At 45.6% G+C, this 144179-nt stretch overlaps 1 protein-coding gene across 2 annotated transcripts; it reads right to left on the reverse strand.

The window, feature by feature from the left end:
* Positions 1–49901: 49901 nt before the first annotated feature.
* On the reverse strand, positions 49902–110992 carry LOC137326489 (prostaglandin D2 receptor-like). Of its 2 annotated transcripts, none has more exons than XM_067991628.1 (2): positions 109903–110992; positions 49902–50416 (listed from the first exon to the last, which is right to left on the reverse strand). In XM_067991628.1, the coding sequence occupies exons 1-2, from the start codon at positions 110686–110688 to the stop codon at positions 50393–50395; spliced, it is 810 nt and encodes a 269-aa protein (XP_067847729.1). In that variant the 5' UTR covers positions 110689–110992; the 3' UTR covers positions 49902–50392. The 2 variants fall into 2 exon arrangements, with proteins under 2 accessions (XP_067847729.1, XP_067847728.1); XM_067991627.1 differs by lacking the exon at positions 49902–50416 and adding an exon at positions 67796–70519.
* Between the last annotated feature and the right edge of the window lie 33187 nt (positions 110993–144179).

The following is a 144179-nucleotide window of genomic DNA, read 5'->3' on the forward strand; positions in this document are numbered from 1 at the left end:
TGGTCTCTTGTTTTTTGCTCTAGTTTTCCGCCTCTGGTTCTTGCTCTCTTGCTTCTTAGCTCTTATCTCTTTTCCAGCTCTCTCTCTCTCTCTCTTCCTCTTAGTTCCTGCTCATTTTTTTTCCACCCGAGCTCTCCAGGGAGGAGAGCAGCTTCCAGTGAAACCAACGAACCCAATGTCAGAGAACCGGTCAGCCAGATCTGCAAGTGCAAAGGATTGGTGAGCCTCGACCATACATGTGTGTGTGATAGGTGTCTCCAGGGTCCCCACCAACCTCTTAGTTCAGCAGGATAAAGTACTGTAGTGGGTGTGTGTAACTCAATGTACTGCTTAGGACCATTTTTATCGTTATTTTCTTCATGTTGACAGTATAATAAAACCAACATTCCAATTCAATTCAAACACCGAGTTCATGTGTTCTCTGTGCTATTCGGCTACGTGATCTATCACTGGGTGCGTTAGCATAAGTCCCGTTTTCCTGAACCCCCGATCCGTGAGGTATAAGTGTTCCTTGGCTAGACCGGGGACCAGATATCTGCACCGATCAATAGGGTGAGAACAACCCCAAAACACCCTACAGATGGGAGTGGAAAACTGTAAGTAGGTGAAATTTAAAGGGATGCAAACAATTAATATAAATGAAGAGAAGTGGCAAAATTGGGGAACAAATATTCTTACAAACTTTTAAAAGGCATGTCAAACCATTTTCTGCCTGTGCCAAGGCTCAATGAGACAAAATTGAAGACAAACAAAACCAAATACGCAGGCATGAGTCAGCAGGCAAGTGATGGAACAACCCAGTTTCTGACTCCATTTGATGGCTGCTGAAATGGAGCTGGTACTGCATACGGGGTTGTGAGGAAGGTTGCCCACTGTGCCACTTCATGGCACCATCCCCATGTACACATTGTAGGATGCCTGCAGGTATGTGGAAGCATGCTTGTGACGGCAGCTATTACTATCATTATCTGTGCCATCTTTATACTGCACGGTAACTGCAGGTGTCCTAACAACAGATGGCACAGCTCTGCATCTGGGTATTACCTATGAAGGTAATTCCCCACAGTCGTTGTCAGGTAGGTGCAACAATGCCAACAAATATGATTGGTGACATCTTGCCAGGTGCAACTTTCAGGCTTTTCTGGCTGATGATCATGTCGTGGCTTCTTTCATGAAGTACCATGGAAAATATGACTGTGATTGAGGTGCTCCTGAAGAATCATCCAACATTACGATTAGTCAAGCATTCACATATCTTAATGGCACCATAGGGTCTGCTAACCCAGATTCCTTTGGAGATAGGAACCTCTGCATGCAATTATAATCTACCAAAGCAAAGTCTGGTCACCTCTGTTGGTCAATGTGTAGTGAGGGTAATGTTGAGTGGGCACAGAGCATTTATGATGTAGCCTGATCTGCCTAGCACCTGTCTGTTAGTCTTCCTCTTTTTCTAAGTATTTCAGATAGGAAGATTTCCATTGAGAAACCCATTGGTGCCAGTAATGGGGCTGGGGGCAAAAAAAAACTACACCAATTGGCACAACGACTCACGAGAAACCCATGTTCCAACAAAAAGAAACACAAAAAAACATGACAAATGGTGCAAAAAAAATAAAATTGTTGAATGAATCTTCTTACCAGGCCCAATAAACTTACTGCCTTATACAGCTCAGCACCTGGCAAACCTGGACATCCTTTAGGTATGGGCAGGATTTGGACCTTGTACTGACCCAGCATGATGGCCATAAAATGACATTGAAGGTGTAATTATGTCACTTTCCCATCGCTATATTATTATGAAACCCTCTCTGTTTCTCATGAGCTTCCTAAAATGTGTGTCATGCACAAATGGGGCAGAATTAATGGGTCTCAGCTGCCTTTTCTATGCTATTGAACCCTGCAAGCTGATGCACACAGGGCTTTACCGACACAAATATTTGAACTTTCTTGGAGCTGCTCCCACTCCGCCGCCATAACTTCGCCGGAAGTCCGAAGGAAACCCCATTTTAAATGTGGTTTCCGCCGCAGTTCGGCAAAGTTATGGCAAAGGAGCAGGAGTAGCTGAGCCAATTCCTGAACATTGTGTCTGAACACTAGCTTCAGTACTACTATCTCTGCTGCACCAGTATGGTACTTCCATTTCACATAGCAGTCATCCTGTGGTATCTGTGAGTGCAAGTTAATGTCAAAAATTGCGCAGCTCGGCAACTGAGTTGAGGATTCTTAAACTCATTTTGTATGGGATTCTTACAAATGGCTAAAAGAAAGCTTTCATTCCATCTGGGTTGAATTTAGTCCATGTTCCGGAGCTGAAAGGACAATGTGAACTAACCTGCTGCCCCACCCAGCCCAGTTATTTTTATACATTCAGTGTGGGTTTCATTGTATTCCAATCATGTTGGAACAGGAATAAGTGGGTTGAGACACACAATAATGAAATACATTTGGTAAAAATTAACAGCAGTGGGTAAATGCACCGTATCTGTGGTTTTATACTGACTCATGCAAAAGAGAGGGCCCAGGTTTTATCCCTGGTCTGTATTGGGTTAGCTGATCTCACTGTTACAATTGACTACAATATTACTGGTTTAAGGAGAGGGAAACCTGATAAGGTTCCAGTCCTGGCTGTATTCCAAAATGTGTACGTGCAAGGATGATGAGTGAGGACAGAAATTTGGCTCAGTTATGAATTATCCAGGCTCACGCGTGAAGAGTGATCAGTTGGGTGACATACTGGAAGACTGAGCTACCATCTTTAGGAGACAGATGAAGAAAATGGATTAAAAAATAATAATAGTAAGAGCCTTGAGAGTTTAATTTTTCATGAACCAGTTATAATGCTATGACATTGATCTCCAGCAGTACGAGGTATTGTGTGCCACTATCGGGAATATTTAAAAGGTATCCTCTATTTAAATTTGATTGTTTGATCTGAATGAAACTGACTTATAGGGAAAATCCCACCATTTAGGTACTCTCAAATCATCCATCATTCTCCAGTCAAGAGGACTGGAGAATTGCAAATTTTACACCCTTGTTCAAAAAAGAGTTTAAGGATAACCCCGGGAACTAGAGGCCAGTCAGTTTAACCTTGGTGGTGGGGAAGCTTTTAGAAATGATAATCCTGGAAAAAATTAATAGTCACTTGGACAAGTGTGGATTAATAAAGGGAAGCAACACAGATTTGTTAAAGGAAAATCGTGTTTAACTAACTTGATAGAGTTTTTTGATGAGGTAACAGAGAGGGATGATGAGGGCAATAGGAACATAGGAACAGGAGTAGGCTATTCAGCCCCTCGTGCCCATTTGATAAGATCATGGCTGATGCGGTTGATGTTGTGTTTATGGACGTTCAAAGGTCACTTGATAAGATGCCACATAATAGGCTCGTCAGCAAAACTGAAGTCCATAGAATAAAAGGGTCAGTGGCATCATGGATACCAAACTGGCTAAGTGACAGGAAACAGAGAGTGGGGTGAACAATTGTTTACCGGACTGGAGGAAGACATACAGTGGTGTTCTCCAGGGGTCTGTACTAGGACCACTGCTTTTCTTGATATATATTAATGACTTGGACTTGGGTGTCCAGGGCACAATTTCCAAATTTGCAGATGACACAAAACTTGGAAGTGTAGTAAACAGTGAGGAGGATAGTGGTAGACTTCAAGAGGACGTAGACAGGCTGGTGGAATGTGCAGACACATGGCAGATGAAATTTAACGCAGAGAAGTGAGAAGTGATACATTTTGGCAAGAAGAATGAGGAGAGGCAATATAAACTAAATGGTACAATTCTGAAGGGGGTGCAGGAACAGAGAGACCTCGGGGTATATGTGCACAAATCGTTGAAGGTGGCAAGACAGGTTGAGAAAGTGGTTAAAAAAGCATACGGGATCCTGGGCTTTATAAATAGAGGCATAGAGTACAAAAGCAAGGAAGTTATGTTGTACCTTTATAAAACACTGGTTTGGCCACAACTGAAGTATTATGTCCAGTTCTGCACTTTAGGAAAGATGTGAAAGCCTTAGAGAGTGTGCAGAAAAGATTTACTAGAATAGTTCCAGGGATGAGGGATTTCAGTTACGTGGATAGACTGCAGAAGCTGGGGTTATTCTCCTTAGAGCAGAGAAGATTAAGAGGAGATTTGATAGACGTGTTCAAAATCATGAAGGGTTTAGATAAAGTAAATAAAAAGAAACTGTTACCATTGGTGGAAGGGCCAAGAACCAGAAGACACAAATTTAAGGTGATTGGCAAAAGAACCAAAGGCGACGTGAGGAAAATCTTTTTTACACAGTGAGTAGTTATGATCTGGAATACGCTGCCTGAAAGGGTGATGGAAGCAGATTCAACCGTGGCCTTCAAAAAGGAATTGGATAAATAATTGATGGGAAAAAATTTGCAGGGCTACAGGGAAAGAGTGGTGGAATGGGACTAACTGGATTGTTCTTACAAAGAGCTGGCATGGGCTCGATGGGCTGAATGGCCCCCTTCTGTGCTGAAACCATGCTATGATTCTATGATTCTAACAGTGTAGACAATCAATCTGCTCCCTGATCTCAGTCAATCCAGTAAGATGAGGCTGAGAGTAGCACAGGTTGACACACTATCCTATTTTCCCTTTCTCCTCTGTGGGCCTTCTCAAACAAGTCACCTAGGATTTTAATCTCAGTTTGTGTATGTGTGTGCATGTGGAATGTGTGTGTGCAGGGGGTGGGGCATGTAGAGGAAGGGGGTCATGGGAAACCGCAATTCTACTGCTCCATGGTGCATTGATGTCAGTGAAGTAACATTGTGCTTTCTTAAGGGTTCTGCTTTTTTTAAGAGGATACTATGCACATGCATTGATTAATAGATTAATTCCCCAGCAGTTAAAAGAACTCTGTAAAATCCAGCAAAGCAAAACAAAAAGGAAGCTTTAGTTGTTTCGTGTTTAACTAACTTGATAGAGTTTTTGATGAGGTAACAGAGACGGTAGATGAGGGCAATGCAGTTAATATGGTGTAAATGGATAAGGTCGATAGTCAAAATCTTTTCCCAAAGGTAGGGGAGTCTATAACGAGGGGGCATAGATTTAAGGTGAGAGGGGAGAGATACAAAAGGGTCCAGAGGGGCAATTTTTTCACTCAAAGGGTGGTGAGTGTCTGGAATGAGCTGCCAGAGGCAGTAGTAGAGGCGGGTACAATTTTGTCTTTTAAAAAGCATTTGGACAGTTACATGGGTAAGATGGGTATAGAGGGATATGGGCCAAGTGCAGGCAATTGGGACTAGCTTAGTGGTATAAACTGGGCGACATGGACATGTTGGGCTGAAGGGCCTGTTTCCATGTTGTAACTTCTATCTATGGACTTTCAAAAGGCGTTTGATAAAGTGCTGCATGGTAGGCTTATCATCAAGATTGTGGCCCATGGAATAAAGGGGGCAGTGGCAACATGGATACAGAATTGGCTAAGTGACAGGAAACAGAGTGTAGTGGTGAATGGTTGTTTTTCGGACTGGAGGGAGATATACAGTGGTGTTCCCCAGGAGTCGGTGCTGGGACCACTGCTTTTCTTGATATATATTAATGACTTGGACTTGGGTGTACAGGGCACAATTTCCAAATTTGCAGATGACACAAAACTTGGAAGGGTAATAAACAGTGAGGAAGATAGTGATAGACTTCAAGAGTATATAGACAGGCTGGTGGCATGGGCGGACACTTGGCAGATGAAATTTAACGCAGGAAAATGCGAAGTGATACATTTCAGTAGGAGGAATGAGGCGAGGCAATATAAACCAGAGGGCACAACTCTAAAAGGGGTACAGGAACAGAGAGATTTGGGGGTATATGTGCCCAAATCGTTGAATGTGGCAGGGCAGGTTGAGCAAGTGGTTAAAAAAGCATACAGGGTCCTGGCCTTTATAAATAGAGCCATAGAGTACAAAGTATGGAAGTCATGATGAACCCTGGTTCGGCTACAACTGCAGTATTGTGTCCAGTTCTGGGCATCGCACTTTAGGAAAGATGTGAAGGCCTTAGAGAGGGTGCAGAGGAGATTTACTAGAATGATTCCAGGGATGAGGAGCTTTAGTTACATGAATAGACTGGAGAAGCTGGGGTTGTTCTTGGAACAGAGATGGTTGTGAGGAGATTTGACAGAGGTATTCAAAATCATGAAGTGTCTAGACAGAGTAGATAGAGAGAAACTGTTCCCATTGGCAGAAGGGTCAAGAACCAGAGGACATAGATTTAAGATGATTGGCAAAAGAACCAAAGGGGACATGAGGAAAAACATTTTTACACAGCGAGTGGTTAGGATCTGGAATGCACTGCCTGAGTGGGTGGTGGAGGCAGATTCAATCATGGCCTTCAAAAGGGAACTGGATAAGTACTTGAAAGGAAAAAATTTGCAGGGCTACAGAGATAGCGGGGGGGGGGGGGGGTGAGTGGGACTAGCTGGATTGCTCTTGCATAGAGCCGGCACGGACTCGATGGGCTGAAAGGTTACCTATTTTGGTAAAAAGAAATGAGCTATAAATTTTTAAGTAATCTTAACTGATTTGGTTGTGATGAGATCCCATTTAGATTGAACTTGTCAAGTATTATAAACTTTAAAAAAACTAATTCTAGTGATAACTTTTCAAAACTTCTTGGAATTTACAACTCTAGGATGTCTGTAAATGCAACTAACAAGTAAAGGGATAAAGCTGAGGACAGTAAACAGTTCTAAACAATGTAAATTTCTTTGTAAACCACAGTTCCGTTTATTAGCAGCTGACAACCTTTACTTCAATGGAAACTTTATCACACGTAAGTTTAATCAAATTACTTCAATGGTATGGCGAACACTTGCTAACCTGTGTATTTTGTTTCTGGAGATAAGCTTTTGAAATGAGGTGATAAACATTTGTTAAGTTTTATCTCTTAAGGAAATCCGTACAGTGAACACTGTGATCACAAAAGTGAAGGGAGAAACTTGATACATACAAAAGAATTTTTTTTTAAATGACCTATAAAGTGATTATATAGAATTACATTAATTAGGCGTAATTGCTCTGGAGAGAGTGCAGAGAAGATTTACAAGAATGTTGCCAGGGCTTGAAAATTGCAGCTACAAGGAAAGATTGGATAGGCTGGGGTTGTTTTTCTTGGAGCAGAGGAGGCTGAGGGGAGACTTTATTGAGGTGTACAAAATTATGAGGGGCCCGGATAGAGTAGACGGGAAGTTCCTGTTTCCCCTTGCGGAGAGTTCAAGAACGATAGGACATAGATTTAAGCTGATTGGCGGAAGGATTAGAGGGGACATGAGGAAAAACCTTTTTCCCCAGAGGGTGGTGGGTGTATGGAATTCACTGCTCGAATTGGTGGTAGAGGCAAGGACCATCAACTCTTTTAAAAAGTACCTGGACCTGAAACAGAAACAAGCCATTCGGCCCAACTGGTCCATGCCAGTGTTTATGCTCCACATGAGCATTAGGTAGAGAGCATGAGATGGTTAAATGACAGAAGTGTTAATAGCGTAAGACAAAAGGAGGCACGATGAGGGAAATAAAAGACATATTCGAGACTCAGAGAATGTATGAATAGTTTTACATATGACACAGTGAAATGAGATATGAGTGAATGGATGTTCAGAACAGTCTCAGGCAAACAACATTTTGATGTCAGCAGGTTGCAGCACATTGCACAGTCTTAATCTGACTGTCTTTCAGTATGCGGTTGTGGAATCGTTCCCATGATATAAACAACACAGTGTCTTAACACTAGGATCCTCAGGCAATATTGCAGCACTGCTTCATGAAGAGACCATGGGGGTGAATTTTCATGGGGGTTCTCTGGGGTTCAAAACCCCTTCAACAAAAGACATTTGAAGGAAAGGGTTAACTGCACCCCTTTTAAGCAAAGACATTTGAAAACCTGCAAACATAATAATGTGGTAAACTGTTCTCTCAAATCCTGTTTATCCCTCACTGACGCTGATGGCATTGGAGAAGTATGAGTTTCAGGATCGAAGACATTGTACTGTGAATAGATATCTAGATTATTAAATAAATAAGCTAGATGGATGATATTGAGCTTAAAGCATTGAAGTGTTGTCAGGCTTTCAAAACACATGGGCTTTTGGAAGCACAAGCTTTTCAACACAGCAGGGGGTAATGTAAGAGAAGGCGTCAAGGACATACATCAAAGGCTTCGGATCAGGAAAGCAATGATAGGTGTGAAAAAAGCATGGGCCTCTCATTGCTATCTGGTAATCTGTTCAAAGAACTGAGATTTGTAAAACATCAAATAGTTTTGCATCCAGCATATGGTCAAATGGTATAAGGAATGGATTTGAAGCCAATGAAGCAATCAAAATTGGAGACGTAAAGACCATTAAGAATGTCTAGGCGTAGAAATGTAAGGCCGCTATCTCTACATGAAAGGCCATAAACAGAGACAGTAAAAGGGGCCTTTTACAACCCATCGTTCGAGCACATGGGGGTCAATTTTCAAAGGGTGGTGGAATGGCAGGGGGGTGGGGGGTGATTTGCGGGTTCCAAACCCGGAAGGCAGGTAGACGGGTTGCGATGTCCACTCGCAACCCTAATGAGGCCAATTGAAGCCCCTTTCAGGTTTGGCGCCCAGCAGCCAGCCTGATTGACAGGCTGGCTGCCGACAGGAGCTGCAACTCCAAGTGGGGGTGGGGGGGGGTGGAGAAAGAGAGAAAGAGCAAGAGGGAGAGAGACCTCATCAGCCGTTGCAAGAGAGTGTGTGGGGGGGGGGAGACAAAGATCGGGGGGAGACAAAGATCGGGGGGAGACAATGATCGGGGGGGACATCGGACATCGTTGGAGGGGGTGGGAAGACATCAGAGAGACATCGGGGGTGGAGACATTGGAGAGACATCGAACATCGGAGCAGGGGTTGCAGGTGACATCGTTTGAAAGGTAAGTCTATTTTTTTTACATTGTGAAATGTTATTTTATTTCATTTATTTTACTTTATTTTTGCCTGATCCGGCCCTTCACCAGGCGTGAATTGGAAGCCATGAGAAAGCCGCCCAGGTAAGTTGAAAATTGTTTTAAGTGGACAATATGTAAGAAATAAAGTACCTTAAGTAGCTCAATGAGGTACATTTGCTTCTTTAAATATCGTCCCACCGGCTTTAATTGCCAGGGGGAACTTCCGGGTTCAGGAACAGCACGCGCACCCAAATGCGTCTATGTGAAACTTGGAAGTCAGCGGGTTGGAGCCGGGATTCATCCCCGCTCCGGATTTTTGCGATTTTCTTCGCCCCCCCGCCCCAACGCACCCAGATTTGCATTTGAAAATTGAGCCCATGGTCTTTTCTTCATCAAAGGGTCTCCAGTCACATGATCAAAGCCTAAATCTGTCAATCATTGAAATATGTTAATGATTGAGGCACAGCAACAAGGAGTGATTGGACATAAAGAATGACCCTCCCCAATTCTACATCTTATTGGTGAAAAACAAATAAAAAGACGACTTTGAGAGAACAACAGTCTCTTCTCTTCTTCACCACCCGGCAGTCACAAGGAACACAGTTGAACATCACGCAAGAAGAAGACGAGGACCTCGAGCTCTTAAGAGCTGATTAACCTTCAGGCTCGATGAGCAAAAGCCTTGGTTTAAAGGTTGTATATGTATTAATGATTTGCCTGATGTGTGTATGAATTGTTAAGTCATTACATAATAACATTGTGAATTATGAAGTGTATAGTGGGATTTTATAAAGCAAAGTCATTTGCATGGTTGATTTTGTTTCATGAATGCTCGTATGAATGGTAACATCGTTAAATAATTACTTTTGATTAACGAAACTACCGTGAATGAGGGTGACTTTCTTTGTTTGACTATCCATCCATTGTCCAAGAAACACACAAAATAAGGAATTCCCTACATTAATGGCACCCCAGATGGGACACTGACATAATCAAAGAATGTGAAAATATTGTGTCCTTGCAGAAAGGGTCATACTGGAGCTAATGTACAGGTGGAAGGTGTACATTAAAACAATACTGGAGCTAATGTTTAGACAGAAACATAGTTTTCTGGGCAAGGACAGGTAGAAGGTATTTCAGAACGATACTTGAACTAACGTTTAGACAGAAACATAGTTTTCTGGGCAAAGACGGGTGGAAGGTATAATAGGACAGTTAAAGGACAACGTTTGAGAATCAGAAACAGGTAGAGACGGGTGAAATATAACAATGGAAGTGGCAATTCATAAATACATAGCAAATGAGTTACCAAGGAAACTAACAAAACAGACCGAAATATGGCTACATACCATCTTAAAACAAAACAAAGGTGATGAGAAGGAAAAGCAAGAGTTAGAAACAGAAGTAGCTAATCGAAAGAAAGATTGTAAGAGGTTAAAAGATATTTCCAAGAAGGAACAAGAGGAGAAGGGGCAATTGTTGGAGCATCTTACATTGACGAGGGCAAATAATGTTTTCTGTGGGAAGGCTTTGAAAGAAAGAAGTCAAAGCTGTGAGGTGTTGGAACAAAGTGTACTGGAAGTGTTAGAGAGGGACGACCTAAAGGCAGCCATGCGAGTACAGATGAGCGCGAACAAAGAAAGCTGTAGAGGGCCGTAAATATCTCATTCCCATTGTAAACATAGGATAGCTGAATTAGGAAAAACCCTGCAAGTATGCATCATGCAAGTTCCAGCATGGGAAAATGAAGGTCCAAAAGTAGAGGGGCCCAAAATAAACATCTATGCTGATAAGAAATATTACAACCATGGTAAAAAGGGACATTTTGCCAGAGACTGTGGAGCACCCCTGCAAGGAGGCAGGACCTAGGGGAGGGGAAGAACCAGCCAAGCTGTATCCCAGTTTGGCAGGCATGAAAAACTGTATCAAGGATAAATGAGCCTGATGCAATAGAGAAGAAGAAAGGGGAAGATCCTGTCCCTTTTCTACTGTTTACAAGCTACAGAATGTGTTCTTTTGTTTTCAGTGTACTGTCTACTGTTTCTCTTTAAAAAGCATGCGTGGCTGTACTGTTTCTCTTTAAAAAGTGCTATATTTTTGCTGTTGTGGGCTACAGCCCCTTTTTAATGCTTGTTATGTATTTTCCTCTTTTGTGTAATGTAACAAAGATTTTGTTTAGCTGTGAAAGCAGTTATTTCCAAAGCCTTTACAGTTTTTGGAAAGGCGCGCCTAAAGAAAGAACAAAACGAAAGACAAAGTAATGTATGGGGTTTTAGTAAGCATGTGCTATATTGATAATTTTATCTGTTTGTCTTGTATTTAATATAATTTGTTTTGTGCTTACAATCTGTTTTGTCTTTCGTTTATTTCTGATATTGCTGAATTAAAATTGGAGCTATCGAGGTTAACTAACCTATTAAATTGTGAAAACCAAACTTTTATTGTGGCCACATAAAATTCTGGTTCTTCTAAAACAATGTGAGTATCTCAAATTCCGGACATGAGATTATCACATGAAAATTGACATTTTGAATTTCTTAAATGCGTTAATGATTTGAATTTTATGTTGTATTGAGTATAGGTGAATGTAAATTGATGTGTTAAAATATTGAGACATTTAAAGTGACTCTATGGCCCCGATATTAGCAGGGAGGCGGGATGACAGTGAGGGGGGTAATCGGGCACGTGGGTAACCCGTCCAATAAAATCTGTCCATTCCCCACGCGATCGCGGGTAAATTGAAACCACGTAACGTGGCTTCCGGGATTGCCTTCCGAAAGCTGCGCAGTGGGCAGACTGCGCACCCACATCACAGGCTGTCAGCTGGAGGAGCTCTACTTAAAGGGGCAGTCCTCCAATGGCTGCTCCTGCAGCAAAAACCCAAACAGCACAATGGAGCAGCACAGAAGAAAGGCTGATTCTAGATTTAGTGATGCCTCACTCCAGGTGCTACTGGATGGGGTGAGGAGGAGGAGGGATGTGTTCTACCTGGCGGACGGGAGGAAGTGGACTGCCTCTGCCACCAAGAAGGTCTGCCTCGAGGCGGCAGGAGGTCACCAGCAGCAGCAACATCTCCCCCACCTGGATCCAGTGCAGGAAGCGCTCCAATGACCTAACTAGATCAGCCAAAGTGAGTACACTTACTCATTCTCCTACATTCAGTCTTCCGTCACCGCCCCCAACCTGCAACTCATACTGCACTGCCAACATTACTCTATTACATCACTCCTCACACCCACTCAAAGCTCATCCTCGACTTACCTGCACTTCCTCAGCACTTCCTCACCTCCCCATTACTCACCCTTCCACTACCACTCAACCCAATTCTTATACAATGTTATGGCTCTGTCTCATTGTTGCATCTCTTTCACGGGCAGCCGCACCCAAACTCATGTGTCCGTACCTTCTCCCTTTATAGGAGAAGAGAGCCCAGAATGGACGGGAGAGGGCGAGGACCAGAGGGGGACTGCAACAGATAGTCGTCCTCACAGACACGGAGCAGAAGGCGCTGGAGCTGTGCCGCACCCTCGAGTGCCTGTCCGTCGGGAACACCGAGACTGGCACCCAACCAACGTCTGGTGACAGAACTTTAACATTCAGCACACACAGTATGAATTGATGTTAAGATGCCTTGTCATCTTCAGCACCTCAACATCTGCTTGATATTGCCTTCTGTTCTCTTACAGGGCCTTCAGCGACCGCTGTGACGGTGGAGGGCGATTCCTCAGAGGACCTGCCGGCCTCTGAGGGTGCACCGTCACATCTGAGCAAGCCATCCACCAGCGCAAATACATACACCTCGGTGGGTCCTAGTCCACAGTTAGTTGGGGTCGCACATGGTGAGTTACCACACACGTGAGCACAAGCAGACACTGGTGGCATGGGGCAGCTGTGGAAAGTCCGCGTCAGTGGGAGCACACCTCTCCAGGCTCTGCTCAGCTGGACACAGATGTTGAACCCTGGGGGCCATCCTTTAAAAGGAGAATGATCGAGGGGCAGCAACACATTTGTGAGGTGCTGGAACAAGTGCCACGCGCACTCTCCACAATCGCGCAGAGGATGGAGGAGTCCAACTCTTGCATGAGTGGAATGGTGGCACAGGTACGGGAGGGAATCTCTGAGATACTGTCACAGGGACATGAGGGCATCTCTGAGATAGTATCGCGGGTAAGTGTGGGAATGACTGCATTGGAGGGAAGGCTAGCCTCCATGGAGCTTCAAGCACGGCTCACAAATGAGTCCATTCAGGCCCTGACAACAGCTGTTCGGACTCAGGGTAAACAACAATCTGCCACCTTAAACAGGCAGGTAGATACTCCAGCACTGGCCTTATAAGGCTTCACACGTGTCCTCCAAACTGTCGTCCAGCAGATTGGTAGGAGTGGTGTGGGCCTAGCCCAGGGGAGGGATGATGGCGAAAGAGGACATGGAAGTGGGGACGCCACTCAAAGCGCTCCCACGTCTCACCCGTTGCCCCCCTCTCAACCTGTACCTGCAATGCTGCCTCCTCTCCAGGTGGCTGCGACTGCCCCTGCACAGGTGCAGATGGAGCAGTCTTTGGAGGGGCCCTCACGGGCACCAAAACCCAGAGGGCGTCGCCCAATGCATCTCATCTGTCAGAGCATGAACAAGAGCAACCTGCCACTACCTCTGCTGCAGCCACAGGGGATGCATCACGTAGAAGCAGTCGGAAGCGAAAGGCGAAGGTTTTGTAAGAACAAAGGGGATGCACAAGGGTGTTTGACGGTTGGTCATGTTTTTTATTTATATTTGCTTTTTGTTAAACACACATTAAATATTATTATTGTCACCACTACTGCCACGTCTTGGTCATGCTTGACTGGCTTCTGTAATAAGGCCCTTTCATGAGGTTCACCATGAACGCCCACACTTGATGCCACCCAATGGGTCACTCTACAGGGGGCCTATGTGTAGTTGTTGGACTGTTTAGTGCGGGGAGGGGTGGGGGGGGGGGTTGGTGTGGGTGCTGCTCTTTCCAGGTGGTGAGAACTGGACTGTTCACACTGTCTGATGTTAGGAGAACTGTTCACATATCAGTGACTCCCTGGCCTCACGAGCAGCCAGGTGAATCGTTGTTCTGCCCATGGGTTGCTCCTGCTGCTCCTCCTCCGCCTCCTCCTCCTCAATGTGGGTGGCAGATGTGGATGAGGCCTCCTCAAGCGGCACCCCTCTCTGTTGTGCAGGGCACAGCACACGACTATAATGCGTCTCACTCTGTCTGGTGTGTATTGTAGTGCTCCCCCAGAATGATCAAGGCACCTGAAGCGCATCTTGAGCAGCCCTATAGCATGCTCAATTGTAGACCTGGTAGCGATGTGGCTGTCGTTATATCGATGCTGTTGCTCGGTGGTGGGTTTCCTCAGAGGTGTCATGAGCCACGTGTACAGGGGGTATCCCTTGTCCCCGAGGAGCCAGCCCTTGCGGGTGTTCGGTGCGTGGAAGAGGGGCGGGATGTTGGACTCCCGGAGGATGAAGGAATCATGGCAGCTGCCAGGGTATCTGGTGCACATGTGAAGGAATCTCTTGCGGTGGTCACAAATGAGCTGATTGTTGATGGATTGATAGCCCTTCCTGTTGTTGAACAGTCCTGGCTTGCGTGGAGGTGCTTGTATTGCTATATGGGTGCAATCGATTACATCCTGTTCCCATGGGAAGCCAGCCAAAGCGTGGAATCCCACTGCCCTCTCCGTCTGGCTGAGGTCGTCCATGGAGAAGTTGACGTAGTGCGAGGCCCTGCGAAACAAACTGTTGGTGACCTGCCTTATGCACTTTTGTGCAGGTGACTGAGAGATCCCGGCCATGTCCTCGGTGGCACCCTGGAATGATCCGGATGCAAAGAAGTTGAGAGCAGTGGTGACTTTGACAGTGACAGGTAAGGAGATGCTCGGCATGAAGGAGGCTGCAGCTGTCTGCGACTACCTGGCGACTGCATTTGGGAGGCGCGCACACCCGAACGCGTCACTGGGGAACCCGGACGTCAGTGGGTTGGAGCCGGGCTCCGAACCGGCTCCGGATTTTAGTGATTTTCGGAACCTCCCCGCCCCCAACGCAGCCACTCCGTCATCCGAAAACCGGGGCCTTTGTGTTTAATCACCTTGGTTATGAAATGTGATAGTTGTTAGCAAACTGACCCTTAGATCTTGTAATTGACCATGAAGGGAAAAACAGAATGATTGGTTAAAAGATCTTTGCTATCTCTGTGATAATCTGGAGGAGTGGTTAGGTTTTACTTCTGAATTGTTTCATAGGATGTTTAAAGTTAATAGCAGGAAATTTTATCGACTTCTGCTGTTTTAACAGTTTTTCAATTACTACGAACGGACAAAATTGGTAAATCTTTTATGCCTTAATGGCTCATATTTTGAAAATTGAAAGTCAGAGACGCTAAATTGTATTCTCTAAAGTTTAATTGTATAGAATCTTTGTGCAAGTTTCCACTGTTATAAAAGCACAAAGACTTTTTTGGGAAAAGATCAATTTGAACTTCTTTAAAGCACTTGTGTTTTAAAGGGATTACAGCTAAAGAAACCTGCTATTGTGATTGACTCCTCCCCCACCCCATGAGCTTGCAGCATGTCCATTTACTGACTCTTAAGCAGTTTTATTATCCCTTAGTGACTTCCAAGAGAAAGAAAACTTTGGGAGTGACAGAAAAGCTAGCTGACCCTAACCGTAACCCTAACTCTCCCATGTTCCTCTGGACGCATTTTTCAGTTTAAAGAGGTTATTCTTTAAAATAGATCATTTAGTGGTATTGTCGTAGTGCTTTAGATAAGCGTATAGGATTTTTAAGTTTCTTAATTTAAGTGGATATTTTCCCACGTGATAGAAGGAAATAGTGGGCATTATTTTTGTGCTCCCTTTGCTGTCTATTCCTCCTGGAGTGAGGTAATGAGATTCATTCACAGATACGTGAGTGGATTCCTCTCTGGTCCCAGGTTAAAGGGTGTCAGAAGAAATGTAATGAATTGTTTGTTATTTTTAACCCCCGGGCTCTCAAGAAGAGCCACAATGAATTTCCCATTTTTCTTTTACACAGGGAACTATGGCTTTTGGGACCGCAGAAGTGTTGGTTCAGAAGCGAGCCAGTGGTGTGAGGAGTTTGAGACCTTATCCACACACATCGGCAGATATCAAAAGTCACAAATGGTGACATTTGGACTGAGACTTTGCCTCTCGAAGGCTCAGTTTTAACCAATTATTTGTTTTTTTCTGACAGCGCGCTTGAGGAGGGGGAGATATAGGAATAATTAAAAGTCATTTCAAGCACTTCTGTCTTTTCTGTAAAACCACTGAGCCTGGTTATAATTTCTTTATGAAATTGTAATTGGTAAGACAATTATAATTGATATGAGTTGCTGTTCAAGCACTCGAGAAGGGAAAATTTACTTAAAATTTTAAGGGGCTGATCAAATTAACTTAAAACAAAAGGAATCTAGTCTAAGTGGTTCCTGTCCAGTTTTATGTATCAGAGGGAGTATTTTGGGGAAATAAAATTGTGCATTGACAAGTCCTGTCAGTCCAATAATACTGCTCTCTGGAAATGGGATAATTTTGAAATGATAAAATGGATTCAAATATTTTGGGAATAAACGTGGTCCAAGAAGAGTTTAGAAAAAATAAACAAAAATGTGTTAAATGTGCAACTTGGACCAGGTTGCGAATGTTTAATCTATGTTTTAAGGTTAATCAAAATATTGTATTGAAAAGTAAAATTCCTCTAGGGGTCATGCAGGGGGAGATGAAATGATTAATGTGGCCCAAGAGAGTGAGAACTTTTAACAAGGTCACTGACACATGCTCCATAGAGAAACCGACTGATTAATGAATAATCCGGATAGAGTTAAACACACTGGTACCTATCAGAGGGATTGGAATTAAAACAAAGGGGGACATAGAAATTTGGATTTCCAAATTCAAGGTTGGATTCCTTTGAGTTAACAATGAAATTGGGACCAAGGATAGGGAGCCACCCTGCCAAATACTAAATCCAGGACCCGGAAACGGTCTGGTGACTTTTTAAATTCATGAATGGTTATATAATGTTTGATAGTCATTATCCTGACTTGGCAAGGAGTTCGTAATGATGTCCATTATGAGTTGGTACCGGTGTTGATATCTCTATCAGAGATAGCCTTTCTATCAGGGCTATGTCAACAGGCCCACAATAAATTGCATTGTGCACTGCTGCAGGAGATAATACATAACTTTCACCAACAAAATGCAGGTTGGGATTTAAACCAAGCATGGCCCCCACAACCTCACAAACCAAGCCATAAAATACATAAAAGGAGTGTAGCTGAGTGGATAGGTATCGGAGTTAATGCAGGCATTTCAGTATGGAATAGATTAGATATTGAATCATGAAATAGATTAGATATTGAACTGTGGGAGAACCTTCCCCACACGGACTGCAGTGGTTCAAGGCGGCGGCTCACCACCACCTTCTCAAGAGCAATTAGGGATGGGCAATAAATGCCGGCCTCGCCAGCGACGCCCACATCCCATGAACGAATAAAAAAAAATGTGGGAACATGGTGGATCGATGCAGAAAAACTGAAGGGCATTTTACAAGGCATGAATAAGGGGGGTGAGGACCCTGAATGCCTGGTGAAAGTTATCAATAGGTGGGTTAATACCCATATGGCCTATCAAACGCGAAGTCGGTATTGTATAACCACCAGTGATGTTACATTCAGGTATGGTAACACTGTTTGTCCTATCACTTATTCTCCTTTCTTTCTCATCCCCATGGAAATTACTCAGGTTGGGGAATACTCTGATGCCATTGCAACCACTCAATGTGATGGAGATTCATGTTAATCTTACTTCATCACCTGGTTGAAATGAAACAAGCCAATGTGCTTATAGAACAAACAGTACAAATGCTCAGAGACCCATGAGTGGTGGGAGACAGTGTAGAATGTTGGACAACACCCATGGGTTAGAATGATTAGTATTGTCTTGATATGTACGCAAAGTTTACTAGTGTTTATTATGATAATTTGCTTATGGGTAATGCGACATTTAATTAGAGATGGAAAAGAAATATTCATTTTGCATATATCATGGCAAATGCGTCCTAAACAGGAATCAATGATAAAAACCTAATGACCAAAGACAATGCTCAGGGTATGAAGTGGATCAGTTAAAATATTCAACAGACCCACTTAAGGAGGGAATGTGGGGTTCAAACCCCCTTAACAAAAGACATTTGAAGGAAAGGGTTAACTGTACCCCTTTTAAACAAAGACATTTGAAAGCATTAAATAAATAAGCTAGATGGATGATACTGAGCTTAAAGTGTTGTCAGGCTTTCAAAACACATGGGCTTTTGGAAGCACAAGCTTTTCAACACAGCAGGGGGTAATGTAAGAAAAGGCAACAAGGACATACATCAAAGGCTTCGGATCAGGAAAGCAATGATAGGTGTGAAAAAAGCATGGGCCTCTCATTCCTATCTGGTAATCTGTTCAAAAGAACTGAGATTTGTAAAACATCAAATAGTTTTGCATCAAGCATATGGTCAAATGGTATAAGGAATGGATTTGAAGCCACTGAAGCAATCAAAATTGGAGACATAAAGACCATTAAGAATGTCTGGGCGTAGAAATGTAAGGGGGCCATCTCTACATGAAAGGCCATAAACGGAGACAGTAAAAGGGGCCTTTTACAACCCATTGTTCCAGCACATGGCCTTTTCGACATCAAAGGGTCTCCAGTCACATGATCAAAGCCTAAACTGTCAATCATTGAAGTATGTTAATGATTGAGGCATAGCAATAGCGAGTGATTGGACAAAAAGAATGTCCCTCCCCAATCCTACGACTTAGTGGTTAAACAACAATATTACATTACCCCCTGCTGTGTTGAAAAGCTTGTGCTTCCAAAAGCCCATGTGTTTTGAAAGCCTGACAACACTTTAAGCTCAGTATCATCCATCTAGCTTATTTATTTAATGCTTTCAAATGTCTTTGTTTAAAAGGGGTACAGTTAACCCTTTCCTTCAAATGTCTTTTGTTAAGGGGGTTTGAACCCCACATTCCCTCCTTAAGTGGGTCTGTTGAATATTTTAACTGATCCACTTCATACCCTGAGCATTGTCTTTGGTCATTAGGTTTTTATCATTGATTCCTGTTTAGGACGCATTTGCCATGATATATGCAAAATGAATATTTCTTTTCCATCTCTAATTAAATGTCGCAGGGCAAAGACCAAGGGAAGTCTAGATTAAACTGCATTTATTTCAATGCAAGAAGTCTGATGGGCAAGGCAGATGAACTCAGGGCATGGATGGGTACATGGGACTGGGATGTTATAGCTATTACTGAAACATGGCTAAGGGAGGGGCAGGACTGGCAGCTCAATGTTCCAGGGTACAGATGCTATAGGAAAGATAGAGCAGGAGGTAAGAGAGGAGGGGGAGTTGCGTTCTTGATTAGGGAGAACATCACGGCAGTAGTGAGAGGGGATATATCCGAGGGTTCGCCCACTGAGTCCATATGGGTAGAACTGAAAAATAAGAAGGGAGAGATCACTTTGATAGGATTGTACTACAGACCCCCAAATAGTCAACGGGAAATTGAGGAGCAAATATGTAAGGAGATTACAGACAGCTGCAAGAAAAATAGGGTGGTAATAGTAGGGGACTTTAACTTTCCCAACATTGACTGGGACAGCCATAGCATTAGGGGCTTGGATGGAGAGAAATTTGTTGAGTGTATTCAGGAGGAATTTCTCATTCAGTATGTGGATGGCCCGACTAGAGAGGGGGCAAAACTTGACCTCCTCTTGGGAAATAAGGAAGGGCAGGTGACAGAAGTGTTAGTGAGGGATCACTTTGGGACCAGTGATCATAATTCCATTAGTTTTAAGATAGCTATGGAGAAGGATAGGTCTGGCCCAAAAGTTAAAATTCTAAATTGGGGAAAGGCCAATTTTGATGGTATTAGACAGGAACTTTCAGAAGTTGATTGGGAGAGTCTGTTGGCAGGCAAAGGGACGTCTGGTAAGTGGGAGGCTTTCAAAAGTGTGTTAACCAGGGTTCAGGGTAAGCACATTCCTTATAAAGTGAAGGGCAAGGCTGGTAGAAGTAGGGAACCTTGGATGACTCGGGAGATTGAGGCACTAGTCAAAAATAAGAAGGAGGCATATGACATGCATAGGCAGCTGGGATCAAGTGGATCCCTTGAAGAGTACAGAGATCGCCGGAGTAGAGTTAAGAGAGAAATCAGGAGGGCAAAAAGGGGATATGAGATTGCTTTGGCAGATCAGGCAAAGGTGAATCCAAAGAGCTTCTACAAATACATAAAGGGCAAAAGGGTAACTAGGGAGAGAGTAGGGCCTCTTAAGGATCAACAAGGTCATCTATGTGCGGAACCACAAGAGATGGGTGAGATCCTGAATGAATATTTCACATCGGTATTTACGGTTGAGAAAGGCATGGATGTTAGGGAACTTGGGGAAATAAATAGTGATGTCTTGAGGAGTGTACATATTACAGAGAGGGAGGTGCTGGAAGTCTTAACGCGCATCAAGGTAGATAAATCTCCCGGACCTGATGAAATGTATCCCAGGACGTTATGGGAGGTTAGGGAGGAAATTGCGGGTCCCCTAGCAGAGATATTTGAATCATCCACCGCTACAGGTGAGGTGCCTGAAGATTGGAGGGTAGCAAATGTTGTGCCTTTGTTTAAGAAGGGCGGCAGGGAAAAGCCTGGGAACTACAGACCAGTGAGCCTGACATCTGTAGTGGGTAAGTTGTTAGAGGGTATTCTGAGGGACAGAATCTACAGGCATTTGGAGAGGCAGGGACTAATTAGGAACAGTCAGCATGGTTTTGTGAGAGGAAAATCATGTCTCACGAATTTGATTGAGTTTTTTGAAGGGGTAACCAAGAAGATAGATGAGGGCTGTGCAGTAGACGTGGTCTACATGGACTTCAGCAAAGCATTTGACAAGGTACCGCATGGTAGGTTGTTACATAAGGTTAAATCTCATGGGATCCAAGGTGAGGTAGCCAATTGGATACAAAATTGGCTTGACGACAGAAGACAGAGGGTGGTTGTCGAGGGTTGTTTTTCAAACTGGATGCCTGTGTCCAGCGGTGTGCCTCAGGGATCGGTGCTGGGTCCGCTGTTATTTGTTATTTATATTAATGATTTGGATGAGAATTTAGGAGGCATGGTTAGTAAGTTTGCAGATGACACCAAGATTGGTGGCATTGTGGACAGTGAAGAAGGTTATCTAGGATTGCAACGGGATCTTGATAAATTGGGCCAGTGGGCCGATGAATGGCAGATGGAGTTTAATTTAGATAAATGTGAGGTGATGCATTTTGGTAGATCGAATCGGGCCAGGACCTACTCCGTTAATGGTAGGGCGTTGGGGAGAGTTATAGAACAAAGAGATCTAGGAGTACAGATTCATAGCTCCTTGAAAGTGGAGTCACAGGTGGATAGGATGGTGAAGAAGGCATTCAGCATGCTTGGTTTCATTGGTCAGAACATTGAATGCAGGAGTTGGGATGTCTTGTTGAAGTTGTACAGGGCATTGGTGAGGCCACACTTGGAGTACTGTGTACAGTTCTGGTCACCCTATTATAGAAAGGATATTATTAAACTAGAAAGAGTGCAGAAAAGATTTACTAGGATGCTACCGGGACTTGATGGTTTGACTTACAGGGAGAGGTTAGACAGACTGGGACTTTATTCCCTGGAGAGTAGGAGGTTAAGGGGTGATCTTATAGAAGTCTATAAAATAATGAGGGGCATAGATAAGGTCGATAGTCAAAATCTTTTCCCAAAGGTAGGGGAGTCTATAACGAGGGGGCACAGATTTAAGGTGAGAGGGGAGAGATACAAAAGGATCCAGAGGGGCAATTTTTTCACTCAAAGGGTGGTGAGTGTCTGGAACGAGCTGCCAGAGGCAGTAGTAGAGGCGGGTACAATTTTGTCTTTTAAAAAGCATTTGGACAGTTACATGGGGAAGATGGGTATCGAGGGATATGGGCCAAGTGCAGGCAATTGGGACTAGCGTAGTGGTATAAACTGGGCGACATGGACATGTTGGGCCGAAGGGCCTGTTTCCATGTTGTAACTTCTATGATTCTATGATTCTATGATTCTATAAGACTTTGAGAGAACAACAGTCTCTTTTCTTCACCACCCGGCAGTCACAAGGAATGAACACTGCAATTGAACATCACGCAAGAAGAAGAGGACCTCGAGTTCTGAAGAGCTGATCAACCTTCAGGCCCAATGAGCAAAAGTCATGGTTTAAAGGTTGTATATGTATTAATGATTTGCCTGATGTGTGTATGAATTGTTAAGTCATTACATAATAATGTTGCAAATTATTAAGTGTATAGCAGGATTTTATAGAGGAAAGTCATTTGTATGGTTTGATTTTGATTCATGAATGCTCATATGAATGATAACATCATTAAATAATTACTTTTGATTAACGAAACTACCATGAGTGAGGGTGACTTTCTTTGCTTGACTATTCGTCCAGTGTCCAAGAATCACACAAAATAAGAAATTTCTTACACTCCCGCTCGTCCACTCTGCAGTTCTCGCTCTATTGACTACACTCCTTAATGTAAATGGCTGAATGATCACAGTATCAGTATCAGCACAGATCCACAAAAGCATAAGTCTATGAATCTGCCATTGAGTTAATGACTCTTCTTTCTGCATAGTAAACGTGGACAGCCGGTCCTGTACATTTTCACGCAATCATGTCTCCATATTATACAGCAGAGGCCAACAACACTACACAGAATGGCATTGAGTAAAACATTAAAAGCAGGACAGCAGTATATGAAGATGTCAGTTCCTATACAATTTTACTACTTTTATATTTTGTTTAGTAGGGTACTTGGGCTGCTGACTGAACAAACCCACACATTGGGAGAAGGCAACAACTCCAGGTTAAACTCAATGGATTTGTTAAGACTGGCTGCTGGGAAGACATTTTTTACCAGGTCTTCCCATCAGCCAACCTTAACGAATCTTGCAAGATTACTCTGGGGTTGTCTCCCGCTGTGTGTTGTGAACTGGTGGCCCAAACACTCACAAATCCAATCTAAAGACAGTTTATTAATAGGTACGTTTAAAAGCATCTCATAACTGACCTCCATAGGCAGTGCCCATTAAACCCATATCATTCAATATTCTATATCCTGGTACTTGAATATTTGTATAGTTAAGATGGATGAACACTGTAGAAAAGGGCCCCTCTCAGCCGCCAAGCAATGTAGTTTTCCCATGGATAAGCCCAACTCTTCAGGTTGTTAAAGGGAGGAGATGTTTTCTATTCTGACTGACTGAAAAATAGAAGTTCCATCTCCTGACAGAAGAGTGTCCTGTTCCTGGGGCCCAATGACACAAATGATGTTCTAATTAATGTATTGGGAGGAAATAAGAGAGTTCTTTGAATTTGAATACAGCACACTTATTAAAAGCAAAATTAAACTTAGCAATGCTGTTTTACCATTAGGCTCCTCAGTAAAATGGTTTGAACTATTTAAATCAGCGGTGTCAAATTCAATTGACATGGTGGGTCTGATCTGACATCCTGGCACTTGGCTGAAGGGATTCACAAAATTTCACATGATCCCCCCACCCCGAAGACTTATTGGAGTTATTAAAGAAACCCTGGTGTGACTGTTTTAAAAATCCAGGATCTTTCAAAATGGCTGCGGTCAGACTCATGGCCTAAAAAGCCTGCAGCATTCTCTAACAACTTGGCAGGCTTCGTGTCTCAGACAGGTTTCCTTGCACAATACAGTTGCATTCAAGCCCTGAGGCAAGCCATCAACATGGCCGGCCAACACATCAAAATTCAAGCAGGAAGTGATTGCAGGACAAAAGGTGAACCATCAAGGTACATTCGGAACAATGGTAAAGCAGTTATGGAACAGATCGATACAGGAACCGGCCATTATGTAAATGGGCTAGAAATTAGGTCCTTTGTCTTAAATCAGTTATGAAACTCAGCAATACAGGAACCGGCCATTAATGTAAATGGGCCGGAGATGGGGTCCTTTGTCTTACGTTTCGTGCTTAAATCAAACAATGAAGCAAGCTGATGAGGTATGAAAAAAACCTGTTACCAAGAGGGTATAACTGGGCTGCCCAGTATCTCTCTCTCTCTTTCTCTTCGCCTCCTGGCCCGGTGTCCTGTCTGTCTGCTAGCAGCTAAGAAGGAAGGCCATCCAGTAAACCTTGCAACCACATGTCGACGGCAACAGCAGGCACAGAGGCCAGGCCTTTTCATCTGTTTTCACCGATGAGCATTAATTTTCTGGCTGCCACAAGACAGCTTAGCATAGGTGTAAGGTTGGGGGTTAAAGGGGATATTGCTAAACTTGTGATTTTAGAATTTTCCCTCGATGTGTCCGTTTCTTCCACCCCCGATAAGTGTAAGACTGTATTACATCCATAGCGATTTCTTTCTTTTTATCTTCTGTATTATACTGTTTACCTTGTAGTTTTAGTTTTCTTATTAATAAACATTGGTTTTCCTTGTACCAATCCACTGGTCTGTTTGTCTGTCTTTGTTACCACTCGATAAGTCCTCAGCTCAGAATCAGGAATGGGTAAGCGATTCGCAACCGCACTGCGGGCAGGGCAGCTCAGGAAAACATAACTGGCTGACCTATTATAAGCCCGAGAAACAGTAAAAAAGGAAACCCCTTACAGAAATGGCGAGCCAGCCAGGAGCTGAGACGAAAGTGTGTAACAAGGCAGACAGTGGTGCGGAGGAGGAATCCGCAATGGAGATAAGGTTGTCTGCCTATGTGTGCGGCAAGGTAAATATCGCGAAAAAGTGGGTGGGCGATATGTTAAAGGCTGAGCGTCCCATAGATGCAGCCATCCAGTGGACAGCAAGTAAACAGTATAAGAAAGGTATTGAGAAGGCGGTCTGGCTCTTGTGTTTTAAAAAGCAGGTCTTTGTACTCGACCGTGCTGTAGCAGCGCGAGCAGCCAAGATTAAACAGTTGACACGAGAGCTGCAGGAAAAGACAGCAGCCGAAGAGATAGGGGTAGCATTAGCCCCGGATCTTAAAACAGTCCAAGCCCAGGACCCTGTCCTGAAAACCGTCACTAGCGCAGTGAGCGAGGGTAGGAGGATAGAGGGCCCTTACGGCGCGGCAGCCCTCTCCATAAGAGAGGGCATGCTGTTCAAGGAAGGACAGTGGGTAGTACCCCAGCAGCACCGGAGGGAGTTCCTTCAACTGGCCCATGAAGGGCCGGGAGCAGGACACCCCGGGCCTGAGGCCACCTGGCGGCGGGTGGAACAGGCGGGATGGTGGCCAGGTCTCCGGGAAGATGTCCGCGAGTTCTGTGCTAGCTGTCTTGTGTGCGCTGCAAATAACCCCGACCCCCATAGAAGGAAGGTGCCCATGGGACACGTTAGGAGGGTAGAGGGACCATGGCAGTCGATCCAGATCGACTACATCGGGCCCCTACCCACCGCCCAGGGAGGCTACAAATATTGCCTCGTCCTGGTGGACGTGTTTTCCAAGTGGGTCGAGGCCTTCCCCTGTAGAAAAGCCACAGCATTAGGGACTGCAAAGATCTTGGTACGGGAGGTGTTCTCGCGGTGGGGACTACCCCAGTTTGTGGAGTCCGACCAGGGAAGCCACTTCACCGGCCAGGTCATGCAGAACACACTTATGCTGCTCGGTATTCAGGGGAAGTGGCACATAGCCCACAATCCACAGTCCTCAGGGATTGTGGAACGCATGAACCGCACCGTCAAAGAAAGGCTGAGGAAGGAGACAGCGGACTCACCCCGAAAATGGGCAGAGGTCCTGCCTCTAGTCCTCATGGGGATCCGGGCCAGTCAGTCAAAGAGTACGGGGTATTCCCCGCACGAGCTCATGACCGGTAGGGTCATGAGAACCCCCACCCATGTCCTAACCCCAGTTCTTACTGAAGGGCAGCTTCGGGAGGTAAACCCGGATAAATTCGCCCGAACACTCCTCGAGCGCCTGAAGCAGATTTACGAACAGGCAGCAGGTAGTATGGGGAAGCAGCATCGGAATAACCGATTGCTGCTCGAGCCTAACAAAAGTCATCAGTGGGAGATAGGGGACCAGGTAATGGTGAGGAACTACGCCCGAGTGGGGAGTTTGGAGCCACTGTACATGGGACCCTATAGCATAGTAGATAAAGCCAGCCCCATGGTTTACGCTGTAAAATTGCCCCGGCGGACAAAATGGTTTCATATAAACCAATGTAAGCTGTTTAGATCGGAGGCGAAAAAGCAGGCAGCTGGGATCCAACCCGAGGTTAGAAATCCCCAGCTCCCAGCAGGTCACAGCTCACAGGCAGCACCTGCAGGAGCAGTCGCATATATAGGAGGAGGAGCCCGAGGCAGGTAGCCCCGCCCCCGACCCAGGTTTTGAACCTGGAGAGGAAGACTCTCAGCCACCGGCAGCAGGCAGCGAGGGGTTGCCTGTCCCCAGCTCAGACTTGGGAAGGGAGGAGCCACAGGGGAAAAGTCCCCAGCCAGCGAGGGCTGCGACCCACAGCAAGGGTCCGCTCGCCAGGGTAGCCCCACCAACAGCACTTCCTAGGAGGTCCCCTCGGACACCCCAGCCTAGGAAGGCATGGTCGCCGGCTCCCCAGTTTAAAAGGGCTACCTCCCGTGCTAAAGTTAAGTCGAAAGACAAAGGTCCTCAGCCAGCAGTCGCGGGCTGTGAGGGACCGGAAGTAAAGCTCAGTACAGCCACGCCGCAGGGAGCAGCCTGCAGCAGTCCTGACAGAATTTGAGCAGGCCGCTCGGAGACGGGCGGCGGATGTATATAACTTTAGCAGTTAAGTTTGTAGTTTTAAGTTAAGATGTATAGGTTTATTATAAGGTGTGGAACCGTAATGTAATTTTAAGATGGAACCGTTCCAGTATTGTCTACGTGAGCCGAGGTCGAGGGACCCGCTCACACTTCACCCGAGCCAGGCAGCCTATGTGGGGCCCGGCCAGATGTTAAATTTTATCAGTTTGATTTTTCAGACGGTGACAGAACCAGACTAAACACCCACGAGCTTTTGGACGGGATTGGGAGACAAAGAAGGGGTGTTTTTAACGATGTCTTAACTGGTTTTAACACGGGGTCTTCTGTCATCAACAGCTGAGATGACATCGAGCTGCAGACCCAGATTAATGGTTTAAAAACGCAATTAAAGACAGGGTGGAGAACATTGGTGTCATTCAGGTGGGGTGCACACGTTCGTTTCACAGCGGTCCCGCCCTACGTCATAAAGTGGGCGCACGCTATGACGGGTACTGACCTCTCGGGGTGCCAGAGCCGGGGATCACACATAATCCTGTGTCCCCAGCACTTGAACGCCTATTCAAAACCGCAGTGCGGGTTCAGAGCTGCTGACGCGAAGCCTATAAACTGCACCATGGAAGCCATGGCACAAGGCCATGTTCCCCCACAGGTGGCGTATATAGGAGGTGGGACATATTGCATCACCACAGCAGCGTCTCACTACCAGCATGGTCAGCACAGCTGGTGTGCGGTGAGTGACAGCAGTTGCTGCTTTAAACCTGAGGCAGAAGTTCAAGTGGCACAGACACGAATTGTCCCCATCCCTGAACCATCCACTGTTCACCTCACTGTGAAAGAGAATTTCACCAACCTCCAAAGGTATGCAGCCCACTTCGGCTACCAGATCCCCCCTCTCCCAGAACACCTCGTTAAATTATTAAAAGCAGTAGGGGTGTCCCAAAAACACTTTTACACGCTGGAACAGAAGACTGTCCAGATAGGGGCCGATATTCTGAGTATTACGACCCCACCCTGGTGGGACATCTTTGAGAATATAGAGGTCCCCTCCTGGATTCGTCTGGCATCACACGTGCTAGTAATCTGTAAGCTCGGGATCGTCCTCTACCTGCTTTGCGTCCAGTGTAGGAATAGGGGTCTCGAGGTAGTAGTTACAACACAAAGGGTATGGAAGGACCAGTATGCTCGGGTAGACGATACACCCGCGTGAGTTCGGGGACGCATCCCTTGCGAGTGATGGCTGCCTGTTTCATTATTTTAATAAAGATGGTCCCTTCTGTTTGTTGTTTTCAATAAAGTAAGTTTTCGTTTTGATGTTGTTTTGAATAAAGATTGTTCATTGATGTGTTGTATAGTATGCGAAATACTGTTTCATCCCAAGTGGTGCAGGGGTATTTGGACCCCTCCGTGCTGGAATTGTTGTAATGTGGAGATGCCGGTGATGGACTGGGGTTGACAATTGTAAACAATTTTACAACACCAAGTTATAGTCCAGCAATTTTATTTTAAATTCACAAGCTTTCGGAGACTTCCTCCTTCCTCAGGTAAATGTTTCAGGAGCTCCTTGAAGCCTACGCATTTATACATATAGAACAATACATGGTGTTTACAGACTGCCCCTGCAACTGCCCGTTGCCAAGGCAATCACCGTGTTCAGACAGAGAGGTGTCACCTGCAGAACCCCCGAATACACATTCAACAAAAAAACAAACAGGGAAAAAAAACAGAGAAAAAAAACAGAGAGAGGCAGAAACATCCGGAAGGCAGAGAGAGCCAGCAAATGACCCATTATATTAAAAACAGATAACATTTGTTCGCTGGTGGGGTAACGTGTAGCGTGACATGAACCCAAGATCCCGGTTGAGGCCGTCCTCATGGGTGCGGAACTTGGCTATCAATTTCTGCTCGACGATTTTGCGTTGTCGTGTGTCTCGAAGGCCGCCTTGGAGTACGCTTACCCGAAGGTCGGTGGATGAATGTCCATGACTGCTGAAGTGTTCCCCGACTGGGAGGGAACCCTCCTGTTTGGCGATTGTTGCGCGGTGTCCGTTCATCCGTTGTCGCAGCGTCTGCATGGTCTCGCCAATGTACCATGCTCTGGGGCATCCTTTCCTGCAACGTATGAGGTAGACAACGTTGGCCGAGTCACAGGAGTATGAACCATGCACCTGGTGGGTGGTGTCCTCTCGTGTGATGGTGGTATCTGTGTCGATGATCTGGCATGTCTTGCAGAGGTTACCGTGGCAGGGTTGTGTGGCGTCGTGGACGCTGTTCTCTTGAAAGCTAGGTAATTTGCTGCGAACGATGGTCTGTTTGAGGTTGGGTGGCTGTTTAAAGGCGAGTAGTGGAGGTGTGGGGATGGCCATAGCGAGGTGTTTGTCCTCATTGATGACATGTTGAAGGCTGCGGAGAACATGGCGTAGTTTCTCCGCTCCGGGGAAGTACTGGACGACAAAGGGTACTCTGTTGGTTGCGTCCCGTGTTAGTCTCCTGAGGAGGTCTATGCGATTTTTTGCTGTGGCCCGTCGGAACTGTCGATCGATGAGTCGAGCGTCATATCCCGTTACCCCACCAGCGAACAAATGTTATCTGTTTTTAATATAATGGGTCATTTGCTGGCTCTCTCTGCCTTCCGGATGTTTCTGCCTCTCTCTGTTTTTTTTCTCTGTTTTTTTCCCTGTTTGTTTTTTTGTTGAATGTGTATTCGGGGGTTCTGCAGGTGACACCTCTCTGTCTGAACACGGTGATTGCCTTGGCAACGGGCAGTTGCAGGGGCAGTCTGTAAACACCATGTATTGTTCTATATGTATAAATGCGTAGGCTTCAAGGAGGTCCTGAAACATTTACCTGAGGAAGGAGGAAGTATCTGAAAGCTTGTGAATTTAAAATAAAATTGCTGGACTATGAATTGTTGTAATTCAACCTTGTTTTCTATCCGAATGCCTGCCATACACTGGGGTTCTCTCCAAGTAACGGAATGTATGTGTCGAGGGATTAGGGATAGGTAAATATAGGGGAAGGTTGTTTGCGATGGTCAGAAATTTTTGCTCACCTTGCATGGACACTTCAAGCAAGTTTAAGTATCCACAGGGGGGAGTGAAGGGATTCGCAAAATTTCACATGATCCCCCCACCCCGAAGACTTATTGGAGTTATTAAAGAAACCCTGGTGTGACTGTTTTAAAAATCCAGGATCTTTCAAAATGGCTGCGGTCAGACTCATGGCCTAAAAAGCCTGCAGCATTCTCTAACAACTTGGCAGGCTTCGTGTCTCAGACAGGTTTCCTTGCACAATACAGTTGCATTCAAGCCCTGAGGCAAGCCATCAACATGGCCGGCCAACACATCAAAATTCAAGCAGGAAGTGATTGCAGGACAAAAGGTGAACCATCAAGGTACATTCAGAACAATGGTAAAGCAGTTATGGAACAGATCGATACAGGAACCGGCCATTATGTAAATGGGCTAGAAATTAGGTCCTTTGTCTTAAAGCAGTTATGAAACTCAGCAATACAGGAACCGGCCATTAATGTAAATGGGCCGGAGATGGGGTCCTTTGTCTTACGTTTCGTGCTTAAATCAAACAATGAAGCAAGCTGATGAGGTATGAAAAAACCTGTTACCAAGAGGGTATAACTGGGCTGCCCAGTATCTCTCTCTCTCTTTCTCTTTGCCTCCTGGCCCGGTGTCCTGTCTGTCTGCTAGCAGCTAAGAAGGAAGGCCATCCAGTAAACCTCGCAACCACATGTCGACGGCAACAGCAGGCACAGGGGCCAGGCCTTTTCATCTGTTTTCACCGGTGAGCATTAATTTTCTGGCTGCCACAAGACAGCTTAGCATAGGTGTAAGGTTGGGGGTTAAAGGGGATATTGCTAAACTTGTGATTTTAGAATTTTCCCTCGATGTGTCCGTTTCTTCCACCCCCGATAAGTGTAAGACTGTATTACATCCATAGCGATGTCTTTCTTTTTATCTTCTGTATTATACTGTTTACCTTGTAGTTTTAGTTTTCTTATTAATAAACATTGGTTTTCCTTGTACCAATCCACTGGTCTGTTTATCTGTCTTTGTTACCACTCGATAAGTCCTCAGCTCAGAATCAGGAAGGGGTAAGCGATTCGCAACCGCACTGCGGGCAGGGCAGCTCAGGAAAACATAACTGGCTGACCTATTATAAGCCCGAGAAATAGTAAAAAAGGAAACCCCTTACATGGCATAGGCCACAATCAGCAAAAGTTATGTGAACACATTGGGGTAGAAATTAGTATGCGTTTTGCCTGTTTAATGGGCATAAAACGGGTGCAATGTATAGCAATTTCTGGGCGCGAGGTCCAGCACCTAATCTGTATGGTGGCAGATTAAATCTCATTTGTACAAGAACATATTGGTCCTCACTGGTTTTAGGCATACCTGGTGACTGCCTGAAATCAGCATTGGCTTCATTTAAATATACAAAGAAGGATCCTGCACCTCTTTCAGGATTCTTCTGCAAAATGCATGAGAAACTAGGTGGGGCATGCGCCGTGCAAGCTCCAACTAGCTTTTTGAGGTCTACGGCGAGCTAAACTAAGAAATGGTAGGGAAAGTTTTTTTTACTTCCCCTTCTGTGGAGCATGGAGGAGTAGGAGTGTTTGTAGCAGCTCCACAGCACTGCTATAGGCCATTGCCTGCTGTACTTGGCCCTCCTGCATCTCACTCATGCATGTATTGGAGCTTGCAATGTAAAATCAGGGCATGCAACTCTCCGATCACTAGTTCTCAGTTTGCCCACCAGTGGAAACAATCTTTCACTGTTTACCCACAGTAAAGTCCCCAGGTTTCACTCACCCCTTTACTGGCTGCTCCTCTGTCAGTGCCGCTCCCATTCACCGTGTTGTTGTTGCTGCTGGTCCCGGCTCTGCAGGAAATACCGCCCACACAACCTCACAACCCCACTCCATTCCCCAGTTCTCTTTCCCCCCCTGCCCAAGCCCTGACCCCCAATCCCCAGTCCCCAGTTTCCCTCACGCCCTCCGCCCGAGCTGCCATCTCCCGACCCCTATTGCCTAGATCCCCTCTCTCTCCCAAACTCCAATCCGCAACCCTAATCCTCAGTCTCTGAGCCCCTCTTCCCCAACCCCCAGACCCATCACCATCACCCTCACCCCCTATCCCCCCCCCCCACCTTGGGTCCCAATCTCCCAAACCCCTCCCCCGAGCCCCAATCAAGATTTAGTTCTATTAGTAACAAGCACTCAAAATATTTATGATGAAATATTAAACAAGTTAAAGTAGAATTAAAAATAACTTGTCTCTGGCTGGGCTATTAAAGACATTTAATGGAAATAGTGAGAGTCTAATGGAGCAAGGGAGCACAGAGTAGCAGCTATCGACGGAGTCTGGCTTCGACAGAGTCCATAATTGGGAATTTGGTGAGTGAGGGGATTTTTAAGGGTTGATCTTTATCTAAAATTTGACTAAGTTTGGCATCAAACATTTAACGTAAATTTAATCTTAACTTGCAGTTTTCAGTTAGTGGTATACAGGCAGCCTGAAGCAGCAGTTGGTCACCTAGTTAATTAGGTAACTGGTTAGAACTGGTAATCTACTGTCAGCTGGGGCTGACTCAGGTGATTGCCATTCTCGCGAGCACAAATTCAGAAGGGTTTTGCTAATACACGGAGTAGCAGCTATCGATGAAGTCTGGTTTCGACAGAGTCTATTTGGGAATTTGGTGAGTGCAGGGGATTCCGTGCAGTAAGGGGTGAGGTGCATTTGATTAGTCAGTGGAGAGGAGCGTATCGAGAGCAGGTCACAGCAAGAACAAAACAAAACTGCAGTGTGACGTGGCAGGCAGGCAGGCAGGTAGGCAGGTAGGTAGGTGAGTATCTCTTCTCTTTTCTTCTTTGTTAGGACTGTGGGCTAAGTAACATAGCATAAAACTAATTAAAAAAAAAACTAAACTTAATTTAATAAATTAAACAAGGTCAGTACTTGGTTCAACCTAAAAATAATTTGATTGGCATTGTAGTAATTAGTTATGACAGGGCAGGAGATGTGTTGCAGCTGCAATATGTGGGAGCTACTGGACTGTTTTGACCAGGGCGACTACATCTGCGGTAAGTGTCTGTAGCTGAGGGAGTTTGAGCAGCTCGGGACTAAATTAAAAAGCAGAACCACAAAGGTGATAATCACCGGATTATTACCTGAGCCACGAGCAAATTCGCACAGGGTAAATCAGATCAGAGAGATGAATGCGTGGCTCAAAGATTGGTGCGGGAGAAGTGGGTTTCGATTCATGGGGCACTGGCACCAGTATTGGGGAAAGAGGGAGCTGTTCCACTGGGACGGGCTTCACCTGAACCATAGATTGGACAAATCAAATTGGCAACAATAGCCCTGAGGAGGAGTTCATAGAGTGTATTAGGGATTGTTTCTGAGACCAATATGTCGGGAAACAACCAGGGAACAGGGCATTTTGGATCTGGTAATGAAACAGGATGAATTAATGATCTCAAAGTAAAGGATCCCTTGGGAAGCAGTGATCATAACATGATAGAATTTCACATCCAGTTTGAAAGCGAGGATCTTAGGTCTGAAACTATTGTATTAAACTTAAATAAGGGCAATTATAAAGGAATGAGGGTGGAATTGGCTAAAGTGGACTGGGTAAACAGATTAGATGGAATGATGGTGGATAAGCAGTGGCAAACATTTTAAAAGATATTTTATGACTCGCAACAAAAATATATCCCTGTGAGGAAAAAAGACTCCACAAAAAGGATGAACCAACCATGGCTAACTAAAGAAGTCAAAGATGGTATCAGGTTAAAAGAAAAAGCATACAACATGGCAAAGATTACTGGTAAGCCTGAAGATTGGGAAAACTTTAAAAACCAGCAAAGGATGACTAAAAGAATAATAAAGAGGGAGAAAATAAATTATGAGAGTAAACTAGCAAGGAATATAAAAACTGACAGTAAAAGCGTTTACAAGTATATAAAAAGGAAGAGGGTAGCTAAAGTAAACATTGGTCCCTTAGGGGATGAGACTGGGGAAATAATAATGGAAAACAAGGAAATGGCAGAGGAATTGAACAGATGTTTTGTATCTGTCTTCACAGTAGAAGACACTAATAATATGCCAATAATAGTAGAAAATCAAGGGGCAAAGGGGAGGGAGGAACTAAAAACAATCACTATCACTAGAGGAAAAAATACTAGATAAACTAATGGGTCTAAAGGCTGACAAGTCCCCTGGACCTGATGGCTTGCATCCGAGGGTCTTAAAGGAAGTGGCTACAGAGATAGTGGATGCATTGCTTGTAATCTTCCAGAATTCACTAGATTCTGGAAAGGTCCCAGCGGATTGGAAAACCGCAAACGTAACACCCTTATTCAAGAAGGGAGTGAGACAGAAAGCAAGTAATTATAGACCAGTTAGCCTAACATCTATCATTGGCAAAATGCTAGAATCCATTATTAAGGAAGTAGTAGCAGGACATATGGAGACTCAGAATACAATCAAGGAGAGTCAACATGGTTTTATGAAGGGGAAATCGTGTCTGACACATTTATTAGTTCTTTGAGGAAGTAACGGGCAGGGTGGATAAAGGGGAACCAATGGATGCAGTATATTTGGATTTCCAAAAGGCATTCAAAAAGGTGCCACATAAAAGATTACTGCACAAGATAAGAGCTCATGGTGTTGGGGGTAATATACTGGCATAGATAGAGGATTGGCTAACTAGCAGAAAACAAAGAGTTGGGATGAAAGGGTAATTTTCAAAATGGCAATCTGTAACTAGTGGGGTGCCGCAGGGCTCAGTGCTGGGGCCTCAACTATTTACAATATATATAATGACTTGGATGAAGGAACAGAGTGTCTTGTGGCCAAATTTGCTGATGATACAAAGATAGGGGGAAAAGCAAGTTGCGATGAGGACACAAAGTGTCTGCAAAGGAATATTGACAGGTTAAGTGAATGGGCAAAAATTTGGCAGATAGAATATAATGTGGGAAAATGTGAAGTCATCCACTTTGAGAGGAAAAATAAAAAAGCAAAATATTATTTGAATGGAGAAATACTACAAAATGCTGCGGTACAGAGGGATCTGGATATCCTCGTACATGAAACACAAAAAGGCAACATACAGGTGCAGCAGATAATCCGGAAGGCAAACGGAATATTGGCCTTTATTTCTCAGGGGATGGAGTATAAAAGCAGGGAAGTCATGCTACAACTGTACAGGGTGCTGGTGAGACCACACCTGGAGTACTGCGTACAGTTCTGGTGCCCTTATTTAAGGAAGGACGTACTTGTATTGGAGGCAGTTCAGAGAAGGTTCACTAGGTTGATTCCGGGTATGGAAGAGTTGCCTTATGAGGAAAGATTGAACAGGTTGGGTCTATACTCATTGGAGTTTAGTAGAATGAGAGGAGATCTTACTGAAACATACAAGATTCTGAGGGGACTCGATAGGGTAGATGCTGAGAGGATGTTATCCCTCGTGGGGGAATCTAAAACTCGGGGACATAGCCTCGGAATAAGGGGTCGCCAGTTTAGGATGGAAATGAGGAGGAATTTCTTCTCCCAGATGGTCGTGAATCTTTGGAATTCTTTACCCCAAAAAGCTGTGGAGGCTGAGTCATTGAATACATTCAAGGCTGGGTTAGACAAATTTTTGATCAGTGAGGGAGTCAAAGGATATGGAGGCAGGACGGGAAAGTGGAGTTGAGGTAAAAATCAAATCAGCCATAATTTAATTAAATGGCGGAGCAGGCTCGAGGGGCCGAATGGCCTACTCCTGCTCCTATCTCTTATGGCCTTATGCTCTTATGGTCATTTATTGCATTAAGATTTTCCAAGAAATGAAAAGAAAGCATTTGAAAGTGTAATAAATTGCTGGTATTACTATCTTTTCTAGTTTGACAATGATTAAAGTGGTACAAATACTATACAGAATAGCTAGAAAGCAACTTATGAAAGCAGTTACACACTAAAACTGTCATATCATATTTCAGAGTGCAATGGTGTCACTTCAAGCTGTCTAATGCTGTATGATGTTTGAAAAATTTACAATCTACCAAATGTCCAGCAGCATAATTTTACAGGGTAGAAATATGATTGAATAATAAAATTGGGTTTGACCTAATGGTGGAAATGCATAGATTTAAATTTTATTGGGGCCGATAGAGGGGGTCACTGCAGGCACAGCGCTACAGGACCATTGCTTTTTTGGCACTGCCTGCACCCATGCTGTACTGAGTTGATTGTGCTCGGTCAGCTCATTTAAATACATTTCCAGCACTTCCGGTGCATAGCATATAATGCACTGAGGGAATGCAGGGGTCAGGGATGGGTTAACTGGTACCAGTGGCTCTTGAAGAGTTGCTGGTCACTCTTTTGGACTCGAGGAGAATCAAGAGATATGGGGATCAGGCAGGAAAGTGAGTTGAGGTCAAAGATCAGCCATGATCTTATTGAATGGCGGAGCAGGCTCAAGGGGCCATATGGCCTATTCCTGCTCCTATTTCTTATGTTCTAATGTTAAAGCAAATATAAAAAGTGGCCAAACCAAGTATAGAATTGGAACAACACCATTCCAAGATGCTGCTTTGGAAGTGCTTCTGCCAGAGGTGCTAGAGAAGGGCAGATCTTTTTGAAGCAGAGGGACACCCTGTAGTCAAGAGTACTGTCACAACAGCTCGGATGGAGGTGACAGAGGGAGTAATGCTGTGATTTGAACCTGGAAGCAGATGAATAAGAACTTTGCTGGGGTATGCATGGTTGCCAAGGTAAATTTTTATGTCATTTTATCCAAATAGAAAACAAAAGGTCCCAGCACACTTCTTTGGGCAAGTCACTATCCATATACTACCAATTCCAAAAACATCCAATTACCCCTACTTTCTGCTTTCTGTCCCCAGCCATCTCTCTATCCATAAAGTCAATGGAAAGGAAAATCGGGCGGAGAGCAAAACGGGCTGCCGATTCGCTATTGCCCGTTTAACACAACCACCTCAGATGCATTTATACCCCCATGTGACATAGTTTCATAACAAGTCTCTTATGACGCACCTTAACAAATTCCTTCTGATAATCCATTTATACAACATCTATTGTAGTCCCTTTATTCCTTGCACCTGTCTCATTGCAGGCAATAAGGGCCAACTTCCAATCCATGCTATGTTTAGACTTTGCTGCCGAGCCGTTCGCACAAATTTAGCCTTTGGTGCAATGAAGTGGTTGCTCCCTATTTTCTATAATTAGCTTATTTGAATAATTATTCATAATTGCCTCTGCAGATTTGCCCTTTTGGGGTGATCTAGCCTAATGAGGGAAGTCAATGAATCATAGAATCATTGAAAGGTTACAGCACAGAAGGAGGCCATTCATCGAGTTCATGCCGGCTCTATGCAAGAGCAATCCAGCTAGTCCCACTCCTCCGCCCTTTTCCCGTAGCCCTGCACATTTTTTCGTTTCAAGTACTTATACAGTTCCCTTTTGAAAGCCACGATTGAATCTGCCTCCTCGCTGGCAGTGCATTCCATCACAACCACTTGCTGTGTAAAAAAAAACATTTTTCCTCATGTCACCTTTGGTTCTTTTACCAATCACCTTAAATCTATGTCCTCTGGTTCTTGACCCTTCCGCCAATGGGAACAGTTTCTCTCTATCTACTCTGTTTAGACCCTTCATGATTTTAAAAGAGTTTGCAACCATCTTCAGCCAGAAGTGCCAAGTGGATGATCCATCTCGGCCTCCTCCCGATATCCCCACCATCACAGAAGCCAGTCTTCAGCCAATTCGATTCACTCCACATGATATCAAGAAATGGCTGAGTGCACTGGATACAGCAAAGGCTATGGGCCCCGACAACATCCCAGCTGTAGTGCTGAAGACTTGTGCTCCAGAACGAGCTGCGCCTCTAGTCAAACTGTTCCAGTACAGCTACAACACTGGCATCTACCCAACAATGTGGAAAATTGGCCAGGTATGTCCTGTCCACAAAAAGCAGGACAAATCCAATCTGACCAATTACCGCCCCATCAGCCTACTCTCAATCATCAGCAAAGTGATGGAAGGTGTCATCGACAGTGCTATCAAGCGGCACTTACTCACCAATAACCTGCTCACCGATGCTCAGTTTGGGTTCCGCCAGGACCACTCGGCTCCAGACCTCATTACACCTTGGTCCAAACATGGACAAAAGTGTTGAATTCCAGAGGTGAGGTGAGAGTGACTGCCCTTGACATCAAGGCAACATTTGACCGAGTGTGGCACCAAGGAGCCCTAGTAAAATTGAAGTCAATGGGAATCAAGGGGAAAACTCTCCAGTGGCTGGAGTCAGACCTAGCACAAAGGAAGACGGTAGTGGTTGTTGGAGGCCAATCATCTCAGCCCCATGGCATTGCTGCAGAAGTTCCTCAGGGCAGTGTCCTCGGCCCAACCATCTTCAGCTGCTTCATCAATGACCTTCCCTCCATCATAAGGTCAGAAATGGGGATGTTCGCTGATGATTGCACAGTGTTCAGTTCCATTCGCAACCCCTCAGATAATGAAGCAGTCCGTGCCTGCATGCAGCAAGACCTGGATAACTTCCAGGCTTGGGCTGATAAGTGGCAAGTAACATTCATGCCAGAAAAGTGCCAGGCAATGACCATCTCTAACAAGAGAGAGTCTAACCACCTCCCCTTGACACTCAATGGCATTACCATCGCCGAATCCCCCACAATTAACATCCTGGGGGTCACCATTGACCAGAAACTTAACTGGACCAGCCATACAAAAACTGTGGCTACAAGAGCAGGTCAGAGTCTGGGTATTCTGCGGTGAGTGACTCACCTCCTGACTTGCCAAAGCCTTTCCACCATCTACAAGGCACAAGTCACAAGTGTGATGGAATACTCTCCACTTGCCTGGACGAGTGCAGGTCCAACAACACTTATGAAGCTCAACACCATCCAAGATAAAGCAGCCCGCTTGATTGGCACCCCATCCACCACCCTAAACATTCACTCCCTTCACCACCGGCGCACTGTGGCTGCAGTGTGTACCATTCACAGGATGCACTGCAGCAACTCGCCAAGGCTTCTTCGACAGCACCTCCCAAACCCGCGACCTCTACCACCTAGAAGGACAAGGGCAGCAGGCACATGGGAACAACACCACCTGCACGTTCCCCTCCAAGTCACACACCATCCCGACTTGGAAATATATCGCCGTTCCTTCATCGTCGCTGGGTCAAAATCCTGGAACTCCCTTCCTAACAGCACTGTGGGAGAACCTTCACCACACGGACTGCAGCGGTTCAAGAAGGCGGATCACCACCACCTTCTCAAGGGCAATTAGGGATGGGCAATAAATGCTGGCCTCGCCAGCGACGCCCACACCCCATGAACGAATTTTTAAAAAAATACATCTATCAAATCTCTTCTCAATCTTTGCTGTTCCAAGGAGAACAATCCCAGCTTCTCCAGTCTATCCATGTAACTAAAGTCCCTCATTCCTGAAATCATTCTAGTAAATCTTTTCTGCACCCTTTCGAAGGCCTGCACAACTTTCCTGAAATGCGGTGCCCAAAACTGGACACAGTACTCCAGTTGTGGTCGAACCAATGTTTTATAAAAGTTCATCATGACTTCTTTGCTTTTGTACTCTATGGGGATGATTTTAGGAGGCAAATGCGAGCATGTTGGGGGCAGGGGGGGGGGGGGGCTCTGAAAACCACGCTAATCCCGCTCTGGTTCAGCAGTCGGCTCAAACCTACCGGCTTCCAAGTTTCCGAGGGACCGACCTGTGGGCGACCCGAAAACTGAAGTCCCACCGGCAATTAAAGCCGGTGGGATGACCGTTAAAGAGCTAAATGTACCTCATTGTGGTACTTAAGACACTTTACCTGTGAGAGATGAAGGGATTAGAAAGATTTTTAACTTAACTAGGTGGCTTACCCACTGCTTCTGATTCATGGCTGGTGAAACCAGGCGTGAAGGGCTGGATCAGGGAAAAAGAAACTAAATATATTAAATAAAAAACCATACAAGGAAGTGAAAACGCTAAATGAATCTACCTTTGAAACCTGCTCCAATGTCCCCCTCTTCACCCTCCTGATGCCCACCCCCCCAATCTCACCCTCCCGATATCTCCCTCTTCACTTGGCTTCTCGGCCACCCACCCAGTCTTCTGTTGCAGTTCCTGATGGCTGGCAGCCTGTCAATCAGGCTAGCTGCCGGGCGCGAAATCCGGAGACGATGTTAACCACTATCAATAAACGTACAATCGTGTCGGAAACGGTAAATTTGGTTCATGCAGGTTTGCCCAATCGCCCCCCCCCACTCCGATTCCATCTTGCCTCCCTGCTAATATCGGGGCTGCCTCTGTTTATAAAGCCTAGGATCCCATATGCTTTATTAACCGCTTTCTCAACTGCCCTGCCACCTTCAACGATTTGTGTAGATATGCCCCCAGATCTCTCTGCTCCTGTATACCTTTTTGAATTGTGCCTTTTAGTTTATATTACCTCTCCTTGTTCTTCCTACCAAAATGTATCACTTCGCATTTTTCTGCATTAAATTTCATCTGCCATGTGTCCGCCCATGCCAACAGCCTGTCTATATCCTCTTGAAGTCTATCATTATCCTCCTCACTGTTCACTGCACTTCCAAGTTTTGTGTCATCTGCAAATTTTGAAATTGTGCCCTGTACACCCAAGTCAAGTCATTAATATCTATCAAGAAAAGCAGTGGTTCTAGTACTGACCCCTGGGGAACACCACTGTACACCTCCCTCCAGTCCGAAAAACAACCGTTCACCACTACTCGCTGCTTCCTGTTACCTAGCCAATTTTGTAACCATGCTGCTACTGCCCCTTTATTCCATGGGCTTCAATCTTGATGACAAGCCTATTATGCGGCACTTTATCAAATGCCTTTTGAATGTCCATATACACCACATCCACCGCATTGCCCTCATCTGTCCTCTCTGTTACCTCAAGAAAAAACTTAGTTAAACATGATTTGCCTTTAACAAATCTGTGCTGGTTTTCCCTAATCAATACGAACAAATTCCCTAATTTTGTCCCAGATTATCGTTTCTAAAAGTTTCCCCACCACTGAGGTTAAACTGACGGGCCTGTAGTTGCCTGTAGTACAGAATTTGTGTCACCACTATTGCCACCGACAGGAAGTGGGAGGACACTACTCACCCAACCCTTTGTCTGGAATGTGTAATCTGTTGCAGAGTAATTCAAGTTCTCCAAAATGTGTCATTTGTTCCAGTCACTGTCAGGCAGGCTACAAAGTTCAGACAAGGCACAGTGCTAACACTAAATCAAAAGCAAAATACTGCAGATGCTAGAAATGTAAAATAAAAACAGAAAATGCTGATTTAACACTACAGATTTCAGGGAACAGGCAGTGCTAACACTACAGATTTCAGGGAACAGGCAGTGCTAACACTACCGAGTTCCGAGAACGCACAGAGCTAACACTACCAAGTTTTTTTTCCCTTCCTCCGGGCTCTGCTCTCCTCCCCACTTATGGCTACCTGCATTGGCTGCATTTTTGGTGCTTGGCCTCTGGTCTACACTTTTAGCGAATGACAGCGAAGGCGGTTGGTGAGCTACAATGCGCATGCACGATCGGTGACCTACAACATCCATTTGCAGAGCCAACACGCCCCAAGCCCAATTGTGCATGTGCTAGTCACTGCCGCTAGTCACTGCATAGAATATGGCTAACAGCTCAGATTTAAAGGATTGTGCACACTTAAAGATTCATACATGAAAATAAGAATTTTAAATATCAGTCTCAACGCAATGTACTCCACCTGCAGGACCTGGGTACAGATGTATGAGGGGACAGCACACTTAAGAATCTGACAAGATAAGACTACCCACATGACTTGGACTTGGGTGCACAGGGCACAATTTTAAAATTTGCAGATGACCCAAAACTTGGAAGGGTAGTGAACAGTGAGGAGGATAGTGGTAGACTTCAGGAAGACATAGACAGGCTGGTGGCATAGGCGGACACGTGGCAGATGAAGTTTAACATGGAAAAATGCGAGGTGATGCATTTCAGTAGGAAAAATGAGGAGAGGCAATATAAACTAGAGGGCACAATTCTAAAAAGGGGTAAAGGGACAGAGAGATCTGGGGGTATATGTGAACAGATTGTTGAAGGTGGCAGGGCAGGTTGAGAAAGTGGTCAAAAAAGCATACAGGGTCCTGGGCTTTATAAATAGAGGCATAGAATACAAAAGCAAGGAAGTTATGATGAACCTTGTGGTTCAACCACAACTGGAGTATTGTGTCCAGTTTGGGCACTGCACTTTAGGAAGGATGTGAAGGCCTTAGAGGGTGCAGAGGAGATTTAATAGAATGATTCCAGGGATGAGGGACTTAAATTACATGGATAGACTGGAGAAGCTGGGGTTGTTCTCCTTGGAACAGAGAAAGTTGAGAGGAGATTTGATAGAGGTATTCAAAATCATGAAGGGTCGAGACAGAATAGATAGAGAAATTGTTCCCGTTGGTGGAAGGGTCAAGAACCAGAGGGCATAGATTTAAGGTGATTGGCAAAAGACCCGAAGGTGACATGAGGGAAAACTTTTTTACACAGCGAGTGGTTAGGATCTGGAATGCACTGCCTGAGGGGGTGGTGGAAACAGATTCAATCGTGGCTTTCAAAAGGGAATTGGATAAGTAGTTGAAACGAAAATATGTGCAGGGCTACGGGGGAGTGGGACTAGCTGGATTGCTCGTGCATAGAGCTGGCGCAGACTCGATGGGCCGAATGGCCTCCTTCCGTGCTGTAACCTTCTTTGATTCTAAGTCGACCTGATATATCAATCAATATTGCATGCCACAAATTTTGCCTGTCAACTTTTTCCACATTCACTGCATACCTATGCCAAGACTTCACACAAATTTTGCATACCCACACCTCAATGGGACACATGCTCCACATACAATTGAAAGCCTTGCCATACTTACATTTTTCAAGGATGACACACCTCAAGACATTGTGAACCAACTAGTTGCATTATATGTAGCCACTTACTGGCACCCAGGTTGGCACGCAGGTTTTACACATCTGTCATTGTTGATAAACTCCTTCAACATGCCATATCTCAAAGCCATTTTTCCACTTGTACAACAAGATGGAGAAAGGTCTACCTGGAAAAACATAGGTGACGAATGCATATCAACTCTAACATTCCCAAGTCGTTCTGGTGGGGTCTGCAAACTTGGGTAATGGCAGGTCTATGCAACTCACCTCAGGTACAGGCAGACGTCACTCTGCTTATTCCTGTGGAACGTCTCATCCTTTTCTTATATATTTCAAAATATACTGTATTTCATAAAATTTAAAGACACACACAGTTCAATGTAAAAGGACACAATTTCAAGCAATGCCGTTCAACCAATACAATGTAGATCATACACACTACGATCACATTATTACAATTCAAAACACAATACATATCTTCTAACACATTTTGTACAATACAAGGTGGGGTGGCCTTACGCATTGGCCTTTCCCCATAGTGCCTTTGCGTAGGTCGCACCTCGCTTCAGTGCGTCCCGCAACGTGTACTCCTGGACCTTGGAGTGTGCCAGTCGGCAACACTCGGTCGTGGACAGCTCCTCCAGCTGGAAAACCAACAGGCTTCAGGCAGACAAAAGGCCTCCTTCACCGACTTGATGGTCTTCTAGCAGCAGTTGTCCTCGGTTTGCGTTCCGGGGAGCTGCCCGTAGAGCTCAGCATCCCATATTACTGAACTGTTGGGGATGAACCGGGACAGTTACCAACGCATCTCTCTCCACACCTTCTGTGGGAAGAGGAGGTGGACGACGGTTTCGTCCCCGCCGCAGCCTCGAGGGCAGCTCGTGGTGGTGCTGAGATTCCATGCATGCAGGAAGAACCACACTGGTAGGGCCCTTCTCACCACCATCTAGATTACATCCTGGTGCCAGTTGGTCAGTTCCAGCAATGAGACGTTCTGCCAAATGGCATCGACCGTCTGGTCGGGGAATTGCCCGATTGGATCCACCCTCTCCTTTCCCTGCAGGACTCCTAGCACGTTCCATGTCGACCATTGTCTGATGGCCTTGTGGTCAAAGGAGTTTCTCCTCAGGAACTTCTCCACCTGAGACAGGTGGTGGGGTATGGTCCAACTGGATGGGACATCCTGCGTCAGCATGGCCAGACCCAGTCTTCTCAGTGTGGTGGACAGGTAGAAAATCAGCACGTAGTGACACTTGGTGTTTGTGTGCTGGGGCTCTATACACATCCTGAGGCAGCCACACACAAAGGTGGCCATCAGGATTAGAGCGGCATTGGGGACGCTCTTTTTCCCCCCCCCTCTTTGGCTGGGGGCTTGTACATGGTGACCCGTGGACGCGTTCCACTTTGTCTAGAGGTCCAAGGTAGAATATAGCTCGGTGACTGTGACGGCGGAGTTGTGGGGAATGGGCCAGACCCTGGCCACGGAGAGCAACACCACGAGTACCTCGCGCCTTATCACCAGGTTCCTGCCGGTTATGGAGAGGGATCGCCCCACCCACATACCAAGCTTCTGTTTGGCCTAGGCGATCCACTCCTCCCAGTTTTTAGTGCAGGCCTGGGATCCCTAGCACCTTCAGGCAGTCGGACCCGACGGTGAAGAGGACAAAGGATCGGGTCTCCCACCTGCCAAAGAACATGGCCTCGCTCTTACTTCAGTTCACTCTGGCCTCCGAAGCCAACGTGAAACGGCTGCAGATGCCTTTCAGTTTGTGTACCGACTGCTGATCGGAGCAAAGGACTATGACATCGTCCATGTACAGGGAAGCCTTAACCTGAGAGCCTCCGCTGCCTGGAATCGTTATCCTCCCTGATGGATGGGGCAAAAGGCTCGATACAACATATGAACAAGACCGCAGAGAGAGGACAGCCCTGCCTGACTCCAGATCTGATTGGATACATAATTTGTAAGTATGATCCCTGGCTCTCCCTGAACTATTCAGTTGAAATAATTGGTCCACATAAACACAATCTAGTCCCTACTTTGTTGTTTATTATATAAAGTGAACTTTTTCAGTTTATTCCACTCTAACCTTTGATTCACATCACAGCTAAGAAAAATAATTGAATCTCATATAATTAGAAGTGATTGGGGATTTCGTTTGATCGTGTCACATTCATCAAAATCATTTTAAAACTCAGCGCGAACAATCAGATTTCTATCACTTATACCATTTTGTTGGCACCGAGATTTATAGAAATTCCTTACATATAATTACTAGAAAACCCAATGAAGATTCAGTCCGTTTCAACTTGCCAAAACAAGGGCAATGCCAATCTTTTCTCCAAAGAAAACAAGCCACTGTGATCTCGCGATGTAGATTAGAGCAATGGTTTACACACTTGGATCTGCAGACACAATGAGGTCCGTGAGGAGTTTTCAGGGGAGTCAGGAGCAACCTGGTCATCAGCCAACATTTTTAACATTTTGAATATGAATTCATAAAGTTGGACAGACTCACCACTAGCTGTGTGAGTGTACATGCATGCTGACCATTCTTAAACTGTGTCCCTAACGCTTTGCTTTATTATTCTGAACATTAACCAATCCAATGAAACAGTAGAGTCATAGAGTCATAGAAGTTTACAACATGGAAACAGGCCCTTCGGCCCAACATGTCCATGTCGCCCAGTTTATACCACTAAGCTAGTCCCAATTGCCTGCACTTGGCCCATATCCCTCTATACCCATCTTACCCATGTAACTGTCCAAATGCTTTTTAAAAGACAAAATTGTACCCGCCTCTACTACTGCCTCTGGCAGCTCGTTCCAAACACTCACCACCCTTTGAGTGAAAAAATTGCCCCTCTGGACCCTTTTGTATCTCTCCCCTCTCACCTTAAATCTATGCCCCCTCGTTATAGACTCCCCTACCTTTGGGAAAAGATTTTGACTATCTACCTTATCTATGCCCCTCATTATTTTATAGACTTCTATAAGATCACCCCTTAACCTCCTACTCTCCAGGGAAAAAAGTCCCAGTCTATCTAACCTCTCCCTATAAGTCAAACCATCAAGTCCCGGTAGCATCCTAGTAAATCTTTTCTGCACTCTTTCTAGTTTAATAATATCCTTTCTGTAGTAGGGTGACCAGAACTGTACACAGTATTCCAAGTGTGGCCTTACTAATGTCTTGTACAACTTCAACAAGACATCCCAACTCCTGTATTCAATGTTCTGACCAATGAAACCAAGCATGCTGAATGCCTTCTTCACCACCCTATCCACCTGTGACTCCACTTTCAAGGAGCTATGAACCTGTACTCCTAGATCTCTTTGTTCTATAACTCTCCCCAACGCCCTACCATTAACGGAGTAGGTCCTGGCCCGATTCGATCTACCAAAATGCATCACCTCACATTTATCTAAATTAAACTCCATCTGCCATTCATCGGCCCACTGGCCCAATTTATCAAGATCCCGTTGCAATCCTAGATAACCTTCTTCACTGTCCACAATGCCACCAATCTTGGTGTCATCTGCAAACTTACTAACCATTCCTCCTAAATTCTCATCCAAATCATTAATATAAATAACAAATAACAGCGGACCCAGCACCGATCCCTGAGGCACACCGCTGGTCACAGGCCTCCAGTCTGAAAAACAACCCTCTACAACCACCCTCTGTCTTCTGTCGTCAAGCCAATTTTGTATCCAATTGGCTACCTCACCTTGGATCCCATGAGATTTAACCTTATGTAACAACCTACCATGCGGTACCTTGTCAAAGGCTTTGCTAAAGTCCATGTAGACCACGTCTACTGCACAGCCCTCATCTATCTTCTTGGTTACCCCTTCAAAAAACTCAATCAAATTCGTGAGACATGATTTTCCTCTCATAAAACCATGCTGACTGTTCCTAATCAGTCCCTGCCTCTCCAAATGCCTGTAGATCCTGTCTCTCAGAATACCCTCTAACAACTTACCCACTACAGATGTCAGTCTCACCGGTCTGTAGTTCCCAGGCTTTTCCCTGCCGCCCTTCTTAAACAAAGGCACAACATTTGCTACCCTCCAATCTTCAGGCACCTCCCCTGTAGCGGTGGATGATTCAAATATCTCTGCTAGGGGACCCGCAATTTCCTCCCTAACCTCCCATAACGTCCTGGGATACATTTCATCAGGTCCCGGAGATTTATCTACCTTGATGCGCGTTAAGACTTCCAGCACCTCCCTCTCTGTAATATGGACACTCCTCAAGACATCACTATTTATTTCCCCAAGTTCCCTAACATCCATGCCTTTCTCAACCGTAAATACCGATGTGAAATATTCATTCAGGATCTCACCCATCTCTTGTGGTTTCGCACATAGATGACCTTGTTGATCCTTAAGAGGCCCTACTCTCTCCCTAGTTACTCTTTTGCCCTTTATGTATTTGTAGAAGCTCTTTGGATTCTCCTTTGCCTTATCTGCCAAAGCAATCTCATGTCCCCTTTTTGCCCTCCTGATTTCTCTCTTAACTCTACTCCGGCAATCTCTATACTCTTCAAGGGATCCACTTGATCCCAGCTGCCTATGCATGTCATATGCCTCCTAGGGGTTGGGCATCAACTTGAAATGAAAAATTAGTAAATAAAAAATAGCACTTCCACCCAGAGCCTATCCTAACACCGGTATGGTATTGCATCAATGGGGTCAATTTTAACTCTACCCACCCAACAGAAACTGGGCCGGTGGGCAGTTATAAACAACCAGGTTACTTACCTACTCAAATCCCATCCATTACCAACCATTTGTGACGTTAATCTGCAGGGTTTTGCAGGCAGATGAGGTGCTCGCCTAGGTGAAAAGGACCCTGATGCAATTTTAACCGGGACCTGAGTCACATTCTCACCTGCCCCAGACTCTCCCCTTCCATCCTGCGAGACGCTCCTCCCCACCACTCACCCGGAGACAGCTGGTGGCCAAAGGTTACCCAATCATCGCCTGCCTGCAGTTGCTTTGCACCCTCTTCATGTCCGTTCCGAGCGGGAAGTGAACTGATGGTATTTAAATGAGGCCTCCTGTTGCCATGGACAAGCAGGAAACTATGACTCCTGCGGTACCGGAAACCCACCTGGAGTTCAAATTGAACCCATAGGCCCTGAATTTCCTCGGACTTTCTGCCACTGCAACACCGTGACTTCACCGTAATGTGTGTGAACGGGCTTTCTGCCGCAGTTCCGGTGAAGATACAGTGATGCAGCAGCAGAAAGTCCAGGGAAATTCAGGGCCATGGCCTAGATTTTCTGATTGCAGTAATTTTAACACTCGTGTTAACTTGTTTAAAATTAATTATTGACATTATTTCATTGGGTATTGAAATAATGTCACTATAGGCCTTCCTAGATTGTGGAAAGGACCTGGTTTTGCTGACATTAAGCTTTCAAATGAGAAGCCTGAGGTGATAGATGCGAAGTGTTCTGATGGTCTGTGTCACTGGTACATGTTCCCAACATGTGGGGACGGGTTTGAAAAATTTGGGGGGGGGGTTGTTGCCCCAAAAGTGTGGCAAAAGTTTACTGCCCATTTTTTTTCTTGCCAGACTGCTGTGCTGTTGACAAAGGTTTGTGCCTCTAATACATATTATCCTCATTAAGAATGTGAGAATTATACAATTCCCTCTACGCCATTTTCCATTGTTTGCTCCAGAAATGCGACACCAGTATAACATCAGCACATTCCCTGAGTTTCCTAAAGGTGTATACCTAGTTTCTGACTCATTGATGTGGAGATGCCGGTGATGGACTGGGGTGGACAGATGTAAGGAGTCGTACAACACCAGGTTATAGTCCAACAGCTTTATTTGAAATCACAAGCTTTCGGAGCTTTGCTCCTTCATCAGCACCTGGTGTTGTGCGACTCCTTACATTAGTTTCTGAGTGAGAGTGATGAATATTATTTTTGTCTTTTTAGTTTGCTTTTGTTTCATTTAGTTTCGTGTATTGTTTGCATATAGAAGAATAATTTTTTGTTTAGATTTTTTTTTATTTTCTCACCGTCATTCAAAGGAGTTTCACTGTCAATGGAAACAGCCTCTACTCATAGGATGGGTGTTTCTTCAGGAATTCCACTTTCTCTGAGGGAGATAGAGGATGAGGCATAATCCTGAAAGAAAATGCTAATGGACTTTTGGGTGGGTTATGTAGTGCCAGTATCTAGTAAAGGGCTGTTGGTCATCCTTAAAGTTGTCCCGCCACCAAAGAGGAAAAATGGCTGCAGAAAGGCTGAGAGGCATGCTCGATGTTGCTTGAAGGTCCTGACTACAGTCTATAAACATACATGCCTCCTCTAATTATTGTCTTCCCCCTTCAGATAGTGAAGGATGCTCATTGGAATACTCATATTTCCTATTTAGGTTCCAGATAGTTCCAGATCCCTTAGCAAACACCCCCAGATAGGGAATGGGGGACAACTTTAAAAAGCTTTTGGATAGCTTCAGTAGTGAAAGATTTTTTAAAATGCAAAGAATTAGACAAATTGCTGGGTTAATATACAGCTCCTTGCAACAATGCCGAACAGACTCCCCTTTAAGAAAAAGGACCCAACATGTCTGAAGGGGCCTACAAAGCAGCATTAATTTCATATTGGTGATGAGCAACTGCAGTGCTGTTCAGGTACTGAGAATTGTGTCTCGGTTTTTATAGCCAGACCTACAAATATAAGAAATAATTTTGCATTCCGATCAGGGAGCCATGCTCACAGGGAGCAGGGGTTAGAGAATTGGGGCTACAATGTTTGGAGCACTGAATTGCAGAATTAGCTCTATAAATTAATTTGCAACACTCCTATTCCAATTATTTCTGTAACAGTACTTAGTATTGCTAAAAGGATTCTTAATGTTTAAACTCAAGACTTTTATTCTCTCCAAACTTGAAAAATGGCGCAGTCCATCCAGAATTTCCTGCTCTTCCACTGGCTGTTTTTGAATTCCTTGTCAGATGTGCATAAGTGAAAGAAATGCAACTGTTCTAACTATTTGGAATAGACTGCAAAATATACAACATTAAATAATGGCAACATTTCAAAGTGAAAAGTTTCACATATCGCACTGTTAGATCTGAAATAGGTGTAACAGATTCGGACATGGCGCCAAATGGTAATCATTGTCTCATTTATTAATAGTTAAATCAAACATGTAGCGGTATCAATTGTTAGACAGTAATATTACAGAATTTAAGACAATATTAGCCTGTAATTAGAAGATAATATTAGAGATTAAATCAATATTTCCCGGTTGATTTCTGGGTAGAGTTTGAATTAAGTTGGCAGCATAGCCGTTTCAAATTGATTTCTGACAACTTGATAGTCTTGTGACATCTTGGTCGATTTCTAGAGAGAAGTTGTAGTCTTCTGACAGCTGGGCAGCCTTCATTGATTCCTCTGCGCTGAGCTCAAAAGATATTTGGAGCAGGAACCTTATACCATATCGGGGTTGTTATTCATAAAGCCCTTATAGATTTACGAGGTTGTTTTTCACAAAATTCAATGTAGTCAGCTTGTCCCAACTTGACACAAGACCCTTTGCAAGGTTTTTTTGCACAGAATCCAAGATAACCAGAGCTGTCTGCCTTTGTCCTGCTTTTTTGGGGTCATTGTTCTTCTATTAATTACATAGCTGCTGAGTGACTTGCCTCACAATGGAAATGATCATAGTCAGTGATTAGTAAACAGTCAAGTATTTACAATTCATCAAAACAAGTCAACGGTCAGTATTTTACAATTCAGCAAATTAAGCAGACACAGCCTGCAGAGCATGATGGTTAATAGTGTTAAAAAAAATGTCAATATGTCCCTAATCCCCATATTCTTACAGAGGCTCCTTGCATTAAGTCCAAAATGGATTTGAAGTGAATTGTTTGGGGATGCATTTATAATTTGAATCCAGTCATAACATCTACATTCAATCCAAAATAAAAATACTCAATTCGAGGAGGGCCAATTTCAATGGGATTAGAACAGATCTGGTCTGGGTAAATTGGAATCAAAGATTGGCAGGCAAAACTGTAATTGAACAGTGGGCGGCCTTTAAGGAGGAGATGGTTCAGGTACAGTCTAGGCACATTCCCACGAGGCAGGAAGGTAGGGCAACTAAAGCCAGAGCTCCCTGGATGACAAAAGAGATAATGAGTAAGATGAAACAAAAAAAAGGGGTGTATGACAGATGTCAGGTTGATAACACAAGTGAGAACCAGGCAGAATATAAAAAGTTCAGAGGGGAAGTGAAAAAGAAAATAAGAGGGGCAAAGAGAGAGTATGAGAATAGACTGGTGGCAAACATAAAAGGGAATCCAAAAGACTTCTACAGGCAGGTAAACAGTAAACAGGTAGTAAGAGGAGGGGTGGGGCCGATTAGGGACCATAAAGGAGATCTACTCATGGAGGCAGAGGGGATGGCCGAGGTGCTAAATGAGTACTTTACATCTGTCTTTACCAAGGAAGGAGATGCTGCCAGAGTCTCAGTAAAGGAAGATATAATTAAGATACTGGATGGGCTAAAAATTGATAAATAAGAGGTACTTGAAAGGCTGGCTGTACTTAAAGTAGATAAGTCACCCGGCCCGGATGGGATACATCCTAGGATGCTGAGGGAAGTATGGGTGGAATTTGCGGAGGTACTGGCCATAATCTTCCAAACATCCATAGATACGGGGGTGGTGCCAGAGGACTGGAGAATTGCAAATGTTACACCCTTGTTCAAAAAAGGGTGTAAGGATAAACCCAGCAACTACAGGCCAGTCAGTTTAACCTCAGTGGTGCGGAAACCTTTAGAAATGATAATCGGGACAGAATTAACAGTCACTTGGACGAGGGTGGATTGATTAGGGAAAGCCAGCATGGATTTTTTGATGAGTTAACAGAGAGGGTAGCTGAGAGCAATGCAATGGTGTATATATGGCCTTTCAAAAGGCATTTGATAAAGTGCCGCGTGGTTATCATCAAGATTACGGCCCATGGAATAAAGGGGGCGGTAGCAACATGGATACAGAATTGGCTAAGGGACAGGGAACAGATTAGTGGTGAACGGTTGTTTTTTGGATTGGAGGGAGGTGTACAGTGGTGTTCCCCAGGGGTTGATGCTGGGACCACTGCTTTTCTTGATATATATTAATGATTTGGACTTGGGTGTACAGGGCACAATTTCCAAATTTGCAGATGACACAAAACTTGGAAGGGTAGTAAACAGTGAGGAGGATAGTGATAGACCTCAAGAGGACATGGACCAATGAAATTTAGAAAAATGTAAAGTGATACATTTCGGTAGGAAGAACGAGGAGAAGCAATATAAGCTAGAGGGCACAACTCTAAAAGGGGTACAGGAACAGAGACCATAGGCGTCCTCAAGCAACGCTTCTGCTGCCTGGACCACTCTGGAAGAGCCCTGCTCAGCTGAATGGGTATTGAGATTTGTGGTAGTATGCTGTACAACCTGGCCATTATGAAGGAACAGCCCTTGTCATCACCTATCAGGCGAGAAGCTGGGAATCATTAGCATGAGGAGGAGGAAGTGCAAGAGGAAGTGGTTGAAGAGGAGGAAGAGGAAGGGAGGCTACAATGTAAACAGTCCCTTTCTGCCAAGGCTCTACATGATCAGATTATTCATGAGTGATACCAATAACCTCAACTATACCTCCCCATTCACCAACAGTCCCACACTCCTTACCTTTCCTCTCTCACTGATCATCACATCGTCCTCTTTCTGACAACATATATTGGTTCCTCCCTCAGTTCACCACAGAAATAAAAACCACCACCAAATGCAAATTCAAATTTATCAATTCACTCATTAAATAATGCATACAAAACAAAACTAATCACCCTTGTGTATTCCCTTAGTGCCTGTCTTCCATGTGCCTTCATCTTTCCTAGTGCTCCTATAAGGTATTTCCCCAGTGGCTACAGCATGGGTGGTGGAAGGCTGCTGACCTTCAATTGAGGAGACTACAGGTGGCCTTGACGGATGACCTCGAGCAGCTCTGGGCCTCAAGGGCCCGGCTTCAGACTTCACCATCTTGGCCAGGGCTGCAGCAGTCTCGGCTGTCTGGCTGAAAGTCAACAACAAGGGCACTGGCGGATTGGCAGGGGTGAGAGCAGAAATGCTGTCATTCTGAGAGAGAGCATCAGGTTCATCTTCCATGGAGCCATTGCCACTCTCACGGGGTGGCGCCTAAGCAACCCTGGTGATCTGCTGGAGAACAGATTGCTGAAGTGCTGTGACACCCTAGAAGCCCCGTTCCACAGTGGAACCCAGAGCCACGATGGCAGCAGTCTGACATTCCAATACAGCAGTCAGAGCAGTGATGGAAGCTGTTTGTGCTGCAATGGAAGCTGTGACATCAGTCATCAGACACTGTATCATGGTGGGTTCCACAGGTGTGCTGATGGAGGTGACCACCCATTCCATGTGGGAAAGGGTGGGCTCCAAGCTCTGCGCAAAGCCCTGTGCAAAGTTGGAGCTGGACACCTCCATGCTCCTTGACATTGTGCGCAGATTTTCTGGCAAGCTTTCCAGTGCCCCAAGCATTTGGTGGTGTACGCCCATCAGCCGCCTTCTTTAGCCAAGGCCATCGAAGTCCTCATCTGACTCCTCTGCAGCAGAACTAATGAGTGACCTCGCCCTCCGGCGAGCTGGCACCTGCGGTATCCTTTCCCCCCCCCCCCCGGCTCCTGCACACTTGTGCCCAGTGTCTCACCACGTGCAGATCCCTCCTTTATCCTATCCTCTAAAGTACACGCAGTGTCAGTCTCTGAGTTGGTGGCTGCAAGTGTAAGATCGAGTGATAGTGTCTCTTCCTCATCACTGTCTTCTTCCTCCCTCCTCTGACTGGGAAAGTTCCAGTTCTTGGGTACCTGAAATGAAAAAGGGACAAGGTTTGGGTTGTGGTAAGGGGAGAGGAGAAAGTAAGAAGTGTGTGCTTACACCATCTGCAGCTTATGAGTCAGAAGAGATTGTAGGATGAGGGAGAAGTAGGAAAGAAGAAGGAGGATTAGGACTGCATAGGCCCTCATCATCGATCCCTCCAGTGGCCAGGACCTCAGAGATGCCCCTTCCCATGATGGCCAGTGCTGTCTCCTCTATGGGAGTTAAAAGGTGTAGGTGCGCTGTCCTCCTCCAGTTGTTCCTTGCTGCCTCCTGTTATGCGCCACTTTCTCCTGCAAGAAAGAAGGAAGTGTGTCAGTGAGTGTCCTGCACTATGTTTGGGTGATGTGGCTGTAATGGTTGAATAGCTACCAGTTTGTGTGAGCTGTGAGTTGTGGGTGTGAAACTTGCAACAGTGCTATGTCTGTGAGGGTGAGGTAAACTATATGAATTGAAGGGTTGTGTACTGATTGATAGAGATTGTTGGTAGGTGGGTGATGGGGGTGTAGTGAATTGAGCAGTGGATGAGACTAGTGGTGCAGTTGGTAGGATATGCCATTTGAAGATTGAACTCACTCAGCTTGACAACTCATGTCAGATCATTAAACTTCTTTCTGCACTGCATCCATGTTCTTGGAGCTATGCTCCTGGCATTGACCTCCACCACTATTTCCTCCCATTGCCTCCTGAGCATATGTCTGGAGGGCCTCCTGACCCTCTGCAGATAGAGGATGTCTCCCCTTCTCTCCACCTCTTGCACCAAGGCCTCCAGTGCATTACCAGAAAACCTTGGTGCACACTCTCTCGCAGGTTGAGTCACCTTGACAAAATTCTACAAAATCAATTAAATTCCTGACACCACTTCCAGAAGCCACAATGCCCTTCCCTTTAAAAGGTGCAGGCCACCTTTAACCAGCGCTAGCCACTTGTGATATTGGGCATCTTGCTGATGCATGCAGCCAATGAACAGCACAGGTAGCGCTGGCTGCAAGCAGCAATCATGGAAATCAGCAGGCAGCATGAATTTAACATGCTGCCAGCAGCGCAACGAGTGGGCGGGGGTTAATCGTGGACCGCGATCCATGCGCCCGTTTTTGGGGGTTATCTGGGTTGGTAGACAGTTAAAGTCTCCCAGGTTACCTAAACGTCAAAAAGCCGCCAGGAATCCATTGTTCCGAATTTTGACCTGCTCCACTGAGCAGACGGCAAGAACACCCGTCCAAAACTGGTGGCCTGAGTGGGGAATCAGCTGTGGCTTTCCAGCATGGTGAAGACAGCAGGAAGGAGATCCGGAGGCAGAAGAGGCCCAAATACGTGCGTTTTTTTACTTTCCTTGCGGGGCCAGGAGGAGCAAAAATGCCCATGAAATGGCCCCAGAAGCCATTCCTGCCATCTACCCTGTGTTAGCGAGTGACCCCTGGGCCACGCAATCTTCTGCTTCCCGCCAACTTCCTGCACTGTTCCAGATGGGAATTCGGCCGGCGGGATTTAAATGAGGCCTGGGAGTTAAAATAACCCGAGCTTCATTTCTGGAGCAGCAGGTGAGTTTCCAAATTGCCTTGCTACTCACCCGCCAAAACCCACCCGGAGTTAAAATCGGGGCCACATTAAGGTAAGCCAAAAAAAATATGACTTACCTTTTTAGAGCTTACCTGCCTCCAGCGGTCCTTTTAATGATCACAGATTGGGCTGCAGTAAATCCAGAAAAACTGGGTGGGCGCTTGCACGGTGCTTGCTTCGCCCAGCTTCTACCGAATTTAGGAATCGGGCCATAAAACAGACAGTAAGCCCCCGATGAGCATATTTAGGGGGCCTAATGCTTGTTTCAGGCAGGTGCTCTGGACACTTAAAAGTCGCCGGCTTCAAATTTAGCAGTGGGCACACTTCTGCGGTATATGACCGCCCGAGATTCATCCTCCAAACACTCATGTAGCACCCAGAAATCACACATGACATGGGCCAATTTCTCCCCCAAATGTAGCACACTGTGCGATAAAGGATGCACTGTGGATCTTAATGCTTGTATATTCTTGACAAGTCATTTATCTTCCTGTTCCCTTTCGATGTAGTTTACTTTAAAAATAACATTGCTGCTGTGCTCTACACAGAAGCCCAACATCACACATCAACAAAAGGGACTCTTCAAAGGGAGGGGCAGCTTTTTTCAAGATACTTCCTTATCATAGTGATGCTATCTGTTTTGATATACAATGCTGTCAGCTTGAGCTAGAAGCCACATCAATGATGTGCATTGCATCAAACATTGCATGTTTAATGCAAAATAAAAGCAACATACTGTGGATGCTGGATATCTGAAATAAAAAATAACAGAAGATGCTGGAAATACTCAGCAGGTCAGGCAGCATCTGTGGAGCGAGAAACAGAGTTAACATTTCAGATCAATGACATCGCGTCAGAACTGGAAGAAGTGAAGATTTAACAGTTTTTAAGCAAATACAGAACTGGGGAAAGGGAGGGGGGAGAAGGGGAGGGAGGAAAGAACAAAAGAGAAGGTCTGTGATAGGGTGAAGGGCAGGAGTGATTAAATGACAAAAGGGAAGATGGAGCAAGGCAAGGAGGGTGGTAATGGGACAAGTAAAGAAACAAAAGATGGGTCTAGAGAAGCTGTAAATGGCAACATCAGAACCATTAACAACAGCTGTTGTCCGAAAAAATGGGAGCAGTGGTTGTAATCTGAAGTTATTGAAATTAATGTTGAGTCCGGAAGGTTGTAAAGTGCCTAATCGAAAGATGAGGTGCTGTTCCTTGAGCTTCCATTGAGTTTCATTGGCACAGTGTAGGAGGCCGAGGACAGAGATATCAGAGTGGGAGTGGGACGGAGAATTAAAATGACAAGCGACCGGAAGCTTGGTTTAATGCAGTCTGATTTGGAACAATTTCAACTTTCTCTCTCAGTGCAGCCAGCTCTGTCATAGAGCTTGTAAATAATCTACTAGATAAAAGTACACACTGAAATGTAGTTATGCAGCTACAACAGGACTGCTCAACCACATCAGCAAAAATCAACTTTGATAAGATTATACCAGACCCTTCATTGATGGCAATATCAATACTAAGAACCATTTGCCACATCTGTACCTGCAGGTCATGCTCTAGTATGCAACACAACTTGATGGCTGCCTCGAAGCAGAGACAGTGAAAGTGGGCCTCTTCCAACATGCCCAAGTAGTTGCTGCTCACATCCTAACTCGCACCAAGTCCCATTCACCCATCAGGCCTGTGCTCGCTGACCTACGTTGGCTCCCGGTCCGGCAATTCCTCAATTTTAAAATTCTCATCCTTGTTTTCAAATCCCTCCATGGCCTCGCTCCTCCCGAACTCTGTAACCTCCTCCAGCTCTACAACCCTCCGAGATCTCTGCACTCCTCCAATTCTTGCCTTTTGCGCATCTCCGATTTTAATCGCTCCACCATTGGCGGCCCTGCCTTCAGCTGCCTAGGCCCTAAGCTCTGGAATTCCCTCCCTAAACCTCTCCACCTCTCTACCTCTTGCTCTCCTTTAAGACACTTCTTAAAATCCAAGCTCTTTTATCAAGCTTTTGATCACCTGTCCTAATATCTCCTTATCTGGCTCGGTGTCAAATTTTGTTTGATAACGCTCCTGTGAAGGGCCTTGGGACGTTTCAGTTCGTTAAAGGTGCTATATAAATGCAACTTGTTGTTGTTGTTGTTGGGTTGTATAATATAATTCCTGGAGTGCCTATGGGTCAAAGCCAGCCATTTGCCATGCCAGCGCATCTGTCTCTCCTCCCCCTTCTGAAATTCCTCTTCCTTTTCCAAATAAATCCTCTAATGGCCTTGGCTCCCTTTCTTACTAATTTTAGCTGGCGGGAAAGTCACAATTGTTTCCCTGCTCAAGCCACTGGTTAAAATAGCAGTCGGGCACCAATGACGCCATTGGAGCCCGATCTGCATATTTAAAGAAGAACTTTGCCAGGTTCAGGCGGGCATCCTTGCCACCTGCTCAGAACAGCAGGTTAACATTGAAGGCTGTGGGAAGGTAGTGGGAAGTTGGCAGTAAGCCTCCCATCCGATTATAACTACCCATTTAAAATTTTTAAATGACCCAAGACTTAGGTGTGCATTACCTGAGAAAATATTATGGAGTTGGAAGTAGGTATTCAATATGAGAAAGTCATATGCAAAATTTTTTTTAAATGTAATTATGGCAAATGTCACTTTTCTCCAAGTGTATACGAAGTAACATAAACAATATTATTTTAAATTCACCTGGTGCATGAGGAGAGCTTAATCTCACACTGTTCAGCTGCAACTGTTCCAAATCAACAAAAATATTAAAAAGGAAGTCACAGCTTCAGGCGCTTGATCTGATAATGTCAATCTAAACCTGTGTTACAATACTCAGCTCGAACTGATATCTCTGGGGTGTGACAAAAGGTCATTGAATCGACTTACAGCCTGGTGATTTATAGGACACACTATTTTGAATGTTAATTCTAAGGCTGAACAATTCACAAACAAACTCATTGATTCAACACCATTGCGCCCATTATCAAGGCGTGAAGTAGACTCAACAATAGCCAATTTACCAGGGCAGGGGACCACGCCCGATCCGCACGGATGTTCGGGCCACTGCTAAATTTAGGCAGCCCTGGCAGCCTCCTGAAATGAACACAGGCCTCATTTCACTAGTCAATTTCACAGACTGAAGATTCCCAATCAGTTCATGGAAAGCCTGTGAAAGTATTCTGTTAAAAGTGTCTATTGAAGCACTGTTAGCCACCACTCTGGAAGCCACCAATGTCCTTAGAAGGTCTTCTTGATGCTGTAATAATCTCCTGAGTTTTCACAGTCCCCACGGTACTCTGCAGGTTATGAGAAACTTCTGCAATGTGTTGAAGGTGCGGGTAGTGGACTCCTCCCACTTATCCATCATCTCAACCGTCTCCACTCCCTCAAGTAATGAAGCAGTCCGTGTCCGCATGCAGCCAGACCTGGGCAACATCCAGGCTTGGGCTGATAAGTGGCAAGTAATATTCGCGCCAGACAAATGCCAGGCAATGACCATCTCCAACAAGAGAGAGTCTAAACACCTCCCCTTGACATTCAACGGCATTAACATTGCCAAATCCCCCACCATCAACATCCTGGGGGTCACCATTGACCAGAAACTTAACTGGACCAGCCATACAAATACTGTGGCTACAAGAGCAGGTCAGAGGCTGGGTATTCTGCGGCGAGTGACTCACCTCCTGACTCCCCAAAGCCTTTCCACCATCTACAAGGCACAAATCAGGAGTGCGATGGAATACTCTCCACTTGCCTGGATAAGTGCAGCTCCAACAACACTCAAGAAGCTCGACACCATCCAGGACAAAGCAGCCCGCTTGATTGGCACTCCATCCACCACCCTAAACATTCACTCCCTTCACCACCGGTGCACTGTGGCTGCAGTGTGTACCATCCACAGGATGCACTGCAGCAACTCGCCAAGGCTTCTTCGACAGCACCTCCCAAACCCACAACCTCTACCACCTAGAAGGACAAGGGCAGCAGGTACATGGGAACAACACCACCTGCACATTCCCCTCCAAGTCACACACCATCCCGACTTGGAAATATATCACCGTTCCTTCATCGTCGCTGGGTCAAAATCTTGGAACTCCCTTCCTAACAGCACTGTGGGAGAACCTTCACCACACGGACTGCAGTGGTTCAAGAAGGCGGCTCACCACCACCTTCTCAAGGCAATTAGGGATGGGCAATAAATGCTGGCTTTGCCAGTGACGCCCACATCCCATGAACAAATAAAAAAAAATGAGATTGATGCTCCTGAATCATTGTTCTTTTGAAGACTGGGCCCCTGAGATCTGTGTCCCAAGTTTTCTTAGCCGAGGGTGGTCACTTCTACCCCTCCATGGATGAGTGGCGCTCTCCGATTCTTCCACTTCCAAGTTCTCTTTCTCACTAGTGCTCAGTGACTCACCCAGTGACAAACCATCTGACTGTGTAACTAATTTCCCTTGAGCGGTTGGCTCTGTTTTGGTATTAGCACAGGTAAGATGCCAAGAAAACATTGGTGAGAAGGTGACAGCAGCTGTGGTTTCTTCCTCCAAGACACCTCCTGTGACGTGTAAGATGAAAGAGCTTGTTTATCTGTGAACACAGTAACGTTTCCTCTTGAAGAAATAGTGACTGAGTATAAAGCATTGGCAATACTTTAAGGCAGCACATGAAGCTGAATCTGCATATGATGAGCCTTGCCCAGCTGTTAACAACCTTCTCTTGCCAGCTCACCTCCAGTATCGCCCTCTGCTTCAGGCTCCTCTGTGCATCTGCCTGTTAAGTCTTAACACCTCCTCTCCTGCAGACATAGGATTTTCAGTGATGGGGGTCTTCCCCCCGATCCTTCTGTGGTGTTGATCGTAAAACATTTTTTCCTTTAGAGGGAGATTAGACAATGTTGCAGGCCTGTGAGGGTCATAGAAACTTTTCCATTATGAGGCCATGCATGATACGACTATGAAAAGTGAAGGTGTTTTGTCCCTTTAAATGGAGCTCTTGTGACAGGCAAAGTGAATTGAGAGAGTGATTTTGAGTAAAGGAGGTGCTTGAATGTTAGAGGAGGTTTCCGTTTGCAGAAATGAGTTTCCCTGACACCTGCTGGGATAGAAAACGTATGATAGGTAAGTTGTTGAGTGAAGATGTGTATTGGCACCAGAGGCTTGACTTATCATGGCCACCCTCGTGAGGTCATTGAACCTTTTTCTGCACTGTGTGGCATTTCTTAGTTGATGGAGGTTGCAATAACTGCCTCTTCCACCTCCGTCCTGGCAGCCTGCACCACTCTCATGGGGCCTCCTGCCCTCAGTGTTCATCAGACAGTTCATTCTGGCAGCAGCACCTCCGTAGATACATTGGAAGATCTGGAGGACTTCTTGCTGCTGACACCCCTGAGGCTTCTCTGTATACTGCCATCTTGCTGAAAAGTGATGTTGCCCGTTAATTGGTTGAAGCCTTTTAGATGCTTCACCAGAACAGTATTTCATAAGAACATAAGAACATAAGAAATAGGAGCAGGAGTAGGCCATACGGCCCCTCGAGCCTGCTCCGCCATTCAATCAGATCACGGCTGATCTTCGACCTCAACTCCACTTTCCTGCCCGATCCCCATATCTCTTGATTCCCCTAGAGTCCAGAAATCTATCTATCTCAGCCTTGAATATATTCAATGACTCAACATCCACAGCCCTCTGGGGTAGAGAATTCCAAAGATTCACAACCCTCTATGTGAAGAAATTCCTCCTCATCTCAGTCTTGAATGGCCGACCCTGTATCCTTCGATTATGCCCCCTAGTTCTAGACTCTCCAGCCTGGGGAAACAATCTCTCAGCATCTACCCTGTCAAGCCACCTCATAATCTTATATGTTTCAATGAGATCACCTCTCATTCTTCTAAACTCCAGAGAGTATAGGCCAATTCTACTCAACTTCTCTTCATAGGACAACCCTCTCATCCCAGGAATTAATCTGGTGAACCTTCGTTGCACCGCCTCCAAGGCAAGTATATCCTTCCTTACATAAGGAGGCCAAAACTGTACACAGTACTCCAGGAGAGATCTCACCAATGCCCTGTACAACTGTAGTAAGACTTCCTTACTCTAGTAATCCAACCCCCTTGCAATAAAGGCCAACATGCCATTTGCCCTCCTAATTGCTGGCTGTACCTGCACACTAATTTTTTGTGTTTTTTGTACAAGGACACCTAAGTCTCACTGAACACCAACATTTAATAGTTTCTCACCATTTAAAAAATATTGTTTTTCTATTCTTCCTACCAAAGTGAATAACCTCACATTTCCCCACATTATACTCCATCTGCCACCTTCTTACCCATTCACTTAACCTGTGTATATGCCTCTGCAGACTCTTTGTGTCCTCTTCACAGCTTACTTTCCCACCTAGCTTTGTATCTTCAGCAAACTTGGATACATTACACTTGGTCCCTTCATCTAAGTCGTTAATATAGATTGTAAGTAGGTGAGGCCCAATCACTGATCCTTTCAGCACCCCACTAGTTACAGCCTGCCAACCTGAAAATGACCCGTTTATCCCTACCCTCCGTTCTCTGTCCTTTAACCAATCCTCTATCCATGCTGATACATTACTCCCAACTCCATGGGCCCTTACCTTGTGTAACAACCTTTTATGTGGTACCTTATTGAATGCCTTTTGAAAATCCAAATATACTACATCCACTGGTTCCCCTTTATCTATCCTGCTAGTTACATCCTCAAGAAACTCTTAATAAATTTGTCAAACACGATTTCCCTTTCATAAAACCATGTTGGCTCTGCCTAAGCATATTATGATTTTCTAAGTGCCCTGTTACCACTTCCTTAATAATGGATTCCAGCATTTTCCCGATGACTGATGTCAGGCTTACTGGCCTGTAGTTCCCTGTTTTCTCTCTCCCTCCCTTCTTGAATAGCGGGGTGACATTTGCTACCTTCCAATCCACTGGGACCGTTCCAGAATCTAGAGAATTTTGGAAGATCATAACCCAATGCATCCACTGTCTCTGCAGCCACCTCTTTTAGAACCCTTGCTCTCCTTCCCCCTCCCTCCCAGTGATGGTGAACCAATGAAGGACAATTGTATGGCCTCCAAAATACCCTGCATGTCTGATGAGGGCTCTGGGAGGAAATTTTGATGTCTTTTGGTTGTTGAATTTCTTCTTGCGCTGGACCCACATCCTCTGTCAAGTGCTAGAGGTATTCACCTCACCTGCCCCTTCTGCCCTACTGCTTTCTCGAGCTAGCACCCTGGTGCGGCAAGAGAACCTCCCTTCAAGATGTCAGCTGCATCCTCATCCATGCCTCTTCTGTCAGTGCTGCCTGCCATTCTTTTCAGGCACAGTCTGTGCCAATTTCCAGGTAGCCCCAACAAAGTTCAACTGAAGGGTTAATGTCAGCCCAGGTACTCTGTGAGGAACAAAGTAGATCACTTCAGCCCAGCAAGTCTTTGATGAAGAAACCAGGTCACTTCAGTGCCTGGAAACTGTGTGCCTGACTTAAGCAGCTTCAGGGCTTACATCCTGGTTTGTCCTGGAACAGAAAACAAAGCTGTGTCACAGCCTTTCGAGTGAAATGGATCCACGCATACACTGCTCCACACTGAACTTGAGATACAAAGTTTGGTCCTGTACACTCGCATGGTGCAAGGCCTTCTGCGCCCTCCCCCTCCTTCGCTCTCTTCTCTCTGCAGTTCTCTCCATGCTTGCTTGCTGCTCTTTCTCCTCCTGGTCATCCAGCCACAATAGCAGATCAAGTAGCACAATGCTGCTGCTGTTGGCCATCAGCAGCAGCAGAATTGTGTTCCAGAACAATCTGTAACCTCATGGCCCAACAGATTCCTCACTCTACCATTACCCACAAGCCAGGGGATCAACCCTGGTTTAATGAGGAGTGTAGAAGAGCATGCCAGGAGCAGCACCAGGCGTACCTAAAAATGAGGTGCCAACGTGGTGAAGCTACAACTCAGGACTACATGCGTGCTAAACAGCGGAAGCAACATGCTATAGACAGAGCTAAGCGATTCCACAACTAACGGATCAGATCAAAGCTCTGCAGTCCTGCCACATCCAGTCGTGAATGGTGGTGGACAATTAAACAACTAACGTGAAGAGGAGGCTCTGTAAACAACCCCATCCTCAACGATGACGGAGACCAGCACGTGAGTGCAAAAGACAAGGCTGAAGCGTTTGCAACCATCTTCAGCCAGAAGTGCCGAGTGGATGATCCATCTCTGCCTCCTCCCGATATCCCCACCATCACAGAAGCCAGTCTTCAGACAATTCGATTCACTCCACGTGATATTAAGAAATGGCTGAGTGCACGGGATAGAGCAAAGGCTATGGGCCCCGACAACATCCCGGCTGTAGTACTGAAGACTTGTGCTCCAGAACTAGCTGCTCCTCTAGCCAAGCTGTTCCTGTACAGCTACAACACTGGCATCTACCCGACAATGTGAAAAATTGCCCAGGTATGTCCTGTCCACAAAAAGCAGGACAAATCCAATCCGGCCAATTATCGCCCCATCAGTCTACTCTCAATCATCAGCAAAGTGATGGAAGGTGTCGTCGACAGTGCTATCAAGAGGCCCGTCTTCGCACTGAGGATACCATCCAACGTGTTGTGTGGCACTACCACCATGCTAAATGGGATAGATTCAGAATAGATCTAGCAGCTCAAAACTGGGCATCCAGGAGGTGCTGTGGGCCATCAGCAGCAGCAGAATTGTATTCCAGCACAATCTGTAACCTCATGGCCTGGCATATTCCTCACTCTACCATTACCCACAAGCCAGGGGATCAACCCTGGTTCAACGAGGAGTGCAGCAGAGCATGCCAGGAACAGCACCAGGCATACCTAAAAATGAGGTGCCAACCTGGTGAAGCTACAACTCAGGACTACATGCATGCTAAACAGCAGAAGCAACATGCTATAGTCAGAGCTAAGCCATTCCACAACCAACGGATCAGATCAAAGCTCTGCAGTCCTGCCACATCCAGTCGTGAATGGTGGTGAACAATTAAACAACTAACGGGAGGAGGAGGCTCTGTAAACATCCCCATCCGCAATGATGGCAGAGTCCAGCACGTGAGTGCAAAAGACAAAGTTGAAGGGTTTGCAACCATCTTCAGCCAGAAGTGCCGAGTGGATGATCCATCTTGGCCTCCTCCCGATATCCCCACCATCACAGAAGCCAGTCTTCAGCCAATTCGATTCACTCCACGTGATATCAAGAAACGGCTGAGTGCACGGGATAAAACAAAGGCTATGGGCCCCGACAACATCACGGCTGTAGTGCTGAAGACTTGTGCTCCAGAACTAGCTGCGCCTCTAGCCAAGCTGTTCCAGTACAGCTACAACACTGGCATCTACCCGACAATGTGGAAAACTGCCCAGGTATGTCCTGTCCACAAAAAACAGGACAAATCCAATCCGGCCAATTACCGCCCCATCAGTCTACTCTCAATCATCAGCAAAGTGATGGAAGGTGTCGTCGACAGTGCTATCAAGCGGCACTTACTCACCAATAACCTGCTCACCGATGCTCAGTTTGGGTTCTGCCAGGACCACTCGGCTCCAGACCTCATTACAGCCTTGGTCCAAACATGGACAAAAGAGCTGAATTCCAGAGGTGAGGTGAGAGTGACTGCCCTTGACATCAAGGCAGCTTTTGACCGAGTGTGGCACCAAGGAGCCCTAGTAAAATTGAAGTCAATAGGAATCAGGGGGAAACTCTCCAGTGGCTGGAGTCATACCTAGCACAAAGGAAGATGGTAGTGGCTGTTGGAGGGCAATCATCTCAGCCCTAGGACATTGCTGCAGGAGTTCCTCAGGGCAGTGTCCTAGGCCCAACCATCTTCAGCTGCTTTATCAATGACCTTCCCTCCATCATAAGCTCAGAAATGGGGATGTTCGCTGAGGATTGCACAGTGTTTAGTTCCATTCGCAACCCCTCAAATAATGAAGCAGTCCGAGCCCGCATGCAGCAAGACCTGGACAACATCCAGGCTTGAGCTGATAAGTGGCAAGTAACATTCGCGCCAGACAAGTGCCAGGCAATGACTATCTCCAACAAGAGAGAGTCTAACCACCTCCCCTTGACATTCAACGGCATTACCATAGCCGAATAGCCCACCATCAACATCCTGGGGATTACCATTGACCAGAAACTTAACTGGACCAGCCATATAAATACTGTGGCTACAAGAGCAGGTCAGAGGCTAGGTATTCTGAGGCGAATGACTCACCTCCTGACTCCCCAAAGCCTTTCCACCATCTACAAGGCACAAGTCACGAGTGTGATGGAATACTCTCCACTTGCCTGGATGAGTGCAGCTCCAACAACACTCAAGAAGCTCAACACTATCCAGGACAAAGCAGCACGATTGATTGGCACCCCATCCACCACCCTAAACATTCACTCCCTTCACCACCGGCGCACTGTGGCTGCAGTGTGTACCATCCACAGGATGCACTGCAGCAACTCGCCAAGGCTTCTTCGACAGCACCTCCCAAACCCGCGACCTCTACCACCTAGAAGGACAAGAGCAGCAGGCACATGGGAACAACACCACCTGCACATTCCCCTCCAAATCACACACCATCCCGACTTGGAAATATATCATCGTTCCTTCATCGTCGCTGGGTCAAAATCTTGGAACTCCCTTCCTAACAGCACTGTGGGAGAACCTTCACCACACGGACTGCAGTGGTTCAAGAAGGCGGCTCACCACCACCTTCTCAAGGGCAATTAGGGATGTGCAATAAATGCTGGCCTTACCAGTGACGCCCACATCCCATGAACGAATAATAAAAAAAACACCCAAGTCGCTAGAGAAAGTTTGTGCAGAATGGCATGGGCAGGAACTGTCCCCCAGCTCCAAAGAATAACTTGCCAAATTCTTTGCAGTCAGCTACAGCAGACAGCACAGCCAGAAATAGACATAAAAGCTCACTAGCAGTCTAAAACAACTAACCAGGTACTCACCTAGCTTTAGCTGAGGTTCCCTTCAAATAATGCTGGTACAGTATTCATCCACAGGATGTGCATGTGCGTTATAGAAATGGTAAATCTAGCACTGAGGAAGTAGAATATGACAGAAGGGACCTTAAACAGGCACTGACCCCTCATTTACCTATATTTATTACGGGCCCCCTCGACAACTGAAACGCCACTGACACAAAATGACACGACTGCACTTCCGGTGGACATTGGGCACGAGACATCACCATGCAAAATTCGGAGGCCTGGCGCCCATTTTACCAGCGCTAAACAGGCGACGGTTTGTTGAAAATCCCCCCCATGGTTTCTGTATTGCACTTCAATATTACACACAAGAGTTATTTTAACATGCGTCTGCATTTATTGATGTTCATAAATATACATTTGTTTGTTCAGCAATTCTGGATTGCTAAATTTAACAGCGAATTCAATTCTGAATTATAAATCATTTCTGTTACACTGTTCCATGAAGTTCATTTGCACATGCAATAAACATGCATTTTATTATATTTTAAACAAGTGACAAATAAACTTTGAAGCAAACCAGTCACCCTGCAGGGGAGAGCACTGTTCAGTTTCTGAAGCATTTTCAAAAGCTGGGAAATACATATTACCCGTAGAGACTGGTGAGATTTTTACATCAAGACAGTTCTTTGCAACTAATGCTGAAACATGATAGAAATTAACACATTTTGGTTTCTGACTGGATTTCACAAGCAGATCCTATCACATTAATCAGCAATACATGTGTCGTAAAGTCACCGAGGCCAGCCACAACACACTGTTCAGATTTCAGTTTTAAAACTATGTACTATCAGGTTGTTTTTCGGACTGGAGGAAGGTATACAATGGTGTTCCCCAGGGGTCGGTACTAGGACCACTGCTTTTCTTGCTATATATTAATGTCGTGGACTTGGGTGTACAGGGCACAATTTCAAAATTTGCTGATGACACAAAACAGTGAGGAGGATAGTAATAGACTTCAAGAGGACATAGACCGGCTGGTAGAATGGGAGGACTCATGGCAGATGAAATTTATCGCAGAGAAGTGTGAAGTGATATATTTTGGCTGGAAGAACGAGGAGAGGCAATATGAACTAAATGGTACAATTCTAAAGGGAGTGCAGGAACAGAAAGACCTGGGGGTATGTGCACAAATCTTTGAAGGTGGCAGGACAGGTTGAGAAAGCGGTTGAAAAAGCATGTGAGATCCTGGGCTTTATAAATAGAGGCATAGAATACAAAAGCAAGGAAGTTATATTGAACCTTTATAAAACACTGGTTTGGTCCCAACTGGAGTATTGTGTCCAATTCTGGGCACCGCACTTTAGGAAGTGTCGAAACTTAATATTACTTATTCTATACAATGCATTAACACCCAAACAAAAGTAGAACAAGAGAGAATTTATTATTTTACTTGTACAAGTAGAAGAGCACCTCAAGACAATGGTTGAGGATACATCTTCGCTGAGTTCAAGAAATAGCTCACGTTTATACAGCTCAGTAACAACGCCCACCTGTCACAGAATATGGGCGTACACGTACATTCTTTATTGGGTCAGGTAGTTGGTCAATCAAGTAGTGAGCCTGCCCCCCCCCCCCCCCCCCCGAACATCCATCGCCCTTTATTACTTTGGCACGTAGGCCTGAGCATTCCCATCCTCCCTACATTTCTGCCCTGGTTATCAGTAGGGCTGAAGTCAGTCTCAAGGCCACATGGCCTTTCAAGAAACTGTATTCTCATTATATTTTTGTAGTCAGCAATACCCTTATCTGCTAGGGGGGCCAGACGGTACTAAGCACCTGCTCAGCTAACTTTAATTATCAACATACCAAGGCTTAAACGTAATTACACAATTGTGCTTCTCTGTGTGCTGTAGCTAACCTATTATGTGAGTTAATAAAGAGTTAATATGGTCAAGTATCCCTTCATGCATTTCTACATTCGTGAGTTAGGTGTATTAGAGAGAGTTAATATGGTCAAGTATCCCTTTATGCATTTCCACAGAAGGATGTGAAGGCCTTAGAGAGGGTGCAGAAAAGATTTATTAGAATGATTCCAGGGATGAGGGACTTCAGTTACATGGATGGACTGGAGCAGCTGGGGTTGTTCTCCTTAGAGCAGAGAAGGTTAAGAGGAGATTTGATAGAAGTGTTTCAAATCATGAAGGGTTTAGATAAAGTAAATAAAGAGAAACTGTTCCCATTGGCGGAAGGGTTGAGAACCAGAGGCCAACAGATTTAAGATGATTGGCAAAAGAATCAAAGGCAACATGAGGAAAAACATTTTTACGCAGTGAGTAGTTATGATCTGGAATGAGGTGCCTGAAAGGGAAAGTAGATTCAATTGTGGTTTTCAAAAAGGAATATGGTTTTGAGAGATAAAATCTTTAAACCACATGCAAAGAAGTTCATTATTATTAATTCACAGTACATCATGATCACAGATTTGGCTAAATGAACAATCTAAACATTAATTTGCATTCAGTTCATTCAATAATATGGTCACTGGTGCAAACATTTTGAACAATGAGAAATACTTGAAGGGAAAAAATTTGCATGGCTACAGGAAAAGAGCAGGGGAATGGGACTAACCGGATTGCTCTCACAAAGAGCTGGCACGGGCTCGATAAGCCGAACGACCTCCTTCTGTGCTGTAACCATTCTATGATTCTAATAAGCTTCCAAATGGCTCAGTGGTTTAAATTCACTACATTCTATAGCACTGAGGCTCAATCCTTAGTCTTGTGTCCAGTTAGGCTATCTCAGCTGAAGTGATCGCGGGGATGCTTCATTAAACCTCACTATACACAGGCTCAGGAGAGAGGGGAAAAAAACTATCCATGATTCCTGCTTTTGTTGACGGCATAGTGATCCCTGTGGAAAATGTCAAAGTTGGGCGAGGGCAGGTTTCCCTTCAGCTGCGATCCGCCAAGACCAATGATCAAATATTTGGGCTCACACATAAAGAATGGCCACTTTGGCGAGGTTCTGAAATGTTATTGGCACCCGTGGGATTTTACCCAAGCATGACTCAAAGCCTTCAGGAAGGAAGGATAAGGGCAGGGAAATTGTAGACAGAAAGCAAATGTGTCAGCTTAGTGCACACAATGCATAATATAGGCAAACGTTCTACAGAACTATGGTTTTGAGAGATAAAATATAATGGGATCTTTAAACCACATGCAAAGAAGTCAATTGTTATTAATTCACAGTACATCACGATCACAGATTTGGCTAAATGAACAATCTAAACATTAATTTACATTCAGTTCATTCAATAATATGGTCACTGGTACAAACATTTTGAACATTGAGAACATTTAAGGTATGCAGATATTTGACTGCCACCACTGAAAATTGGAGTTCTTGTCACAAGGAAATAACTCCAAGGGGCCGATTTTCCTTGTCTTTGCCCCCCAATTTGGGGCACTAACGGGAAAATAGAGGCTGGGAAATCTCACAGAAACCTGTTTTGCTCGATTCCCACTGCTTTTAGTTCCCATTGAATCTTCCAGTTGGGCATTATGAAACTTCTATTCTATTATAAGCAGGCAGGAGCTTCATTTGTGTATATAATGGGGAGAAGTGAATAATTATGGAAATAAGCTTAGACCAGAAAATTGAGTACTATTTGCACTTGAGATTCAGGCAGACTTAAAGCAATGCTAACCAACTTAGAATTGACTTTACACATGAAGACAAAAATCAGCCCCTAAATGCTTTATACTGGATGGAAATTGTACAACTTCATGCATATGATGGCAACATTCATACATACCACAGGCACATGCACATATCAGAAAGCAGAATTTGCATAACAGTTTGTAATTTGCAAGTAGTACATAACAAAGCTATAAATTAATCTGAATCTTATGTTTCTCTGTTATGGTTCTAACAAGAAAAGCACTATTCAGAACAATTAAGACTTTTTAAAAAAGTTATCCTGAATGCCTTTCAGTTTTAAAAGCAATGTCCATTATTATTGGGTTTGGTCATTCCTCCTTTGCTGAAAATCAAGCAATAATCATTCAGGTTCCACTTTTTAGTCCTTGGTAAATCTTTCTGTCAATGGAGAAATCAAAGGAAGGGCAAGACAGTAAATCAAACATTATTTTTCAACGCAGAAATAGACTTTATAAGTGCAGTGTTGAGGAAGAATCTTTGCAACACTTAGAAGCTAGTTTCCGAAATACAGATGTCCTGAAAATTATGAAAACCCATGGGTCGACAATCGAATTCACTGATGCAAACTTTAGAGCAATCAGATCTTCTTCATCTCTGTTGTCAGGAGCAAATGCACCAATATATGCACGGATCTATAAATATTTTAAAAAGGCATTATTTTTAATAAATATCAGACATTCACTATATTATGCACCAAACTTAAATATACTTGGTAACAGGAAAAACCTTCAAGAGGCTGTCTTTAAGATCTTGTAAAATAATGAAAAGCTGGATTCTGAAATACTTTTATAAAAATAGCTGAGCAAATGCAACGCATGAACACTATTAGAGAAAGGTCATCATTGTATCATAATAGATACAGCACAGGAGGAGGCCGTTCGGCCCATTGTGCCTGTGCCGGCTCTTTGAAAGAGTTATCCAATTAGTCCCATTCCCCAGCTCTTCCCCATAGTCCTGTAAATTCTTTCCCTTCCAAGTATTTATCCAGTTCCTTTTTGAAAGTTATTATTGAATCTGCTTCCACCGCCCTTTCAGGCAATGCATTCCGGATCATTACAACTCGCTGTGTAAAGAAAAGTTTCCTCATGTCGCCTCTGGCTCTTTTACCGATCACCTTAAATCTGTGTCCTCTGGTGACTGACCCTTCTACCACTGAAAACAGTTTCTCCTTATTTACTATGTCAAAGCCATTCATAATTTTGAACAACTCTATCAAATCTCCCCTTAACTTTTTCTGTTCTAAGGAGAACAACCCCAACTTCTTCAGACTCTCCACATAGCTGAAGTGCCTCATCCCTGGCATCATTCTAGTAAATCTCTTCTGCACCCTCTCTAAGGCCTTGACATCCTTCCTAAAGTCTGGTGCCCAGAATTGAACACAATACTCCAACTGAGGCCTAACCACTGTTTTATAAACGTTTAGCATAACTTGCTTGCTTTTGTACTCTATGCCTCTATTAATAAAGCCCAGGGTCCCAAATGCTTTTTTAACAGCTTTCTCAACTTGTCCTGCCACCTTCAAAGATTTGTGTACGTGCATCCCAGGGCTCTCTGTTCCTGCACGCCCTTTAAAATTGTACCATTTAGTTTATATTGCCTCTCCTCATTCTTCCTAACAAAATGCATCACTTCACACTTCTCTCTGTTAAATTTCATCTGCCATGTGTCTGCCTGTTTTGCTAATCTGTCTACGTCCTCCTGAAGTCTGTTACAATCCTCCACGTTGTTTACTACATTTCTGAGTTTTGTGTCATCTGCAAACTGTGAAATTATACCCTCTATACCAAGTCCAGGTCATTAATATATATCAAAATGAGCAGTGGTCCTAATACTGACCCCTGGGGAATACCACTGTATACTTCCCTCCAGTCTGAAAAACAACTGTTCACCACTACTCTCTGCTTTCTGTCCCCTAGCCAATTTTGTACCCATGCTGCCACTGTCCCTTTAATCCCATGAGCTTTAATTTTACTAACAAGCCTATTATGTGATACTTTATCAAATGCCTTTTGAAAGTCCATATACACAACATCAACCACACTACCCTCATCAACCGTTACTTCATCAAAGAACTCAATCAAGTTGATCAAATACGATTTTCCTTTAACAAATCTGTGCTGACTTTCATTTATTAGCCCATACTTTTCCAAGTGCCAATTAATTTTGTCCCAGATTACTGTGTCTATATGTTTCTCCACCACTGATGTTAGGCTGACTGGCCTGTAATTGCCGGGTTTATCCCTCTCCCCTTTCTTGAACAGGGGTGTAACATTTGCAATTCTCCAGTCCTCTGGCACCATCCCCATCTCTATGTCATAGATTCAGAATATGTTTGCAGTGATCTAGGATAATAGCAGGATTGTGTGTTTTACTTTTCAACCAGACTAGGGCTTTGATGAGCTAAAATAAAACAGCTCCCCATACTACAAGTGTTGTAGGGAGGATTAGGCACATTGACTTTCCAGTACGAATCTAGCCAGTTCTTCAGAATTTCTTACCTTTCTTCCTCCATGGCGTCTGTTTTTGTCTTTATTTCTCTACCTCAATTGAGCAAAGGAGTCAGCCAATTGTTATTAAAAACAAGATCTTGGTTAGACCGCATTTAGAATACTGCATCCAGTTTTGGACCACTCAAATGGTGGGTGATATAGAGGCTTTGGAAAAAGTTCAGAGGAGGGCTACAAGAATGATTCCCAGCTTAAAAAGCCTTAGATACTCAGAGAGGTTTAAAACCCCGGATCTATTCACTTTAGAGATGCGTAGACGTAGGGGTAATTTGATTGAGGTATATAAAATAAAGGACTAAATTGTGTTCCTATTGATAGATGGTTTCCATTTAATAGATTGGGGAAGACCAGGGATCATGCGTGTAAGCTGTGTGAGGGTAGGGCTAGGTTAGATGTTAGGTGGTACTTCTTTTCCCAGAGGAGAGCAGATGCACAACTTTGAAACAAGTTGCTGGCTTGTGCGGTGAATGCTGACTCTGCAAACCTTCAAAAGAGAGACCTGGACTATTTACTATGCCAGGTTTTACTTGAGAAAAGTGTCTTTCTGGACCAGAGGACAGCCTTTTATCCTTCACTTCCTGGTTCATCAGCTCCAGTGCTGCATCATCAAATCTGGCAGGTTAGGATGCAACATTTTGTTTTAGTTTTGCAGTGCAAACCCATCCCTCCTATCCCAGATGATAATACAGCTATTTAAATGAGCAATCTACCAGCTAGCCAGCTATGCTGTTGGGAGCTCACATGAAATTCAAAGCTACATAAATAATTAATATTGGGAGTAAAACAGCCATGCAAGTCTACTTCCAAAACCAAATTGCAATGCAATATTAATCCTTGATTTACAAGAATGGGAATTTCCAGGCCAAAAGCTACAACTGATCTGAACAGGCTTTAAACACCTGCAAAACATGTGGCCAGTAGTAAATTCATCAGGTCCTAGGAAATGTATCCTATTAAATGTGATTTAAATCTCAGCAATAATGCTTTATATCCTCTGACACAACAGCTGTTTGTTCAGTTCTTTTTAATAGACCTGAAACCGTTATGTGCAAGTATAAATAACAGTTTGAATAGTGGGGATGTGTTCACTATGATCTGACTCTGCTGTTTTTCTCCTCCTAGGCTGCATTTACACTACAAATGTAGCATCAATGCAAATCAGTGCATAGTGGTTTCCTTTGCACTGATGCTAAAGTTGTACGCCAGCAATTTCTGCAGTGGCTCTCCCAATTGTCCTCCATAACTTCAGCAGGAGATTGGCAAAGACCCTCGAGAAACGCCACTTCTCTGGGGTTTCCAGAGGAGTTATGGCAGACTATCAGGGAAATCCTACCCCATAGAGTAAATCTGGAGTCAGGGCATGATCTGGCTCCAAGTCATTGTGGACTGAGACACCCCAAGGGAATCTGACTCCAGATTCACACTACAATTTTTTTTTAGTTGGTGTAAGGTGAAACTCCTTTGTTGCAACACGACATTTTGGGGCCCGAATTTCCGTGAATTGAACCGCTGTTATGCCAATGAAAAAAGATTTGCGCCTGCCGGCAGTTTGGAGAGGTGATTACACAAGGGTTTCCTGGGTCAGTTCATTTGTTTAGTCATTGGAATAGTCCTTGGCATAAAATGCATGTAAAACGGGTATAATTAGCTGGCCTGAATGGAAACGGGACTGTAGCCTTTAAATAGACCGCTCAAACTACATACTTCAGCATTAAATAGAGGACAACCAGGTAAAGAAAGATTACTACTTGACTCTTAGAAAACTTCACTGCATGTCTCATCACTATTTTCTTCATACTATTTAAGAATTATGTCTATAGCAGGCACATCTGCAGCAAGCAGCCAGACATGGCAGCAGGGAACGGCATCAAGTAGGAGAAGAACACAGAACTTTCCCAATTTAGACTTCCAAGGCTTCCTGGAGGAAATTGAAGTAAGGAGGCCCAGACACTTCAATACCCATGCCAGCACACCAGCCAGGAATATCACTCATGCCACCTGGAGGGAGATGGCGCTGGCACTGAGTTTCAACTCCCTCAGGACTGAAGACTGAAAGAAGTTCAATGACCTCACCAGGCCAGGCAAGATAACACCATTTTTTTTTCTTTCTTGCCCAACCTGGGCACCAACATACTTTTCACCCTCTTTGCTTTAACACATGCACAGCTAATCAGGTGATGATTACTGGCACAGTCATGTAGGCGGAAAAAGAGCTGATGCATTATTATATTGTAGGATAGATAATGGATTGAGGGAATGTCTGTGTCTTCTGTGAGGAGAGTAATACCTGGTGGCTGTATGCTCCTTAAATGCTTCCTAATTCTCCTTTGCTACATCCTGAAAATTAATAGGAACACCAATTTAAACATTGTATCTAGTCCGGAGGTTCTATGATATGCACCAAGCAGCCCATGAAGAAAAAAGATTAGACACCCCACCCCTGTAGACCTGCTTGGTTCACGTATCAGATTACCAAGTCTGCCACATAGGGTTGACTTGGTTCAGAGCTTCTGTCGACATGTCACGTTGGACTCATCTTGACTCCAAAGAGATGTGGCTTACCTCCCCCCACCACCCTCCCCCAACCAAAGATGTTACATTGGTCACCAGACAATTAACAAGCATGAGTTTAAACTCTCTAAGTTGACAGCAAGTGCTATGAGTTCCTCATAAGTGGCACAGCTCACCTTAAGATGTCTGGTCACATTTCCACCTTTCCCCTGACCACAGCACAGACACGCACCATATCTCATTGAACAGTGATTCCCTCAGTCAAAGGTACCCAACTTCTTCAGCAACTGTTTGCCTCTCTGCAACCCAATCACTAATAAATCCAATAGGGAATTCAGGAGAAACTTCTTTACCCAGAGAGTGGTTAGAATGTGAAACTCACTACCACAAAGAGTAGTTGAGTCGAATAGCATAGATGCATTTAAGGGGAAGCTAGATAAACACATGAAGGAGAAAGGAATAGAAGGATATGCTGATAGGGTCAGATGAAGTAGGGAGAAAGGAGGCTCGTGTGGAGCATGAATACTGGCATGGACCTATTTGGCCAAATGGCCTGTTTCTGTGCTGTACATTCTATGTAATCTATGTAATGTAATCTTCAGAAACCAAGGATATCCTTATCGATCTACTGGAGACCAGACTTGTCATTCATTGGCATTAGGCCAGATGAAAGCTTTTGACTATGGTTCATGGATATTAGCCAATAGAAAAATGATTTAGGATCACTATAGTGTAACTGTATATCTTTGTGGACAAATACAACCCATTGATCCTGCTTAATCGGGGAGGTAGGGAGAGAATGGCAGATTGGGGGGGGAAGAGAGTGGCAGATCGGTGGGGGGAGAGCACGGCAGATTGGGGGGGAAAGAGAGGTAGATCAGGGGGGAAAGAGAGGTAGATCAGGGAGGGGAAGAGAGAGGCATTTCGTGGGGGAGAGAGAAGCAGATCGGCGGGGGGAGAGAGTGGCAGATCGGTGAGGGGGGGAGGCTCTGATCTGGGGTGGGGGAGAGAGCGGCAGATCGGGGGGGGAGAGAGCGGCAGATCAGGGGGAGGGGGGCAGAAGAGAGAGAGAGGCACTTGTACATTATTGAATACTTTGTTGTTTTACCTAGCTATGTGAACAAACAAGTGAGAAAATTACTTGATAAGTAGTAGCTATTGCTGCAGGCTTAGAGACTAAGCACAGTAAGCTAATTTTAATCAGTTTAAAATGCACATTTTTTTCGAAACAAAGCCACCAGTTTTACACATATACACACACATATATATATATATATCTCATGCCACTGAATTTGGTTGATGTTACTACAGAAATTAAGAACATAACATAAGAAAGAGCAGGAGTAGGCCATGAGGCCCCACTCTCCCCAAGTCTGCTCCACCATTCAATAAGATCGTGGCTGATCTTCTACCTCAACTCCACTTTCCCACCTAGCCCCATATCAAATTGACCTTGAATTTGAGGGGCCTTAAGAGTAAAGTTTTCTGCTTCTATTCACTCAATACAGAGCCTCTCCCACTTGAAGTGTCTATCGGGAAATCACACAGGTGCAGCTCTAAAAATGAATGGACTGAAAATCAAGGGTTGCATCTGTGCAATTTCCAGATCGGCATTGCCACAAATTTCCGGCTGAGTGAAACTCAATGCCAAGGGCACAGAAGAAGAAAATGTACACTTCAGTTGCTTGAATTTTTTTTTCATAACACACACTTTCTGACCCCTACGTAGTTTGCAGAATCCTAGGCCAAAATTAGTATTGAAGATTGATGAAAAGAATGATCATAGAATCATAAAATCATACAGCCCAAAAGAAGGCCATTCGGCCCACCGTGCCTGTGCCAGCTTTTTGAGCTATCCAATGAGTCCCACTCCCCTCCTCTATCCCCATAGCCCTACAAATTTTCCCTTTTCAAGTATATATCTAATTCCCTTTTGAACGTTACTACTGAGTTTGCTTCCATCACCCTTTCTGGGTGGGGGACTTCAATGTCCATCACCAAGAGTGGCTCGGTAGCACCACTACTGACCGAGCTGGCCAAGTCCTGAAGGACATAGCTGCCAGATCTGGGCCTGCGGCAGGTGGTGAGCGAACCAACACGAGGGAAAAACTTACTTGACCTCGTCCTCACCAATCTACCTGTCGCAAATGCATCTGTCCATGACAGTATTGGTAGGAGTGACCACCGCACAGTCCTCGTGGAGATGAAATCCCGTCTTCGCACTGAGGACACCATCCAACGTGTTGTGTGGCACTACCACCGTGCTAAATGGGATAGATTCAGAACAGATCTAGCAGCTCAAAACTGGGCATCCATGAGGCGCTGTGGGCCATCAGCAGCAGCAGAATTGTATTCCAGCACAATCTGTAACCTCATGGCCCGGTATATTCCTCACTCTACCATTACCAACAAGCCAGGGGATCAACCCTGGTTCAATGAGGAGTGTAGAAGAGCATGCCAGGAGCAGCACCAGGCGTACCGAAAAATGAGGTGCCAACCTGGTGAAGCTACAACTCAGGACTACATGCATGCTAAACAGCGGAAGCAACATGCTATAGACAGAGCTAAGCGATTCCACAACCAACAGATCAGATCAAAGCTCTGCAGTCCTGCCACATCCAGTCGTGAATGGTGGTGGACAATTAAACAACTAACGGGAGGAGGAGGCTCTGCAAACATCCCCATTCTCAATGATGGCGGAGTCCAGCATGTGAGTGCAAAAGACAAGGCTGAAGCGTTTGCAACCATCTTCAGCCAGAAGTGCCGAGTGGATAATCCATCTCAGCCTCCTCCCGATATCCCCACCATCACGGAAGCCAGTCTTCGGCCAATTCGATTCACTCCACGTGATATCAAGAAACGGCTGAGTGCACTGGATACAGCAAAGGCTATGGGCCCCGACAACATCCCAGCTGTAGTGCTGAAGACTTGTGCTCCAGAACTAGCTGCGCCTCTAGCCAAGCTGGTCCAGTACAGCTACAACACTGGCATCCACCCGACAATGTGGAAAATTGCCCAGGTATGTCCTGTCCACAAAAAGCAGGACAAATCCAATCCGGCCAATTACCGCCCAATCAGTCTACTCTCAATCATCAGCAAAGTGATGGAAGGTGTCGTCGACAGTGCTATCAAGCGGCACTTACTCACCAATAACCTGCTCACCGATGCTCAGTTTGGGTTCCGCCAGGACCACTCGGCTCCAGACCTCATTACAGCCTTGGTCCAAACATGGACAAAAGAGCTGAATTCCAGAGGTGAGGTGAGAGTGACTGCCCTTGACATCAAGGCAGCATTTGACCGAGTGTGGCACCAAGGAGCCCTAGTAAAATTGAAGTCAATGGGAATCAGGGGAAAACTCTCCAGTGGCTGGAGTCATACCTAGCACAAAGGAAGATGGTAGTGGTTGTTGGAGGCCAAGCATCTCAGCCCCAGGGCATTGCTGCAGGAGTTCCTCAAGGCAGTGTCCTAGGCCCAACCATCTTCAGCTGCTTCATCAATGACCTTCCCTCCATCATAAGGTCAGAAATGGGGATGTTCGCTGATGACTGCACAGTGTTCAGTTCCATTCGCAACCCCTCAGATAATGAAGCAGTCTGAGCCCGCATGCAGCAAGACCTGGACAACATCCAGGCTTGGGCTGATAAGTGGCAAGTAACATTCGCGCCAGATAAGTGCCAGGCAATGACCATCTCCAACAAGAGAGAGTCTAACCACCTCCCCTTGACATTCAACGGCATTACCATCGCCGAATCCCCCACCATCAACATCCTGGGGGTCACCATTGACCAGAAACTTAACTGGACCAGCCATATAAATACTGTGGCTACTAGAGCAGGTCAGAGGCTGGGTATTCTGCGGCGAGTGACTCATCTCCTGACTCCCCAAAGCCTTTCCACCATCCACAAGGCACAAGTCAGGAGTGTGATGGAATACTCTCCACTTGCCTGGATGCGTGCAGCTCCAACAACACTCAAGAAGCTCGACACCATCCAAGATAAAGCAGCCCGCTTGATTGGCACCCCATCCACCACCCTAAACATTCACTCCCTTCACCACCGGCGCACTGTGGCTGCAGTGTGCACCATCCACAGGATGCACTGCAGCAACTCGCCAAGGCTTCTTCGACAGCACCTCCCAAACCCGCGACCTCTACCACCTAGAAGGACAAGGGCAGCAGGCGCATGGGAACAACACCACCTGCACATTCCCCTCCAAGTCACACACCATCCCGACTTGGAAATATATCGCCGTTCCTTCATTGTCGCTGGGTCAAAATCCTGGAACTCCCTTCCTAACAGCACTGTGGGAGAACCGTCACCACACGGACTGCAGCGGTTCAAGAAGGCGGCTCACCACCACCTTCTCAAGGGCAATTAGGGATGGGCAATAAATGCCGGCCTTGCCAGCGACGCCCACATCCCGTGAACGAATAAAAAAAAAAGTGCATTTCAAATCATAACAACTAGCTGTGTAAAATAAATTTTCACCTCCCCCCTGATTCTTTTGCCAATATTTTAAATCTGTATCTTCTGGTTACCGACTCTTCTGCCAGTGGAAACAGTTTCTCCTTATTTACTTTATCAAAACCCCTCATAATTTTGAACACCTCTATTAAATCTCCCCATAATCTTCTTTGCTCTAAGTAAAACAGTCCCAGCTTCTCAAGTCTCTCCACATAACTGAAGTCTCTCATCCTTGGTACGATTCTCGTAAATCTGCTCTGCACCCTCTCCAAGTCCTTGACATCCTTACTAAATTCTTCGAAGCTACTAGCCATCGTTTGTACACAGTACAAGTCAGAACTTCTGTTATGGGGGCTTGGTCAGTGAGGCTCCCCAGTGGAAGGGCAGAGTTGGAAAATTACCCCTCCAGCGAACACTTAAAATGCAAATTAGGTACATCTCTTGATTCATAATATTTTCTTTCCTGTTGCTCTCTCTGACTCACTTTTGTTTTGTTTTGATCATACAAAGGAGCTCAATCCTTTTCAATTCTGACAAATGATCTTTACCCAAAACATTAACCAATCTTTTCTCTCATGATAAGAGCTGAAGCCGGAAAACTACCTCCAGTGTGTATGAAATGTGTAGTCATGCGTTTATATGAAAATAGCCCTGTCTCAATCAATTTGTTGGTTTAATCCATGCCTAAAATAGATCCATTGAATCTAAACTGGAAAAACCAGTTTCAAACTGAATGCTTTCCATTTGCTGTTTAGTACCAGTTTATAATGTCACACCATTATTAACTTTCTTGTGCTCAGACACAGAATAAAAGAATCATAGAAAGGTTACAGCACGGAAGGAGGCCATTTGGCCCATCGAGTCCACGCCTGCTCTATGCAAGAGCAATCCAGCTAGTCCTGTTCCCCTGCCCTTTCTCCAAAGCAATGCAATTTTTTTCCTTTCAAGTACTTATCCAGTTCCCTTTTGAAGGCCACACTTGAATCTGCCTCCACCACCCCCTCAGGCAGTGCATTCCAGATCATAACCACTCGCTGTGTAAAAAAGTTTTTCCTCATGTCACCTTTGGTTCTTTTGCCAATCACTTTAAATCTATGTCCTCTGATCCTCGACCCTTCTGCCAATGGGAACAGTTTCTCTCTCTCTACTCTGTCTGGACCCTTCATAGTTTTGAATACCTCTATCAAATCTCCTTGCAACCGTCTCTGTTTCAAGGAGAACAACTCCAGCTTCTCCAGTCTATCCCCGTAACTAATGCCCCTTATCCCTGGAATCATTTCTAGTAAATCTCTTCTGCACCCTCTCTAAGGTCCTTCACATCTTTCCTGAAGTCCGGTGCCCAGAACTGGACACAATACTCCAGTTGTGGTCGAACCAGTGTTTCATAAAGGTTCATCATGACTTCCATACTTTTGTACTCTATGCCTTTATTTATAAAGCCCAGGATCCCAGAAGCAGAACCAAGGTCTTACATGTTCTGACACACCTCTGCCAGCTTGCAAAATCCTGTTTAGACTGAGGAATGCTTTCACAAATAGGAACAAATTTATTACCAATGTCAGGTCTGACATCCCCTCGGTCCTGCTCCCCTAATGTTGTTTGCAGATCAGTTTCTGTATGTTGTTTGCAGATCAGTTTCTACAACACTCACTTTAGTTAAAGTAAACAACAGTCTGTATGGGCCAATTTTGATTATTAGCTCCCATTTGTGACAATCATTGTGCCACAGGAAGGGTTTCTTTTTTAAAAAAAAATTAAATTTACCTTTAGTTGACGGGGGAGGGGGGGCACAAAGAATCCTGTGTGAGACAGAGCCAATGCCTGACCTGCTCATCAATAACTAATTTTGTAAAGAGGTCCTCCCAGAACGCCTAAAAAACGGACCCCACGAATTTAGCAGTGGGACCAACGCCTGCGCAGATTGGCCGCAAGCTGTCTCACTGCTAAATTGGTATCTGTTATGCCTGTTTCATGCCTGGAAAATGGGCGCACACATACCAATTTCTTCCCAGATGGTTCTAAATATTACATAAAACGTCAGAGTGTGTTTCAAGGATATAACATCTCCTGGAGTTCAAATGATATTGATAAATCACTGAAGCTTTATTCTCACAATTTTAAACATTGGCTGAATTCTTTGATTTTTTTTTTAGTTTGTAAGAGACTCCAACATATGCATTATTTTATACATATTATACATGAAGGACGCATATCTATCACTTAGTAAAAGGAAATTTCTATCTAATAATTTGAGCTATATTTTCCTGTTTGAAAAAGAAGAAATGCCTGTTATTTTGTTATTTTCAACCCATTAACAAGATCGCAGAATGTGGGGTTTTGAAATGTGCACTTCTGATTGAGCAATTAATAAGCCGCTTAATGTAACTGGCCTTTCCCACTTTGCTGGGTCAACTTCTGCCAGCTTCGAGTACTGCACGTCTGCTTCATGTTGAGGGAATCAGAGGCGGAGCTGGCGGGAATTTCAATGGTGACATCATCCCAATAGTCCTGCTACTTTTTTTGACATCATCTGGAAAGGGGGCAAATGAGGAAACCCCAAGTGCAGGCCAAACCAGTTTCTGTCCCTACCTTGATAATGCCCCCAGTTTGCACAGATTACCCAGGCAATTTGGGGCCAGTACATCCATATTCCTTTTTTTGTACTTTCATATGAGATCTTCACAAATGTATTTACTTTTCATGGTGATGTGAAAACATTTCATATGTTAATGAACCTTTATTAAACTCTTTGGGATGATTTTGAAATCCGGTGCTCCCAGTACAGAACAGCACCCACAGGGAATGTAGTTTAGGAAATACAGGGCCAGCGCCATTGATTTATCAAGGTAAGCTCCCTGCGGCCACTCCCTACTGGGAGTGCTAAAGTGCTATATCACTCTGATATGTCTTTTTTTAGATTAAACTGAATTAATGTTCTCGATTGTGAAAACATTAAATATTTTGAATTTAAATAAATTCAGTTAGTATACACTATTCATGTTGGATGTTCTGAGAATTCTCGAAATGTAATATTTTTTACGAATTCCACCATAATACTTATATATATATTACACCAAAAATTTGCATTTGTTATTATTATAAATGTTCTTCAAGTTTTGTAGAACGATAATGAGAACTCCATTAACACCAACATTACTGCACCAAGGAGATCATGGATTGTGTCCAGAGCTTTCTCCTGGTTCAGGCAAGCTGAAAGGAGTATAAAAGGACTGTTAACAATAAAGTAAAAGGAACAACAATTAAAGATGAATTGAACTGCCTTTACAGCGATGTTTTAAAAGACCTTTGATAAGGTATCATATTGTTGACTCATGACTAAGGTCAGAATGCGTGGAGTCAGGGGACAGGTAGCAGAATGATTAACAAGTTGGCTACAAAACAGAAAACAGAGAGTAGGGGATAAGGATAGCTACTCAGACTGGCATAAGGTGGGAAGTGGTGTTCCACAGGGATTGGTGCTGGGACCACTGGTGTTCACCATTTACATAAACAATTTGGACTTGGGAATCGAAAGTACAATTTCAAAATTTGTGGATGATAACAAATTGGGGGGTGTAGTTAAGGCAGGAAGAATGCGTCAAAATGCAAGAGGACATTAATAAACTGGCAGAATGGGCATGGAATTGGCAAATGAATTTCAATATAAGTGTGAGGTGGTGCATTTTGGTAGGAAGAATAAGGAGCCCACGTACTGCTTGGATAATAAGTCTGAATGGGAGAGAGGAGCAAAGGGATCTAGGGGTACAGATACACAAATTACTAAAGTCGAGACGCAGGTTAACAAGGCCATAAAAAAGGCAAATCATGCACTAGGGTTCATTTCTAGAGGGATAGAATTGAAAAGCAAAGAAGTCATGTTAAACTTGTATAGAACCTTGGTTAGACCACACTTGGGAGTATTATGCACAGTTCTGGTATCAATATTATAAAAAGGATATAGAGGCATTGGAGAGGGCGCAAAAAAGATTCACAAGGATGATACCAGAACTGAGAGGATATACTTATCAGGAAAGGCTGAAGAGGCTGGGACTCTTTGCTCTAGAAAAGAGAAGGCTGAGGGGTGACCTGATAGAGGTCTTGACGGTTTGATAGTATGACAATTGATAAAATCATCAAACTTAGAGAAGATAAAACCACTGGTCCAGTAGGATTGCATCCGCGCTTAAGAACATAGGAAATTGGGGCAGCAGTTGGACACATGGCCCCTCGAGCCTGCTCCGCCATTCAATAAGATCATGGCTGATCTTCTTCCTCAACTCCACTTTCCCACCCGATCCCCATATCCCTTGATTTCCCCTAGAGTCCAAAAATCTATCTCACCCTTGAACATACTCAACGACTCAGCATCCACACCCCTTTGGGGTAGAGAATTCCAAAGATTCACAACCCTGGGTGAAGAAATTCCTCCTCATCTCAATCTTAAATGGCCAACGCCTTATCCTGAGACGTTGCCCCCTAGTTCTGGACTCTCCAGCCAGGGGAAACAACCTCTCAGCATCTACCCTGTCAAGCCCCTTCAGAATCTTGTATGTTTCAATTAGATCACCTCTCATTCTTCTAAACTCCAGAGAGTATTGGCCCATTCTACTCAATCTCTCCTCATAGGACAACCCTCTCATCCCAGGAATCAATCTAGTGAGCCTTCGTTGCACCGCCCCTAAGGCAAGTATATCCTTCCTTAGATAAGGAGACCAAAGCTGTACACAGTACTCCAGGTGAGGTCTCAAGAAAGCCTTGTACAATTGTAGTAAGACTTCCTTACTCTTGTACTCCAACCCCCTTGCAATAAAGGCCAAAATGCCATATGCCTTCCTAATTGCTCACTGTACCTGCATGCTAACTTTTTGTGTTTCTTGTACGAGGTCACCCAAGTCCCACTGGACACCAAAATTTAATAGTTTCTCACCATTTAAAAAATATTCTGTTTTTCTATTCCTACCAAAGTGCATGACCTCACATTTCCCCACATTATTCTCGATCTGCCACCTTCTTGCCCACTAACTTAATCTGCCTATATCCCTTTGCAGATAGGCCCTGATATTAGAGTGGAGGCAGAATGACAGCGGGGCGGGGGGGTGGTGATTGGGCGCGTGGGTAACCCAGAGTGGTAGGAGTGATGTGGGCCTGGCCCAGGGGAGGGATGATGGTGAAAGGAGACATGGAAGTAGGGACGCCATTCAAAGCGCTCCCACGTCTCACCCGTTGCCCCCCTCTCAACCAGTACCTGCAATGCTGCCTCCTCTCCAGGTGGCTGCGACTGCCCCTTCACAGGTGCAGGTGGAGCAGTCTTTGGAGGGGCCCTCACAGGCACCAAAACCCAGAGGGCATAGTCCCAAAGCATCTAATCGGTCAGGGCATGAACAAGAGCAACCTGCCACTACCTCTGCTGCAGCCACAGGGGATGCACCATGTAGAAGTAGTCGGAAGAGAAAGGCGAAGGTTTTGTAAGCACAAAGGTATGCACAAGGGGGTTTGACGGTTGGTCATGTTTTTTATTTATATTAGCTTTTTGTTCAACTCACATTAAATATTTTGATTGTCACCACTACTGCCACATCTTGGCCATTCTTGACTGGCTTTTGTGATGGGGCCCTTTCATGAGGTTCGCCATGAACAGTGACACTTGATGCCACCCATTGGGTCCCTTTACAGTGGGTATATGTGTAGTTGCAGGACTGTTTTGTGTAGGGAGGGGTGGGGGGACTGGTGTGGACGCTGCTCTTTCCAGGTGGTGTGAGGACTGGACTCGTCACACTTTCTGATGTTAGGAGAACCGTTCATATATCAGTGAACGGTTCTCAGTAATATCAGTGACTCCCTGGCCTCACGAGCAGTCAGGTGAACCGTTGCTCTGCCCATGGGTTCCTCCTTCTCCTCCTCCTCCGCCTCCACCTCCTCCTCCTCAATGTGGATGGGGCCTCCGCAAGCAGTGCCTCTCTCTGTTGTTGCCCTCTGTGCTCTTGTGCAGGCGCAGCACTGTGTTGTGGAGCTCCAAGTGGCAGAGGTGGACGCCATGCCTGGTGAGGATGGTGATGTTGCTCGTCCTCGGATGTATTGGTGAATGTAGCCACGGTGGCCCCCCATCCTGACGGTGTGAGTTTGAGGGGGTCTGCAAAGTTGTTAAATATGCTTGGACATAAGAATTGAGTGGAAAGTAAGAATTTTCAGTGAAAATACAAAGATCTTGCATCCAAAACTTTGTCTGAAAGAACTGAGTGCCCTGCTGCAATAAATGACGTTTTCTCCCCATCTGTCAAAAAAGCATTTGAAACACGTCTGTTGCAACATGGAGTGTTTCCCACAACACAGGAAACATGCTGAGGATGCTTCAAAATCACACCCCTGCCTCAAAGTGGAGAAAATTAAGTAGTTCAACTACTTAAACTATCTCAACAACTGTCTTAACTGTCATCCCGCTGGCTTTAATTGCCGGTGGGACTTCCGTATTCAGGAGGCGCGCACACACCCAGACGCGTCGGTGGGGAACCCGGAAGTCGACGGGTTGAAGCCGGGTTCCGAACCCAAACGGGATTTCCCTGATCTTCGGAGCCCCCCCGGCCCCAACACACCCGCAATTTTCCAGGAAAATTGAGCCCATTTGTGTCCTCCTCACAGCTTACTTTCCCACCTAGCTTTGTACAAACTTGGATATATTACACTCGGTCCCTTCATCTAAGTCATTAATATAGTTTGTAAATAGCTGAGGCCCAAGCCCCGATCCTTGTGGCACTCCACTAGGTTACAGCCTACCAACCTGAAAATGACCCGTTTATCCTTGCTCTCTGTTTACTGTCTGTTAATCAATCCTCTATCTATGCTAATATATTACCTCCAACTCAATGAGCCATTATCTTGTGTAACAACCTTTTATGTGGCACCTTATTGAATGCCTTTTGAAAATCCAAACATACTATATCCACTGGTTCCCCTTTATCTACCCCAATAATTACATCCTCAAAAAATTCCAGGAGATTTGTGAAACACAATTTCCCTTTCATAACACCATGTTGACTCTGCCTAATCATATTATGATTTATGATTTTCTAAGTGACCTATTACCACTTCCTTAATAATAGATTTCAGCATTTCCCCAACTACTGATGTCAGGCTAACTGGTCTGTAGTTCCCTGTTTTCTCTCTCCCTCCCTTCTTGAATAGTGTGGTTACATTTGCTCCCTTCCAATCCGCTGGGACCATTCTAGAATCTAGGGAATTTTGGAAGATCATAACTAATGCATCCACTACCTCTGCAGCCACCTCTTTTAGAACCCTCGGTTGTAGGCCACCAGGTCCAGGGGATTTATCAGCTTTAAGTCCCATTAGTTTCTCCAGTATTTTTTCTCTACTGATGTTAATTACTTTTAAGTTCCTCACTCTCATTAAAGGGAATCGCATGCTACATAAGAACATAAGAAATAGGAGCAGGAGTAGGCCAATCGGCCCCTCGAGCCTGCTCCGCCATTCAATAAGATCATGGCTGATCTGATCTTAACCTCAAATCTAAATTCATGTCCAATTTCCTGCCTGCTCCCCGTAACCCCTAATTCCCTTTACTTCTAGGAAACTGTCTATTTCTGTTTTAAATTTATTTAATGATGTAGCTTCCACAGCTTCCTGGGGCAGCAAATTCCACAGACCGACTACCCTCTGAGTGAAGAAGTTTCTCCTCATCTCAGTTTTGAAAGAGCATCCCCTTATTCTAAGATTATGCCCCCTAGTTCTAGTTTCACCCATCCTTGGGAACATCCTTACCGCATCCACCCGATCAAGCCCCTTCACAATCTTATATGTTTCAATAAGATCGCCTCTCATTCTTCTAAACTCCAATGAGTAGAGTCCCAATCTACTCAAGCTCTCCTCATATGTCCGCCCCCTCATCCCCGGGATTAACCGAGTGAACCTTCTTTGTACTGCCTTGAGAGCAAGTATGTCTTTTCTTAAGTATGGAGACCAAAACTGTATGCAGTATTCCAGGTGCGGTCTCACCAATACCTTATATAACTGCAGCAATACCTCCCTGTTTTTATATTCTATCCCCCTAGCAATAAAAGCCAACATTCCGTTGGCCTTCTTGATCACCTGCTGCACCTGCAAACTAACTTTTTGATTTTCTTGCACTAGGACCCCCAGATCCCTATGTACTGCAGTACTTTCCAGTTTCTCGCCATTAAGATAATAACTTGCTCTCCGATTTTTCCTGCCAAAGTGCATAACCTCACATTTTCCAATATTGTATTGCATCTGCCAAATCTCCGCCCACTCACCCAGCCTGTCTATATCCCCTTGTAGGTTTTTTATGTCCTCCTCACTCTCCACTTTCCCTCCCATCTTTGTATCATCTGCAAACTTTGATATGTTACACTCGGTCCCCTCCTCCAAATCGTTAATATAGATTGTAAAGAGTTGGGGACCCAGCACCGACCCCTGCGGAACACCACTGGCTACAGGTTGCCAGTCCGAGAATGTACCATTTATCCCAACTCTTTGCTTCCTGTTAGATAACCAATCCTCCACCCATGCCAGAATATTACCCCCAATCCAGTGATTCTTTATCTTGAGCAATAATCTTTTATGTGGCACCTTGTTGAATGCCTTCTGGAAGTCCAAATACACTACGTCCACTGGTTCCCCTTTATCCACCCTGTACGTTATATCCTCAAAGAACTCAAGCAAATTTGTCAGACATGACTTCCCCTTCGTAAAGCCATGCTGACTTTGTCCTATTAAATTATGTTTATCCAAATGTTCCACTACTGTCTCCTTAATAATAGACTCCAAAATTTTACCCACCACAGATGTTAGGCTAACTGGTCTATAATTTCCAGCCTTCTGCCTACTACCCTTTTTAAATAAGGGTGTTACATTAGCAGTTTTCCAATCTGCCGGGACCTTTGCCGAGTCCAGAGAATTTTGGAAAATTATTACCAAAGCATCCACAATCCCTACTGCCACTTCCCTCAAGACTCTAGGATGTAAGCCATCAGGTCCAGGGGATTTATCCGCCTTGAGTCCCATTAATTTACTGAGTACCAATTCCTTAGTGATTTTAATTGTATTTAGCTCCTCCCCCCCTCGAGCCCCCTGTTTGTCCAGTGTTGGGATATTCTTAGTGTCCTCTACCGTAAAGACTGAAACAAAATATTTGTTCAGCATTTTTGCCATCTCCATGTTTCCCACCATTAATTTCCCGGTCTCATCCTCTAAGGGACCTACGTTTGCCTTAGCCACCCTTTTTCTTTTTATATAACTATAGAAACTCTTGCTATCTGTTTTTATATTTTTTGCTAATTTATTTTCATAATCTATCTTCCCTTTCTTAATCAATCCTTTCGTTACTTTTTGCTGTCTTTTGAAGACTTCCCAATCTTCTATCCTCCCACTAAGTTTGGCTACCTTATATGTCCTTGTTTTTAGTCGGATACTATCCTTAATTTCTTTACTTAGCCACGGATGGCTGTCATTTCTTTTACACCCTTTTTTCCTCAGTGGAATATATATTTTTTGAAAGTTGTAAAATAACTCCTTAAATGAACACCACTGTTCATGTACCGTCTTACCCTTTAAACTATTTTCCCAGTCCACTTTAATCAATTCCGCTCTCATACCATCATAGTCTCCTTTATTCAAGCTCAGTACGCTTGTTTGAGAACCAACCTTCTCACCCTCTAATTGGATATGGAATGTAACCATGTTATGGTCACTCATTCCAAGGGGATCCTTAACTAGGACATTATTAATTAATCCTGGCTCATTACACAGGACCAGGTCCAAGGTTGCTTGCCCCCTTGTAGGTTCAGTTACATACTGCTCAAGAAATCCATCCCCAATACACTCAATAAACTCTTCCTCAAGGCTACCCTGCCCAATTTGATTTGTCCAGTTAATATGATAGTTAAAATCCCCCATAATTATAGCTGTTCCCTTATTACATGCCCCGACTATTTCCTGATTAATACTTCTTCCAGCAGAGTTGCAACTATTAGGAGGCCGATATACTACGCCCACGAGTGTTTTTTGCCCCTTATTATTCCTTATCTCTACCCAAACTGTTTCATTATCCTGATCCTTTGTCCCAATATCTTTTCTCTGTATTACAGTGATTCCTTCCCTTATTAACATAGCCACCCCACCTCCCCTTCCTTCCTGCCTGTCCTTCCTGATTGTTAAATACCCTGGCATATTTAATTCCCAGTCGTTGTCACCCTGCAGCCATGTTTCTGTAATGGCCACAAGATCATACCCATACGTCGTTATTTGTGCCGTTAACTCGTCCATTTTGTTACGAATGCTACATGCATTCAGATAAAGAACTTTCAAATATGTTTTGTGACACTTAGTTCCTGCTTTTTCCTTTTTTAACACTTTACCTTTTACTCCATACCTTCTGTCCCTTCCTGATACGCTTTCCTCTGTCTCCCTGCTCAGGTTCCCAACCCCCTGCCACAGCTTTGATGCTGGGTTAATCGCCTTACGCCTTCTAGTTTTCATTTTATCTGTCGTGCCTAAAGTACCTAAAGTACACTTTCTTTCCGCTGCTCTATGCTTTTCCCTTTCACTTGTTCTTGAACAACTGTTTGTACTATTTGTATTGTAGATTTCCCCTGGGTCTTCCCCTCTCTTGCTGCTCTCAACTTTATTCCCTTCTGACTCCCCACTCAGGTTCCCATCCCCCTGCCACTCTAGTTTAAACCTTCCCCAACAGCACTAGCAAACACCCCCGTGAGGACATTTGTCCCGGTCCTGCTCGGGTGTAACCCATCACGCTTGTACAGGTCCCACCTTCCCCAGAACCGGTCCCAATGTCCCAGGAATCTAAATCCCTCTCTCCTACACCATCCCTGCAGCCACGCATTCATCCTGTCTATTCTCCTGTTCCTATACTCACTAGCACGTGGCACCGGTAGTAATCCTGCTTTTTAATTTATCTCCTAACTCCTTAAATTCACCTTGCAGGACCTCATCCCTTTTTTTACCTATGTCGTTGGTACCAATATGGACCACGACTACTGGCTGTTCACCCTCCCCCTCCAGAATGCCCTGTAGCCGCTCCGTGACATCCTTGACCCTAGCACCAGGGAGGCAACATACCATCCTGGAGTCACGTTTGCGGCCGCAGAAACGCCTATCTGTTCCCCTTACAATTGAATCCCCTATCACTATAGCCCTGCCACTCTTCTTCCTCCCCTCCTGTGCAGCAGAGCCACCCGTGGTGCCCCGAACCTGGCTCTTGCTGCTTTCCCCTGATAAGCCATCTCCCCCAACAGTATCCAAAGCAGAATATCTGTTTGAGAGGGAGATGGCCCCAGGGGACTCCTGCTCTACCTGCCTAGTCCTTTTACTCTGCCTGGCGGTCACCCATTTCCTTTCTGCCTGCGTATTCTTTACCTGCGGTGTGACCACCTCACTGAACGTGCTATCCACGATAGTCTCAGCATCACGGATGCTCCACAGTGAATCCACCCGCAGCTCCAGCTCCGAAAGACGGTTAGCCAGTAGCTGCAGCTGGACACACTTCCTGCACACATGGTCGCCAGGGACACTGGTAGTGTCCATGACTTCCCACATAGTGCAGGAGGAGCATATCACGGCTACATCACAGAAAAATCGTAAACTTGCCCATCTGCCCAGCTGGAACACAAATACTTACACCACCAAGAGGTACGTTGAAAAATAACAGGTCTACACTACTTTTTAAAAATGCTATGACTCTTAATGACTGCCAAACAACTAAAAACAAAAACTATTTAGACTCAAATAGTCCATGTGTAACGTCTTATCTATAAGATAAACCTCGAGGAAGGAGGCAGTGCTGGATCTAGTTCTGGGGAATGAAGTAGGGCAAGTGGAGTATGTTTCAGTGGGAGTACATCTGGGTAATAATGATCATAATATAATTAGGTTTCAAGTAGCTATGGAAAGGGACAAAGAGAAATCAGCGGTGAAAATACTCAACTAGAAGAAAGCCAATTTCAGTGATTTGAGAAGGAATCTAGCACAGATGGACTGGAAACAAAAATGGCCCGGAAAACAGTAAATGAGCAATGGCAGGCCTTCAAGGCAGAGATAGTTGTGCAACAAGCCAAGCATATTCCCATATGGAGTAAAGATAGGGCATCCAAAGCTAGAGCTCCCTGGATGACAAAATAAAACAGAAAAAGAGGTTTATGACAAATGTCAGGTGCAGAATGCAATAGAAAATCAGGCAGAATACAGAGAGTGCAGGGGGAAATTGAAAAAAGATATAAGAAGGACAAAGAGAGTATGAGAAAAGATTAGTGGGTAACATAAAAGGGAACTCAAAAATCTTGTCTAAACATATAAAAAGTAAAAGGATAATTAAAGTAATGATGTGGCTGATTAGGGACAAAAAGAATATTTTCTTGTGGAGATAGTGGGCATGAAAGGTACTGAATGAGTATTTTGTATTTGTCTTCACAAAAGAAGAGGTTGAAGTTAATGTCGCAGTGGAGGAGGGGAGGGGAGTAGAGATATTGGATAGAATAAAAATAGGTAGAAAGAAGGTGCTAAACAGGTTGGCATCACTCAAAATTAACAAGTCACCCAGTCCAGATGGGATGCATCCTCGGTTGCTGAGGGAAGCAAGGGTGGAAATAGCCAAAGCTCTGATCACAATCTTTCAATCCTCCTTGGATATGGGAGTGGTGCCAGAGGACTGGAGGATTGCAAATGTTACATCCCTGTTCAAAAAAGGGGAGAAGGATAAACCTGGTAACTACAGGCCAATCAGTCTGACATCAGTGGTGCGAAAGTGACTAGAGACCATTGTCAAGGACAAAATTAATTCTCACTTGGAGAAGCATGGTTTATTAAAAGGGCAGCCAGCATGGATTTGTTAAAGGCAAATCATGTCTGACTAACCTGATTAAGTTCTTTGATGAAGTAACAGAGAGGGTTGATGAAAGTAGTGCAGTAGATGTTGTATATATGGACTTTCAATGGCATTGGATAAAGTACCACATAACAGACTTATTCGGAAAATAGAGGCACATGGTATTAAAGGGACAGTGGTAACTTGGGCACATAATTGGCTAAGGGATTGGAGGGAGAGAGTAGCGGTGAACGGATGTTTTTCTGATTGGAGTGAAGTATGCAGTGGGGTCCCCCAGGGGTCAGTATTAGGACCATTGCTTTTCTCGTTATAGATAAATGATCTGGACTTGGATGTAGGGAGGACAATTTCAAAGTTTGCAGATGATACAAAACTTGGCAATGTGGTAAATGGTGAGGAGGATAATAGCAGACTTCAGAAGGACATAGACAGACTGAGCAGACACATGGCAGATGCAATTTAATGCAAATAAGTGTGAGGTGATGCACTTTTGGGGAGGAAAAACATGGAGAAGCAGTACAATCTAAATGGTTCTATTTTGAGGGGGTGCAAGAGCAGAGGGGGTGAGGGTGCATATTCACTAATTCTTTGATGGTGACAGAGCAGGTTGATAAGGCGGTTAAGAAAGCGTATGGGATACTTGGCTTTGAAATTGAGGCATTGAATATAAAAACAAGGAAGTCATGCTAAACCTTTACAAATCTCTGGTTAGGCCTCAGCTGGAGTATTGTGTACAATTCTGGGTACCGTACTTTAGGAAGGATGTCATGGCCTTGGAGAGGGTACAGAGGAGGTTTACCAGGATGATACCGGGGATGAGGGACTTCAGTTATGTGGAGAGATTGGAGAAGCTGGGATTGTTCTCCTTCTAGCAGAGAAGGTTAAGGGGAGACCTAATAGAGGTATTCAAAATTATGTGGGGTTTTGATAGAGCAAATGGGGAGAAACTATTTCTACTGGCAAGTGGGTTGGTAACCAAAGGTTATAGATTTAAAATAATTGGCAAAAGAACTAGAGGGGAAATGAGGAGAAATGTTTTCACACAGAGGGTTGTTAGAATCTGGAACACACGACCTGATAGGGTGGTGGAAGCAGATTCCATAGGAACTTTCAAAAGACAACTGGACATGTACTTGAAGATGAGTAATTTGCAGGGTTATGGGGAAAAAGCTGGGTTGTGCGACTAAACTGGACAGCTTTATCAAAGAGCCAGTATTGGCACAACGGGTCAAATGGCCTCCTTCTGTGCTGTAAGATTCTATGATTCTATGAGACTGCATTCAAAGTACCAATGAACAAGTGGTGGCTCATCTGGTTCATCTAAAGAAATTGTTCCATTCCCAGAAATTATAAGGAAAACCAAAAGCAGCTGAAGATGATAGATTGTGGACTGTTTCCATTGTCTTATACAATATTGCATTGTTTAGTGTTTTGTATATGTTTCTGCTCTGTGAATCATTTTATTTGTAACTACTGACAATAGTTTAGTCTATATAAAGTAGTCTAACATTATAAGTATTTTTCTGCATTACTAATTGTCTGGAGATCCAGTAAACAAAGCATCGTGATTGTGCTTAGTTATTAGGTCTGGACTGCACTAACTCAATGGGCTCAATTTTAAACCTAAATTGCAGATGCGATGAGGGCGGGGGGGGCTGCGAAAATAGCAGAACTGCAGAGTGGGCTCGGAAGCCAGCTCCAACCCGCCGACTTCCAAGTTTCTCACAGACGCACCTGTGTGCGGGCGGGCATCCCGAATCCAGAACTCCTGCTGCCAATTAAAGCCAGTGGGATGATTGTTAAAGAACCAAATGTACCTCATTGAGGTATTTAAGGCACTTTACTTGTTTGACATTTTAGGTGGTTAGAATGATTTTTAACTTATCTGGGTGGCTTTCCCACGGCTTCTGATTCACGCCTGATGAAACCAGACGTGAAGGGCCAGATCAGGCAAAAAGAAACTAAATAAATTAAATAACAAACCATTGCACAAAGTTAAAACACAAAATCAACCCACCTTTCCACCCTGCTCTGATGTCCGATGTCTCCCTCTCCAATCTCCCCCTCTTCCCCCCCACCATGTCCCCCGATCTTCCCTTCTCCCCCCCGATCTTCCCCCCTGCCCCCGATCTTTCCCTCTCCCCCTTGATCTTCCACTCTCCACCCCCCCCCCCCCCAATCTTCCGCTCTCCCCCTCCTCCCAATCTTCAGATCCAGCGCTGGATGACGTCTCTCTCTCTCTTTCTCTCTACCCCCACCTTGGCATTGTAGCTCCTGTTGGCAGCCAACCTGTCAATCAAGCTGGCTGCCGGGTGCGAAACTTTAATCACCATCAATTACATTGCGATCATGTCAGAAACGGTATGTTTTTTTTATTCGGGTTTGCCACGCGGACCTTCACCACCACCCCCCCACTCCCCCCGCCCTGCTGCCAACTCACCACCATTTCAAAATTGAGCCCAATATGTTAGAGAGTGAAAGGTTCATGAGATCCTATCTGCTTACAGAAACTATCAAGCTATTTACACAATAAAAAGGTACTGGAAAAAGTACAAACTATGACACAGAATCAGAATTTCCAGTACAGGAGGCTGTATAGCCCATTCAACCTATATCCATGACTAACAGTAATATATAACCACTTTCTTTATATTTCTCTTTAGGTGCTGCAGTAATATTCCCAAGTAAAACATTGTTAATCAGATTTTAATGCTTCACTCTCGGAAAATTCTAATTGCATTCAGAGAATTTTTCATCCTAAGGACGCAATTCCATATATTTGTCAAATTCTGCTTTACAATATTATAGCAATAGTGTAGGAACAATAGAATTTCTGTACTGGATGGAATAAGACAATGAGCTAACTAAAATGCAAGGCCATTTCAAACGGAGTTAGTACAAGGTCTCCTATTCAATAATACAATTTGTGTGTTCCTGCATAGTAGATATTTATAGGAACTTTGAGACCTGGGGCTCGATTTTAAAAGGGCGGTGGGATGGCAGTGGGGGGAGGGTCAATAGGTGCGTGGCAAACCCGGGTAATAAAAACTTACCTTTTCCCACGTGATCACGACTTAATTGGTGGCCATTAACGTGGCTTCTGGGTTTGCCGTCCGGAAGTGGGCGGACTGCGCACACTCTTGACAGGCTGTCAGCTGGAGTGTCTCTATTTAAAGGACCATTGCTCTAATGGCTTATGCTGGAGCAAAGACCAAAAAGACACAATGGAGCAGCAAAGCTGCTCCAAGATTTAATGATGCCTCACTTCAGGTGCTACTGGCCGGCGTGAGGATGAGGAGGGAACAGTTTTACCTGGCTGACAGGAAGAAGTGCCCTGCCTCTGCCACCAAGAAGGCCTGGCTCGAGGTGGCAGAGGAGGTCACCGGCAGGAGTCAACATCTCCCGCACCTGGGTCCAGTGCAGGAAGCGTTTCAATGACCTAAGTAGGTCAGTAAAAGTGAGTAAACTTACTGATTCTCCTACATTCCATGTTCCACATCACCGCAACCACCCGCCCCCCACCCCAACTCATTCTGCACTGCCAAAACTACTCCATCACATCACTCCTCACACCCATTTAAGGCTCAGCCTCAACTTACCCGCACTTCCTGAGCACTTCCTCACCTCTCCATTTGTGACTCCACCACTACCACTCACCCCAATCCTGATCCAATGTGATGTCTCTGTCTCATACTCACCCTCTGATGTACCTCTTTCATGGTCAGCCTCATCCAAAGCAATGCATTCATTGGCTGGCCACTTCACTGTCACTCACTCACACGTCCCCTTCTAGGAGAAGAGAGCGCAAAATGCACGCGAGAGGACTGGAGGGGGGCGCCACAACAAATAGTGGTCCTCACAGACGCGGAGGAGGAGGCCCTGCAGATCAGCCGCACCCTCGAGTGCCTGTCTGTCGGGGACGCCGAGACTGGCACCCCACAAACGTCTGGTGACACAACTTTAACATTCATCACACACAACATGAATTGATGTTAACAATGCTTGCTATGTTGAACACCTCAGTATGCTCATCGCAACATGACACATCTGTGAGGATGCTCAATATTGCCTTCTGTTCTCTTACAGGCCCTTCAACGACGATAGTGAAAGCAGAGGGTGATTCCTTCGAGGAGCTCCCGGCCTCTGAGGGCGCACCGTCACATCTCAGCGAGCCATCCACCACTCGGTGGGTCCCAGTGGTCAGTTAGTTGGGTTGGCACTTGCTGAGTCACCACACACAAGTGAGCACGAGCAGACAATGGTGGCAGGGGCAGGTGTGGAGAGTCCGGTGGGCGCGCTCCTCTCCAGGCTCTGCTTAACCGGACGCAGATGCTGAACCCCGGGGGCCATCCTTTAAAAGGAGAACGATTGAGGGACAGCAGCACATCTGTGAGGTACTGGAACAGGTGCCACGCACACTCTCCACAATAGCGCAGAGGATGGAGGAATCCAACTCCTGCTCTGTGCAATGGTGGCACAAGTACGGGAGGGAATCTCTGAGATAGTGTCAGAGGGACGTGAGCAACTGTCTGAAGTAGTGTCGCACGTAACTGCTAAAATGTCTGAGATAGTGTCGCAGGGGACTGTGGAAATGACTGAGATAGTGTTGCAGGTAAGTGCGGGAATGTCTGCGATGGAGAAAAGGCTAGCCTCCATTGAGCTTCAAGCACGGATCAAAAATGAGTCCATCCAGGCCCTGACAACGGCCGTTCAGACTCACGGTGAACAACATTCTGCCACCTTAAACAGGCAGCCAGAAATTTTACAACTGGGCTTCCAAGGCATCATACATGTCCTCCAAACTGTTCTCCAGCAGGGTGGTAGGAGTGATGTGGGCCTGGAACAGGAGAGGGATGACGGCAAAAGGGGACATGGAAGTGAGGAACGCCACTCAGAGCGCTCCCACGTCTCACCCGTTAACCCCCTCTCAACCAGTACCCGCAATGCTGCCTCTCCTCCAGGTGGCTGAGTCTGCCCCTGCACAGGTTCAGATGGAGCGGTCTTTGAGGGGCCCTCACGGGCTCCAAAACCCAGAGGGCATAGGCTGAAAGCATCTAAGCAGTCCGGTCACGGACATGAGCAACCTGCCACTACTTCTGCTACAGCCACAGGGGATGCACCACGTAGAAGCGGTAGGAAGAGAAAGACTAAGGAATTGTGATCATGAAGGGGATGCACAAGGGTGTCTGACAGACTATCATGTTTTTCATTTATATTTGGTCTTTGTTAAAGTCACATTAAATGTTATCATTCTCATCACTACTGCCACGTCTTGCCCATTCTTGACTAGCTTTTGTGATAGGGCCCTTTCATGAGCTTCACCATGAACGGCGACACTTGATGCCACCCAGTGGTCACGTTAGAGTGGGTGTACGTGTAGTTGCAGGACTGTTTTGTGCAGGGAGGGAGGGGGCTGGTGCTGGCGCTGGTCTTTCCAGGTGATGTGTGAGGATTGGACTCTTTGCTCTTTTTGATCTTATGAGAAACGTTAACATATGAGTGATTCCCTGGCCTCACAAGCAGCCAGGTGAGCCGCTGCTCTGCCCATGGGTATGGGTTTGTCTTCCTCCTCCCCCTGCTCTGCTCCTCCTCAATGTGGATGGCAGATGTGGATGGTGGATGAGGGGATGGGGCTTCCTCAACCGGTACCCGTCTCTGTTGCGTTATTTTGTGCAGGACACAACACGCTACTATAATGCATCCGACTGTGTCTGGTGTGTATTGAAGCGCTCCCCTAAAACGATCGAGGCACCGAAATTGCATCTTGAGCAGCCCTATTGCATGTTCAATTGTAGACCTGGTAGCGTTGTGGCTGTCGTTGTATCGACACTGTTGCTCAGTGATGCGGTTCCTCAGAGGTGTCACAAGCCACGTATGCAGGGGGTATCCCTTGGCCCCGAGGAGCCAGCCCTTAAGGGTGTTCGGAGCGTGGAAGAGTCCCGGGTTGTTGGATTCCCTCAATGAATGAATCATGGCAGCTGCCAGGGAATCTGGCGCACACATGAAGAAATCTTTTGCGGTGGTCACAAACGAGTGTTGATGGAATGATATCCCTTTCTGTGATGAACAGTCCTGGCCCATGTGGAGGTGCTCGGATTGCTATATGGGTGTAATCGATTGCACTCTGTACCCGTGGGAAGTCAGCCAGAGTGGAATCCCACTGCCGTCTCCGTCTGGCTGAGGTCATCCATGGGGAAGTTGACATATTGTGAGGCCCTGCGAAACAAGCCATCGGCGACCTGCCTTATGCACTTGTGTGCAGACAACTGAGAGACCCCGGCGGTATCACTGGTGGCTCCCTGGAATGATCCAGAGGCAAAGAAGTTGAGGGCAGTGGTGACTTTAACAGCAACGGGTAATGAGATGCTGCCAGGCCCAGCCAGGAGCAGCTCGGCATGAAGGAGGCTGCAGATGTCTGCGACCGTCTGGCGACTCACTCTCAGCCTCCGTATGCACTGCCCCTCAGAGAGGTCCAGGAAACTCAGCCTCAGTCTGTAGGCCCTCTGACGAGGGTCGTACCTCCTGCGACATCGGTCCCTCTGTTGTTGCCCTCTGTGCTTTTGTGCAGGTGCCTGTGGCGCAGCACTGTGTTGTGCAGCTCGAAATGGCGGAAGTGCACGTCATGCCTGGCGAGGATGGTGATGTTCCTCATCCTTGGATGTACTGGTGAATGCAGTCATCGCGCCCCCCCCATCCTGATGGTGTCAGTTTGAGGGGGTCCGAAAAGTTGGTAAATATGCGTAAACAGAAGAATTCTGAGTGGAAACCAAGAATTTTCGGTCTAAACACAAAGATCTCGCAGCCAAAAGTTTGTCTGAGAGAACTGAGTGCCCTGCTGCAATAACTGACCTTTTATCCCCATCTGTCAAACAAGCATTTAAATGTCCAAATGGCTGCCGGCTGAAACAAGGCTCCTTCACCATTGCGTGTTTCAGAGGCCACGGGACACATGCTGAAGCAGAGTTAAAATCCTTTCCCCGCCTCAATCAAGATGAAGTTAAGTAGTTTAACAAGTTCAACTCCTTTAATTACTGCTTTAAATACCTTCCCGCCCACTTTGATTGTCGGTGGGACCTCTGGCTTCCTGAAGCAGCCAGGTGCGTCTGGGTCCAATGCGGAAGTTGGCGGGTTGGAGCCGGGATTCTTTCCCCCTCTGGATTTCTCTGATTTTCTTGGACCCCCTGCTTCTGAATTGAGCATTCCATTATGTTTAAAGAACTTAACAGATTCATCCAGAATGTTGTAATTTGGGGTGTTTGTAAATTTCAGACTCTTGCTGTGTGCCAAATGGATGTGGTGTTTGCCTATATAATAACCATGGCATTTCAAAATATCAATCGGATGAAGCACTTTAAAACATTGCTCAGAGAGACATGGTAGGGCTCTATATAATTTTTAAATATATATTCTCCAGATATGGGCATGGCTGGCAAGGCCGGCATTTTTTTATTGCCCATTCCTACTTTCCCCGAGATGGTGGTGGTGAGCCTTCTTCTTAACTGCTGCAGTCCATGTGGTGAAGGTACTCCCACAATCCTGTTAGGTCGGGAGTTCCAGGATTTTGACCCAGCGATGATGAAGGAATGGCGATATATGTCTGTCAGGATGGTGTGTAACTTGAAGGGGAACTTGGAAGTGATGGTGTTCCCATGCACCTGCTGCCCTTATGATTCTAGGTGGTGGAGGTCATGGGATTGGGAGGTGCTGCTGAAGAAGCCTTGGCAACTTGCTGCAGTCCACCTTGTAGAAAGTCTTTCTTTTTTTATTTCTTACAACTATGCACAGTTCCACATTTAAAATTTAAATAAAGGACCCAAAATTGCTAGGATGCCACACTGTTGCTAGAAGTGAGGCGGGACTCCTGGCCACTGACTCCTCAGGACATTAACCCTCAAATCCCAGGGACAGGTTCATCTTAATATCCAGAGTAGATGGCCCGTATCCGTGGAGGCACAACAGAGGTTCCTGCCCCAAATAGGTGCTGGAAAATTGAAGCAGCATCCTACCACTCCAATGAGGGGGGGAGTCTGGAGCCCTTAATAGACTGAAGATAAAAGTTAAAAAATCTTACTTCCTCACAGGGAAACTAAGGCTGGCATTTTGGTGTAATCATCCCCCCTGCCCTTCTCCCCCCCACCCTTGAAATTGATTACCCTTGCTCCTTAATATGTTTGGGGTCTTCAGAAGACCCATTACAGAACCCACACTTGCTCTTAGCCAGCATAGTTTCCACTGGGTCTAAGGAAATGTGCATGTTTGGAACTCTCAGGACAGCCCAGGAATGCCTGAATGCCCCCATGTCCCCACTCTCCCACCCCCGCCAAAGTTGGCTGCAGACACTTGAGGAGGGGTGATCAAAAGACTCACCCATCCACATCTTTCCCCATCCCCATCCTGCTGATTGGGGTTCATGAATAGATCTTAAATGAGTGGAAACCTATCAGGTCCACTCCAAATTGCTGCTCTCTTCCCACAGATGATCCGCCTGAGTTGCACCCTTCCCCATTCCAGGAATTCTGGCCCCAAAGTTTTAGAATGTTAAAAATCTTAGAAACCTTCAAGTAACACTGTTTGTTTCTCTGAAACTCTTTTGTCTGCATTTTAGCAGAAGTGTTAACTCATTTAAAATAAACACTTCTGACAATGTACGAAACATATGAAAATGGTGCATAGATAAAGACCAGCTGGTCCATCGAGACCGCTCCATATCGTCATGGTGTAATTAAACATCCTGACCACCATCCACCAGTGGCTACACAATTTCCTGGTACTGCTCAGCTCAGGGTCAAATACGACACCAAGGTTTTGAACGTTCTGGTTGAGCCTCACACAGTGGGCAGGAAGAGGAATGGAGTCGGTGGCGAGGGAACGGAGTTTGTGGCCGGGACCGAAGACAATGGCATTGGTTTTCCCAATATTTAATTGGAGAATATTTCTGCTCATCGAATACTGGATGTTGGACAAACTGTGTGACAAATCAAAGGCAGTGGAGGGGTTGAGAGAGGTGGTGGTGAGGTAGAGCTGGATGTCGTCAGCGTACATGTGGAACCGGATGTGTTTTCGGACGATGTCGCCGAGGGTCAACATAAAGATGAGAAATAGGACGGGGCCAATGATAGATCCTTGGGGGACTCTAGGGGTGACAGTGTGGGAAGAGGGGCCATTGCAGGTGATTCTCTGGCTACGACTGAATAGATAGGAATGGAACCAGGCGAGGGCAGTCCCACCCAGCTGGACAACACCTAGGTCTCTTTCCCTTTCTGAAGCTCTGACCCCTGCATGGTATACACACACTTGCTTTTAGCCCTATTCCCATAGATAACACTATGTATATCTATATCTAATGACATCTGTCAGACCTGGGCCCATTCCCCTATCGATCTGATTGTAATTATTTTTTCTCAGCACAAATCACTCGCACATATCTTTATATCATCTGTGAGCCTGTGGACTGTTTCCCCAACACCTTTGTCCAAATTATTAATAAAGATTGTAAACAGCAAAGGAATTTCAGATGAAGGCAGTAAATGTTCATATATTATTACACACTTTAATTTCAAGGGCATAGAGATTTAATATCAACTATCCCCACACTTTCCTTTTCTAATTTCTTCCGTCCCACATTAAACCTTACATCACATGACCACAAGATACTTATGGACGAGGAAGGCCATTCAGCCCATCTTAACTCACCCATCCAGAAAGACCCTACTGTACTCCTATTGCTGCATCTAATTGCCAGTGTATGTGACCTGTGAGTTGTGGGTGTGCAGCTTGCAAGAGTGGTAATGTGTGAGGGTGAGATCATTTATTAATGATTCCAGGGTTTTTCTCTCCACCGCTCTATGGGAAATCCATTTCGTGTTTATCACTCTGCATGAAGAACCTCCCGATATCAGTCCTAAACTTTTCTTTTACTAATTCAGACCTTTATTTCCACAATTTAATTTAAATTATTATTCCAAGTCAACCTTTTCACATTGTTCACCTGAGGAAGGAGGAAGCCTCCGAAAGCTTGTGAATTTAAAATAAAATTGCTGGACTATAACTTGGTGTTGTAAAATTGTTTACAATTTTCCATATGGTTTACTATCTTATATACCTCTAAAAAAATCATCCCTCAGTATTCCACTATCCTCTTTAGTCTGGGCCTGAGATGGAATAATTTTTCTTACAGACCAGCTCCATGGACACTGACAATGTAATTTGTTAGCTGGTCACATAAGCATATAGGAAGAGAGTAAGGCCGTTTTCTACTCTTCCCCTGCTGTCCTGGCTAAAGCTGGTGAATTTACCCCATCAGGGAAAAATTGAATGCCACTGCCAGTTGAGACTGGGTGGGGGGTTAAATTGGTTAACCCCCAAAAACGGGCGCGGGGATCACACTGCGCGATTAACTTGCGCCTGGTCATTGAGATGCAAGCAGGATGTTACATTTGTGCTGCCTGGTGATTTCTATGATTGCTGCGTGCAGCCAACCCTATCTGTGCTGTTGAGTGACTGCTTACCAGCTGGGAGCCCAGATATCGCGAGTGGCTATCACCACTTAAAGGCAACCTGCACCTCTTAAAGGGAAGGTGCACTGTGGCTGCAGGAAGTGGTGGAAGTCAATGAAGTGAATCTGTGCTGCAATATAGTGAAGCATGGTGATAATGGGAACTCTGGAATTTTTAAGGAGCAACAACTTGGCTGCTCAAAGTTTGTGGGACTTTTATATTTTCAAAATATAAGATGCCGGTCTGAATGGAGATCAGAAATCGCACACGTAAAACAGATGTCCCGTCCTTATGTTTACAAACTGTTGAGTTCCTTTGAAACATTGAATAACGATTGCTCAGCACGACACCCCCCCATCACCCACCCACCCACAAACTCTTTCCATCAGTACTCAACTCTTCCAATCGGATGCTTCATCTCACCCTCACACATTATCACTCTTCCAAGCCGCACACCCACAACTCACAGGTCACACACACTGGCAGCTATTCAACCGTGACAGCCACATCATCCAAACATCTTGCAGGAAACTCACCGACACACTTCCAGCTTTCTTGCAGGAGAAAGTGGCGCATCACAGAAGGCAGCAAGTGGCAGTGGCTCCATGGAACATGAACCTGCTGTCCTCTCTCAGGATGACAGCATTCCTGTCCCACCCCTGCCACTCTGCCAGTGCCCTTGCTGTTGTCTGTCAGCTAGCCAGCCCATTCCTTGTAGAGTATTGAAACTTTATTATAGGAACATAGGAACAGGAGTTGGCCATTTAGCCCCTCGAGCCTATTCCATCATTCAATGAGATCATGGCTGATCTGTGACCTAACTCCATATACCCGCCTTAGCCCCATATCCTCAATACCTTTGGTTAACAACAATCTATCAATGTCAGATTTAAAATTAACAATTGAGCTAGCATCAACTGCCGTTTGCTGAAGAAAGCTCCAAACTTCTAACACCCTTTGCGTGTAGAAGTGTTTCCTAACTTCACTCCTGAAAGTCGTGGCTCTAATTTTTAGACTTTGTCCCCTTGTCCTAGTATTCAAGTATAGGAGACCCCCAAAAACAGGTACAAATGTATCAGCAGCCAGAAGCAATAATCCAGCAACTAACATGTAAATCCTGCATGATCCCTTTAAATAGCACTGATGGGGGTCCTCCATGCCATTTAAGACCTGTTTAGCTGTTCGAGGTTAAGACAGTGCGTTGGCTGGAGCATGGAGTTCCAAAATCGTATCTCTCCCTTTAAATCAGCGTTGGGCCGTGTAGTGCCCTACACAACGGGCGCTACACGGCCCAATTTAGCCCCTGTGAGCCATATTCAGGTCTCCCAGTCTACAGCCTAATACCTTGCACCACCTGTTGGCTACTAATCCTTATAATAGTGATAGCACTAATCTGGGCATCAGGGCTTCATTCCAGGAAGTCTGACAAACAAGAAAAAATGTCAACATTTCATTATTATACATTCCAAGAATGTACAACTCACCTATAATCAATATTTCTTCCTCTATTTTCAGCCGGCGCATCTATTCAACTGAGTCATTGGAAAAACTATATATCATCATCTATTAACACTAACATTGGCTCAGCAGCCAGGTTCTATGTTGCAATTGGAATTTTCTGAGTTTAAAAATCATTGTGATTCTCCTAACTCATTAGAATGTCTATTCTGGCCCTCAGACTTTTATTTTTTTAGATGCAATGAGGGTCTGGGCCCTTCATCTGGCAAATGTCTTTTAATGTAGATAAATGCAGCATCATACATATGCCGTAGGACTAATGCCAAGCATGTATACACTGTGTTTGGTACGGAATTAATGTCTGCTGAGTGGGAAAGGGATCTAGGCATTACAATACACTAGTCTCTGAAGGTGCATAATCAGTGCCGAGAGGCTATTGCTAAGGCAATTAGAGTACTAGGATGTATAACCAGGACAATCAGTATAAAACTAAAAGAGTCTAACCACCTCCCCTTGACATTCAATGGCATTACCATCGCCGAATCCCCCACCATCAACATCCTGGGGGTCACCATTGACCAGAAACTTAACTGGACCAGCCATATAAATACTGTGGCTACAAGAGCAGGTCAGAGGCTGGGTATTCTGCAGCGAGTGACTCACCACCTGACTCCCCAAAGCCTTTCCACCATCTACAAGGCACAAGTCACAAGTGTGATGGAATACTCTCCACTTGCTTGGATGAGTGCAGCTCCAACAACACTCAAGAAGCTCAACACCATCCAGGACAAAGCAGCCCGCTTGATTGGCACCCCATCCACCACCCTAAACATTCACTCCCTTCACCACTGGCGCACAGTGGCTGCAGTGTGTACCATCCACAGGATGCAATGCAGCAACTCGCCAAGGCTTCTTCGACAGCACCTCCCAAACCCGCGACCTCTACCACCTAGAAGGACAAGGGCAGCAGGCACATGGGAACAACACCACCTGCACGTTCCCCTCCAAGTCACACACCATCCCGACTTGGAAATATATCGCTGTTCCTTCATCGTCGCTGGGTCAAAATCCTGGAACTCCCTTCCTAACTTCACCACACAGACTGCAGCGGTTCAAGAAGGCAGCTCACCACCACCTTCTCAAGGGCAATTAGGGATGGGCAATAAATGCCAGCCTCGCCAGCGACGCCCACATCCTATGAACGAATAAAAAAAAAAGTGGGAGATTTGGTGGTAGTGATCATAATTCAGTTAGATTTAGCATAGTTATGGAAAAGGACAAAGATAGACCAGGAATAAAAGTTCTCATTTGGGGAAAGGCAAATTTTACTAAGTTGAGAAGTAATTTAGCAAAAGTGGATTGGAAACAGCTACTTGAAGGTAAATCAGTGTCAGAGCAGTGGGAGACATTCAAGGGGGTGATAGTGAGGGTTCAGAGCAAATATGTTCCCACAAAGAAAAAGGGTGGGAATGCCAAATCCAGAGCCCCTTGGATGTCAAGAAGCATACAGGGTAGGATAAGACAAAAAAGGGAAGCTTATTTTTTTATTTTTTTTTATTCGTTCACGGGATGTGGGCGTCGCTGGCAAGGCTGGCATTTTATTGCCCATCCCTAATTGCCCTCGAGAAGGTGGTGGTGAGCCGCCTTCTTGAACCGCTGCAGACCGTGTGGTGACGGTTCTCCCACAGTGCTGTTAGGAAGGGAGTTCCAGGATTTTGACCCAGCGACGATGAAGGAACGGCGATATATTTCCAAGTCGGGATGGTGTGTGACTTGGAGGGGAACGTGCAGGTGGTGTTGTTCCCATGTGCCTGCTGCTCTTGTCCTTCTAGGTGGTAGAGGTCGCCGGTTTGGGAGGTGCTGTCGAAGAAGCCTTGGCGAGTTGCTGCAGTGCATCCTGTGGATGGTGCACACTGCAGCCACAGTGCGCCGGTGGTGAAGGGAGTGAATGTTTAGGGTGGTGGATGGGGTGCCAATCAAGCGGGCTGCTTTATCTTGGATGGTGTCGAGCTTCTTGAGTGTTGTTGGAGCTGCACTCATCCAGGCAAGTGGAGAGTATTCCATCACACTCCTGACTTGTGCCTTGTAGATGGTGGAAAGGCTTTGGGGAGTCAGGAGGTGAGTCACTCGCCGCAGAATACCCAGCCTCTGACCTGCTCTCGTAGCCACAGTATTTATATGGCTGGTCCAGTTAAGTTTCTGGTCAATGGTGACCCCCAGGATGTTGATGGTGGGGGATTCGGCGATGGTAATGCCGTTGAATGTCAAGGGGAGGTGGTTAGACTCTCTCTTGTTGGAGATGGTCATTGCCTGGCACTTATCTGGCGCGAATGTTACTTGCCACTTATCAGCCCAAGCCTGGATGTTGTCCAGGTCTTGCTGCATGCAGGCTCGGACTGCTTCATTATCTGAAGGGTTGCGAATGGAACTGAACACTGTGCAGTCATCAGCGAACATCCCCATTTCTGACCTTATGATGGAGGGAAGGTCATTGATGAAGCAGCTGAAGATGGTTGGGCCTAGGACACTGCCCTGAGGAACTCCTGCAGCAATGCCCTGGGGCTGAGATGATTGGCCTCCAACAACCAAGAGCACAATACTACAGATAGCCTAGAGGAGTATAGAAAGTGCAGGGGTGAAATTAAAAAGGAAATTAGGAAAGCAAAGAGAAGGCATGAAAAAATATTGCCAAGTAAAATCAAGGAAAACTCAGAGATGTTTTATAAATACTAAAGAGCAAGAGGATAACTAACAAAAGAGTAGGGCCTATTAGAAACCAAAAAGATAACCTATGTGTGGAGGCAGAAGATGTGGGTATGGTTCTTAACGAATACTTTGCGTCTGTCTTCACAAAAGAGGGGGACGGTACAAAGATTGTTGTTAAGGAGGAGGAGTGTGAAATATTGGATGGGATAAACATAGTGAAGGAGGAAATATTAAGGGGATTAGATCTTTGAAAGTAGATAAATTGACAGGTCTGGATGAAATGTATCTGAGAAGCAAGGGAGGAAATAACGGAGGCTCTGACCATCATTTTCAAATTTTCTCTGGATACAGGTCTGGTGCCGGAGGATTGGAGGACTGCCAGTGTTGTACCGTTGTTTTAAAAGGGAGAAAATGATAGATCAAGTAATGATAGACCAGTCAGTCTAACCTCGGTGGCGGGCAAATTATTGGAAACAATTCTGAGGGACAGGATAAATCGTCATTTAGAAAGGCTCGGATTAATCAAGGACAGTCAGCATCGATTTGTTAGGGGAAGGTCATGTCTGACTAACTTGATTGAATATCTTGAGGAGGAAACAAGGAGGGTCGATGACGGTAGCACATTTGATGTAGTGTACATGGATTTTAGTAAGGCTTTTGACAAGGTCCCATATGTTAGACTGGTCAGAAAAGTAAAAGCCCATGGGATCCAAGGAAAAGTGGCAAGTTGGATCCAGAATTGGCTCAATGGCAGGAAGCAAAGGGTAATGGTTGATGGGTGTTTTTGTGACCGGAAGGCTGTTTCCAGTGGGGTTCCACAAGGTTCAGTACGAGGTTCCTTGCTTTATGTGGTATATATTAATGATTTTGACATAAATGTAAGGGGCATGATTAAGAAGTTTGCAGATGATACAAAAATTGGGTGTGTGGTTGATAGTGAGGAGGAAAGCTGTAGGCTGCAGGAAGATATCAATGGACTGGTCAGGTGGGCAGAAAAGTGGTAAATGGAATTGAATCCAGAGAAGTGTGAGGTAATGCATTTGGGGAGGGCAAACAAGGCAAGGGAATACACAATAAATGGGAGGATACTGAGAGGTGTAGAGGAACAGAGGGAACTTGGAGTGCATGTCCACAATCCTTGAAGGAAGCAGGACGGGTAGATAAGGTGGTTAAAAAGGCATATGGGATACTTTCCTTTATTAGCCAAAGCATAGAATATAAGAGCAGAGAGGTTATGCTAGAACTGTGTAAAACACTAGTCAGGCCACAGCTTGAGTACTGCATATGCTTCTGGTCACCACATTACAGGAAAGATGTAATTGCACTAGAGAAAGTACAGAGGAGATTTATGAGGATATTGCCAAGACTGGAGAATTTTAGCTATGAGGAAAGATTGGATAGGCTGCGGTTGTTTTCATTGGAACAGAGGAGGCTGAGGGGAGATTTGATTGAGGTGTATACAATTATGAGGGGCCCAGATAGAGTGGATAGGAAGGTCATATTTCCCTTAGCAGAGGGGTCAGTGACCAGGGGACATAGGTTTAAAGTAATTGGTAGAAGGATTAGAGGGGAGCTGAGGAGAACTTTTTTCACCCAGAGAGTGGTGGGGGTCTGGAACTCATTGCCTGAAAGGGTGGTAAAGGCAGAAACCCTCAACTCATTTAAAAAGTACTTGGATGTGCACTTGAAGTGCCGTAACCTTGAACTTGAAGTGCTGTAACAGGGCTACAGACCAAGTGCTGGAAAATGGGATTAAGCTGGATAGCTCTTTTTTGGCTGGCATGGACACGATGGGCTGAATGGCCTCCTTCTGTGCTGTAACTTTCTTTGATTCTATGATTCAGCACGTGGGGGAGAGTTGAGTTAGTCCTGCCTGGGTAGCCCAGTGACGGGTGGAGGGGGGGAGAGTTGAGTCAGTCCTGCCTGGGTAACCCAGTGACGGGTGGGGGGGGAGAGTTGAGTCAGTCCTGCCTGAGTAGCCCAGTGACAGGTGGGGGAGAGTTGAGTTAGTCCTGCCTGGGTAGCCCAGTGACAGGTGGGGGGGGGGGGGGGAGAGTTGAGTCAGTCCTGCCTGGGTAGCCCAGTGACGGGGGGGGGGGGGGGGGGAAGAGTTGAGTCAGTCCTGCCTGGGTAGCCCAGTGACAGGTGGGGGAGAGTTGAGTTAGTCCTGCCTGGGTAGCCCAGTGACGGGTGGGGGGGGGGGGAAGAGTTGAGTCAGTCCTGCCTGGGTAGCCCAGTGACAAGTGGGGGAGAGTCGAGTTAGTCCTGCCTGGGTAGCCCAGTGACGGGTGGGGGAGAGTTGAGTTAGTCCTGCCTGGGTAGCCCAGTGACGGGTGGGGGAGAGTCGAGTTAGTCCTGCCTGGGTAGCCCAGTGACGGGTGGGGGAGAGTCGAGTTAGTCCTGCCTGGGTAGCCCAGTGACGGGTGGGGGAGAGTCGAGTTAGTCCTGCCTGGGTAGCCCAGTGACGGGTGGGGGAGAGTCGAGTTAGTCCTGCCTGGGTAGCCCAGTGACGGGTGGGGGGGGGGGAGAGTTGAGTCAGTCCTGCCTGGGTAGCCCAGTGACGGGTGGGGGGTGGGGGGAGAGTCGAGTCAGTCCTGCCTGGGTAGCCCAGTGACGGGTGGGGGGTGGGGGGAGAGTCGAGTCAGTCCTGCCTGGGTAGCCCAGTGACGGGTGGGGGGTGGGGGGAGAGTCGAGTCAGTCCTGCCTGGGTAGCCCAGTGACGGGTGGGGGTGGGGGGAGAGTTGAGTCAGTCCTGCCTGGGTAGCCCAGTGAGAAGTGGCACATCTCGAAATAAAAAGCGTGAAAGCATTCGGTCCGCTAAATGATGAAATGCTCGCTATTAACTTAGTGTTTCTGTTTGGTGTGGAGCAAGTGCTTGTTTCTCTAGTGCAGAACCGCTACACGAGAGAAACAAGCACTCGCCAGTATGAACGGTTTTAATTTTGTTCATTTTGTTAGTGTCCTGTAAGTAAACTGGACCAAAAAGAGCAACTAGGAACTCACCGTGAGAGGTAGGGAACAAATGAGGAAGATAGCGCTCATGAGAACCAGCAGGATGAGATGATCCACCTCCTCGGAGTGAGCGAAGCGCCTGGTGCCGTCGCGGACGCTCAGGCTCGAATTGCTCCTTTGCCTTTGCTTTCGGTACATTTTGGTCAAGTTTATGGCAACGGAACTATTGCACAGCAACACGGAGGCGATGAGGATCGCCATGAGAGTCGCGTAAAGCACAGAGAAAGACGGAGTCTGTTCGACCATGGTCATGTTAATGAAACACCAGGTCCCCGGGCAGTACTGCTTGTTGCTGCCCAAACCCATCAGGGGCATCGAGCAAAATAAGAGGCAGAAAATGTAAACGACTGGGAAAATAACGATCACCCGGCGCTTGGTGAAATGTTCCTGGTAAAAGAAAGGGTGACTTATTGAGAGCCAGCACTCCAGGGCCATGGCGAACAAGATAAACATTGAGGCTAAGCCGAAGAAGCTCATGGAGAAGGAGAAGTAGTCACACAGGTGGTTGTTTGCTCCCAGTGCTTTCAAGGTGAGGTTGGAGGCGTAAGAAACGAACACCACTGGGCTGATGAGGCATTTGCCGAAGAGGTCGGTGAGAACCAGCCCGGTGACTAAAATGTAAAAGGCTGACACCCGGCGCCTGCTGTCCCTCTTGTGTTTGCCCAGAATGACCAGAGCGATGGTGTTCCCGATCAATCCGGTGGTGAAGAGCAAGGTGCTGCTCATTACACTGCCATCCTTGTGCACAGTGCTGGAGTTTTCACAAGATGCCATCATTTAGATCAGTTTTATTACTGGCTGGGGCAGAAATCGAGAATGTCCTTGTAAAGTAAAGTGTTTTTTTTTTAGGTAGATCCGCCCAGGTGTTGGAGAGATTCCCGCTGAAGTCCGGCTTCAGTTCCAGCTTCGGCTTCTCGCTGGTCCCAGCGCTCCTGAAACTGAATGTTAGACTGAGCCGGAGCAACACAGCCTGGCCTGACCGGCAGCCCAACTCTTCTCACTCGGCAAGCCCTTCAGCTGTGGGAACTGCGCTCAGCCGCACCGACCTTTTATACCCGTAGTAACTTTCGGTAACGTGTCATTGCCGTCAGTCAGACCCAACACTGGGAGGCTGAGTGTTGGGACGTTTCGTTTTAAGTTTCAGTCCCAAGAGCGCTCTGCTTGTTGGAAACGCACAGTCCCCAGTTACTGATGCTCGTAAACTCGGATCGATAGAACTTTTGCAGCTCAACAGATTGATGTCCTGGTGATGTCCTGTTCCTTGAGGTCGGTTAAAGCGCTCTTCCTCTGAGGCTCAGTCTGACAAATCTCCAAACTGGACCTGGCACAGTAAGATATGTGAGTGCCACTCTTTTCATTGATGACGTTGGTTGGTTTAATTTATTATTCTTTCCCAGATTCCATGAACGACATACTGTAAAATCGACAATTTTTCATAACCTTAGTGTGACAAAAAGTAATCAACTAAAACGGATGTCTGGAGAACAACATTATCAGCCCCAAATTACATCACTTCCCCCAAATTACATGATCACCCCCAAATTACATTATCACTGCCAAATTACATTATCACCCCCCAAGTTACATTATCACCCCCAAGTTACATTATCACCCCCAAATTACATTATCACCTCCAAGTTACATGATCCCCTTCAAGTTACATGATCACCCCCCAAATTACATTATCACCCCTCAAGTTAATTTGTTACCCCCCAAATTACATTATTACCCCAAGTTACATTATCACCCATAAATTACATGATCACCCCCCAAGTTACATTATCACCCCCAAGTTACATTATCACCCCCCAAGTTACATTATCACCCCCAAATTACTTTATCACCCCCAAGTTACATTATCACCCCCAAGTTACATGATCCCCCAAATTACATCATCACCCCCAAATTACATCATCACCCCAAATTACATTATCAACCCCGAGTTATATCATCCCCCAATTACATCATCACCCCCAAATTATATCATCAACCCCGAGTTACATCATCCCCCAATTACATCATCACCCCCAAATTATATCATCAACCCCGAGTTACATCATCCCCCAATTACATCATCACCCCCAAATTATATCATCAACCCCGAGTTACATCATCACCCCTGACTTACATCATCACCCCCTTAATTGCATCATCACCCCCAACTTAATCATCACCACCCCAAGTTACATCATCACCGACCAAGTTACTTTGTCAACCACCAAGTTACATTATCACCCCTCAAGTTACATTATTATCACCCCAAGTTACATTATCACCCCCAAGTTACATTATTATCACCTCCAAGTTACATTATTATCACCTCCAAGTTACATTATTATCACCCCAAGTTACATTATCATCCTCAAATTATTTTACCACCCCAAACTTATATGATCACTCATCAAGTTATATTATCACCCCCCCCCAAGTTACATTATCACCCCACAAGTTACAAGATCTCCACTCCCAAGTTACATCATCACCCCCAAGTTACATTGTCACCCCCCAAGTTACATTATCACCCATCAAGTTACCTTATCACCCCCCAAGTTACATTATCACCCATCAAGTTACATTATCACCCCCCAAATTACATTATCACCTATCAAATTACATTATCACCCCCCAAATTACATTATCACCCCCAAGTTACATGATCCCCAAATTACATCATCACCCCAAATTACATTATCAACCCCGAGTTATATCATCCCCCAATTACATCATCACCCCCAAATTATATCATCAACCCCGAGTTATATCATCCCCCAATTACATCATCACCCCCAAATTATATTATCAACCCCGAGTTACATCATCACCCCTGAATTACATCATCAACCCTGACTTACATCATCACCCCCTTAATTGCATCATCACCCCCAACTTAATCATCACCACCCCAAGTTACATCATCACCGACCAAGTTACTTTGTCAACCACCAAGTTACATTATCACCCCTCAAGTTACATTATTATCACCTCCAAGTTACATTCTCACCCCCAAATTACATTATCATCCTCAAATGATTTTACCACCCCAAACTTATATGATCACTCATCAAGTTATATTATCACCCCCCCCCAAGTTACATTATCACCCCACAAGTTACACGATCTCCACTCCCAAGTTACATCATCACCCCCAAGTTACATTGTCACCCCCCAAGTTACATTATCACCCATCAAGTTACATTATCACCCCCCAAGTTACATTATCACCCATCAAGTTACATCATCACCCCCAAGTTACATTGTCACCCCCCAAGTTACATTGTCACCCCCCAAGTTACATTATCACCCCCCAAGTTACATTATCACCCATCAAGTTACATTATCACCCCCCAAGTTACATTGTCACCCCCCAAGTTACATTATCACCCATCAAGTTACATCATCACCCCCAAGTTACATTGTCACCCCCCAAGTTACATTGTCACCCCCCAAGTTACATTATCACCCCCCAAGTTACATTATCACCCATCAAGTTACATTATCACCCCCCAAGTTACATTGTCACCCCCCCAAATTACATTATCACCCATCAAGTTACATTATCACCCCCCAAGTTACATTATCACCCATCAAGTTACATTATCACCCCCCAAGTTACATTATCACCCATCAAGTTACATTATCACCCCCCAAGTTACATTATCACCCATCAAGTTACATTATCACCCCCCAAGTTACATTATCACCCATCAAGTTACATTATCACCCCCCAAGTTACATTATCACCCATCAAGTTACATTATCACCCCCCAAGTTACATTATCACCCCCCAAGTTACATTATCACCCATCAAGTTACATTATCACCCCCCAAGTTACATTATCACCCCCCCAAGTTACATTATCACCCCCCCCAAGTTACATTATCACCCCCCCCAAGTTACATTATCACCCATCAAGTTACATTATCACCCCCCCAAGTTACATTATCACCCATCAAGTTACATTATCACCCATCAAGTTACATTATCACCCATCAAGTTACATTATCACCCCCCCAAGTTACATTATCACCCCCCCAAATTACATTATCACCCCCCAAGTTACATTATCACCCCCCCCCAAATTACATTATCACCCCCCAAGTTACATTATCACCCCCCCAAGTTACATTATCACCCCCCCCCAAGTTACATTATCACCCATCAAGTTACATTATCACCCCCCCAAGTTACATTATCACCCATCAAGTCACATTATCACCCCCCCCCCCCCAAAATTACACTATCAACCCCCAAGTTACATTATCAGAAATAGTGGATGCATTCGTTTTGATCTTCCAGCATTCCCTAGATTCTAGAACGGTCCCTGTGTATTGGATGGTAGCAAATGTAACCCTGCTATACAAGAAAGGAGGGAGGGAGAGAACAGGGAACTACAGGCCAGTTAGCCTGACATTAGTAGTAGGGAAAATGCGAGAATCTATTATTAAGGACGTAGTAACAGCACACTTAGAAAATCATAATATGATTAGGCAGAGTCAACACAGTTTTATGAAAGAGAAATCATGTTTGACAAATCTACTAGAATTTTTTGAAGGTGTAACTAGCAGGGTAGATAAGGGGGAACCAGTGGTTGTAGTATATTAGGATTTTCACAAGGCAATTGATAAGGTGCCACACAAGAGGATGTTATACAAGATTAGGGCTTGGAGTAATATATTAGCATGGATAGAGGATTGGTTAATGGACAGAAAACAGAGAGTAGGAATAAACAGGTCATTTTTGGGTTGGCAGGTCGTAAATAGTGGGATGTCACAAGAATCAACGCTTGGGCCTCAGATGTTTACAATATATATCAATGACTTGGATGATGGGACCGAGTGCAATGTATCCAAGTTTTCTGATGATACAAAGCTAGGTGGGAAAGTAAGCTGTGAGGAGGACGCAAAGAGACTGCAAAGAGATATGGACAGGTTAAGTGAGTGAGCGAGAAGGTGGCAGATGAAGTATAATGTGGGGAAATGTGAAATCATCCACTTTGGTAGGAAGAATAGAAAAGCAGAATATTTTTTTTAAAAGGTGAGAGACTAAGAAATGTTGGTAGTCAGAGGGATTTAGATGTCCTTGTACATGAATCACAGAAAGTTAACATGCAGATACAGCAAGCAATTAGGAAGGTAAATGGTATGTTGCTAGGGGATTGGAACATAAGAGTAAGGAGATCTTGCTGCAATTATATAGGGCACTGCTGAGCCCACACTGGGAACACCGTGTACAGTATTGGTTCCCTTACCTAAGGAAGCATATACTTGCCGTAGAGGGGATGCAACGAAGGTTCACTAGATTGATTCCTGGGATGAGAGGGTTGAGTACTATTCTCTCTGGCGTTTAGAAGAATGAGAGGTGATCTCATTGAAACATATAAAATTCTTAGAGCGCTTGACAGGGTAGATGATGAGAGGTTGTTTCCCCTGGCTGGAGAGTCTAGAACTAGGGGTCACAGTCTCAAGATAAGGGGTCAGCCATTTAGGACCAAGATGAGGAAAAATTTCTTTACTCAGAGGGTTGTGAATTTTTGGAATTCTCTACCCCAGAGGGCTGTGAATGCTCAGTCGTTGAGTATATTCAAGACTGAGATCGATGGATTTTTGGACACTAAGGGAATCAAGAGATATGAGGACAGGGCGGGAAAGTGGAGTTGAGGTAAAAGATCAGCCATGATCTTATTGAATGGCAGAGCAGGCTCGAGGAGCCATATGGCCCATTCCTATTCCTATTTCTTATGTTCTTATGTTTAGCACCATCCCAGTTTGGTCTTCCCCTATCAGGCAGTGTGCATAATGTCTGCTTTCTGACTTGTCTGCTTGATCAAGTTAACCTTTATTTCCCGTCACATCTCAGAAGAACATGAGGTATCTCATTCACAGCCCAGACGGTTAATGTGATCAGGGGACATCTGTTTACCTGTTCTGTTTTTCCCATTGTTTCAGGTAATCACAGTTACTATCACTTCCCCATCTGATGATGACCTCCTGATGTGATTAACATCTGACTAGTATGCAAGTTCCAATAGTCTTTGTTCTCTCTTAATACACCAACAGTTGTTTTTAGGTTTAAACTAGGTCTATTCGACTACACAAGGCATGATGGTAAAGTAAGCAGCAAAAGATGTCAATTTCTAAATCCTTACAATACTTATGTCCAAACCATGTTGCTACATAGTTGCTGAGAATGAATTATCTCCTTTTCACAATGAGTTGGTATTATAATACTGTGAAGCCTGCATGTGTCCTTTTTTTGGCTGTTGTCACTTTGGGTGGAACTTTTTTTACAAAAAAGAATTGGATTTTATTTGCAGTGAGTACAGATAATAACATATCTGGATATGTAATATTCGCACAAATATATTTTAACAAGGCTCAATTTACGAAAGAATGGTTTGGTCATGCTGGGTGGGTCAGCAAGTTGATGCCAGTTATTTATTTTCTGCAAATGTCAATATGCTGGACAATTATGTAGATATAAGCACAGAAATCCATTAGGTTGGTGCAACAAGCCTAAAAGCAATGAGGTTAAGGCACGTTACAGTATTAGTACCAAGTCCTGTGGTTCCATTAGGAGGTTGCACCACCATCTGCCTGCAAGTTAACACTACAGCACTTTGATAATGTGTGCATTTGCCTCCAATCATTGTTAGCTCTTTATTAACTGTCTCACTGAATTATGAAAAATACAGCATATCTGCAAGAAATAAAATCGAAGAAACATCGTTGTTGTACCAATATTTATCAGTAAGTGTAGATTTTACTTTGAAAACTACTTTGAAAAAAAATTCTCCATAAGAAGCAACAAATAGTGACTAAGTACTTGCACTTATATTGCATCTTTCACATCTCAGGGTGTCCCAAAGCACTTTACAGTCAATTGATAACTTTTGAAACGCAGCCACAGCTTTGTAATCAAACTATTTAAAGATGTCAGTGTTTGGTGCATTATTGCAAATGCTTTTATATATACCCACATTAAGTTGCTCTGAGTTGTGCACGTGATCGAAGGTAAACCCAAAAGGTAGTCTGGTGGTTGATAATGTAACTTAGTGTGTGATAATGTAATTTGGTGGGTGATAACGTAACTTGGTGGGTAACAATATAACTTATGGGGTGATAATGCAACTTGCTGAAATTGAGGTAGAAGATCAGCCATGATCTTATTGAATGGCAGAGCAGGCTTGAGGGGCCTTATGGCCTACTCCTGCTCCTATTTTTTATGTTCTTATCACCCACAAACTTACATCATCACCCCCAAGCTACATTATCACGCCCCACGTTACATGATCACACACCAAGTTATATTATCACCCTCCAAGTTACATTATCACCCCTCAAGTTACATTATCACCCTCCAAATTACATTACCACCCAACAAGTTACATGATCACCCACCGAGTTACAGCATCATCCCTAAATTACAGTGTCACCACCCCCCAAGTTACATTATCACCCACCAAGTTAAATTATCAGCCTCAAGATTCATGATCTTGCACCAAGTTATGTTATCACCCCTTATGTTACATTATCACCCCCCAAGTTACACTATCACCCACTAAATTACACTTTCACCCCTCAAGTTACATTATCATCGCCCCAAGTTACAATATCATCCACCAAGTTACCTAATCAACCCAGAAGTTATATTCTCAATCCCCAAGATACACCCACCAAGTTGCTTTGCACTCATCAAATTACACTATCACCCACCAAGCTACATTATCATTCCCCAAGTTACTTTATTGCATTGCAAATTACATTATCACCCCCAAGTTACATTATCACCCCCAAAGTTACATTATCATTCCCCAAGTTACATTATCACCCTCAAATTACATTATCACCCCCAAGTTACATTATCATTCCCCAAGTTACATTATCACCCTCAAATTACATTATCACCCCCAAGTTACATTATCATTCCCCAAGTTACTTTATTGCACAGCAGTTACATTAATGTAATTTGAGGGCGATAATGTAATTTGAGGGAGATCATGTAACTTGGGGGTGATAATGTAACTTGGGGGTGATAATGTAATTTGAGGGCGATAATGTAATTTGAGGACGATAATGTAATTTGCTGTGCAATAATGTAACTTGGGGGGTGATAATGTAACTTGGGAGGTGATAATGTAACTTGGGAGGTGATAATGTAATTGGAGGGTGATAATGTAATTTGCTATGCAATAAAGTAACTTGGGGAATGATAATGTAGCTTGGTGAGTGATAGTGTAATTTGGTGAATGCAAAGCAACTTGGTGGGTGTATCTTGGGGATTGAGAATATAACTTCTGGGTTGATTAGGTAACTTGGTGGATGATATTGTAACTTGGGGGGATGATAATGTAACTTGAGGGGTGAGAGTGTAATTTGGTGGGTGATAGTGTAACTTGGGGGGTGATAATGTAACATAAGGGGTGATAACATAACTTGGTGCAAGATCATGAATCTTGAGGCTGATAATTTAACTTGGTGGGTGATAATGTAACTTGGGGGGTGGTGACACTGTAATTTGGGGATGATGCAAGATCATGTAACTTGAGGCTGATAATTTAACTTGGAGGGTGATAATATAACTTGGAGGGTGATAATATAACTTGGAGGGTGATAATATAACTTGGAGGGTGATAATATAACTTGGAGGGTGATAATTTAACTTGGAGGGTGATAATGTAACTTGCTTGTTGCATGAACCTAATGGGTTTCTGTGCTTTCATCTGCATAATTCTCCAGCATATTGACATATGCAGAAAATAAATAACTGGCATCAACTTGCTGACCCACCCAGCATGACCAAACCATTCTTTCGTAAATTGAGCCTTGTTAAAATATATTTGTGCGAAAATTACATATCCAGATATGTTATTATCTGTACTCGCTGCAAATAAAATCCAATTCTTTTTTGGTAAAAAAAAGTTCCATCCAAAGTGACAACAGCCAAAAAAAAAAGGACACAAGCAGGCTTCACAGCATTATAATACCAACTCATTGTGAAAAGGAGATAATTCATTCTCAGCAACTATGTAGCAACATGGTTTGGACATAAGTATTGTAAGGATTTAGAAATTGACATCTTTTGCTGCTTACTTTACCATCATGCCTTGCATAATCGAATAGACCTAGTTTAAACCTAAAAACAACTGTTGGTGCATTAAGAGAGAACAAAGACTATTGGAGCTTGCATACTAGTCAGATGTTAATCACATCAGGAGGTCATCATCAGATAGGGAAGTGCTAGTAACTGTGATTACCTGAAACAATGGAAAAAACAGAACCGGTAAACAGATGGCCCCTGATCACATTAACCGTCTGGGCTGTGAATGAGATACCTCATGTTCTTCTGAAATGCCGACAGGAAACAAAGGTTAACTTGATCAAGCAGACAAGTCAGAAAGCAGACATTATGCACACTGCCTGATAGGGGAAGACCAAACTGGGAAGGTCCCCTCATCAGGTAATCTCAACCGGGATCTTGGGTTCATGTCACACTACACGTTACCCCACCAGCGAACAAATGTTATCTGTTTTTAATATAACGGGTCAGTTGCTGTCTTTTCTATGTTTCTACCTCTCTATCTCTGTTTTTTTTTTGTTTGTTGTTTTTTTTTGGTGATTTGTATATTCTGTGAGACCTGGCAGGTAACACCTGTCTGTCTGCACACGGATTGCCTTGGCAACGGGCAGTTGAAAAAACTGTCTGTACTCACCAAGCATTGTTCTGTGAATTATAAATGCGATTTCATTTCAAGGATTTCATTTTCACATCGTTCACCTGACGAAGGAGGAAGCCTCCGAAAGCTTGTGAATTTAAAATAAAATTGCTGGACTATAACTTGGTGTTGTAAAATTGTTTACAATCATCAGGTAAACACCTGAGGCCAAAGCACTGATCCACCATATTGTAAACAGCTGAGGGCCAACCCTGACTGTTTTGATGGTTCAAGGGTCGCGTGACTGAAAAGGGTATAAGAACACTGATGAAGCAGCATCTCGTATAGAGACACCAACAAAGAACATCAAGCTGAGAGAAGCAACATTACATACTTTGTCCAGGGACTGAATCGATAATATGGTTCAGATCTCTGTGTATGCTATTGCTTACACATTAAATGTGTTGAATGTTTGGATTAGTAATCAATAGCAATCACGGCTTACCATTTTGGTGTCAAGACCGAATCTATCTTACAGTATTCTGTTTTGCAAGTTACTCTGCAGCAATTTAAATAGACTGAGCAGTGAAACTTGTTTATTTTCTCATGAAAACCACAAAGTGATGTCCTTGCCAAAGTGGGAGGACCTCTCAAGAATGCTACCACTTGTCTGTTGCTACAGAGACACCTGCAGGCTTCAAATTACTTGGATAAAGAATACAAACAGTCTGGAGGCAGGGATTTACAAGTCTCATGGATGCCAAATGTTCTATTCTTAGAGAGATCTGTGGTCATGGTGAGGGGATCCTTCAGCAAGGGCATGCAGATAGTAGTCAAGGATTAGGCAGTTGGTTCCCATCGGGACAACATGATCAAGCCATTAAGCAAAATTGATAGAAACTGTACCAGAACTAATACAGCACCAGGCAAGTGGTACAGTACTGGGTGCAGCTGATTCAAATGCATGGCCCATTGAGGTAACATTTCCCTGGGTGTTCCCTGATCTCCTGCTGCAGCTTTGGCAGAAGAACTATGGAAACCCTGGAAAAGTGGCATAAATGGCTGAAGTAACAGCTGAAGATTGGAAAAAAAACCCTTGGAAATTCCAGGTGATTCGCCACCAGCACATGGAAATTTGGTGCCACCACAATCCTAGCTGGCAGGGAAACTGTGCAGCCAGCCGACACATCTATTGCTTCCATAAAGCAATTACTCAGTTCAGTATTGAAAAAACATTATAAAAGGGATCATTAAGATTTTCCAGAGGTAGGATAGGAACAATAGTTCTGAAAAAATTACCTGTGTTAAAGCCACACATAAGCAGCACCATGAGGCTTCCACAATCCAGTGATATTATTCAACACATATTTTATCAAGGCATGGTTTAACAAGAAAGCTTTGCCAGCTAAACTTTAATGATGATTCCCTTTTATGAACAGTTCAAATAAAAAAGGAAAGACTTGCAACTTTCTCATCATGAGTTTGTGACGAATGGAACCATCAAAGGCTTACGATATGGAAGCTCAGGGTGAAACCTTTTAACACGCAAACATACGAAAAAGACGGACAGAAAAAGACCAGCTGGTTCATCAATTCTGACCTATTGAGCCATGTTGAGACTAGGGGCCCGATTTTAGCACCCGCTCTCGGGTGCGTTCTCGGCGGGAGGGCCTCGAAAATCGCGAAATGGAGGACCCCGACCGGATCCCGCCTCGATCCCGGCCACTTCCGGGTTCCACGTTGATGCGTCGGCGTGCGTGCGCAGACCCCGCAGGTGGGAATCCCGCAGGCAATTAAAGCCAGCGGGGTTCCACTTGAGAGTATTTATGTAGCTATTTCAGGTCATTAACTGACCTGATTGAGGTTTTTTTTTAGGAAGTGTGGGATTTTACGTTGAACTGAGACTGTTTCCCATACTGGGGGAAACACTCTCACTCCAAACGGACGTGTTGCAGCCAGCAGCCAGCAGCCTGTGGCAGCTGCCAAGGTGCATTCCACAGGTGGGGGGGGGAGAGCCTTCACCAACGCAGGAGGACACTCCGTCACATAGGGCAATGCTTGCCCTCCAGCACCCTCCTCCAAGCAAGAAGATTCACCGGCGTGGAACCGCAACCCGTGTGCGAGGACACACTTTTCTACCGTGCACAACCCCTCACACCTACACCTGCCAGATGGGTGCTGCGTTGACATCCTCGGAGGACGAACAGCATGACCAGCCTCAGCAGCCTCGCAGTCCACGCCGTCCGCCTCAGAGACGTGGATCCCCACAACACGGTGCTGTGGCACATCCACCTGCACAGCAGGAGGGAGGGCAACCGCAGAGAGAGATGCGTCGCAGGAGGCACTACCCTCCGCACAGGGTCTACAGACCGAGGCTCAGCTTCATGAACCTCTCTGAGCAGCAGTGCATACGTAGGCTCAGAGTCACTCGCCAGGTAGTCGCCGACATCTGCAGCCTCCTTAATGACGAGCTGCTCCCGGATGGACCAAGCAGCATCTTCTTACCCGTCGCCGTCAAAGTCACCTCTGCCCTCAACTTCTTCGCCTCCGGATCCTTCCAGGGTGCCAAGGGGGACATCACCGGGGTCTGTCAGTCGTCTGCACACAAGTGCATAAGGCAGGTCACCGATGGGTTGTTCCGCAGGGCCTCGAACTACATCAACTTCGCCATGGATGAGCGCAGCCAGACGGAGAGGGCGGTTGGATTCCATGCCATGGCCGGCTTCCCACGGGTGCAGGGTGTAATCGACTGCACCCACATAGCAATACGGGCACCTCCACATGAGCCAGGGCTGTTCATCAACAGGAAGGGGTATCACTCCATGAACGCCCAGCTCATTTGTGACCACCGCCAGAGATTCCTACACGTGTGCGCCAGATACCCTGGCAGCTGCCACGATGCCTTCGTCCTCAGGGAGTCCACCGTCCCGCCCCTCTTCCACGCACCCAACGCCGGCAACGGCTGGCTCCTCGGCGACAAGGGATATCCCCTGCACACGTGACTTATGACACCTCTGAGGATCCCCATCACCGAGCCGCAGCGTCGATATAATGACAGCCACATTGCTACCAGGTCTACAATTGAGCAGACCATAGGGCTGCTCAAGATGCGCTTCAGGTGCCTTGATCGTTCCGGGGGAGCGCTCCAATACACGCCATTCAGAGTGGGACGAATTATAGTTGTCTGCTGTGCCCTGCATAACATGGGACTACAGAGAGGGGTGCCGCTGGAGGAGGCCCCATGCACACCCGCCACCCACATTGAGGACGACGATGAGGAGGAGGAGGACGAGGAGGAGTACGAGCGAGAGGAGGAGGAACGACCCATGGGCCGAACACCGGCTCACCTGCGTGCTCGCCAGGCCAGGGAGGCACTCATATGCCAACGGTTCTCCTAACATCACACTGTGTGAGGCGTTCACATATCATAACGTGCACAGACGAGGGTCCATACAAGCCCCCTCCACATAAGAGTGGTGCCTGTACTCCTGCACCCACTGTATTATGACCAATGGGTGGGACCAGGTGTTCGTCATCATGATGAGGCGCACGGAAGGGACCTATTGCACAAGACGCAGAAGAATGGACAAGAGGTGGCAGCAGTGGTGATAAAAAGTGTGTTTATTCTGTATGTCCATTCAAGGACTAGAAATAAAAAGATAACAAATCGTCAGACACCCTGGTGCATTCCCTGTGTGTTCACAAAACCTTGGATTTACGTTTTCTGGACCCCCTACGTGGTGCTACCCCTGTGGCTCCAGCAGAGGTAGTGGCAGGTTGCTCCTGTTCGTGCCCTGACCGGGTGGATGCTTTGGGCCGACGCCCCCTGGGTTTCGGTGCCCGTGAGGGCACCTCCACAGACTGCTCCTCCTGCACCTGTGCAGGGGCAGACTCGGCCACCTGGAGAGGAGGCACCATTGCGGGCACTGGTTGAGAGGGGGGCAACGGGTGAGACGTGGGGGCACCTTGAGTAGCATCCCCACTTCCATGTCCCCGTTCACCATCTTCCCTCTCATGGCCTAGGCCCACATCACCCCTTCCACCCTGCTGGACGGCAGTTTGGATGACGTGTGTGAGACCTTGCAAGGCCACCACCAATGTATCTGTCAACCTGTTTATGGTGGCAGAATGTTGCTCACCCTGAATCCAAACAGCCATTGTGAGGGCCTGCATGGACTCAATGTTGAGCTGTGCGTGACGCTCGAGGGAGGCCAGCCTGTCCTCCACCGCAGACGTTCCCACACCTACCCGCGACACTATCTCAGAGATGCCTTCACGTCCCTGCGACACTATCTCGGAGATACCCTCCTGCACCTGTGCCACCATTCCCCTCACGCAGGAGTTGGACTCCTCCATCCTCTGTGCGATTGTGGAGAGTGCGCGTGGCACCTCTCCCAGTACCTAGGCAATGTGCTGGTGCCCCTCGACGACTCTCCTTTTGACTGGTGGCCCCCTGGGTTCAGCATCTGGGTCCAGCTGAGCAGAGCCTGGAGAAGAGTGCTCCCACCAACGCGGACCCTCCGCGGCTGCCCCTGGCACCAGGGTCTGCTCATGCTCACATGTGCGCGGTGACTCACCATGTGCAATCCCAACAAATTGAGGGGGGGGATCCCACCGAGGTGTGTGTATCTGCGCTGGTGGATGGTTGGCTCATATGTGACGATGCACCCTCAGAGACCAGCATGTCCTCTGAGGAATCGCCCTCAACGGACACGGCGCTCGCAGACGGCCCTGTAAGACAACAGAGGGCAATATCAGGCATGTGACCAAATGTGGCGCTGCGGCAGATGCCATGTGATGCTAAGATCATTCGCGATCATGAGTGCTGAGTTTCAGCTTTCCCTTACCGGACGTTTCTGCAGACCCAGCCTCGCCATCCGCCACGGACAGGCAATGCAGCGTGCGGCTAATCTCCAACGCCTCCACCTCGGCGTCCGTCAGAGCCACCTCGTGTGGCGGGCCCCCTCCGGTGCGTGCCCTTTCACGGGCGTTCTTGCATCTCTTCTCCTGTGATGGCAAAACACAAAAGCGTAATTGAGTGATGATTGCATTGTGAGACGCTTCAAGCATTGGTGTGAGTGGGTTGAGCGTGTGGCAGATGGATGGGAGGATGCGTGTGCCACATGGCCGTCCCATTGTATGGGGATTGGGGTGTGTGGTAGTGGTCGAGTGGGGACAGGGACGGTGGGTACGTGCAGGCACGGTGAGGCTGATAGTTGGGTGGCTGTGAGGATTGGTGCGGGAGCGCAGTGCTGTCAGTGGAGATGGGGTTGTGAGGTGTTTGAGGTGATGTGGAAGACGGAGTGATGCAGAGTGCGTTAGTGTACTCACTTTCCCGGACCTGGTGAGGTCATTGAATCTCTTGCGGCACTGTATCCAAGTTCGGGTGGTGTTGCCCCTGTTGCTGACCTCCGACGCCACCTCCTCCCATGCCTTCTTGGTGGCGGAGCCAGGGCACCTCCTTCCGTCACTCAGGAACAGCGTCTCCCTCCTCATCCTGACCCCGTCCAGCAGCACCTGGAGGGCGTGGTCCGTAAATCGGGGAGCAGCCTTACCCCTGGGTTGATCCATATTGTGATACCTCTTGGTTGTGGCTGGAGGGGCTTTGGTGGACTGCCCCTTTAAATAGAGCTCCACCAACGCTCATACGTCACTGCGCATGCGCAGCCCGCCGGCACGCAGCTGAGAAGCGCGGAACCCGTAACTGCCGGCTAATTACATCAATCATCCTGCGATCGCGCGCGGGACGCACTCAATTTGCACGCCGCGTTTTTCACGCGCCCGAACGACCACCCGCCGAGAACCCGCACCCCTGGTAAAATCAGGCCCTAGGCAACACAACTGCCCACTCACCAACCAGCCATGCAATCTCCTAGGAGAAGCAAAAAACAGATATTTTTTTAAAAACCCATGCCAATTCAGGGATAAAAAAATGCTGGGAAATTCCTCTCTGACCCCCGAAGGTGATCAAAATGCGATCCAGGTGATAACAATGACCATGAGTTAGATTATCCAACATCCCATCTACCTTTTGTATGCAGCAATATCAGCCTCCTCCAGGAACTCATCCTTCTGAATGTTTGCAGCAAATCTGTACTCACTGCACGAGCTGGATATTATTTCTAAGCATTTCTCTCCCCCACCCCCTCCCCATCCAGTGGTGACAAAACTGTTTTAAATGTCAGTGTTAAATTTTTCATTATGCAATCCATTGCCTTTTCTGGTTGATTTCTTTAGAATTACAACACATTTGGAGCTGAAAAGGTCCAGTTTAAAAAATCAACCAGAAAACAAATGAGTCATGTAAAGTTTTTAATTTGAATAATCCCATCAAATGAAAAAATACATTTATTTGTTAAAAAGTAGACACAGATTAATCTCATTAAAATTTGATGAGGGAATGGAGTTTTTACAGTGTGTACATGATTCCTTTCTTACCCAGTATGTGAGAAGCCCAACAAGAGAGGAATCACTGCTGGGTCTAGTAATAGGAAATGAACCAGAACAGATAAGTGAAGTAAGAATAGGGGAACATCTAGGCAATAGCAATCATAACATAATAAGGTTTAGAATAATGATTGAGAAAGAAAAAGACCAAAGTAATAGATTGGAAAAAAAACTAATTTTGAGGGGGATGAGAATGGAACTAGGGAAGGTAAACTGGAAAAGATTTTGACAGACAAGGAAATAGAACAGCAGTGGATAATATTCAATACGGTAAGCAATAGAGATCAGGAGAAATATATTCCTCTAAAAAACAAGAACAAACTAGCCAATAATGAAACACCATGGAGGAATAAAGAGATAAGGGTCAAATTGAAACTAAAAAAAGGCTTATTCTAAGTACATAGATAATAAAAGAGAGGATGACATAAGGGAACACAAAGAGGTTAAGAAAAAGTAAAAAAAAACAATTAGGAAAGCAAAGAGGAACGACAAGATTAAGTTATCAAGGAATATAAAAAGAAATAGTAAAATATTCTACAGACACATAACTAACAAAAAAAAATCAGGAAAGGGATAGAGCCATTAAGGGATGCACAAGGTAAACTCACAGGCAATGACAGCGAAATGACAGAAATATTGAATAGTTACTTTGCCTCCATATTTACCAGGGAGACTAATAAAGTGGGCACAACATTAGAAGAGATTGGAAAAGATATTATAACATTTAGGATAGAAAGGGGGGAGATAATTGACAAACTAATTAAACTTAGGGAGGATAAGACCGGGCGGATTAAAAGAAGTTAGGGAGGAGATAGTAGAGTCACCATTACATATATATAAAAATTCACAAGAAAGGGAATAGTGCCAGAGGACTGGCGGACAGCTAATATTACTCCTATATTTAAAAATGAGATAGAACAAGTCCAGGGGTACAGGAACAGAGAGACCTGGGGGTATATGTACACAAATCGTTGATGGTGGAAGGGTAGGTTGAGAAAGCGGTTAAAAAAGCAAACGGGATCCTGGGCTTTATAAATAGAGGCATAGAGTACAAAAGTATCGAAGTCATGATGAACCTTTATAAAACACTAGTTTGGCCACAACTGAAGTATTGTGTCCAGTTCTGGACACCGCACTTTAGGAAAGATGTGAAGGCCTTAGAGAGGGTGCAGAAGAGATTTACTAGAATGATTCCAGGGATGGGGGACTTTAGTTACGTGGATAGACTGAAGAAGCTGGGGTTGTTCTCCTTGGAATAGAGACGGTTGCGAGGAGATTTGATAGAGATATTCAAAATCATGAAGGGTCTAGACAGGGTAGATAGAGAGAAACTGTTCCCATTGGCAGAAGGGTCAAGGACCAGAGGACATAGATTTAAGGTGATTGGCAAAAGAACCAAAGGTGACATGAGGAAAAACTTTTTTACACAGCAAGTGGTTATGATCTGGAATGCAGTGCCTGAGGGGGTGGTGGAGGCAGATTCAATCATGGCCTTCAAAAAGGAACTAGATAAGAACTTGAAAGGAAAAAATTTGCAGGGCTGTGAGGATAGGGCGGGGGAGTGGGACTAGCTGGATTGCTCTTGCATAGAGCCGGCGTGGACTCGATGGGCTGAATGGCCTCCTTCCGTGCTGTAACCTTTCTATGATTCTATGATTCTAGGGCACTATAGACCAGTTAGCTTAACATTGGTGGTAGGAAAGATAATGGAATCTTTACTCAAAGATGTAATAGAAAGACATCTAGAGAATGAAAATATAATAAAAAATAGTCAGTATGGATTTCAGAAGGGAAAATCATGCTTAACCAACCTTTTTGAATTCTTTGAAGAAATAACAGAAAGAGTAGACTAGGGTAATATAGTAGATGTAATATATTTGGATTTTCAAAAGGCCTTCAATAAGGTTTGATACTACATAGTAGAATCATGGCTAAGGTTAGAACGTGTGGAGTCAGGGGACAAGTAGCAGAATGGATAGCAAGTTGGCTACAAAACAGAAAATAGAGAGTAGGGGCTAAGGGTAGCTACTCAGCCTGGCAAAATGTGGGAAGTGGTGTTCCACAGGGATCGGTGCTAGGATAGCTGTTGTTCACAATTTACATTAACAATTTGGACTCGGGAATCGGAAGTACAATTTCAAAATTTGCGGACGACACCAAATTAGGGGGTATAGTTAATACAAAGGAAGAATGCGTCAAAATTCAAGAGGACATTAACAAACTGGCAGAATGGGCATGTAATTGGCAAGTGAATTTCAATATAGATAAGTGTGAGGTGGTGCATTTTGGTAGGAAGGTTAAGGAGGCCACATACTGCTTGGATAATAAGAGTCTAAATGGGATAGCAAAGGGATCTCGGGGTACAGATATACAAATCACTAAAAATAGCGACACAGTTTAATGAGGCCATAAAAAAGGCAAATCAGGCACTAGGGTTCATTTCTAGAGGGATAGAATTGAAAAGCAAAGAAGTTACGTTAAACTTGTATAGAACCTTGGTTAGACCACACTTGGAGTATTGTGCACAGTTCTGGTCTCCATATTATAAAAGGATATAGAGGCATTGGAGCGGGTACAAAAAAGATTCACAAGGATGATACCAGAACTGGGAGGATATTCTTATCTGGAAAGGCTGAACAGGCTGGGGTGATTTTCTCTAGAAAAGATAAGGCTGAGGGGTGACCTAATAGAGGTCTTGACGGTTTGATAGTGTAGACATAGAGAAAATGTTTCCACTTGTGGGGGAGGCCAAAACTAGAGGTTATCAATATTATATAGTCAGTAATAATTCCAATAGGTAATTAAAGAAGGAAATCTTAGCAATAAGGTATTAGAAATGAAAATCGCAGACTTACATGATATAAGCCAGGAAGGCAGAGTGAGTGCACTGCAGGAAGGAATTTCTGTGGGCCAAATGACTAAGCCCTGGAGCATAATGTGGTCCCAGTGCAGAAACATCTGGACTGTGGCATATCAGGCGCTGGCCATGCCTGGGAAGGCCACAAGGTGACCTCACCCCATAATGAGAGGTCCTCTAATTCAAATATTCAGACAGTGCTCATTGTATGTAGCATATGACCTGCTGGGAGAGCGCCGAGCTCAATGGGCAAATTTATCAGGTGTCAACAGTAGTTTCTAGCAGTAAAAGCATATGGAAGGCTCATGAGTTAGAAAAGGTTCTACCCAGCAGAACGTCAACCATATCTGCATGATACAGTAAGATGGAGCAAAAATTTCTATTTGAGTACAATTCCCAAATTAACACAATTGTGCTGTTCTGTTTGCAGGTAAAGCTGCTCACAATTGGAGGGTTAAGTTAGAAAGGCTACAGCTGGTGGTCAGTCACAAGAAGAACTTGTAACAGTACACAAGAAGCAAATTGAACTGATGGGGCCCAAGGCACTGCAAGGAATTGGAACTTCAGATGTTAGTAAGCAGCATGACATTTTGGTAGGTATAAGTAAGAGATAAGCAAATGCAATATTTTCCATTCAGTATCTCCTGTTTAGTTTGCCTAACCATGCAATAACAATAGAAACATAGAAACATAGAAAATAGGAGCAGGAGTAGGCCATTCGGCCCTTCGAGCCTGCTCCGTCATTCAATACGATCATGGCTGATCCTCTATCTCAATACCATATTCCCACTCTTTCCCCATACCCCTTGATTCCTTTTGTGTCCAGAAATCTATCTAGCTCCTTCTTAAATATATTCAGTGACTTGGCCTCTATAGCCTTCTGTGTGAAGAAATTTCTCCTTATCTCAGTCCTAAATGTCCTACCTCATATCCTGAGACTGTGACCCCTTGTTCTGGATCCCCCCAGCCAGGGGAAACATCCTCCCTGCATCCAGTCTGTCTAGCCCTGTCAGAATTTTATATGTTTCAATGAGATCCCCTCTTATTCTTCTAAACTCGAGTGAATACAGGCCTAGTCGACCCAGTCTCTCCTCATATGACAGTCCTGCCATCCCAGGGATTAGTCTGGTGAACCTTCGCTGCACTCCTTTATGGCAAGTATATCCTTTCTTAAATAAGGAGACCAAAACTGCACACAATACTCCAGGTGTGTTCTCACCAAGGCCCTGTATAACTGCAGTAAGACATCCCTGCTCCTGTACTCAAATCCTCTTGCAATGAAGGCCAACATACCATTTGCCTTCCTAACTGCTTGCTGCACCTGCATGTTTGATTTCAGTCCCATTAATTTCTCCAGCACTATTTTTTTTTACTAATACTAATTTCCTTTAATTCCTCCTTCTCACTAGTCCCTTGGTTCCCTAGCATTTATGGGAAGTTATTTGTGTCCTCTTCCGTGAAGACAGAACCAAAGTATTTGTTTAATTGCTCTGCCATTTCCTTGTTCCCCATTATAAATTCTCCCGTTTCTGACTTTACGGGACTTACATTTGTCTTCATTAATCTTTCTTTTTACATATTTGTAGAAGCTTCTACAGTCCACTTTCATGTTCCTTGCAAGTTTACTCTCATACTCTATTTTTCCCCTCTTAATCAATCTCTTGGTCCTTTTTTGCTGAATTCTAAACTGCTCCCAATCCTCAGGCTTGCTACTTTTTCTGGCAACTTTATATGACTCCTCTTTGGATCTAATACTATCCTTAATTTCTTTTGTTAGCCATGGTTGGGCCACTTTTCCTTTTGTGTTTTTGTGCCAGAAAGGAATGTATAATTGTTGCAATTCATGCATTCGTTCCTTAAATGTTAGCCATTGCCTATCCACCGTGATGCCTTTTAATGAATCTATCTTACCAATCTATCATAGCCAACTCATTCCTAATACCTTCATAGTTTCCTTTGTTTAGATTTAGGACCCTAGTTTCATATTGGACTACTTCACTTTCCATCTTAATGAAGAATTCTATCATGTTATGGTCACTTTTCCCTAAAGGACCCCGCACAACAAGATTATTAATTAAACCCTTCTCCTTGCACAATACCCAATCTAGGATAGCCTGTTACCTGGTTGGCTCCTCAACGTACTGGTCTAAAAAACCATCTCGGACACACTCCAGGAATTCATCCTCCACAGTATTATTGCTAATTTGGTTTGTCCAGTCTATGTGTAGATTAAAATGACCCATGATAACTGTAGTACCCTTGTTACATGGATCTCTAATTTCCTGTTTGATGCCGTCCCCTACATTACCACTACTGTTTGGAGACCTATAGACAACTCCCACCAGTGTTTTCTGCCCCTTGGTGCTTCTTAACTCCACCCAGATTGATTCTGCATCTTGATTTTCTGAGCCAATATCCTTTCTCACTATTGCTCTGATTTCATCCTTTACTAACAATGCCACCCCACCTCCTTTTCCTTTTTGCCTGTCCTTCCTAAATATCGAATACCCTTGGATATTCAGCTCCCAGCCTTGGTGACCCTGCAGCCATGTCTCCATAGTCTCAATTATATCGTATCCATTTACATCTATTTTCGCTGTTAATTTGTCTTCCTTATTACGAATGCTTCGTGCTTTCAGATACAGTGCATTTAGATCTGTCTTTTTAACATTTTTAGACACCTTAACATTTTTTTGTACTATGGCCATATTTGTCTTGTTACCATTTTTTATTAACCGGACCCTGTTTGTCAGTGCACTCTTTTGTTTGTACGCTTTGTCCCTTCCTGACACAATCTGCTTATCCTTACCCCAATCACTTTCCTGCACTGCTTCTTTGACTTTTCTCTTTAGCCTAGATTTCTCTCTACTGGGACCCAGTTAACCATCCACAATGCTCTAGTCACATGTATATAATTTCTGAAGTACTGATTGAAATCCCATGGGCGTCATTTTAGCACCCGCTATCGGGTGCGTTCCTGGCGGGCGGGGGCTCCAAAAATTGGAGAATCCCGAAGCTGGACCGGAGCCCGCCCCGAACCCACGCACTTCCGGGTTCCCCGCTGACGCGCCGGCGTGCACACGCAGCCCCCACTGGTGGGAATCCCGCAGGCAATTAAAGCCAGCGGGATGCCACTTGAAAGTATTTATTTAGGTATTTCAGGTCATTAACTGACCTGATTAAGAGATTATGTGAGGAGGGGTGGGATTTTAGAACAAACTGGGACTGTTTCCCACACTGGGGGAAACACTCCCAGGTCAAATGGACGTGTTGCAGCTGTCAGCCTGTGGCAGCTGCAAAGGTCCATTTGACAGGTGGCGGGGGGAGACCCTCACCCATTGCAGGAGGCCACTCTGTCACTTGGGACAAAGTTTGGCCTCCACCACACTCCTCCTGACAGTCAAAGTCACCAACCTGCACACTTACCCCGGGGTCCAGAGACATGTACCTACCTTGCGGACCCCCTCAGATGTACATCTTGCGGATGGGGGCCGCCGTAGCTGCAGTCATGACCTGCTCAGAGGGCGAACAGCATCACCAGCCTCACCAGCCTCGCCATCCACGCCGTCCACCTCTGACACGTGGAGCTCCACAACAGAGCGCTGTGACACATCCACCTGTACAGCAAGAGGGAGGGCTACCGCAGAGAGAGATGCGTCGCAGAGGGCACTACCCTCGCCACAGAGTCTACAGACCGAGGCTCAGCCTCCTGGACCTCTCTGAGCAGCTGTGCACACGGAGGCTCAGAGTCACTCGACATGTAGTCGTGGACATCTGCAGCCTCTTTCATGCCGAGCTGCTCCTGGCTGGCCCGAGCACCATCTTCTTACCTGTCGCTGTCAAAGTCACCACTGCCCTCAACAACTTCTCCTCCGCATCCTTCCAGGGTGCAACCAGGGACATCGCCGATGTCTCTCAGTCGTCTGCGCAGAAGAGCCCTGCAAATACACCTACACCCACTCTGCAGTGACACAATGGATGGCATCAGTTGTGGGTCCTCATAGTGATCCTCAGGAGCGGGCATTATTGCACAAACCAGACAGGATTCGCGAAGACATGGCAGTAGTGGTGCCAATATAATATGTAATGTGAGTTGTTCAGAAATTCAATATAAGTAACACCCATGACAAACCCTCAAACACCCTTGTGCATCCCCTTCATGCTCACGACACGTTTGCCTTACGCTGCCTACTGCACATATGTGATGCATGCCCTGTGGCTGCAGCACAGGTAGTGGCAGGTTGAGTGAGGCTGGCCGTGAAAGAGATGCATGAGAGGGTGAGTATGAGATAGAGCCATGAGATTGCATGAGGATTGGGTTGAGTGGTAGTGGCGGGATGAGTACTGGCGAGGTGAGTAGGTGCAGGTAAGATGAGGATGAGGTTTGAGTGAGTATGAGGGGTGATGTGACAGACTAGTGTTGGCAGTGCTGAAGGAGATGTGGGGTGGGGGCAGTGATGTGGCAGACCGAGTATAGGGGAAAGACTACGTGTACTCACTTTGGCTGACCTACTGAGGTCATTGGAGCGCCTCCTGCACTGTATGCAGGTGGGCGATATGTTGGTTGTGCTGGTGACCTCCTCTGCCACCTCGAGCCAGGCCTTCCTGGTGGAAGAGGCAGGCCGCTTCCTCCCGCCCGCCGGGAGGAAGATCTCTGTCCTCCCCCTCCTCCTCACCCCATGTATTGATACCTGGAGTGAGGCATCATTAAACTGGGAGCAGCCTTCCCCCTGGGCTGCTCCATGCTGTAATTTTTGCTGTTTGTTGCAGCATCTGTCAGTGGAGGACTGCCCCTTTAAATAGAGCGCCTCCAGCTGACAGATCTTACTGCGCATGTGCAGCCCGCCCAACACGCAGATCAGCAGTGGGGAACCCGGAGGACCAGGTAAGTGGATCCAATTAGTGGATTGTCTGCTACAATCGCACGGGAAGCTGACTAATTTCACCGGGCGCGTTACCCACGCGCCCGATAGCCCCCCCGCCGAGAACCCGCAGCCCTGCTGACATCGGGCCCCATATATCTGTTCGCACGAGGGGAGGACAACATCCCAAGAAACAGAGAAGAGCACTTGTCACCATTTTACCTCTCATCAGCACTGTCCGAAACATTCAACACCAGCATAAATACTCCCACTAGGTTTGACACCAATAATGAGAGAGCACAGATGGTTGAGCCTCCAAGAACTCATGATGGGTGATGAGAGGCTCGGTTTCCTCTTTGATGCACTCATAGCAAAGTAACTAAGATTTACCATGTGGTGCCTAGAAAGTCCCTGTGGCATAAAAGTTGAGGTCTACTGGTAGTGCATTGTGGATGGTTGAATGCCTCTGTGCGTTTTCACGGACCTGGGCCCCGATATTAGCAGGGAGGTGCATGGGTAACCCGTCCAATAAAATCTGTCCGTTCCTTACCCGACCGCGGGTAAATTGGAGCCACTTAACGTGGCTTCCGGGTTTGCCGTCTGAAAGCTGTGCAGTGGGCGGAGTGCGCACCCGCATCACAGGCTGTCAGCTGGAGGAGCTCGATTTCAATGGCTGCTCCTGGGGCAAAAATTCAAACAGCAAAATGGAGCAGCACGGGGGAAAGGCTGCTCCTAGGTTCAATGATGCCTCACTCCAGATGCTACTGGATGGGGTGAGGAGGAGGAGGGATGTGTTCTACCTGGCGGACAGGAGGAAGTGGACTGCCTCTGCCACTAAGAAGGCCTGGCTCGAGGTGGCAGAGAAGGTCACCAGCAGCAGCAACATCTCCTGCACCTGGATCCAGTGCAGCAAGCGCTTCAATGACCTAACTAGATCAGCCAAAGTGAGCACACTTACTCATTCTCCTACATTCCGTCTTCCACATCACCGCCCCCACCCCCCAACTCATTCTGCACTGCCAACACTACTCTATCACATCACTCCTCACACCCAATCAAAGCTCATCCTCAACTTCCCTACATTTCCTCAGCACTTCCTCACCTCCCCAGTATTCACCCCACCACTACCACTCAACCCGATCCTCATACAATGTCATGGCTCTGTCTCATACTCACCCTCTGATGCATCTCTTTCACGGTCAACTGCACCCAAACCAAGGCATTCATCGGTTGGCCACATCACCATCACTCACTCACACGTCCGTACTTTCTCCCCTTATAGGAGAAGAGAGCCCAAAATGCACGAGAGTGGGTGAGGACCGGAGGGGGTCCGCAACAGATAGTCTTCATCACAGACGCGGAGCAGGAGGGGCTGGAGCTGAGCCGCACCCTCGAGTGCCTGTTCGTCAGGGATGCCGAGACTGGCACCCGACAATCATCCAGTGATAGAACTTTAACATTCAGCACACAGATGTTCAGCACCTCAACATCTGTGATCATGCTTAATATTACCTTCTGTTCTCTTACAGGGCCTTTAGTGACCGCTGTGAAGGCGGAGGGCGATTCCTCAGAGGACCTGCCGGCCTCTGAGGGTGCACCGTCACATCTGAGCGAGCCATCCACCAGCACAGATACACACACCTGGGTGGGTCCCAGTCTGTCGTTAGCTGGGATCGTACATGGTGAGTTATCACACACGTGAGCACGAGCAGACACTGGTGGCAGGGGCAACTGTGGAGAGTCCGCGTCAGTGGGAGCACACCTCTCCAGGCTCTGCTCAGCTGGACACAGATGTTGAACCCTGGGGGCCATCCTTTAAAAGGAGAATGATCGAGGGGCAGCAGCACATTTGCGAGGTGCTGGAACAGGTGCCACGCACACTCTCCACAATCGCGCAGAGGATTGAGGAGTCCAACTCCTGCATGAGTGGAATGGTGGCACAGGTACGGGAGGGAATCTCTGAGATACTGTCACAGGGACGTGAGGGCATCTCTGAGATAGTATCGCGGGTAAGTGTGGGAATGTCTGCATTGGAGGGAAGTCTAGCCTCCATGGAGCTTCAAGCATGGCTCACAAATGAGTCCATTCAGGCCCTGACAACAGCTGTTCGGACTCAGGGTAAACAACATTCTGCCGTCTTAAACAGGCAGGTAGATACACTAGCACTGACCTTACAAGGCTTCACAAATGTCCTCCAAACTGTCGTCCAGCAGAGTGGTAGGAGTGGTGTGGGCCTGGCCCAGGGGAGGGATGACGGCAAAAGGGGACATGGAAGTGGGGACGTCACTCAAAGCGCCCCCACGTCTCACCCGTTGCCCCCCTCTCAACCTGTACCCGCAATGCTGCCTCCTCTCCAGGTGGCTGAGTCTGCCCCTGCACAGGTGCAGGTGGAGCAGTCTTTGGAGGGGCCCTCATGGGCTCCAAAACCCAGAGGGCATAGGCCCAAAGCATCTAATCGGTCAGGACATGAACAAGAGCAACCTGCCACTACCTCTGCTGCAGCCACAGGGGATGCACCATGTAGAAGCAGTCGGAAGCGAAAGGCGAAGGTTTTGTAAGCACAAAGGGGATGCACAAGGGTGTGTGACGGTTGGTCATGTTTTTTATTTATATTTGCTTTTTGTTAAACGCACAATAAATATTATTATTGTCACCACTACTGCCACGTCTTGGTCATGCTTGACTGGCTTCTGTAATAATTCTTTTCATGAGGTTCACCATGAACGCCCACACTTGATGCCACCCATTGGGTCACTCAACAGGGGGCCTATGTGTAGTTGTTGGACTGTTTAGTGCGGGGAGGGGTGGGGGGGGGGGTTGGTGTGGGTGCTGCTCTTTCCAGGTGGTGAGGACTGGACTCTTCACGCTGTCTGATGTTAGGAGAACTGTTCACATATCAGTGACTCGCTGGCCTCACGAGCAGCCAGTTGAACCACTGTTCTGCCCATGGGTTGCTCCTGCTCCTCCGCCTCCTCCTCAATGTGGGTGGCAGAAATCAATGGGGCCTCCTCAAGCGGCACACCTCTCTGTTGTGCAATGTTGTGCAGGACACAACACACGACTGTAATGGGTCCCACTCTGTTGCGTATTTAAACCCTCCCCCAGAATGATCAAGGCACCTGAAGCACATCTTGAGCAGCCCTATAGCATGCTCAATTGTAGACCTGGTAGTGATGCGGCTGTCGTTATATCGATGCTGTTGCTCGGTGGTGGGGTTCCTCAGAGGTGTCATAAGCCACATGCACAGGAAGTATCCCTTGTCCCCGAGAAGCCAGCCCTTGCGGGTGTTCGGTGCGTGGAAGAGGGGCGGGATGTTGGACTCCCGGAGGATGAAGGAATCATGGCAGCTGCCAGGGTATCTAGCGCACAAGTGAAGGAATCTCTTGTGGTGGTCACAAACGAGCTGATTGTTGATGGAGTGATAGACCTTCCTGTTGATGAACAGTCCTGACTCGTGTGGAGGTGCTCATATTGCTATATGGGTGCAGTCGATTACACCCTGCACCCGTGGGAAGCCAGCCACAGCGTGGAATCCCACTGCCCTCTCCGTCTGGCTGAGGTTGTCCATGGGGAAGTTGACGTAGTGCGAGGACCTGCGAACCAAGCCATCAGTGACCTGCCTCATGCACTTGTGTGCAGACAACTGAGAGACCCCGGCGATGTCCCCGGTGGCACCCTGGAATGATCCAGAGGCGAAGAAGTTGAGAGCAGTGGTGACTTTGACAGTGACAGGTAAGGAGGTGCTACTCGGCCCAGCCGGGAGCAGCTCGGCATGAAGGAGGCTGCAGATGTCTGCGACTACCTGGCAACTGACTCTGAGCCTCCGTATGCATTGCTCCTCAGAGAGGTCCAGGAAGCTGAGCCTCGGTCTCCAGACCCTTTTGCGAGGGTAGTGCCTCCTGCGACGCCGCTCTCTCTGTTGTTACCTTCTATGCTCTTGTGCAGGTGCCTGTGGCGCAGCACTGTGTTGTGGAGCTCCACGTGGCGGAGGTGGACACCGTGCCTGGAGAGGCTGGTGATGTTTCTCGTCCTCGGACGAAGTGATGAATGCAGCAATGGCGCCCCCCCATCCTGACTTTGTGAGTTTGAGGGGGTCCGCAAAGTTGGTAAATGTGTTTGCGCAGCAGAGTTTTGGGTGGAAAGTAAGAATTTTGAATGAAAACACAAAGGCCTTGCAGCCAAAACTTTGTCTGAAGTGACAGAGTCCCTGCTGCAATAAATGACGTTTTCTCCCCACCAGTCAAATATTCATTTGCATCTCCCACTGGCTGTTGGCTGAAACACGTCTGTTGCAACAGGGAGTGTTTCCCACAGCACGGGAAACACACTGAGGATCCTTCAAAATTGCATCCCTGCTAAAATGTCGAGTCAGTCAAGTATTTCAAGTACTTTAACTATCTGTCAAACTATGCAAATGATCATCCCGCCGGCTTTAGTTGTCGGTGGGACTCCCGCATTTGGGAGGCGCGCGCACCCGAACGCATCACTGGGGAACCCGGAAGTCAGCGGGTTGGAGCCGGGCTACGAATCCGCTCCGGACTTTAGTGATTTTCGGAGCCTCCCCGCCCCCAACACAGCTGCTCCATCATCCGAAAATCGTCCCCCGGGTGGCATATCACAATCACAACCTTCTGTTGAGCCTGAGCCTCCTCAGAGTCTGCTCTTTCACTCTGCGCAGGTAACTCTGTTGTGGTTGACCACTGCATGGGATAGTACCCGCCATGACTGTTGAACGCTTGGATCACCCAGACTTCTTTCTCCTCCTCCTGCACCATAATATGCCAGGCAATGTTCATTATACCCATACTCACAGCCAGTAATCTCCATTTGAATCATTGCCCTTCTACCAGACTTCATGCTGGCAACCCTCACTTACACTTTGGGGGAGAATTTCTGTAGGGTTCTCCTAATCTCCCGCCATCACTTTGGAGGAAGATCAGTGGAAACCCTGGAGAAATGGCAGAAATGGCTGTCAAAGTTCACGGGGTCAGGATTTTGGTTCATTTGCATGTTAATTCCATCACTAGGGATACATTTGGTGTGCCCAATATTGGCATCAGGCTGGCTCCCTCACTTTTTAATTTAAAACAATATATGATAAAGGCCTTGTAAAGAGCGGGAAGAGGCTCTGCCCTCTACAAGGCCATTCCAGATTCTATATACCAAGAAAGTGTTTCATATGTTCAGTAACATGCTTCTTGTCTGGATTTGTCTTCATAGGTTGGAGGAAAGTTGTGCTTGTTCTGTAAGATGGTTGCTCTACTGATGTTGTTTGTGAGGAAGGAGATGAGCAAGTTAGTCAATGAGAGAAATCCAGTAGTTGCTATAGGGATAATTTTGGGAGCCTGCCTTGCAAATGGGAGGTGTGGGGATGGAACGCCCCATCCCCCAGTAGAGCTTATCAGAAATTCAGGTGTATTCTGCTCATGATTTTAGAATCATAGAATAATTGATCAGAAAATGAAGGGCAGCAGATGCCTGAGTTTCTGGTATGTACCAGTGTTGTACAAGTCTCCTTATTGACAAGCACGGACTCACAAAATTATCCCTTATAGGTGTTTGCTTTCAAAAAGCCCTTGACAAAGTACTGATAGTGAAAATGAGAACTCTTGAAATTGGAAAACAAGTACTGAAACAGGCCGTGAATGATCTTGATATAGGAGAGGATTAAAAAAACAACTAGCCATAAATTCTGGGTTTCTCAAAGTCAGCAATATCAATGCCGGGGAATGGAGCACTTTTGCCCTTCTGACTGCTAGAAGAAAAATTGCCGTGGCTGCTATGTGCAGTGACATCATGGACACATTCTTCTTGAATTCATTTACGATGTAGTAATGCACAACAATCAGAGCAATTTCATTGGCTTCAAGCATTCCAAGGACAAGCACATCACAGATTAGATGCACTGGAAAATTACCATCACACTGACTCAAAACTATGCCTCGGCTCCAAATTTTAGAGAGCGCTTTGCTGTCTCAGCGTGACAGCTGCACTTGTGACATCTGCCCTGTGATCTCTCTGATCAAGCCTGCCAAGGAACTGATGAGGGAGGAGGGCCCTCAGCCTGCTGAGGGTTAAGGCACACAAGACAGCGATGATTGTCTGTTTCTTTCTCCACGGATGCTGAGCTTTTCCAGCATTTTCTGTTTTTAGTTCCGATTTCCAGCATCCGCAGTATTTTGCTTTTGATTGAAGGTGCTGCTGGGGAACAACAGTTGCTGCCGCCAGAGCCATCCATCTGATTCGTGCGATTGATAAGATAGTGTCGCAGAAGATACACACATTATCACCAGCTGCCTCCTTTCTTTGTTCTCCAACATTTGGCTGAGATTTTACCCCATTTATACTGTTTCTAGCTGCACTACTCCATAGGCACCTGCATTCTATAATCCCTTTACACACTTTCGGTACCAGCCCCTATCAAGATGTCCTGAGGCCTGCTAAATTTTCTGATCCCAAAGTTGCACATAAAACATCGATGTTCGGGTTAACAAGGCATAAAAAGAGAACTGAGGGGGCTAAATTGGGTCGTGTAGCGCCCGTTGTTTCGGCGCTACACGACCTCTCCAACATCAAAGATGGCGTCTTGGCTGCGCACTCGTGTTTCCAGTGTGACGTGCGCCGCATACCATCTTGGTATAGGAGTTAGCGCATGCGCAAATACTGGAAGCATGTAAAGTACGGAGAAAGTGGATACAATCGGTGTGCAACGCTGATTTAAAGTGATAGACACGATTTTGGGACTTAAAGCTCAACTCAATGCACAATCTTAACCCCAACAATCTGAAGGTGTCTTAGGGTGCCTGGAGGACCCCACCAATGCTATTTAAAGGGAACAAGCAGGATTTACAGGTTAGTGACTGGATTACTGCATCTGGCTGCCGAGACATTTGTAACTGTTTTTAGAGGTCTCCTATACTTGAATACTAGGACTAGGGGACATAGCCTAACATTTAGAACCAGGATGTTGGAAGCTAGGAAATTCTTCTACACGGAAAGGGTGGGAAAACTTTGGAACGCTCTTCTGCAAATGGCAGTTGATGCTAGCTCAATTGTGAATTCTAAATCTGAGATTGATAGATTTCTTTGAATCAAGGGTATTAAGGGATATGGGGCTAAGGCGGGTATATGGAGTCAGGTCACAGGTTCACCATGATCTCATTAAATGGCAGAACAGGCTCAAGGGGCTAAATGCCACTACCACTTGCTGCCTCCTGATATGCGCCACCTTCTGCAAAAAAGCGGGACGTGTGTCTGGGTGATGTGCCTGTCATGGTTGATTAACTGTCAGTGTGTGTGGCCTGTGAGTTGTGGGTGTGTGGCTTGCAACAGTGGTAATGTGTAAGGGTGAGAGGAAGCATCTGATTGGAAGAGTTGAGTACTGATGGAAAGAGTTTGTTGGTATGTGGGTGATGGGGGGTGTAGTGTGTGGAGCACTGGATGTGGCTATTGGTGGGTTTTTTTATTCGTTCATGGGATGTGGGCATCGCTGGCGAGGCCAGCATTTATTACCCATCCCTAATTGCCCTTGAGAAGGTGGTGGTGAGCCGCCTTCTTGAACCGCTGCAGTCCGTGTGGTGAAGGTTCTCCCACAGTGCTGTTAGGTAGGGAGTTCCAGGATTTTGACCCAGTGACGATGAAGGAACGGCGATATATTTCCAAGTTGGGATGGTGTGTGACTTGGAGAGGAACGTGCAGGTGGTGTTGTTGCCATGTGTCTGCTGCCCTTGTCCTTCTAGGTGGTAGAGGTCGCGGGTTTGGGAGGAGCTGTCAAAGAAGCCTTGGCGAGTTGCTGCAGTGCATCCTGTGGATGGTACACACTGCAGGCACAGTGCGCCGATGGTGAAGGGAGTGAATGTTTAGGGTGGTGGATGGAGTACCAATCAAGCGGGCTGCTTTGTCCTGGATGGTGTCGAGCTTCTTGAGCATTGTTGGAGCTGCACTCATCCAGGCAAGTGGAGAGTATTCCATCACACTCCTGACTTGTGCCTTGTGGATGTTAGAAAGGCTTTGGGGAGTCAGGAGGTGAGTCACTCGCCACAGAATACCCAGCCTCTCACTTGCTCTTGTGAGAGCCAGGATGTTGATGGTAGGGGATTCGGCGATGGTAATGCTGTTGAATGTCAAGGGGAGGTGGTTAGACTCTCTCTTGTTGGAGATGATCATTGCCTGGTACTTATCTGGCGCGAATGTTACTTGCCATTTATCAGCCCAAGCCTGGATGTTGTCCAGGTCTTGTTGCACGCGGGCACGGTCTGCTTCATTATCTGAGGTGTTGCGAATGGAACTGAACACTGTGCAAACATCAGTGAACATCCCCATTTCTGAGCTTATGATGGAGGGAAGGTCATTGATGAAGCAGCTGAAGATGGTTGGGCCTTGGACACTGCCCTGAGGAGCTCCTGCAGCAATGTCCTGGGGCTGAGCAAATTGGCATCCAACAACCACTACCATCTTCCTTTGTGCTAGGTATGACTCCAGCCACTGGAGAGTTTTCCCCCTGATTCCTATTGACTTCAATTTTACTGGGGCTCCTTGGTGCCACACTCTGTCAAATGCTGCCTTGATATCAAGGGCAGTCACTCTCACCTCACCTCTAGAATTCAGCTCTCTTGTCCATGTTCGGACCAACGCTGTAATGAGGTCTGGAGCCGAGTGGTTCTGGCAGAACCCAAGCTGAGCATCGGTGAGCAGGTGATTGGTGAGTAAGTGCCGCTTGATAGCACTGTCGATGACACCTTCCATCACTTTGCTGATGATCGAGAGTAGACTGATGGGGCGGTAATTGTCCTGCTTTTTGTGGACTGGACATAGCTGGGCAATTTTCCACATTGTCGGGTAGATGCCAGTGTTGTAGCTGTACTGGAATAGTTTGGCTAGAGGCCAAGTGGCGTCTCCTACCTAGTTGGTGGGAGACACCATTTGACCGTTGAACTCACTCCCCTTGACCACTCATGTCAAAGCCTTGAACTTCTTCCTGCACTGCATCCATGTTCATGATGCTGTGTGCCTGGCATTGACTTCATCCCCCGTTACCTCCCATTGCCTTATGCATGTATGTCTGGAGGGCCTCTTGCCCCCTCCCCCCACCCGCCCCCGCGGATATAGGATGTCCCTTCTTCTGTCCACCTCTTGCACCACAGCCTCTAGTGCATCAGCAGAGAACCTTGGTGCATGCACTCTCACAGGCTTGGTACAAACTCAGATCAGCAGATTGGTGAGGTCTGGCATGCAGATTGGTGGATGTGGGATTTAGTAGTGCACAATCTTTATTCAATGTTTTAACATAACTCATCAGTTTGTAAACATAGGGACAGGAGCTGCATTTGTGTTTTGCATGTGCGACGTCTGATCTCCGTTCAGACTCAGTGCAGACAGCAGACTGTTATTTTCAGGTATCAAATACCTTTAAGAGATTTTTAAGAGACAGCCTGCCTTTAAGAGATTGGGGCTCCCCCTGCTGGTGGAAAGTGCGAATTGCACTGAATCCTCGTGTCAACGCTGATTGGGAACTCTGCTTGAAGGTAAGTCCTCAGGCCTCATGAAATTCTCACCCTGCCTGCGCAGGGGCCATTGGGCGCAGGGTAATAGCAGATTGCTCTACCCCCGCCCAATAATAGGCTCTATCCAATTTTTTTTTCCCCTGAGTCTCCAGTTGGGGTGATAAAGCGAATCTAAATGTAAACAATGTATGACCTGGCCCAGAAGCAGGCTGCATACGATCTCTGTACAGACACATTTTCAGCCTTTCTGTAGTCTTTCAATTCTAATTATAAGGTTTTTTAACTATAGAACTAAAATGAAATATCATAATAGTGTATAAATGTATTCCCTTGCTATTTCTCGATCTTACTCTCTAACAAAATAATGGGGGAGTTTTCACCCCCAAGGATGGGTGGGTTGGGGGCAGATGGGAAGGTAAAAATTCCAAAACTCTTAAACCCGACCCCAACCCACCTCCAACGTGCCCACTTCCGGTTTTAACGGAAGCGCATTTGGGTGCGTGTGAATAATCTGCTCGCCAGAGGCGGGTCGCTCATTATTATATGCTAATAAGGCTCATTTGAAGGGATTTCACCAGGGATTTAAAATTAACGCCTCCAGCATGGGTTTCCTGGGCTCGGGAAGCTAGTCAGTGAAACAGAGGCAAGGATTAATGGCACTTCATGGGGATGTTTAAACTTTTGATTCCCTGCCATGAATAAAGGCTCAGTGCTTGCAGCTGCTTTGTCAGTTCCCTGTGGCAAATGTTTTGCTGAAAGTTCTTGCAGTGAGGCATGTGTTGCAGACGTTCAGAGGCTTTAAAACCAACAACTTCAGTATGGGGGGGGCGCCCATGGGTGCTTTCGATTGGAATTCGGACGAGGAAGACAATCACCACCCACGGCAGCAAAATCGTGCTGTGGTGGAGCTGCAGTTGCACAGAGTGGAGAACAACACAGAGAAGAA

Source organism: Heptranchias perlo, chromosome 10 (assembly GCF_035084215.1).
Source record: "Heptranchias perlo isolate sHepPer1 chromosome 10, sHepPer1.hap1, whole genome shotgun sequence".
NCBI classification, from domain to species: Eukaryota; Metazoa; Chordata; class Chondrichthyes; order Hexanchiformes; family Hexanchidae; genus Heptranchias; species Heptranchias perlo.

What these genes read in the sequence shown, in the direction of transcription:
- LOC137326489 (XM_067991627.1), bottom strand. Translation starts at nt 110,688, where the DNA reads ATGATGGCATCTTGTGAAAACTCCAGCACTGTGCACAAGGATGGCAGT. An exon ending in TTTGTTCCCTACCTCTCACG is followed by an intron (nt 70,520 to 109,902) that starts GTGAGTTCCTAG and finishes AAATATTTATAG; the next exon opens with ATCCGTGCATATATTGGTGC.